This window comes from Podarcis vaucheri (genome assembly GCF_965113315.1).
Source record: "Podarcis vaucheri genome assembly, chromosome: 1".
In the NCBI taxonomy this organism is placed as follows: Eukaryota; Metazoa; Chordata; class Lepidosauria; order Squamata; family Lacertidae; genus Podarcis; species Podarcis vaucheri.
Genome location: NC_138759.1, coordinates 118,412,540 through 118,554,588, shown reverse-complemented (window position 1 = coordinate 118,554,588; position 142,049 = coordinate 118,412,540). Strand labels below are relative to the sequence as shown.

Below are 142,049 nucleotides of genomic sequence, written 5' to 3'. Positions count from 1 at the left end.
TTACAAAAATGCACAGCTACATATAAAAACGTTACCTTAATAATACTAATACATGCACATGAATATCAATTCATTTTCCTTCTGACACATCTCCTCCCTCTCAGCTCCCAGGGTCCAAACAAATTCTTAGCTCACCCACAAAAGTCTCATGAGAAAAGTTCCTGGAGACTGCAGACCTCACTCTACTATCTTACTTGGTATTTATGGGCAGCCCCAGAGTTGATGGGGCTCCCTCAATCTGCCCATAGATGTGTCCCATTCATCTGTACTCTCCACACGTAGTTCCAGGTGTAGCAGGTTTGTTGAGTTTCCCAGAGGGAAGGGGTCCAAAGGATGGGGAAAGGGCCCCCTCTAACTACAGCAGGCATGGCCAAACATGGCCCTCCAGATGTTTCGGGACTACAATTCCCATCACCCCTGACCACTGGTCCTGTTAGCTAGGGATGATGGGAGTTGTAGTCCCAGAACATCTGGAGGGCCAAGTTTGGCCATGCCTGAACAACAGCTCTTTCTTCACCCTCTGTCCTTTCCTCTTCCATGAATGTTTGTTTGCTTGTGTGTGTGTTTGTGTGTGTATACAAAAAGGGCGGGGGATAAAGAACCTCCTTCACCCACCCCTTTGGCTCAGTTTGATTGCTGGTTCACTGAACTCGGAAACTAAAAAAGCAAAGTGGAAGGAAGACTGCAATCTTATACATCCTTTCCATGGGACTTATTTCTGAGGAGACAGGAGTAGGACTGCATTGTCCAACTACACTGGAAATGGCTGTTATTTCCCACTGATTCTGAGACCATACCTTTAGGATTGTCAAGTTTACAGGTTTACTGTTTACAGGAAGTAAGCCCTGCTGAATCCTATCCATGTCTACTTAGAAGTCAATAGCAGTTACTCCCACATAAATGGGGTTAGGATTGCAACCTTACTGTCTCCAGCCTAACATTTACATCCTGGGACATAAGGTCCTCTAAATGTCAGTGGGATTTATTTATCATAAAACAATGTAGAGGGTCACATTGTGTGGCTGTGATTTCTGTTCAATAAAGGGGGCCGCATTTGTGGGATTTATTTTGTGCGCCCCCCCAAAAAAAACCTCCAAGGTTCAAGAGTTAGACTGGAGGAATATGGAACAGAGTGCATCTGGGCATGTGTTTTGCTCATAATTTTGCGGTGCATTTCAGAACCGAGTTTAAGCCCCACATTTCACATATAAACCAACTCGGAGCACCACGCAAGCGTTCTTTCTCAGCAGCCTATTATTGGCTGGGTGCAAACTTTTTAGTTTTTGCTGTTGTTAAACAATTTGAGTCAGACATCCTGCAAGTTGCTCTGGATCTGTTATTCTGTCCCTTTTTGCGCATGCACTACATATTGGAAGTAAGTAACATTCAAATCAATGTGATTTATTTCCTGGTAAACGTGATCAGGGTCAGATTATGGACCAGATAAGGCGGCGTGTTTTTGATGTAAGAACTTCTGCCGGACTGTGTAAGCTTGCCAGTTATACAGAACTCTTCGTAATGCAGAACCAGAATTAATTTTCAGCTTACACGTTGAGTCAGTTTATATACTATTTGTAGTCCCAGAGCTGGATTTATGCGCAAATTAAGTAACCTACAGTTTAGGACCTCAGATTATGAGGAGGCTGCAAGCAGGCAGTCTCAGCGAAAGAGTAAGGGTGCTTGTTTTGCACGTGGTGCAATTGATCACGGCATAAATAAATGTCCTGTGAATAAAAACAAACTTGTCTTCTGTAAATCTGAGTTGCATCTAGACTTCCAACACAAATAGACTTGCTGCAAGGTATATAATTTGGTTTGATACTTATCTTTTAGCTGCATCCTCACTGCTGTACCGGTATATATTCAAGTATAAGGTTTTATTATTTCTATTTTCATTGTCCTTTCTGCTAGAATGATCCACATTTTGAGGGTAATGCTATGGGAGCTCTTAATAGTGACATCATTTCACCGCATCTTAACACCCAGCCCTTTCTGTTTCCCTTCTGATAGAGTGGCTCTATCTATCTAATAAACACACGTATCTCTTGGGACTGAACCATGACTACCTCTGCATACGTTCAACATTGCACTGTGAGTGTATGGTAATAGTCTCTCTTGCTTCGCGATTTCTCGAGAGTGTAATTAGCTTGTTTTAATTACGAGTTCATCAGTATTTTCTCATCGGCATTTCCACTCTAGAGGCCACCGACACGACGCACCCAAAGTCAAACCTCCTAATTGATTTCAATGGGAAAGGCTTGGTGGTGACAGCCTTACGCACACTTATTCGAGACTTCAGCACCGCTAAGGACTTTCTCGGCTCTCCCATTTTATCACTCAGTCCATTGGCTCATTTCCATGCCGTTCTGTAGCCCACCGTCCTTCCGCCGTGAGCCCAAACTGGAAGACGTGAGGTTGCCAGGAGGTCTCCCAGCCCGGCCTAGACCAGACCTACGCAGCAAACTGAGTGCCTCTCGCGTGCCTTCCGACCATCGCCCTAGGTGATTCCCACGAGTAACTCCCGCGGTTATTCATGGGAGTCAAAGGAAGCAAAATTTGGTCAGTTCGGTACCAAAATATAACACACATAGACATGAAGTTTAGATAGAAGAATTAAGGCTGCACCCCTTTGCTCCCCTACTATGGAACTCAACGGGTATTACTTCTCAGTAGACCTGCGAGGAACTGCGCCGTTCCATCGATTTGGCCTCCTTTGTTTTGAGCAAGGATAGAGGATGGGATAGGATGTTGATAGAGTATGTAAGGCAGGGGTGAGTACGCCTTTTTGTACCTGTGTATTTAAGGCATAGGTGGAAATTTCCCATTTCTGTAAGCGTAACGAGGGGTGGAAGAATTGCTGTCTATTAAGGCTGTAACCCTACACACTTCTTGAAAACCGTGAGGGGTTGCTACTGAGAAAACGCGTATAGGCTTGCACTATCAATTCCTGAAGTTTCATAGCTAAGCAACACGGACCACTTGCTATTGTGGCAATATCTTCGACGGGTTTCAGGGACTCATCCTGTCTTGGACAGCGAGCCCTCTCCGCTCCAGGCTTCTCCGATGTGAAGGAGGCAGAAGCGCAAGGCAGTAATGGCTTTGGCGTAAGTTCCGATGGGATGAAGTGGGATTTAGTCACGGATAAGAGATGAGTGGAAGCGTTTTGGAGAATATCTTAGAGGGCACAATAGTCAACTTAACCTACAAGTAGGAATGAACCTATGAGCAGCAGATAATACTAAATAAAGGAAGATTTGTGACGGAAATGGGTGGAATAATACAATATGCAGCCGACAAAGGTTTACCTAGAATGCTATGGAGAGATAGAGTGGGAAGTCCGAGGATAAGGGATAAAGCATGGATATTGTATTATGTATATACAAGTTGCAATAACGCATAAACAAAACATTTTAAAAAACGAATAAAGTGGGATTTATTTTCAAGAACATACTGAAAAAGCCGGGCTGCATAGCCATAGTTTTAAATGTGCCGTCATTTGTGTACATCTATATGAAAAACTGAGAGCATTATATTATATGTTATATCTGTTCTGCCGTTTAAAATAAATTTATGTGATTGATTGCACCCCCTCTTTGCACCAGAGGGTTATCTGTTGCTCTATCTACCTAACATTAGAGAGAGAGGAACTAAAATACACACACAGAGAGAAAGACACAAACAAACGCAGATTTTCTTAAGTAGCAGAACAGTAACAAGTTGTCTTTTAGAGTAAGTTTTTTGCCAGAAACTTCTGAGCTCTGTTCCCCGTTGGATGAGACCTGCTGGAGAAAGCCAAAAACCCCAAGTTAATAAGAGAAACTCAATTGGTAGACATAAGTCAAACAATAAAAATTAAATGTGAGTGGTGAGCAATATCCTCCGGCGGTGCCTGTGTGGTCTGGTGTGGTCTGCAGCATCATGTGGGGAATAATGATTTAAAGATTTGTTTCAAAGCCGAGGGATTTTGTTTTGTTTTGCTGCTCTCTGGCGGGGGTGCTCTTAGGCTGGGGGCGCCTCTCCATCAAAGCAGAAAGAGCCGCGCCTGTGATCTCCAAGGGAAAATCCAAGAGAACTTGGACCAATAAGATAATACAACATAAGGAATTAAATCTTCCAGGGTTTTTTTTTAAAAAAAAATTATAAATTAAAACAATCAGACAAGCAAGCGAACAACAACAGGACGAGGAGGAACCAATGCTCTCTCTTGCTTTCCAAAAGATTGGATAGAAGCTGAATGCGCCAAAAGTTTGAAATTCAGAATATCGCAGGGTGAGATCCTTACGCAGTTCAGAAATGCATCTTGGAGGCCGAACTGATGTCTGTAACCGGTCTTACACTATTTTGATGCCTGTTTTGGTGCCTGAGGCGAAAAGTTCGAATTGTCCCAGATTTGAATTATTTCCCCCAAGTGTTCAGTCAGCCTCTAGATAGGGTCCTCCTGGACTCCAGATCCCTCGGTCAGGAAGGGGCCATCATTCGCAGGCCACCGGCCACAGCCACGAAGCTGGAGAGCGTCTGCGTCCTCGACGGCTCGGTCGATTCCAGCCGCGCAGAATCAGGGCCTCCGCGGACAGGGGACAAAGCCAGCCCGGTATTCCTTGCCAATCTATTTCTGACGCTTCTTAAGGGTAACCCTCGCATTCCGTTTTTAAAACGCGCTGAGTTTAAATGAGACCGGTCTGGTGACAAATGGCTGCTGCGGACGACTTGGGGACGATTTTTTCAAAAGGCGTCTCCCAAAACAGCGTCGGGTCTCCGTTATAGAGCCGGTCAAAAAGTTTTCTTAAGTAAAAATATACCTGCCTCAAATGGCTAATGGGTAAGGCACTCTCTGAGTGTCCTTCCTTTCTGGTCCATTGACGGTACGGTCCAAATAGCCAACAAAGCGGATCTGCTTCGGGGTAGGTGAGGTGGAGATTCAGCCTCAAACGCGGAAGTCCCCCAGTCATTTGTTGTTGTTGCTCCTGCCTCCCAAAGGAAGATAGGTCGGAAGGCCCCTTCCAGCTTCACTACTTCTAACCAAGGTGCCTGTGTGTGTGTGTGTGTGTGTGTGTAATTGCCATGCAAATTAGCACTGTCCATTAGGCGGTCATTACTTAAAAGGCTCGCCATAGCCACTATTACGCATATCCGCGCCCTCTGCTCTGCCGAACCGTTAGCAGGTTCCTCCTTTTCCTTCCTGCGAAGCGAAGCGTTGATTTCAAAGCAAGCAGGCCTCGATCTTCGCGGAAGACCTTCCTTAGCAGGCCCGCTCCTTTGCGGGGAGTTACTTTATCGGTAAGCCAAAGTCAGTCCCAAGGAAATCGAGGGGAGAAACTTCCAGAAACACCTTGCCACGCAGAAGGTTTGGAAGCGAGTTAGGTAAGGTTCCACGAGAGCACAGGAAAAATTGAGCTCCATTCCCTTTCAGCACAATTTTTCCCCCCAGGAATTGTGATTTTTTTTAAAAAAATGTATATCCATTTTATACATTATATACATTATATAATTTGTACATTATATCATATATATGCAGTTTATTGTAAAGAATGGCGTATGAGAAGGAGCAAAAACTCGCTTTTAATGGAAATCCTGGTAGAAAGACGCCAAAAGTTGTAATTTTAAAATGGCGGGAACTTATACTGACAAGCAATCTCCACTAGGTATGAAGGGATAAGTATAAAATAAACAGATCTCTCTAATGTGTTCATTCGATTTCACAGATAAATAGGACACTTGTCCGTGCATTCAGTATACAGGTAGAACGTATTAATATTGTCCATAATATATCAGTAATGGGAACTGTTAATTCAGAATTCAGAACTGCCGAAATTGCATTGCGCCTGTGACCCAACGGATGCTTACCTAGGAGCAAACCTCGGTAAGCCTTACTTCTGAGTAAAGATTGCACCGCACATTTATGTTTACAGAAATACCTTAGAGTCACGCGGTGTGTCAAGTTCAAATCCTCATGTATCCGTGAGGGACTGCGGCTCATTCCACTTCCTGCTATCTCACAATAGACAGGAGGCAAAATATGTGCGGAATATGAGCGTATAAAACAACAAAACAATTTCCTTGCCGAAGCAGCAAGGTTTGTATATTACTTATGCAAAGAACAAATATGCAAGTGCGTGTGTGTGTGTAATATTACACACACACACACACGCGGTCTTAATTAACTCTTGGAAGAATAAATGATGGTGAGGGAAGCCATGATGGAGGTTAAAACGCAGAACCCGACTAATTTGCGCCTTTCGGGGAGGGAGTAGAGAACGGGGGTTCCTGCAGGTTGAATCCCTGAAACGGAGGGGGGGGGGTCTTCTAAAACTTTGCCACCAGGGCAATCCCCGTCCACTTGCCCTCGGGCGTCCCATGACTGGAGTCTACCATCTCTTTCCCCCTCCGCCCCCGCCCTCTTCCTCCTCCTCTTCCTCCTCCTCCTCCTCCTCCGCTGCACTGGGGGTCCATCTCCTTCTTTCGAGAAGTTCTCCTGCAACTTTTCGCGAAGGAGGCTCGTCTGCTAGAGGCGCTGGAAATGACCGGCTTGGGAGCACCCCCGAGCGAAGAAGGAGTCCTCTTCCGACAGTTCCACGCACACCGCCCTGAATGAAGACGGAGGAAGCGCACGTCCTTCGCGTTGGAAAATGTGCGACCGGAGCCTCTGCCGGCCGGGCTACGTGGGCTCCCTCCTGAACTTGCCCTCTGCCGCCGACTCCTTTTACTTCCCCAACCTGCGAGCTAATGGAAGCCACCAGCTGGCCGCCTCGTTGCCCGCGCTCTCCTACCCGAGGAGCCCCATCGCGTGGACTTGCGCCAGCTCCTGCCCAGCGCAGCCCTCCAGCCACGTACTCAGCGGCTCGTCGCAGCCTCCGTCTTACCTCGCCGCGGCCACTGGCTCCCTCACCGGCGTCAGCCTCAACCCCAGCGGCAGCAAAGCCGCCTTGGGCGGCCACCACCCCAAGTACTCCGCCCACGAAGCCGCTCCCAAGCAGGACGAGAGAGGCAGGCAGAGCCGGGAAGCTCTGACCGACGACTCGAGTTGCGGGAGAATGGTGAGGATGGCGGCGGCGGCGGCGGCGGCGGCGACTCAGGCCAAAGGGCTCAGGTATGAGCCGAGAAGCCTGCTCAGCGCATCAGCGTCTCTTTTGAACGCGGATTCTTCCGCCTCGGGCTTTATTAAGGAGGACCTCAAGCACGCCATCAACTTGAACCTGACACTCCCGCCCGCAGCAACCCAGCCAAACCTCAGACCTCCTCTGCAGGACGGTATGTGCCTTCTCGCTGCTAGAGGAGAGAATCCCCCCCCAACCCAACCCTCCCCAGCCAATAAAACCCCAGTCCCTGAGCCTTCACAAATGTTGCACCCAAACTCCTGTATACTCGGTGAGATTACTTCCACGGTAAAGCTGTTAGGCCTATCTGCCTCACCGATTTCATTTCCATGAAAATCTGGGTAGGATCGCAGCCACCGACACCCTAGGCCTGCTCCTCCGTCGGGAGTAAGTCCCTCTGGGTTCAGTGGCGCTTGCTCCGGATGGGACTTGTGCAAATTCGGACTGCAGCGCATCACTTCCATCCCACCCCAAAGCGCATAATCCTACAGGCTTAAATCCTAGAGGATTAAAAACTGCCTTGCTTTCTTGAAATAGGCTTCCCCACCTCCTTGCCATAGGCGCGGCTTCCTCCGCGCTTGCGTGAGACCACCCAGAGCACCGGGGACCGGGCTCGGTCAGAACAAGCGCGCCAAGCAAGAACCAACCAAACACAAACCCCTTCTCGATGTGTCTTGTTCTGTTGCAGGTTTGCCCTGGTGCCCCACGCCAGGGAGGTCGAGGAAGAAACGGAAGCCTTACACGAAGCAACAGATCACCGAGCTGGAGAGCGAGTTCCTCCTCAGCGAGTTCATCAACCGGCAAAAGCGGAAAGAGCTGTCCAATAGACTGAATCTGAGCGACCAGCAAGTGAAGATTTGGTTCCAGAACCGGCGGATGAAGAAGAAGCGCGTGGTGATGCGCGAGCAGGCGCTCTCGCTCTACTAGAGACGCCGCCCAGGGAGGGGGGCGTCTTGGGGCTGGCTCTCTTCCTCCCTGTTAATCATGAACTTGCCTCTGCAGCGGCTGTCTCGCGGCTCAGCAGAGGGACAACAAAGCGACGCGAAACGAAGCGAAGCGAAACCACTACGGATTCCAGGCGAAAACGCAGGCAAAATCTGGAGGGGAGCGTTGACAAGGGTCTAGCCCAAGCAGTCAGATTCGCTCCCCCCCCCCCCCATCAACTTGCTTGGCTTTGTAAATCGGCAAAAGCCTCACTTCTTGGCTGAAGGGGAAAGAAAGTATAGTGGTACCTCGGGTTACATTCAGGTTACAACCTCCGCTAACCCAGAAATAGTACCTTGGGTTAAGAACTTTGCTTCAGGATGAGAACAGAAATCGGGCTCTGGCGGCACAGTGGCAGCAGGAGGCCCCATTAGCTAAAGTGGTGCTTCAGGTTAAGAACAGTTTCAGGTTAAGAACGGACCTCCGGAACGAATTAAGTACGTAACCCGACGTACCACTGTAACTATAATAAAGGAAATGTGTGGGGTCAGCTCTCCCCACCCCACCCCTTCGTCTGTTTCTTTCTTTTGTTATGTTCTTTAACATTCATTCCACCCTCACCAAGACTTCAGTTGGGGGGAAGAAACGCGTCGAGCGCCCGCCCGCCCGCCGCCTGGATCTGCGTGAAAGCAACGGGAGAATATTATGTGTGACTCTGGCTGAATGGGAAAGGCCCTAAAATTGTTGCATTGGCAGGTAATCCGTGTGTGGCTCCAGCTACTTTGCAGTAGGATGCGGAGTGTGCGTGGAGGGGGGGGGGTTGTTTTACCAAAACCACAAAACAAGGAAGCGTTGGAATATATTTTTTTTAAGTGGTTCACAATAAAATGTATATTTTTTGAAATAGCTACACACAGACACGCACACATATGCGCACACATGTATTTATTGCGACAAAGGCACGTGACCTCGCAGCCAAGGTTTGGCTGTCATCTTCCTCGGTTACTTCTCAAGGCGTTCCGGCGTTTTGGCCTCGTTGCCTGAGCCCCCTCCGTGGTCTCTGGATTGCTGGAACAACCCCTCCCCCCACTTCTGGAGCCCTGATTGTTAGATAAAAGTGTGGTGGGGGAAGAGAGCAGACAGAGAGAGATGGGAGGTGTTTGGGAGCAGAAGATGGAAAGATCTTCGCGTTTCTCCCAGGAATGGAAGGAAGATGGAGGTGACAAAACCGCGGCTGTGTCTGCTTGCCCTGAAGCAAAAATCTGTGTGAATTGAAAATGCTCGAGGGGTGTTAGGCTGTTAGGCTCCCTGGATCGTTAGTATTTCTCATGCAGATTTTGGTGGGGAGCAGTGAAGATGTTACCGGGGTCTTATTTTGCGCGTGGCGGTGGGGCCTGCGCCGCAGTGGGGAGGGCGGAGGAAGCCGCCTTTCCTAGAGGATCCCGTTCAGGGTTCTTTGTCCCTTGACAGCGAGGAGTGGCTTCACGACTATTCTTGCCTTATTGCTTCGGTTTCCAGACGCAGGCATTGTCGCTTGGTCTCACCCCTCGAAGGCTGCGCTGGAACGGAAGGCGCCTCCGCCACAAGCAAACGGAGTGCAAACTTGTGCACGCGTGTGTGTGCTAATCAGTGGCGTAGCGTGGGTTGTCAGCACCCGGGGCAATGCAAGTAATTTGCGCCCCCTAACCCATGGATTTACGCCCCCTAACCCGTGGATTTGCGCCCCCTAACCCTAACCCCCAGATGTTGCGCCCGGTGCGGCCGGCTCCCCCTGCACCCCCCACTCTACGCCACTGGTGCTAATAACCAACGTCCACGCGCCTCCCGTTGCAGTCGCTTCCAGAGGGGCCGCCCTGCTAGTCTGTCGCGGGGAGGAGGGGAAACAGAGTGACACCTTGAAAACGGCCATCTGCTCTGTATGCTTTAGCTGAGATTCCTGCGTTGCCGCGGGTTGGGCTAAATGACCGTCGGGGTCCCTCCCGCTCTTCAATTCTATTCTTTGACCACCTTTTCTTAAGGCAGTCCACATTCTTAACCGTTCGCCACATACAACACCAAATGGGATCCTGAGTCCCAGGAGATTTCACCACCACCGTTATGTAGGATATTGGGCAAAGTAGACCGCACTTCACAGAAACTTCTGTCTTGCCAAATAGTCTGGATTGTCGTCTTGACGGTGCCACAGGTCTCTTTGTTCTCCGTGTGCCTCCCGCCATGCCTGAGGCGCACCTTTGGCACCCAGTCTCCTTCTGGTATTCTTTCTTTCTTTCTTTCTTTCTTTCTTTCTTTCTTTCTTTCTTTCTTTCTTTCTTTCTTTCTTTCTTTCTTTCTTTCTTTCTTTCTTTCTGGCCTAAGTCTGAACACAACTTAGGCCCGCGCCTCCAAAGGCTTATCCAAACATCTTCGCTTCCTTTCCCTACCGTCCACCCTCCGACACTCTGTCTGCCATTTGCGGTTTGTTTCTGTTTTGTTCTGCCTCCCCCCCCCGCCCCAAACTGCCCCTCTCGCCGGCTGCCCTTGGCTCAGCGCTCTGTCTCGGCTGCTTGCAGCCTTCCTTCCTCTTTAGCTTGACTTTGGCCTTGTCCAAAGGCTGCGCGCAAAATAAAGGGAGGGAAGACACAAAGGAATCAAGGATGCGACTCATTCCGAATATCCTCTGCTCCATCTCGGCCGCCTGTTTCCAGCCCCTGCTTTCACAAACACTCACACCACACCACACCACACATCACAAAACAAAACAAAACTCCTCGCCAAGCCAGCAAGTTTTTAAGCACAACTGGTCAGGGATCTACCTTGGGGGCTGTTTTTCCTTTACACCGTGATTCTGTAGGCACACAAGGAAACTAATGAAGCTTATTTGAGTGGAGGTGTGGTATAATTTCATGTTCATCTGATAACTGTGTGTAATAATAGTTTTCTAAGAGCGAGAGAGTAGTTCACAATTCAGACGCCTCGAATGCGGAAAGAAATATATTTTCCCACAAAGGATAAAATGAAATTTGTTTTCCCTGATCTTCAAATTAAACCCTTGATCAGTGATTTGTTTTGATCCTTCACGTTTCCAGATCTCTCCAGAGCTAACAGCCCAGCATTCATTCATTCACATCCACCCCGCAAATGAGGAATTAAAACGAAGTTCATGTTTATTATCTACATTTTTAGCATTAACTAAATGTTTGAACTTTACCTCCTTCAGATGTTTCCCAGGCATGGTTTTGAGCGGAGATGTTATTTAACTGTAGATGGCCGTAGCAGTTTATCAGATGTGTTAAACAATTTCCATTTTGCAAGGGGGGAAAATGCGGTATTTACAGTGCATTGTTGTCTTAAAAATGATTCTCTACAATTCCCCCCCTTTTTGAGAAGTCTGAGGCGATAAGCATGGTTAAGAAGGAATCGATATTTTTAAATATCTGAATACTGCTATAGAGAAAAAGCTAATTATATATATATAATTAAAATAAGACAAATATTTAATGATGCCTCAGAATAACAATGATGGTTATGGAATGACTGGGAGCTAATGATTCTTTTTCAATTATATGGTCGACTCCTTTCCATCTCTATTCCCAATTTTTTCCCGTTAGACAACGGAGGCCACAACAGAGCTGATTAGGTAATCAAGGTCTTGTTTAGTTTTCTAAGTCGCTAAATAAATGTTTATAAAATACAGACTGAATTAACGAAAATCAATCCTACGAATACAACCAACTTCCTTCCATGTTGAGATTATTTTTGCTAGCATCTACAGGCGATTTACCTCGCAAATAGCACATCTGACCCAAAAGCGAAGGGCATCCTTTAATGGTCCTCTTTTTCATTATAATTATTATTTTACTCTCTCTTTCACTAACTCCTTGCAAACACCAGGCTCAACGGTTGTGCAAGATCGCACCATTAGCGGCGGAAAATATAGAAATGACGGTGCGTTCTTTATTAAGCTCATTTGGTTTCCAGTTGTGGATGATTATGGACTTGCAATTAGTCTGTGAGAAGTGAAATAAAATGAGTGAGAGAAAGAAGCAGTATCAGTATACGCACATTATATGTAGTGTGTCCATGTATTTTTTAATTAAGCCACCGAAATAAATATTCCTGGTATTTACGTGTTCAAAAAAACAACAACTGTTGGTTCCGAGGCGTACAAGCACTCAAGACACACAATGGTCGGTAAACTGCTCCAAAAATGCATATCACTGGAGAAGCGCATTGCGACAGATACTATTCGCTCGGTGTCATGGCCGCTCTAGGTAGGTCGACATCATATATGCCTGTATATGTGACTGTAGCTAGGGAAAAGATCATAGGGACGGGGGAGGTTGGGGCTATCTTGTAGGTATCTATATATATAGAGAGAGAGACAGGGTACTAGACATTAAATTCGGAACAGTTATAGCTGCTGTGGATAAAAACCTGAAAATGGCGATAACCACACATGAGTTAGCTTTGTATCTGCGCATCCTCACATGCCGATCAACTGCAATTTACACGCTGTCGGACTCCATAGGCAAATTGCCCATGGTGGATTCCGAATGGGGTTTGCACCCGGTTCCGATCCTAAGCACGTTTTCTGGGAAGCAAGTCCTCTTACAGCAGGAATCAATGCTCATGGAGGCGTGTGAGCTCCCGTTGGCATCAGGACGGCTTCCTCGGAGGTAAATGTGCGTAGGATTGCAGCATTACTTGGCCTAGAGCTTAATCTTGCATTTATTTATTTAAATGCTTTGTGAGGGGCATCTCAGTTAAAGCTCCATCCTTGACTGGAAGGATAGAGGACTGCTGTTCTTTTTCTGTTTATCGTACACAGAAAGAAATGGTGCCGCTGTAAATGACCCGCATTCAGCGTTGGGGTGTGTATGTACGTGTGTGTGTGTGGCGGTGTGGTGTGTATGTAGTGTGATGCGATTTGGAGGGTGGGGTGTGCAGAAAATAAGGTTCTCTCTCCCTCCCTCCCTCCCTCCCTCCCCTTCACACACACACACATCCCCAACATGATTGTATGGCTTCATTAGCGACACACATGTCCGCATACATCTTCCTCCTGGAGTCAATCCCCAAATCCGCATCTTGTTGGCGTCGCGGGGACGAGTCCTTCGCTCTGATAGGCTAAGCCGGGGGTGCTTTTTGCAATGCCTGGGAGTTTGATAAGGCAAAAGGAACGTCCCTCTGATTGTTTTAAATGGCTCTGGGCGCTTTTGTGTTTCCTAAAAGAGCATAAATAATTAAAGTTTGGCAGGGAGGAAAAGCTTTCTTGCAGAACTGTAGTGGCCATAAATGAAATGACTCAGAATCGCTTCTCCAGTCAGTTTTTACGAGAGCTGCCAGACAGTGTCTGTTCACGTTCTCCAGATACTAGGGGCGCCATAACAAAGTTAAGGTCAAGTTAGTGTCTTATCTTGGGTGGCACAAATATACAGCACCTTCTCTCCGTGCGGACCAGGCATATTTTGCTTCTCTCTCTTCCGCCCCCACCCCCCTCGCTCCGACACCGTTATGCCAGCCGTCCTAATTTTTCACGGAGGCTTCTTTGGAGATGTCACTCGCAGTGGAAAACCGGCTAGTTCCAGGAGGCAACGACGACAGACCTTGCAAGACGCCGAACGGTAAAGCCACCCTTCTGTGCTATGTTGCGCGTTGCAGGCGGGCGCGGCGGGGTTGGGGTGTTGGTTTGCTAGTTCCCGGGTTTGAAATGCTACCGCGCCGGATAGAACAAGGGCGACCCATTTTGAAGACGCGTCTGTGGAAAAGTCCCAGATTTCTCTTCGCGTCTTAATCAGGGTAGGAATCCTTGAGTGACTCAAGGACACCAGATTCTTCTCTTTTGCTGTGGTTTGTTTAATAGGCATTTCCAGACTGTAAGTGGTCTTTTGCAAGAATCGTGGAGGGCGTTTTTTTCTCTCCCCCCCCCCTCGTTTCCTTTTCCTTATTAACAAACGACCACCGTGTCCTTGAACTTGGAATGGTGGAAACTAGTTGCCTCCTATCCAGATATGTAGCTGATTCAAGGGTTTTTGAAAAGGAGAGGTGAGGTGGGGGTGGGGGTCGACAGGATGCTGGTTATTAGCTTTATGTTGATTTCCTGTGGTGTGGTTACTGGAGGGTGCGTAGATGGGTGGGGGCGAATAAGGGGGGGGGGAATCGTCTGCTTTTGGAATCGAATCGTCTGCTTTTTCCGCATGATCCTGAGGCGCTTGGTTTGGAGGATATATTGGAGACAACCGCGCAAGCGAGAAAGCCTTTGCCTCGCTCCATTGCGATAGGAGACGCAGGGGCCATTTTAGCTGCGCAGTCAACATTTGGGAGGGGAGGGGAGCCCATTCATTGCAGCAAAACCTAAAAGCAAGCGCGAGCATTCGAAAGAAAGGAGGTGGAACTGTGTCTGGCTAAATGGACATTGGGTGGTGCGGCTGGTTTATGCCCGGATCTGTTGCGCAGGTTTGGTGTGAGCTTGTGGTGGGGATTCGTGGATGGGCGCCATACAAGCAAGGCAACCATGGTTAAATGGTGGACACTCGAAGGAGAACTGGATACCATTTGGGCATATGATCTTCCCCTTCCTTCTACTTCCCCACCCCTTTTGTTTTCTATTTTTTAATTAGGAACGAGGTTCATATAGAGATGAAGGTATTTCTCCTACCTTCTCGGCTTCCTTCCTAGAGCTAAGTGCAAAAGAGGGCTTAGGACTTGTGAGTCACTGCGGATGCCAATCAGGAGGCACCCTTGTCCAAGATACTTGGTCATTTTGGGATTTATCGAGGACATCAAACGAATATGTGTCGTTATATATCCATATAAGCCTCTCATTAATGTAAAACAGTATAACAAAGTATATAATAATAATATCTCGTATTCTCTTCCTGTTTGGGAGGTGTATTTGTGTGTGTGTTACACACAAATCTTCACACACACACACACTGCTCCAATCCTACACCTATTTAGCCAGCTCGAAAGCCCACACTGAACTAAGGCTTTTAAACCCGTCTGACTACGATTAGCCTCGTTGTTTTAATTCGCCTTCGTGCTTCTAAAGGATTGAATGTATAGGACGTTACAAGGTTGAGACCGGAATGCGTGTTTTTTTTAAAATAATAATTAAAAAAAATCATCCCCCCCCCTTCAGAAAGTCATATTAGATGGCCTTGAAATCCAATTTCTTTCGAGGTTTTTTGGTTTCTTTTTCGTGCTCCTGGCTACGGTTCATAAGAGAAAATAAATTCCATCTCATTTTACTATCAGTATCTTGGATAATAATCTTAGATGTCCTCTTTATCTTATTCTATTAATAGCCCTCAGAAGTTGGGGAGTGGGAAAGGACGGGAAATAGACATGGATTTCCAGCTTGTTGTCTTTAGTAAAGCGACGGTGTTCTGGTACTGTTTCGACCAGGAGGAGAAACAAAGTTGTGGGGTTAAACTTGACATTGTACTACAGCCAAAGGAAAGAACCGGGAGGAAAGAACCGGTCTTCTGTTATTACCTGTTGTCAGAAGACATGTGCCTCTTCTTCCGTGGGGATTCTCGGTGTGTATCTGATTTAATGTGTCCTCGCTCATTTCATGCGCCTTGAATGTGTAGAAGGAGAAGGAAAGGGAGAAGGGCGAGGGAGCGATTCCAACCGCACAACCGCGAGGTGAAGGTGCTTTGTGCGGTTCTGTGTTTCGGAATTTAATTCTCAAATACTGTGTCTTTCCCCCGTCCCTTCCCCCTTCAAGTGACATTGAAGCTGCGGTGTGTTTCTGCGTGGATCTGAGTGTTGCTTTTCAGAAGGAAGCGACTGTGCTGGGGCAGTTGCCCCACCCTAAGATGTCTGATGCAGCCGAGGGTTCTGTCAGTCCAACAGGCGCTCGGAAACGAGGCTCACACTTCGATGAAACGCGGGTGGCGGTGGAAGTGGATGCCTATATATAAGACTCTGCATCGATTAGACAGATAGACAGATAGACCTAGTCCCCATTCCATATTACCTCCCTCCCTCTCTCGCTCTTTCTTTCTTTCTTTCTTTCTGTCCGGTACAAAATGACATCGTGAAGTAGGGAAGGGAAGCAAGCAACAGAATTTCTAGTTGGAAAAACTGCGTTATATTAAATGAAACAGGGGAAACGTCCTGGTTTTGCTACAAGACACCCTGGCTGGCTGGCTAGCTATCAAGCATTTGTGTGTGTGTATGTGTGTGTGTGTGTGAGAGAGAGAGAAGCAACAAGCTACATGCTTTTTTCTAATAAGGAGAAAGGATGCTCCAATCAGGGTAAATATTGGCGGTTGCTTTGCAAAGTCTGGAAAGTGAGAGATATTCTCCCTAAACACCTTCTTGGCCCTTAAGCCTTTCCTGACTGCATTTCCGGTGACTGTTTGTTCTTGTTCTTTTTATAGAAATACAAACTATTCCTGTTTGTGTCTCAAACCAGGACATGGTGTCGTAGGCTTTGTGTGTCTGACTCTTTTCCAGTTCTGTGGAGGATTATGCTAGGATATATAGGTCTGGGCTGTGTATGTGAGATGTATGCGCGCAGGAATCTGGGCAAAGGATGGCATTCCCAGGTGATTTGCTGCCCTACCTATAGCTTATCAAGACTCCTGGTTGGGGAAAGGGGGGTGAAACGGGGGGGGAGGAGGAGGGGAAGGGGAGTGTGTGTGTGTGTGTGGAGTTTGGGGAGGTGAGGGGGGGAGAGAGAAAGAGCTGGAAAAGGTCCTATTTGTCCAAACCTGTGCCTGTTTTGCGCGTGAGAGAGAGAGAGAGCGCGTGCGTGTGTGAGTGTGAGCGAGAGATCTGGGAAGCTCTCGGAAGAAGGGCATTCTTGGAGAGAAGGAACCTCTGGCGAAGGCAGGCGGGCGAAAAGGGGAGCCGTTCCTAGATATAAGGACATTTCTACCATCGCCTGCCGTCACGTGACATAATTACCACTCGAATCAATCAAGATGAATTGCACGTCAGCACACGGTGGGATTTTTCCCCCCTTGGTGGTGGCTGCTCCTGCCCAAAGCCTCGCGCGCAGATAGATGGGGCTCCTCCGGCTCCCACGCGCTGGCTCGGCTGCTGCTGCTGCCGCTGCCTGCTCGCCCTCGCCCAGAGGCAGCAGCAGCTGGAGGAGGAGAAGACATGAGTGACTTTGACGACTGCGGCAGCCACGGGGCATCCAGCATGTACCTCCCCGGGTGCGCCGCCGCCGCCGCCTATTACGTCTCCTCCTCGGATTTCTCCGGCAAGCCCCCGTTCCTGTCCCAGTCGCCCTCCTGTCAAATGACTTTCCCTTACGCCTCCAACCTGCCTCCCCATGTGCAACCGGTGCGCGAAGCGGCGGCGGCGGCGTTCAGGGACTACGCGGGAGGCGGCGGCGGCGCAGGCGGCGCAGGCGGCGGCGGCAAGTGGCCCTACCGAGGCGGCAGCTACGCGCCCAGCAGCTACTACGAGGAGGTGATGCACGGCAGGGACTTTCTGCAGCCGGCCACCCGCAGGACAGACATGCTCTTCAAGGCAGATCCCGTGTGCGGAGCCCACCACCACCACCACGGGGCGGCCGCCGCCGCCGCCGCTTCCGCAGCTGCTGCGGCCGCCGCCGCCAACTTCTACAGCGCAGTGGGCAGGAACGGGATCCTCCCGCAGGGCTTCGACCAGTTTTACGAGGCGGCGCATGGCGGAGGCGGAGGAGGCACCCCCTACCCGGAGCCAGAGGGCGACAAGGGCGACCTCAAGCTCGCCAGCAACACTTGTGGCAAAGCTTCCCCGCTGCCCGGCCAGGAAAAGAAAGTGACAAGCGAGGGCAGCGCCGAGTCGCCGTCGGGGGAGGCCAGACCGGACAAGAGCAGCAGCAGCAGCAGCAACAGCAGCACTTCAGGTAAGGAGAGGCGCCCAGTCCGCAGAGCAACACGACCAGCCCCGCTTTCCCGAGCTGTTGATTATTTATTTATTTGCTAAGTTGGGGAGGCGGGGAGCGAGAGGAAAGCCAAAATTTGAGAGGGGTGGGGTGGGTGGAGGGAGGATGGGTGAGTAGGTGGGTGGGAGAGAGAGAGAGAGGGAGGGAGGGAGCACGAGGCCACCACTTTGTCAAGCCCGAGGTCTTTTTTATGTGAGATTTTATAAGCATCCGAAGGGCTTTTATATATCCTATAAGGTTTCCCTCACCGTTGTAAAGCGTGTTTACGATAGGAAACCCATTGAGGGTAACTTATAGATGTTCTTGGAGGAGGATGTTAATTGTGACGAAACTGTTGATTGGGAGGCTGAGAGCTCCCAAAGTTTTGGGGAGGGGTGTTCAGACATATACTGGTATGTGAGATATATATATAGTATATATGTATATGTATGTGTGTGTGTGTGTGTGTGTGTGTATAAAATTCAGTGGGGATCCTGTCTGGGCAGGACTTGGGACTGACATTTGAGAGAGGCAGGATTCTTTTCGGCAAACCATTCTACTGTGGAAGGGGAGGGGGAAAAACTAGGGTCCCAACCGAACGGGTAGAGGTGTACTTTGCAAAGTCAGTTTCAAACAATTCCACTTATGCCCTTCTCTCAGTCCTGTAAATGGAGTTGGGTAGTATAAGCTTGGGATTACGTCGATTATTATTATTATTATTATTTCCATCTTTTCTTCTTCCACCCACACCTTCCAAAAACCACTTTGACAAAGTTGACTAGCGTGAGGCAGAAAACTCCCTGGATGTTTCAGTGGTCGGTTTCTCAGGGAGTCAGGGAATAGTTACAGTAAGTCCTTAGGAAGTGTAGCTCTGCTTGAAAGTGTTCTGAGTGGGACAACATATGTCAGCTTCTTAATTTCTTCGTTCCTAATTTCCCCCTTCTGTCTCCCACCCCGCTTCCCTCATTATTATCATTATTATTATCATCATTATTGGGTTGTGTTTTTTTCCTTCCTTTCCTGAATGTCCAGCACTTCCCCAGCGATCCCGGAAAAAAAGATGTCCTTACACGAAATACCAGATAAGAGAACTGGAACGGGAGTTTTTCTTCAACGTGTACATAAACAAAGAGAAAAGACTCCAGCTGTCTAGGATGCTAAACCTCACGGATCGACAAGTCAAAATATGGTTCCAAAATCGACGGATGAAAGAAAAGAAACTGAACAGAGATCGACTGCAGTATTTCACGGGGAACCCCTTGTTTTGAGAGGACTAAGCGGGGAGGAGAAGGAGAGGCGAAGAAGACCTCCCTCCCTGGTGCAACCTGCCACCTGAGTGCAAAATAATAATAATAATTTTCAAAAAAAATAATAATCAAGAGGTTTACACGACATCCACCCTGCGGACAAGTTCCCTTTATTGTTATTTTTATTGTTTTTATTTCACCCATGCTCAACAGATCTGGTTCTTCCAAACATCCCTTGTGTCCACGAGAGGTCTTGGGGCGCTTGGCGGAGAGGAATCCTCCAAAGGGGGACCAGAAACCGAGAGGGTAAATCCAATAGTCCATTCTAACCTTGTTGTGTGTCGTTGGAGTTTTGGGTTTGGGGGTTGTCGTTTTGTCTGGATTTCCACTCCCTTTCCATCCTCTCTCTTTTTCTTTGGTGAAACTACCCACCGTGTTGCTTTCATCCCCTCCCCACCCACTTCTCCTTAGTTCCTGGCGGAGGCCGCTACTAGACCTCGAATGTAGATGGTAGTTAAGAAAGAAGCGCGTTATGGAACAGCCGTGTTGGGCCCGCTTTCTGTTGGGTCTGAGATAGGAGAGAGTGACTCCTCTCAACTTCCTCCTTTCGTTGTCGTTGTCGAAAAGGTGGCCCTGTGAATTCGGTAGCTACCTTTACGCACGCCAGTATAGAGAGATATATCTGGCTTCCATTGCCTTTTTTTTGGGGGGGGGGTTGTTTTTAAAAAGAAGCAGCACGGGACACTGTCTTGCTCATGTGAACAAATGGTTCCTAGTAAGGTTGAAGTTGCCTTTTCCGCGTGCGTTATGAGCAGTGCCATCTCTGAAGGTCCATAGTTCGGGTCCCTGCTGGTGTCAAGTGAAATCGACTAATAGCTGAGAGTGTGGTCCGACCCACCGTTATGTGCTCCCCTCCTGCCCCTACATTTCAAAGGGGAAAAAAAACCTGTTCGTTCTCTCTTTCTCCGCTATAATGAGAATTTTTTTTAAAAAAAAAAACCCCAAAACAGGAGCAACGTCCCTGGCGGGCTTACCCAGGTTTTGTTATTTTAAGGGGAAAACTCAACATGTCAGCCTGGGGGGAAAAAGAGTATGTAAATCTATGCCATTTAAATAAGTGGGAGTTAAAAGGTGTTGCTTTTAAAACTCTGTCTGGAACATATCCTGTATTTTAAAAATGCGCTATATTGTAAAGCACATCTTGATCCGACTTATAGTGGATAACAGATCCACTATAATGAACTTTGGGGAGGCGAAGCGAACTAGCATAGCGACTTAGAGTTCCAGTCGAAACGAAACTTCCCACTCCAAAACTTGAACTTAATTAAGGATGGGTGACTGGTACTGGAATAAGGAGGACAAATCTTTTAAAAGGTGCCTCCTGATATTCCACCCTATATTCACACACAAAGGAACGGGAGAAATAATCTAATTAGCCACCAAGCTGCCCATTCTTCATTATCATTATCATTCTTATAATTATTACTATTTTTCCGAGAAGGGTTTGGTGGAGGTCCTCGCCTCTATTTTTATATTGCGCGACCTAGCTAGGCTGTTTACAAAACCTTGAACTGTCTAGACAACACCATAAAAGCTCAGGGTCTAAACAGCTTAATTGGGTTATATTGTACACCTTCTGGTGGCAGAAAAAGAGATTTCCGCAACGAGCAATAAAGGAGACGAGTGAGAAAAGAATTTGGCTTAAAAAAAGAAGGAGAGCAGGGCGGGGGAGGGAGAAGCGGTGGGTCCATTTTGCATCAATTAAAGGCCAAACTGGACGGATAAAATGAGAGCGAAACATATAAAACAAACGTTAAGCGTCGAGGCTTCAGGTAGGCATGGCCAAAAATTAAAACTTGAAACTCTTAAGCAAGGAAAACAGTAAGTGTCTGCCTTTGAACTTCCAAAATGTCAAGGTCATCACCTTTAACCTTTCTGAATAATTAGGAGCCTTAAAGGTTCCTCTCTTATTTTCAACCACCACCCACTCTCTCTGTGTGCCTCTTTCCCCCATTTCTTACTTCCTCCCCCCGCTCTCTGGCTTTTCTCTCTCTCGCACACCCACCCACCCACCCACCACACACACGCGCGCGCCCGCGCGCCCGCGCACACACACACACAAACACACTTCTTACTGCATAGCTATCCACACCCGCGAATCCACCACGTAGGTCTTTGGAGCGCTTCGACTTCCACCAGGAAATAGTCCATTTCATCAGTTCTTACCAGGGGCATTTGCAGGATTCTCCAGACTAACTCCATTGCAGTTTCTCCAGACTAACAGCTTATTTGCTGTGAAATCTCTTCTAATTCCTCCTGAAACCATATTTAGAATTCTGTCCCTAGCCAACCTCCCGCCCCGCAAGGCATAAGCCGCCATTTCTTCTCAAATTTTTCTTTTACTGTTTGGTAGTGATATACATACAGAAATCAGGTCAATACAATATTTTTTTTTTTAAAAAAAATCCCAATAGATAAATAAATAAAGTCAAAAGCAACAGTTGCAAATCAGTGCCACTAAAATAAATGAGAATTGGTTCATGGAATTCAATGTGACGCAGATTATCCGAAAAAGAACTGACTTGTGATTTGGAGCCCATAGGACGTCCAAATAATTCAACTTATAGTCTCAAGGCGCCTGAAAAAAATATCCTCTTAACGTTATAGGAAAATATTGTGTGCTTTCCTGATGCCTTAAACTGTTTTATTAAAAAGGGGGTGACTTTCCTTATCATTTACTCTTCAGTCAGGAATGTACCAAAACGGCGAATCAATTCAAATTCACCAACAACAGTTGTCCTAAGACAACTCCGTTGGGTTTTTTATTCGAAAAAAGCTTTAATATATAGGAATAGAAATATAAAAGCTTTTTTTCGAAGAAAAAACCCAACAGAATAATGTCTCAGAAATGCAAGAAGAAAGCATGCAGTGTTTTTTTCAAATAAAAAATTCCCTGCATGCCGGACTGCTAAATACCACAAGAGGGCGCGCTAATATTCCAGAATGTCTAATTGTCCTGATGTTCAAGTGTACTTCCACCCCCGTCCCCAATCACCCTGCTACTAATAAAATATCTAATATATAAGCAACGATAAGTTTTCAGGGTTTGGGAAATGAGAAAATAGAGCATAAACAGGATTTATTAAACAAGTAACTCATGACCATGACACGAACAAGACGTATTTCATTTAAAAAAATTATTTTGGGTCATAATCTTTTACAATATGATGCATAAGAATTTTTTTAAAACTAGTAATTTTTTAGGACGGGGTAGTTTATCTCCTGGATTTCCTCAACAGAACGAAATTCTAATTGTTTCTCTTTCAGCGCAATCATAGCGCCCCAAGAATACCAATGTGATCAAAGCCAGTTTATATTTAGGTCGAGATTTTTTCATTAGAAGACCAACGCAGGCAGATAGTTCAATGTTAAAAATAATGTGTACTTTTAATCAGTGGGAAAATGGGCTGCTGAGTATTCTTTTTTTTTTTGGGGGGGTGCCTTTTCTCTAGAGATAGCTTTATTTACCAGAGAAGATTCGGGCATTTTGCGTATGGTGGATATCATTTCGTCACCTTGACCCGATATTGTGAAACTAATTTTCATTCTTCACAGAAAGGATACAAACGGAAAGAGAATTATGTATTTCAAGGACCCCTAAAATGTTTAAAACAAAAACAGAACCCCTTCCACAAAAAGGGCATCTGATTTGGGAGATCTTAGTTGTCTCCGAAAACGCACTTTTAGGTAAAAACACCAAAGATCAGAGTTGCTTTCCTCCGCCTTTCTCCTTCTGCATAATATGGATTCGAAATTTGGCATTGTGTAATCCAATAAACTAGACACATTCAAAGTCATCCCTACCAAATGAATGTTGGGCGCATTGTTTTCCAGTGGATTTTTAATTTTTTATATATATAAAAAGGAGTTCATTGTTACGCCAGTTACCTAGAATAGCCTTTCCGCCTGAAATAAACGGAAGTGTTCTGAAATAAAATGAAATGTTTTTGTTTTTTTAAAAAACACACCATTATGTTGAAACACAAATGAAATTGATATTTGCCATTTAAGATCCATAACAAACGGGATGGTGTAAGATGAATCTATTTTGGGAAAGAATAATGTAGAAAAGGTTAATGTTTGGTGTGGGGCTTTCGCCCGACTGTTAAATTAACGCACGCCTTGTCAGACACCGCATGAAGACTAAACTACACGGTTAGAATTCTCCCTCACCCCTCCCCTCCCCTCCCATTTATATTAAGACCTTGTTTTGAAAATTAAAAAAATGTAACATTGTGGTTGGGGCTATATGCGTATTATATATACTCTGCTCATTAAATTAGTTGGATATTTAAAATCTCGCCTTTGTTCTTTGTGGAACCTTCACGCACGTGTGATGGACCTGGGGAGGTGTGGGGATGGGAGTTCATTTTGGTTATGATTTTCAGCAATTTCCCAAAGCCTTTTTGATCTGAGAGTGTTAAGATGGCGCAGAAAACGTTGGCAATTTAAAAATACAAAAGTCTCTCTGTCTATCTATCTATTTATCTATCTGTCTGTCTGTCTGTCTGTCTGTTTGTCTGTCTGTCTGTCTATCTATCCCTCCATCCAAGGTTGCCAAATCTGCTAAAGCTTATGCCGCATTGATACTTCCATGTTTTAAATAACTGTAACTCAAGACTACGGCCAATGCTATTGTATACAGTACTAAGTCTCTCCGGAGCTTCTAATTAATTGAGAGAGTAGAGGATGTATGCTGTAAAGACATTAACCTGGCCAGACCCTTCTAGTAAAGGCTGCGAGAGTCTGAAATTGAACTCGTGCTTTTGTGTACAAAAGGCTTATGATAAACAATGGACAAAACGTGGATCCTCTTCAGGGGAGATTCGTTTATGACGTGTATCAGTTGGTACATCTATAGATATCTATAGACCTAGATACCTATATAGCTATAGAGATGCATATAATATCTGCAGAGCAAAAAATAAGGGAGGGCGTGATGTTGACTTTTCCCTCATATCTCATGTAGTATGGTTAATATTAGTTAATTATGTTCTGTGCATTACCAAGAGCGATGGTCTCATCACACATCTCCCTCGTCTTTTTAATCCAAATATTTGGGACGTTGTCTCTGCTCCGCATAACAACGTGAGGCTCAGAAAGCAGAATCATTTAATTGCTGTGTTATGATGGGACGAAAAGCCACGATATTGTATGGCACTAATTTCCTTTCTTAATTAAAAGGAATACCTTTCAGCGCCTCTGCTCTGCAGTGGTGTGGAATGAAATAAACTGAATCAATGTGTAAACGCCTCCAGATTAAATAATACTTAGATGAAAGGAGGAAGGGAACATTTAGATAGGCTTCCAGGGAACCCGTCTGAATGCCAATCTTTTGAACAATATTTGTCAGTCCAGTTCAGAGTCCACAGCTGCAAAATATCTGCCCCCCACTTTTGGGTAGGCTCCTTCCCCTCCCCCATCCCTTTAATAATGAGAAGAGAATAAAACAAATTGCAGTTAGAAGAGGAAAAGGTAGGAGGAATATCTTTGAATACGTCCCTACATACATTCCAAAACAAAGCCCAAAAAGGGCATCAAACGGCCAGGCACAAAATGTCGAATAAATCTGAAGGATTAAAATTAAAGTTTAAAGTATCGACTTTTCCTCTCGGGTTTTATTTTCTATTATTTATTAAGACAGAAAAGGGGGATGTCAACATATATTTTACTGCAAATAGTAATCGAGTTATAAATGGAGCTTTTTTTCGGGGGGTTTCACCCCCTTTGAAGAAAAAATATGGGACAGTAAAAGAGGAAAACCTTTGCATTAATGTAGATTGTATATCTCATTTATGGCACAATATTGATTTATTTATTAATGTTAATTACTACAATTCCATCTTAATATGATTTAAAACTGAAGTGGCGTTAAACACACAAGGTCTGAGTAACCCATTTCCCAATGAGATGTTTATTCAACCTTTAGATGTGTCACACAAATTTTAAGGTTTTCGGTTTTCAGTGCCATTCCCCACCCCACCCCACACACTTTAATATATTTGCCCAAGCCTGCTCAAATTCTGTCCCCACCCTTACTCTTTTTTATTAAAAGTAGTAATTGGTGATGATCAATGGATTGCTTCAGAACTGGAGAGCCTTAACCGTACACATGGTTTATCTAACAAAATAATTGGAGGTCATTAGATGGCGGCATTAGTATCTTGCGCCTCAAATCTAGCGAAATGTCCTAACTCTAAAGGGAAGACTCGGAGTCAGTTCATTAAACAACACACACCCCTGAGATGGAAAACAGGGGGGAAAGTCTGGCTTGCTTTAATGTTACAACTGGGCAACATATAGCCAAAATAAAACAAAATAAAATAAAGAGGATGTGGCCATTGGGAGATTTCTAGGGCACTTCTTAAAGTGTAAGTAAGAATTACGGAAGGCCGTTTGAAGGGGAATTGTTATTATTATTATTATTTTTTAAAAAAACTGATTAGATTTCACAGTCAAGTCTTAAAATGCAGACCAGAAAATAGTATTGGGTTGCTTTAAACTCGGTGGGTTGTCTGGCGTCTTGTTTTGAGGGGAGAGGGAAAGGGGGGGGGGAGGAAGGGAAATTGCTGGAAAGCACATAAAAAGCCGGCCCCCAAAGAGGGAGCATAGTGACCTCCACTTTTGTTTGTTCCCCAGCTCAGACAAAATCTTAGCAATGGCTCTGATAATGATCTCAAATTGGAGAAAAGGAGGGGGGACAAAAATCCTCTCTCCTACACTGGGACCACCACCGCTTCCTTGCGTTGCTGTGTCCCTTATTTCTAAGCCCCTATCCAGGACAAGGGCATGGCTTATGGACCCGCAATTTAAAGGGGTCCATGAAGAAAGAGAGAAAATGTTTATCTGGGGTGGTGATGGTGGAATGTAGCTTATTTTACGAAGGTAAGCTGGAGATTCTCCGACAAACACAGAAGCCATAGAGAGAGAGGGCGAGACAGAGGGAGAGAAGAGAGGCGGCTGGAGCCGTAAAACCCACCGGCTCTTAACCTGACAATGATGTTGTATTTGAACAGCTGCGATAAGCTTTTTCAAAAAGGGTCTGTCTCATTGCCACAGCGAGATTTCAAACTGGGGCGAGGGGGTTGTTTTCGGCAAATGGATAGGGGAGGAAGAAGACGAAGAAGAGGGGGGAAAGTGAAGCAAGCCCCCCAAAGTGCCAAAGACATAAGGGTGAAAAAACCAGGACGGAAAATTAAGCTTCTTGCAGTCATTGGAGAGGCCGTGGGTGCCATTTCAAAGGGTCTGTTTTAGTTTCCCCGAGGTTCTTATTTCAAAGGAGAGAAGGAAGGTTTGCTGATAGGGATGAGCTCAAGGCCTGGAATAAATAGATGGACTCAAGGCAACATTTAACCTCAAGTAGATGGTTCCTGTGTGGCGTGCGGCGTGTGACATTTTATGAATAAAAGAGACACCTTTGGAGTAAAAACACACTGCCAAACAAGCGGGGAGGAGAGGGAAAATATGAATGTTTTTAAAGTCCCGAAGGTGAGAGGGGGGGGGGGAGAGAGAACAGTCCTTAATTTCAAGGATATGTGTCCCCTTGTGTTTCAAGAAAAGGGAGTGATGCGGGTATAAATATAAGGAAAAGAAAGGATGAACATCGAAGTGGGGAAATCTATTTTGAAAGAAGCGTCCAAATTTCTCCATAGGTAGAGTTGCCCACGATTCCTGTGGTCAAGAACTAGGGAGGGGTGGGCTCAGGTGTTTATTATCGCCCTTTTTTAATAGATATGAAGTTGGGTAATGAAATAATGTAAGAAGCCAGCAGATTCCGTTGTGGGATGCGGGCTACCGCGTTGTGAGTGAATATGTGGGGGGTTTTTTTGTGTGAAGTTCAGCAACATCGTCTACGAAAACTTTACCTTTTCTCTGGTGCCATTTTCGTGGGCAAAGAGAATTTCTTCACCTATGTACTATGAGAAAGGACCCTCATCTTATTTATTAATTATTTTATTTTAGGAATCTGCTGGAGCTATAAAACCAAACTTATGACCAAAATTTTTTTTCCTAGCTTTTAATATTTGACGATTTGTATTAAAACAAAAATTGACCTTCTTGGTTAGCAGCGAAGAGGAAAAATCAATAGTATAATTTTCAATAATTCATAACGCGAACACCATTATGCTAAATCTTAACTATTAATCTTATCCTTTACAAAGTCTCGATTGATTTGTTAATAAAATATCTTCCCGTGTGTGGCAACAGAGGGTATAACTCTTGAAAAAGCTTCAGAAGCAAGAAAATTACCAAGTGGCTCAAGAATGTAGATGAGGATTTTATTGATCGCTCTGATTCTTCTTAATCTGTATTAATAAATTCCACAACCTTTTGTACCTTGCGCTTGTCAGGAGCCAATGCTTTTACAAAATCCATAAAAGGTAACATTATTTCCACCGCTACCACCACCCCTTTGTATCTTCCCCAAATTATGACACGTTGGGAGATCGCCTACACTTCAGACATAGTCAGCTGTCCACCCTCAAAAAACAAACAACACACACAACTTTTTTGGGACCTTTATTATATGTTGTGGCTTTTGTTTTAGAAAGTGTTTGATTATGAAGTGAAAGGAGGAAGTAGTGGAGAAGAGAAGGATGTGTTGTCCAGGGCTGAGACTTAGGGACGTCTCTTCTGAGGACGTCAGTTGCCGCCAATTCATGTAACTTGAAGGAGATGTTGGGCAACCATGAGGACTGGAGATCGGGGAAACCACTTTTATCACTATTATCATCACCATTACTATTCACAGGTGGGGAGAATGAGAAGAAGACCCACATATTTCGCCTTGTAGGATTGCATGCGTCTCCCCTTCCCACTCCCTCCATCTCTCTGTGTGTCTGCGCGCGCCTCTGCGTCCATCTCCCACCCCCCTTGCCTCTGTTTAAGCCAGCCAGGGATTTTCCTGAAGTACCTGTCTCATATATATGTATATATATATTGATATTGGAGCAAAGGGGCATGGCTCAGGATCAGCCTGAATTCGGACAGTAACTCCTTTGTGGTGTTAAAAAACACACACAAAACACAAAACAAAACAACAACAACCCAGCAGCAACAACGATAGAGTTGCGAGATTGGGGGGGGTATGGGGGGGTCAGATCAGTTCAACGCATTTCCTTGTTTTAAATCAGCGCAGTGCGCCAGGGCTGCCTTTGCAAAAGGACCAAAAAAAAAAAAGCAGGGGAAAAGGTTGCTACTAATATTGCTGCCGCCGCTGGAGCTCCCAGGCTTGGAGGAGCGCGCGCACTTTCTCCTCGACGTTCTAGATGTCGCTGTTGACCACCTTTGCGCCGCAGCCCGGAGTGTCCCGCGGAGCACGTGACCGGCGGGGAGGTAGCGGCTCAAGGCCATTTTCAAATCTCATTGGCTTAGCTGTCATGTGGTTGTGCAGAGGCATCCACAATTACACAGGGAATGTTTTCGTAGAGATGTCAGCCTACAAAGGACACAATCTCTCTTCTTCAAATTCCTCCCCAAAATGTCCTTTCCCAACAGCTCTCCTGCCGCCAACACTTTCCTAGTCGATTCCTTGATCAGTGCCTGCAGGAGCGATAGTTTCTATTCCAACAGCGCCAGTATGTACATGCCACCTAGCACAGACATTGGGACTTATGGGATGCAAACCTGTGGACTTCTACCGTCTCTGGCCAAGAGAGAAGTCAACCATCAAAATATGGGTATGAATGTACACCCTTATATACCTCAAGTAGACAACTGGACTGATCCGAACAGGTCCTGCCGAATAGAGCAACCTGTTACTCAGCAGGTCCCCACCTGCTCCTTCACGACAAATATTAAGGAAGAAACCAATTGCTGCATGTATTCTGATAAGCGCTCCAAGCTGGTGTCTTCGTCCGACGTCCCTTCATACCAGAGGCTGGTCTCTGACTCGTGCTCCATTGAAAACCCCGAGGTCCCCGTCCCAGGATATTTCAGGCTGAGCCAGACCTACGCCACTGGGAAAACCCAAGAGTACCATAACAGCCCCGAAACGAGTTCCACTGTCATGTTGCAGTTAAACCCTCGCGGCGCTTCCAAACCGCAGATAGCTTCGCAACTTCCGATGGAGAAGAAAATGAATGAAAACCCCAACAGCGGCAGCGCCGCCACCGCCGCCGCCGCCACCAACACCACCAGCAGCACCAGCAGCCACCATTCAGACAACTCTGCCAAAGTCTCTCAAGTGGAAAGTCCCGAGTCTAAGTCCACGCTGCAAGACGACAGGAGCTGCCTGGCTGAAGCCTCCGTTTCCAGCCCAGAAACCCAAGAGAAGGAAAGCAAAGGTCGGTATGATCGCAGAAGTTGGCGGCTGTGGGGGGCAGATACCCGATCGTGGTGGCAGACTAACTTGGGCACGCCAGTCTCGTAAACCACAGGAGCATTTAATGCTTTAAGCTCAGCCATAACTGCTCAGCAGACAGGGTCCCCCCCGTCACCTCTTTCTGCTTCTGCAGGTGCGGGGTATGTGTTGTTTTTGCAATTGGAAAAACAAAAAGGAAATAGAAGGGCATGGATGCCTTAGGACCTGGCCACGATGTTGGTGACACCCATCGTTTTATGCCTTTTGAATCCCAGAGATTCAGCCAGGAAAAGGGTGTTTTCGTTTCTCTCTTGCCAAGGCTTCTGCATTATAACTGCTCCAGCAGCTCCTTCAGATTAGAGGTTCTTAAATTACACCCACTGTTACTCCCCCCCCCCCCTTGGTCAAATTGGGATCAAATATTTCCTGTGGATCTTCTCTGTGAAGAGCACAGTCGATTGCTAAGCATGGTAATAAAAAGTTGTGGGGTTGTTGTTTTCCTTTAGACGAGATAAAATAAAACAGGGAGGTGCCGCAGAGCCCATATAAAGTATGAGGAGAATAAGGCAAGGCCCTTTCTTCGAAGGAAGTCTAAATTTGGGATAAGGTACTATAGATAAGACAAGTTTGGGTCTCCTAATTTCACTAGGCTTTGAATGTTGTTATGAAATAATGGAAGGAACTGCATTGTTTATTTCAAGATGGGGGAGGACCGCAGGGGCTTCGTTTGGAGAGTGGAGAATATGGTGGAAGAGCGGGGCGGGGGCCCCTCAGAAACCATGCCTTTAGTAAAAATTAACTTGTCAATCTCTACTGTGCATTTGTTACTCGTAGTAAGTGCAGAACAATACAGACCACGTTTATTAAGCCCAGGTCTGGCATTTGCATCTAATAAGAGATGGGGAATTAAAAGTGAAAACGATAAATACAGTTGATTTTTAGGTATTCGCCCCCCTCCATGTTGGTGTTAGTTGGGGACTAAAAAGGCCACCTCCCTCCCTCCCCCCCCCGGGGTGTTTGCTTAATTTCATGAGTGATGCAGATGAATCTCTTTCAACATGATTGGGGATAGTACTGTTTTTAACTGAGGCATTTCCCAAACAAGTGGCTTTATAAGGCGGGGGTTGGTTTGCACAGTTCACATCCACTAAAATGCGAACCACTGGGAAGATGACAGTATTCATATTGCTCCCAATGTCACAGGCTATTTTGAAATATGTGGATTAGCAGGGAGAATGCATAGAGGTAATGTTTGGGGAAAGCTGCAGAAATAACCCAGAGAGTGGAAAATAGTGTTGCTGCTGGCATTGTTTAACTCGAATGTGGACACCATTTTTTGTATCACTATCATTATATTAAAAAAAAACAACCCGCCCTGCCCCAATGTACACACCTCCGTTAGCAATGTTTAATACCCCCAAGCCACCATATCTGCCAGACACAATGGATGTAGTAGGTTCATGGCCAAGGGTACTCTATAACAGACTGAGGTGTTTCTTTTTTCTTTTTCTTTCTTATTTTCCCTTCCTTCCTTCTTTCCTTCTCCTTTGATGTTGCTAGAGGAAATCAAGTCTGATACTCCAACCAGCAATTGGTTAACTGCAAAGAGTGGCAGAAAGAAGAGGTGTCCCTATACTAAACATCAAACACTGGAATTAGAGAAAGAGTTCTTGTTCAATATGTATCTCACTCGAGAGCGCCGCCTAGAGATCAGTAAGAGCGTAAACCTCACTGACAGGCAGGTCAAGATATGGTTTCAAAACCGCAGAATGAAGCTCAAGAAGATGAGCAGAGAGAACCGGATCCGAGAACTGACCGCCAATCTGACCTTCTCATAAACCGGTTCAACTGGGGGCTTGAAAGGATTGAGACCTGGGCTCAGTTACCACCAGTTGGTATATATAAATATATATATATATAATAAATATATATATGTAGGAAAGACTTTGGGGGGAACAGAGACAGAGAGAGGGGGGGACAAAAGTAGACCCCCTTCATTTTCCATTTTTTTTAATTTCTGATAGAATGTGACCTTTTGTCATTCTTTTTAGTGCTGCAAGTGTTTATGTATGTTCCTACGACGAGTATATATATGTATATATATATATGTATGTATATATATATATGTATGTATATATATATATATATATATATATATATATATATATAGCCTAGCACGTGTAATTTATTATTATTTTTCTCATCGTAATGCAGGGTAAACACTGATTCAATATGATCATTTGGTCTTAACTTATTGGAGCTGTTGGACATCCAGATAATGTGACTTTTTCCATGTCTTTTTTAACTCACCACGTGGTATTTATGGGGGGGCTGTTACACGGGCCATGCCATTTTGAGTAGATGACAATACTTTTAATAATTATTTAAAAGAAAGAAAAATAAGCATTTTTTTCTTCCTTGAGAGGTGGGGGGCTGGGGGAGGCAAAGCGAGTGAGAGTGCGAGAGCGAGAGTGAGAGGAAAAGGAATTTTAAAAAGCACATTTTAAGATGTAACACTCCCCTTTCTCCCGTGTGCGTCAAACTTGTCCTTCGTGCGTGCAATGGAATCCTTCATTCTTCCTCAACTGTAGACATTTTTTTCTCTCTCTCTTCCCCTTGTGGTGCATACGTGGAATCGTAGTGGTATAACAAGCAATATGTCTTCTTCTTCTTTTTCCTACGCCTTCTTCTTTGTGCATGTCCTATTCGCATGTATAATGCAATAAACTCTGTAAAGTTCACGAGGCTCCTTTGGTTGGTCTTTCCAAATCCAAATCCGAACCGAACCGAACCAGAAAACGCTACCATTTCGCCCATTTCGCAGGCTCTCCTTGCCATTCCCTTGCGCTCAAAGACTCTCCCTCCCGCGCACCCCGCCATCACCCCACACCCACACCCCCAACCCAAACCCTCCTACTAGTGTGGGAGCTCGTAGATATATATTTTTTTAAAGGGGGGTAGATTTGTCTGTGTCAGTCCTAATAATACCTTTAGCAATTGCTAAGGTCGCGAGGAAATGGCCTAGGGCGTCGGGAACAGACAGTCTTGACAAGGGAGCGCCAAAACGCTAGTGAAATGTTATGACCGAAAGTGGACACCTTTATCCCATTCAATCATAAACGGTAAGTTGACTTTTAGGAAGGAAAACGGGAGCCGTAACGAGCCTTCGCCCAGAGCCCCGATTGCCAGCCAAAATGTGCTCTTATTGCAAATCCTTACTGCAGTTTGTATATATCGTTACAAATACAGCGTGCGAAATAAATGCAGTTGTTTTATTCCATTTCACCTCCCTTGCTTTTCATGTACCCTAGACACTTATTATTATTATTATTATTATTATTATTATTATTATTATTATTATTATTATTATTAGATTCCTACTTGCAGTGTTGTAAAAAAATAAAGGAAGCCATATTGCCTAGTCTCCGTCTACAGGGCCTTTCCCCGCTTCATCTCCAAACGCTCACACGTTTTGGTTTCCTGACAATCCTGGGTTATTTTGCTTTGTGCATGTGTTTGTTTTCTGTGGTTCCTTCGTTGTAGCCCACATCAGGATAATGAAGTTCACGACTCTCCGCAACGCCCTCCCCGGACATCGCTGCGAAATCTTGCTCACAGCCACTTTATCTTGGGGAAGGGGTTAGGAAGGCGGGGTGGGGGGGTCGGGTGAGGTGGGGTGGGGAGATCCGAAGCAGAAAGTCCCTTAAAAGGAGTTTGCAAATGAACATGACTCCAGGCTGAAGTCCAAATACTTGGGAATGCTTTCACCTTCAAGAAAGAAAGAAGGAAAGAAAGAAGGAAAGAAAGAAGGAAAGAAAGAAAGAAAGAAAGAAAGAAAGAAAGAAAGAAAGAAAGAAAGAAAGAAAGAAAGAAAGAAGGGGGGGGGGAGAGAGAGAGAGCTTGAGAAACTGCCGGCTCAGCTTCTGGAGAAATGGGTTCGTAACTAACAACAAATGCCCCTCCTTGACTTCCAAATCAGGAAATTGCCTCTAACATGTTGGAAATATTTGCTAACCTAATGACACCCAGACAGTTCATGAAAGAACGAGTGACATCACATCTCTCCAACCCGACCCCAGTGTTTTGGTTAATTATCTGATAAAGTTATTCTTATATAGATGGATGCTTTGGGGGGGGGGGGAGTACTGATTTATCAATAGTAAACTGTGTGTATCTAAATTCAAAGGGCGTACAAAAGATGTCATGTATGCACGCGCGCGCACAAAACCTGTGTATGTATTTGTATATAGTCGTGTACACAGATGATAGGTATACTCTCTCTGTCTTTGCTAACACCAGGTCGTTGGGTATTTGTGAGATGTTATGCAGAGCTCTGGGTTTGTGTTTTGTAATATCCATAACTTCAGTATATAAGCGTCTCTCCCTCACTGAGACACCTAGAGATATTTGGTGTTTTTTTCCTTTCCTTTTTACTCGCTCTCAATAAACACTCCGTGATGTTGTCGTGAGAAAATGGCACTTACGGCTATGATTCAAACTCGTTTTCCTCTGAAAGTAAATTCAGCTGGAATCGAGGGCAATGGCTTCCGCATACTTAGGTTGTTTTGAACTGGTATGTGAGCATGAACATTGAGTGTATGTAGACACACAGAGAAAGAGAGATGCAAGGAAGTGGGCGTGAGTTCCATCACACATAAAGAAAACAGTAAGTTGCAATAAATAAAACCCAAAGAGACCAAACAGTGAGAGAGATGGGTTCCTACAAATCTGGTTCCAGCGTCCAGATATGTAACGCAGTCCTGTCGGCTTCTCTCGAGGCGTTTCTTGTCTTCCTTTGTTTTGTTCCAAGCAAAGATTTGGATTTGAAGTAGCCCTGCACGTTCTCTCCTCAGTCAATCATATTAGGCTTTCTCGGAATCAAACAGAAGAAGGAGCAGGAGGGGGGAAAAGGAGGAATGATAACAAATGGCTCAGTTGGCTTGAAATCCTCGGCGAAGCGTTTGCTTCAGGTTCAAAACCTGCTCTGGATACTTGGTCTCTGATAGTAAATAATAAAGGTGGTTGAACCAGATTGAATCTCCTTGACTTCTATGGTGCGGGGGGTGGGGTGGGGGTTGGCGGAGGAGGAGTTTGTGCTTACTAGAAAATATCCAGGAAATAAAATTAAGGAATGGAAGGTGTTGAGGTGGGGAGTGGGGATAAGTTCTAGCCACTGGTGCCTCGAGTTCGTCTTTCTCGCAGAATGTTTGCAAAGAGGGCTCGATTTACAATGAGATCTTGTCCAAGGGGCTCATTCATTCATTTCGTGCATTTCAGGGTCCCAAACTCTGGAGTACCTTGGAAGTAATGACAACGACCCCGTTTGATTCCAAAGTTTGAAAACTGTAGTAAAGACTGGTGTTGAGAGAGAGAGAGAAAGAGAGAGAGAGAGAGAGAGAGAGAGAGAGAGATTGAGATTTTTTTTCCTCGTGTGCCATCAGTCCATTTTATTAGAGGGACACATTAATCTATAATCAAATGCACCTCATAAAAATTTTATTGATAGGCATAAAATCATTGCGGAGAGGTCTTCCACCTGTTTTAAAACAACACAATGGGCAGCTCTTTCCTTCCTTTCTCTCTCTCTCTCTCTCTCTCTCTCTTTTCAATCATTCAATTCTGCCCCTGTGTTGCTGTTTTTCCTTTTTTCCCCCCTTTTAAAGGAAACGACACCAAGAGCTGCTCTGGAAAAAGTGGCCCTCTCCTGTATTGTTGCGCTTTTTTTTTTTTTACTGTAACATTTTCCTGTTTTATGAGGAGTCGTTACACACTCTCAGTTTTTGGCAGGGTTTGTTTTCACAGGCGGGGATCTCGCTGGGCTCCCCCCTCCCCATCTCTCTCTCTCTCTCTCTCTCTCTCTCTCTCTCTCTCTCTTATTATGATTTCAATGGGGGTTTTCCTCGGCAGCTTCCAAAGACAAGGACAAGCCAAGCCTTTGCAGAACTTCCGTGCTTGAGGCTGATGGCAGCGGAATGAATGGCAGGAACCTCTCAAAGGAGGCGAACAAATAGTCCCCGAACTTGCTTCTGCTAGTAGCGCGCCACGCCCGCTTGGAGTCCTGCTAAGCCTAAGGCAAGAGAGTGGAAGGATTTCTCTCTCTCTCTGCCTGTATACAATTACACGTTTTGGAGACTAATGTTTTCCTTAGAGGATGGGAATGAGGGTTTTTTGTTTGTTGGTTTTTTTTAGTTTTTTTTTAAGGCGGGAGGAGGTTGTTGTCTTAGCTTGTTGCCTTCTTGGGTTTTTCCTTTTCGTATCCCTTCTTTTCCAACCACCACCTCCGCTTGAATCACAGCAACCCCTTCAGTTTAGCGGATTGATTTACTTGGAGTATTGGTAAATATGATCACGTGGGCGGAGGGACCAATGGCTGAGCCTGGCCGCCTGCAAAATACTACGATTGTTCTCCGGGCCAGGCGATCATCTACAGTTAACAGAGTAACCTTTTTTGCCTTCCCCCCATCATATGCCCTGCTACGGAGGGAGCCTCCAAAAAATGTCGACCGGCGGCACCCTCAGTAACTACTATGTCGATTCCCTCATAGGCCACGACAGCGAGGAAGTGTACGGTGGCGGCGTCGGAGGAGCAGGAGGAGGCGTCGGCGGCGTCGGAGGGGCTGCCCGGTTCCTGCAGGGAGGTCACCATGCGACCCCCAGGCCATCCTCAGGTGTGGTGGCCGAGGGCTCGGATTTCTCCTCCTGCAGCTTCGCGCCCAAGTCGGCCGTCTTCCCAGCCTCGTGGCCCGCCGTGCACCCTCAGCCTCCGGCGCCCATGCCCGGCATTTACCACCCTTACATGCCCCAGCCGCACTTAGGCGGACCGGGCGAGGGCGGCGGAGGCGGCGGAGGCAGATACGTACGCTCCTGGATTGAGCCCTTCGCCTCTTTCCCCAGCAGCCCCGGCAACGGCGGCGGAGGCAACAGCAACGTCTCCGCCGCTAGTGCCGCGGCTGCTGCTGCGGCTGCTGCTGCAGCGGCGACGACCAGCATCGCCTCCAACGGCGCCGGCGGTGGCTCCTCCAGCGCGCGCCACTACGGGATCGTCAAGCCGGAGAGCGGGGCAGCCGCCGCCGCCGCCGGTCCGGTGGGGCCCTCTCCTTCCTCCTCCTCCGCCACCGTCTCCTCTTCCTCTTCCTCCTCGTCTTGCAGCTCCGAGTCTCCTTCCAAAAGAACTGAGTGCGCGCCGTCTAGGGAGCCCTCGGGGGTCAATGGGCCCGAGTACACGTGCAATTCCTTCCTGGCAGAGCCCCGCGAGAAGGCGGCGGCAGCAACAACAACAACAGTGAGCAACGGTTCTTCTCTCCCGGTTGCGGCCGCCGTAGCTGCAGCCACCAGCAATATCACCACCAGCAGCAGCAGCAGCAACGGCAGTACCGCCACCCCGGCCAAGCCAGCGTCTGGTTGCAGCCGCAATGCTAGCCCCAGCAGCGATCTGAAGGAGGAGAAGCCTCAGCAGCAACTTGACCCAAGTAAGTTTAAAAAAAAAAATTTAAAAAATCCGAGCCAGAGAGAGAAAGAAAAGAAATTGCACCCGCTTTGATTTATTACCCCAACCTGTAAGGCTCCAATGTGCAAAACCGATAGTTTTACTAACCTATAAAAACGTCTAGACGCCTACTCGAGCGCAAGCGGCAACAAGCAGCCATAAAAAAGGCTCCCCATAACCACCTACGGCCATCAAGAAGACATCATTTGTACAGTAAACAGACCGGGCCATTCAAGGTTTTATGATAATTCCTCCTCAATTGTGAAAAGAGCAGGCATCCTCCGTTAAATTAATTTAACGACCTTTCTCCCCTCCCCAACCCTCTCCCTACTTCAATGCCTGCCCCTCTTCTCCCTCCGAACCCTGACCTTCTCTCTCCCCCCCCCCCCTTCTTGCTCTCCCTTCTCCAGATAACCCCGCCGCGAACTGGATTCACGCTCGTTCCACCAGGAAAAAGCGTTGCCCTTACACAAAATTCCAAACTCTGGAACTGGAAAAGGAATTCCTCTTTAATATGTACCTCACCCGCGACCGCCGTTACGAAGTGGCTAGGATTTTAAACCTGACCGAGAGACAGGTTAAAATATGGTTTCAGAACCGAAGAATGAAAATGAAAAAGATGAACAAGGAAAAAGGGAATAAAGGGGACTAGCGCCTTGAGGGTGTGCGTGCGTGCGTTTGTGGAAATGTGCTGGGCTTTCTATGAAGATACACACAAAAGTATCGATATTAATTATTGTCATTGCCATTATTAATATTATTATTATTATTATGTTGCCAGGTCCACTGGCTCGAAAACTTCCTATTGATCTGGTGGGTTTATAGCAGTAATGTGGTCGATGTCAGGTATTCTGGAAAGGAAAGGGCTGGGTGTGGAGAATGTATTTGGTAAAAGTTGCTTCTTTCCCCGCGCCTCCAGTTTGGTTTTAAGATATTGTGAGTGCACGTTAGGGTTGTTGTTTTTTTGGGGGGTGGCTTTATCTAAATACTAAATACTAAATGTTTGACATGCTACTTCCAAGTGACCCTAGACTAGACAGAGAGAGAGAGAAAGAAAGAGAGAAAGTGGAGGGGTTGTAAGATGGGGGGACAGTCGCTTTTCCAAACTGAAGGCAAAGGCGGCGATGAAGACGATAATACTGAATGACAGCGAGGATTACCTTGATGGCAATAGTGCGTTTACCTCGGACTTTCCAAAAAGGAAAAGCGGAGAGGGGGGAGGGGAGGACTCCAGACCCTGCGCATCGCTTTCCTTCTGCAGGTTATGCTTAGCAAGAGTCTTGCCAGATCGAGGCTCTGAAATTTTATATATATATATATATATATATATATATATATATATATATATATATATATATATATATATATATTTAATATCTCCCCCCTGGCTGCCCGTTTCATCCTCTCCAGTGCACTGTATTAAAAGCGGTACTTGAAACAGTATTAACTTCCACAGGCCCCGCGGCTTAACAGTTCTGAGCACCCGTCCCCATTGACTGAGGCCTGGAACTCTACCTAATGACTTAATTTTTAAAATAATAATAATAATGTAATTGTCATAGGTTATTATAATAAAAGCTGAGCTGGTGAAATAACAGTAGTAATAATAATAAATTGGCTGGGAAGATGGGGGTTTGCGTGTGCTGGGGAATAAGATGTAATGTGCGTGCAAACGCGCCCGCGGTTTGCCTTTGACTTCTCTCTGCAAAGTGGAAATAAACAGGCAGCGCCGGAGTATAAACGAAACCGCCGCCCCCTCCAAAGAGAGAGAGAGAGAGAGAGAGAGAGAGAGAGAGAGAGAGAGAGAGAGGAGAGAGCAAAGGAAAAAAAGAAAATCCCAGTCTTTCTGCGCTCTCTGTAATAAAGATGCCTTGCATATAAGCCGCAGGAAGCCATTTGCAGACGAAGGGACGCTTCCTCTGTTCCTAGAGAGGCAGGAGGTATCCACCGACACCGGTTCATCATTCTCCACTCCTGAATATTATTATACCAATCGTGGACACGAAGGAAGGGTTTCAGCAGGTCAACTGTATAACAGCTAGTACAGAGCAGGCCTGCATGACCCCCGCCCGCCCTGCTTCCTTCCCTTCCCCACTCCTCCTTGATATCTTTTCTATTTGAACCTGACTTGCTCCCAAATCTCTCCCTCCCCCCCCCACCTCTGCCAGCAACCGAGCAAAAGAACTGGTCTTTAAGCCACGATCTAAATATGCGGAGATACATCCTAGGACAGGTCGAGAGCGTTTGCCCCGGGTTCATAGCCTCTACGACCTTCTTTTCTGATAATATTTCCTGGCTGCAATTGTGAGTGGTGGTGCGTGGCGCAAGCTTCGTACCCTTTCTTAAAAAAATAAATCCGGAACATAACCAAAACCCCCCACAAAACCCCGAAAGGTTCATGTAGCAATTTCAGGGGTGGGGTGTGGGAATCTGTAAGGAAAACATAGAGGTCCTCAAATAAGACTGAAGTTAGTTCATAATTATGACGGCATTTCGCTCATTCAAATTCTTGGACCTTAAAGACACTTGATAGACATGATGATCAGCTCTGTCGGTATTTGTCAAGAGCTGCTTTAGTATGTACGTCCTTTTCGATCATACGGTTATCGGCACATATCACCAGATATATGCGCGTTGTGTGTGTGTGTGTGTGTGTGTGTGTGTGTGTGTGTGAATTTCTGATAAGGACTTTGAAGCCACCCTGATGTAGAGATTTCAGCACATGCATAACTCCTCAATGGAAATAAATGGAACGTCCAAGTGTTAAACTTTAGCTGAATCATGTATGTACATTGTATTTAAAAACACCAACACACACACACAATGCAATTGAGGTGTGGGCGGCAGGTTTCTGGGATATTTTAGAGAAGAAGAGGAGCGTTGTTCTGATGTGAGACACCATTTTAATTAAGCGTCTCGAGGAAAACATGGCCTCTCAAGCCATTTGAAAGAAGATTTAAGGTGAAGGGAAACAGGCACCGAGACCTGGGGGTCTGTAGATGCTATCACTTCCCCCTTCCCCTCAGAAAGACCCACAGCGATTAAGGCCTAGGAAAAGGTGTTGCCTTGCTTCCCCATTCATTGTCAACCCTATACCTATAATTCTTTTTAAAACAGGAAGAACCGAGGCGTAATAAAACCATTGAGAAGGCTAGACGTCTGGACCTAATGAGTTTACGATATGCGATGGCGCTTTTCTCTCTTTGAGACCATCTTATTTTGATGTTTGCGTTTGTTAGGATAGAACACCGATGCAGACAAAACCAGGTCTTAAAATCAGTACTATAAATTTCAATATGTCACCCCGGCTGGGCGAGACAGCAGTTTGGACGCCGCTGAAGTCTGAAAAGTGAGGAGATTAAGACCAATTCGGCTGGGTATGCCAATGGACCTGGAAGTAGCCATATATTAGAAAGTCAGGGGTTCTTTTGAAAACAAAAAACAAAAAAGACGAAGAGCTTGGTGTGCAAAAAGTGCAAGAGCAACAACACTCGTAAAGGTTAGGGCAATACATAGAACTTGAAACAGGCGAGACTTTAGCGTTGGGGAAGGTCCACCTTGGCTGGAACGGGACCGAATCTAAACTTGCCAAGGTTTGAACCCAAGTCCACGTTTATTTATTTCAAAATGCCATTGCAGCCCAGCTACGTAGCTGGATGTGCTTGGAAACATGGAAACGCTGCCATTCCCAAACCACTAGCCCTCCGCTTCCAATAAGCCGAGTAACATTTGCTTAAGAGTCCGTTTCTTTTTTTGGATATGTTGAGTGTCACAATAAAGCAGAAAGGAGGATGTTGTTATGATTCCAAGTGTAAGTGCGCAAGCCGAAACTGACCAGCTCTCCGATGGGGAAAGGGAGAAATAAAATGACCTAGGCAAGTTCAAGGCAGGAAAGTTTCTGAGCTTGAAATCGAAGCATAGAACAGAAACAGACAAAACAGAAACGGGAGGTTTGGTTTTATGCAAACTGCACTGGAACAGCAACGTGCTTCCTCGTTCGTGTTTTCACTTAATCTGACTTCATTAGGCATAAAGACGTCGTTTCTTTGGTTAAGCAAAATTCCTATGATTAAAATCCTGTGCTCTTGATAACAAAAGGCAGCATTGTGTAGTCATTGTAAACATTTTCCCGTCATTCAAGATATAGGACTTGGCATATACCCCTTCTCACTTGTAAATATGAAGGATATTTCTCATTCTTTGTAACAATTGCACGCTCCTTTGAATTTTTTTTGCATGACTTTAATCGTCTTTAGCCAGCGAAAAAGAAATATTTTATTAGAAACAACAACCAAGTGTTCCTTGCAAATATCTTTCTTTCACATTCATCGTAGAAAAAGCATAAACATGTGGCGTCAACCCGGGTTGCCGAACAAGATTTCATCTCACCACTAGAGGGCGGTGTTGCTCCATATTCTGATAATTTTCTGTATTCGGCCAGGATTATTTGTTTATTTAAAATATGTACAAGCTGTTTCTTTTAATCAATGAATTTTGTGTTTGTAGCTAAAAATAAACGAACATGACCGTCCTTTGCTATGATCTAACTAATTAAGTGGCGAGATGTACGCAGTCAGCACCTGAAAAAGTATCCACCCGTATAAATTTGCCAGTGACACCAAATTTAATTTCTGCAGAGTATGGGCATGTAAAATAAAAGCGCGCGGGGGGCTATTTGTGTCTACAGGCGAAATCAATTCATTCTTTTTATGATTAGAATTTCTACAAAAAGTTCGACGAGAACACCTCATTTCAATTATAGATATGTATGCGTATAGAAAGCACGTTTTACAAAAAAAGGAAGAATTAATGCGGATCGAACATCTTACGGCCGCAGCTTGTTTTCTGACTGTTATTCTAACTACCACCAGAGAGTATTCTAAATCCAGGAAGGTATTCTAGTATATTTCTCGTCTGTTCTTACCCTCCTTTTTCAAACCCAGGAAATATAGATTCGGATTAGGTTTAAGAACTGCAGAAGGAAAGAAGAGAAAACAATGAGGAGGCCTCTCTTTCGACGTGGAAACGCACACGGGACCTCTCTCTTTCTAAAAGAGACTCAGCTGCGACGAAAGGGTTTTCCATTGCATTGCCATTAAACTTGTATTTGATTTCCTCACACGCACACATCCATCCCTCCGAGTCCTACCCCCCCCCCAGGTAGGATTTCAGAATCTAAAAAGATGCGCACACGGTTATGCATCTTAACAAAACATCTCAAAAGGGTGTTATCAGATAAACAGAAAGGGGGTTTCTTTAGACTATAGAAAGTCAATAGGAGAAAATGAATTCACTGGAGAATTTGGTATCCCAAGAGACCACGCTAAGAAAGCGCTGGATTTGGTCTTTCATTCCGCGCTTCAACATTCGCTCTGATGAATCTGAAATAGTTGCAACAGCTGAAGAGACCAGGTAACTCCACTCGAGCGAACTCTACACTGTCAACGCTGGAGAAAAGCTTATAAGGCCCGGATCTATTTCTGCAGATAAAAATGATTCCATCTGTATCAGTAGGGTGCCTGTTTTATTGCATAGACGGGAACGTATTTTCACAGCGTAAGTAGCAGAGTTTGGTTGATCTAAGCTCCACCACAGCAGTGATTCAGCAATACTGCAACCTTCTTTCCTCAACACAACTGGATGGGGAAGCTTCCTCAAAACGCTCTTCTTCCTCTGCGTCTCCCAAGTTACACTCCAATGTTCGATTCCTTAAATTATTGTGGAATTTTCTTTTCCCCGCCCCATGTCTTTTGTTATTAAAGTTAAAGACGGTACATTTTAATCATTATTATTAATGAAATGTGTATACCGCCTTTCACCGGAAGATCACAGGGCGGTTCACAACATAAAACTAGAAAAGGGAAACGCAAAATGGAAACTACACAGCGTACATTTTATGCGGCTGGGTTACGCGAATAAACGTGGCGGGCGGGGGATAGATGCTAGTATTTGTAAAAAGAAAAGAACAGGACAACTTCTCGTGAAAGGACAATGACAAAGAGACATGTCATGCAACCACAATAATTTTATTGAACTCACACCAGATTGTCGTCTCTGTCTTCTCGCGCTTCTCTGTCTGGCTCTGTGCACTATTTCACCCATATAATTTATTCTTAGTTTAGTTTTGCAGTGAGTCCAGAACGGAATGGCATTTATTTTGTGAGATATAGTGTGTGGTTAATAATAATAATAATAATAATAATAATAATAATAATAATAATAATAATAGTAATAATAGCCTCCGCCCCGCCCCTTTCGCCCTTCCTCAAATAATGAGGGCAAACGCTACTGCATCTCGGAATCTGTCCACACGATTGCATTCCACACGGGGCTACCTCTATTCAGCCGCTTTGGTTGTAACTACAGGGAAAATGCCCCGAAAAGAAAGGTCGTATGTATTCGAATTCCTGCCTCGGATCTAACAGGCTGAACTACCCCCTTCCCTTTCACCAGACTCCTCGGTCCACCCCAAGCATCAGGGGAAAACAGGGAAGTCCCATGCGCCCTTCTCGTTTGGCTACCCAAAACCAAGAAAAGAGGAGCCAGCCTTGGCCAAAATTTCGGCCCTCCAGCTCTGGAAAGGAAGGCGCTTAAATGCGGGCAGCGGCCTGTACTGTCCAGGGAGCTGGGGAAAGGCTACTGCGCGATCCTGCTGCTGTCCTCCTCCTCCTCCTCAGCCTCTTCCCTCTCTGCGTCCCTTCCACTTCGGAAAACATTCATTTATTTGGGATTCCGGCCCCGCCAGCTATGCTAGCGCTCGCCGGTACTGCTCCCCATACTCGCTCGCTCGCTCACTGCCATCCACCCGCCACTCTCCCTCGCTCGGCTTGGCTTGGCTAATGACGTCCACCAAGGGTGAAATGATGGAAAGCATATTCATGGACATGACTTCCATTAAGTATCAATTAATCCGGGATCTGCAGCCAGGCGCGCAGTGCGTCAAGGGTAAATGGGCACCGCGTTTGAAATCGGCCTGCTGGCCTGAGCTCGCTTCCCGCAGCCTCGTTTATTTTACTTATATTTACTTATTTACTTGCTTATCTAATGGAAATCCACATTCCATTGAGATCAATGGCAAAACACCCATTGATTTCGCCTAGTTTTGCTACCCAACATCTCCGCCGTTTGCCTGGGCCTCTCCCTGCCCTTGCCCCCTCCAGCCTTTGATGGTTTATGACCTTCTGGGCCTGGACTTTACCAATACCATTGGATTTGAGCGCAGGAAGGATACCCACTCCTCCAATGCCGGTGGTTAATGGGTTTATGGGGGTGAGGAAGCGGCACCACTGCCTAAAAGCCATGCCCTTTGACCCCGGAAGTGGAAGCTCTGATCCCCTATCACCCTTGGTGTGTGTGGAAGTAGGGTCAAAACTCTGTACACGTCCAGAGACACGTGTCCTCCTTTATGATGGTTTCATGTCTCAGGGCTCTAAGGATCTAATGATGGCTTATGCGACACCCCTCCTCCCCCAGCCAAGGAGAGAAATAACTATAGTACTTTTAGAAGACATCTGAAGACAGGCCTGCATAGGGAAGTTGTTCAATGTTCAACGTTTTATTATGTTTTTATATAATGTATGGTGGAAGCCTCCCATAGTAGCAGTCAGATGGGCGGGGTAAAATAAAATAAAATAAAATAAAATAATAAAATGATGTCCCTATTTTCATCGGAGAAATGTTGGAGGGTATGCTTCAAGACTTGGCCTAGAAGTAGTCTCATTTTAAAAATAAAAATAAAAGTAGAACTTACAGCAGGGGTTGTCACCAAGCCAGCCAAATCCCCTCTTCTCCCTCCCCTCCACCCCAAGCTGGACTCCGCTAGGCCTCTCCATCCAACAGCCGGGTGCTTGCGCTTTATCTCACCCTGATCTCTCCTACTTTCTTTCTGCTTGGTGAGTTTTCGAGAAAATATGCATACGGCTGCGGGTGTGGAGGCTGAAGCGGGTGGGGGTGGGGAGAGAAAGGAAAGGAGGAAGGAAGAAAGGAAGGAAGAAAGAAAAAGAAAGAAAGAAAAAGAGGCCGCTTGCCTGAACAGCCGGTGGGGCAAGCTTCGGCTGCCATGGATGGCTGCATGGGGCTGCTGCGCTGTTATTTATTTATTTCCCGGGGCTCGTTTTCTGCCTCCGGGAGGTGAGTGTAAACCGAAGCCAACAGGCTCTCCTGCCTTGCCCTGAACTCCGGCCCATGTGAGTGTGTAGCTGCGGCGGCGGCGGCGGCGGAGCTGCCTGTGTGTGCCTAATAGGAAATAGTAAAAGCAGTGAGGCAGGTCAGTCAGTCGGGCAGCGATTAGATCCCAGCTCCGGACCTCACCAGCGCTGCCGTCCGCAGTGGTGGCAGGGGCAGCGGCGGCGGGCCGGCTGAGTAAAGTAGGAGTAAGGAAGGAGTAGCGAGGCAGTGGTTCGTGGGCTTCGGCTGGCCCAGCTGCTGCTGCTGCTGCTCCTCCTTCTCTTGCAGCTGCTGGTGGTGGCGCCTCCGCTCGCCGCCCCCCCTGCCGCCGCCCTCCGATGAGCTCCTACTTCGTCAATCCGCTCTACTCCAAGTACAAAGCGGCGGCGGCGGCGGCGGCAGCTGCGGCGGCAGGAGCTGCAGGAGGAGGAGGGGGCGAGCAGCCCATCAATCCCGCTTACTACGACTGTCACTTTGCGCCCGCCGCGGCCGCGGCCGCCCTGCTCTACGGGAACAGCGCGGCTGCAGCGGCCGCCGCCGCCGCCGCCTCGGGCTTCTCCCCTCCGCAGCCCCCACCTGGGCCTGGCTCGGGCGGCAGCGGCCCGGAATACTACCACCATCACCAGCAGCACCACGGGCACCACGGGCACCTAGCCGGAGGAAGCCCCTCAGCCTACCACCACCACCACCACCAGCCGCCGCCGCCGCCTCCTCTGGCCCCGCAGGGCCCCTGCGCCGGCCTGCCTTGTCCGGGAGAGCCTGCCAAGTTTTACGGATACGATAACTTACAGAGACAGCCGATTTTTACGACACACCAAGAGGCCGAGCTGGTCCAGTATCCTGACTGTAAATCGTCCAGTGCTAATATTGGCGAGGACCCAGAGCACTTAAATCAGGGCGCGTCTCCTTCTCCAATGTTCCCCTGGATGAGACCACAAGGTTGGACGCGAGCGAACCCCCCGCTTCCCTTTGCCTTTGGCGCCGCGGCAACCCAGTCGCTGCCTCCTTCCTTTCTTCTCTTTCTTCTCTTTCTTACTTTCCTCTCCTGCCTTGGTTACAGCGGCCCCATTTTCCCTCTGTGCGTCTCAAGCCTTTCCTCTCCAAAACAAATTACAACCCAGCATCTATCCCTAAATTCAGATCCCCGCTTTTCTCTTTCTTTCTTTCTCTCTCTCTCACCTATAATTGACATGCAATTATTGCGGTGCTGTTATAACTTCCAGCTTCCAGCACACTTTCCACGATTCCCTCCACCCCCTTCGATAATCAGCCCCACCACGGACTGGAAGCCGTTAAGCCACAAATGTTATGAATCGTGGGATGAAACAAACAAACAAATAATTCGACCAGTCTTTAGAAGTAGTCTCCTTTCAGGGAGGTGCTGCTGTGGCGCGTTAAGCGCAAGCGAGGCAAACAACCCTAGACCAGATAACTCGGAGTACTTTGATTTAAAGGGGATTCCTCAACCTCCTCCCTGGAGAGGAAGCCCTGCTGAGTGCAGTGGGATTTATTTCTGGATAAACGTGCCTGCGCTAAATTTGTTCGCTGGAATACAGCTGGATCGAATAGACTTGCCTCAGCCTCTGGTCATGCAGTAGAAAGTACATCCCACGGAGTTAGATGACATTTGTTCCTTAGGGCGTCGCGAAGACCCCCGTGGGACTTATTTCCCAGTAAACCAGTTTAGGATGTTCTCCAAATCTCTAAGCAGGCGTCGTGTGCGCGCGGGGTGGGGGGGAGTCCTACTTGTTTTCAGTTTATTTGTGGGGTTTCGTTTCGTTTTAAAGAAACGCTGTGCTTTTTTGTTTCGTCTCAAATAGCAGCTCCTGGTAGGCGGAGAGGGAGACAGACCTACAGCCGCTTCCAGACTCTCGAGCTGGAGAAGGAGTTCCTTTTTAACCCCTACCTGACCAGGAAAAGAAGAATCGAGGTCTCCCATGCCCTCGGACTCACGGAGAGGCAGGTCAAGATCTGGTTTCAGAACAGGAGGATGAAGTGGAAAAAGGAGAACAACAAAGACAAGTTCCCGGCCGGCAGGCAGGAGGGGAAGGAAGGAGAGGAGGCCAAGACAGAAGCCCAGGAGGACCTTCTAGAAGAAGGAGCAGAAGGCCCGACGAATTGAAGGTTCTCCTTGGCCAAAGACAATGCCTGGGAGAGCGGGCGCGCGAGGGCACCAGCGGCCTCTCCTCCCGGCCTTCACCGGTCTTACTCAGGCACCTTTTTCACAAGGGCCCGACCTTGTCAGTCTGTTTGTTTTTTAAAGCTACCTTATGATGTTTCTGTACTTAGGTGAGAGTTTTATTTTATTTGTTACTGCACCCGGGGCGCCCTAAGCCGAGTCCCAGCTGACTGCTGCTGCTGCATCTTTCTCCATTTCGCCCCTCACGTGGAATTTGATACCGAAAACTATATAGCAATTTTCTACGCGTCCCCTCCTCGGTCTTTGTCTTCCTTTCTTCCTCTCCTCTCCTGTCCCCAAGCACAGAAAAGCCAAAACCCAACCCAAATGCTCGAATCAAGCAAGTGCACTTGTAATCTCCAAACTTTCCTTCCAACTTATTTCTTGTAAAGTAAATTAATTTAGACACTATAATGATTTTTTTTGCGGGGGTGTGGGAAAGGGGGAAGAAGAAGGAGATATTTTAATGGCACATTGATACTGAATGATCGGTAATTGATCGAAATAAAACAAAGGTGATTCCACTGTAATATCCATGGTCAGGTTTCTTCCTACGTTCCTGTTGTTGGCTGGTTGGTTTGTTTTTAATAAAAACGACAACAGCCACCTCTCTGCGGAGCCCAAAAGTGCAGCGGGACTTAGAAAATGTAGGTCAAATTACTCCAAGCAAACTTTCGCGGTTTTGCCGAGAGAATAGCCCAACCGTCCAACAGCTATGAGGCCGAGGCGTTCAAGGATACAGCGTTCGCTGTTGTCTGCATTGACTGCACGAAGGTTTTTCCTTCGGCGCTCAGCGGGCAGGATTTGGGTACAGCTCTAACGGGCAGCTTCATTACGCATTTGCTGCTGCATTCCCCGAGTTGCATTAGCCTTATGGTAGCTACTGAAAAATGAAAAGTATTCGAGCGTTTAGTTATCTGCTATAGGAGGCTGATTCGGTTCTCTGTGGAAAACGCCTGCCCTGTACACATGAAGTGGAGTCCTATTGTTTTCAGCGCACTTACTTCCACAGACGTGTGTGTTTCGGTTTTCAACCGGGTTTCTTTCAGGGAAGCATGCTTTAGGCTTGACCCTTGGAAGTGGTTGCATTGCCAAGTACAGGAAGAAGAAGAAGGCCGGATCAGGTCGTCCAGGCAACAATCCTAGACTTGGAAGTAAACCCCACTCAATCCAACGGGGCTTACTTCTGAGTAGACATGCCTAGGATTGTGCCAAAAGGCACATGATGTTTCTATCCCGAATATGGCACGGTCCCAATCCAGTTTAAAATTAATCGTAAATAAATTCAATACGAAGCAATGGAGCAATGTTGGTCTCAGTGAGAGGCTTAAGGGGGCAACCAGCTTTCTCTGCGCTGGGTCCCAGAGGCTGCAGTCCTATGGACACTTGCGAGGAAGCTGCAGTGAGCACAGTGTGACACCCATCAAAGCAAGGAGGTTTAAAATTAACGGAAAGCCCTAGCCTGGTGTTGCAGAAAACTTCCCCAACCATCCCCGTCATAAGGGAGCAGTCTACCATATTACTAGATAAACAGCACGAGATGCCTCTCTCCATTTCTTCATGCCTTGCTTGATGTAGGCTGCTCAGGCCGCTGCTGAAGAAAGCATGGCGGGCTAGCTGGATTCAGCAAGACCCCCCCCCCCATGCTATGTCATTCGTGCAACATCCCTGCGTATGTCTAGTCTGGGTTGGAAGTAAAGCGGAAGTTTGATTAGCAGCATTATTTTGTCAATTGCCCATCTAAAACTTTAAGGATTTCCCAGAGGTGCCTGTGCTATATTTATAAAAAAACTTGCCGTTCTTACTACTAACACTATGGCTGAATTATTATTTTTATTTTTTTAATCGTTTGTACAGCAGTGACTGTCTTCGTGTTCTTCCCACCATTTGGAGAAGTGCAATTCCTCATCATGGTCAGACTTTAGCTGTTGCGATAATTAGTGTTTACAGGAGTAATAAAAATCACCCTGAGCAGTAGGCTTTCACATGCTGTCTGTGCCATACATGCAACAGCACTATAAGGCAGGAGGTCCGTGTTATACCCACAGTAAAAAGGAGATGAGACTGAGAGGTGTTAGTGGCTGCGACGGGATTGGAACGAGGTCTGAGTTAACGGCAGGGATGGGATTCAGCCCTGCGCCGCTCCAGAAGCCAACTCTGAAATAGCTGCAGATGGATATAACACACACACCGCTATTTGGGTTCATTAGTTCATAGAATCCCAAGATATAACGGGCCTATGCATTGTTAATGCCTATAATCCCAGGATGAAGATCAGAGTGCTTAAGCACTATAAATAAGGTACCTGTGCAAGAGTCCTTAATTCATCGCTGGATTGTGGTCCGCGTGTGCAGTACACTTGCGATCAGAACTCTATTGATTCCAGTGGGGTCCAGGCGTGCCAACGTTCTATGGATTTTGTCCAATGTCTGTGGTAGGTTTGTTGTAGTAGGTGTTATTCAGCAGAAAACGGGCAATTTAAGACTATCAAAGCATGGAAGTCCTGCAGATGACTGAAAACACTTCTCATGGAGCGATAGCAAAACAACAAAAAACTGTCCCAGGTTCTGAATAACGCGTGAGATTCCCACTGGCTTACACATTTTTTTTTACACATTAACTTTATTAGCTTTATTTTCGACATTTTCTCCCCAGTAAACAAAAAACAAAAAAAACACACACACACCGCTTGGTTGGTGAGAAAACTGAGGTGTGTGTGTGTGTGTGTGATTTTATTTCTCGGCTTTTGGGTGATCCTGCCTGCCCTTAATGCTATCAAATCCCATTCACTTCAACGGGATTTATTAAGGACTTTCTCACGGGCGCTGGCTTGAATCAGGTAATCATATCTCCACATCAAAGTGCAAGGAAACCACCAGAATTCTCCTGGCAATTTCAAAGAAGTGGCTTCTCAATCTTAAATCGTGCAGATAATTAAAAGGTAGAGCCTTCTCGCGCAAGAAACCTCAAATTGTCTGTCGCTGGAAATAAGGGCCTTCAAATGGTGTGGGGAGCCCTCCCCGCGCAGCCCCCAGAAACCACACACAGAGGCCTAAGAGGAATTGTGTATGAAGTGGCCCATATATGCAGAAGAAGCCACACTTCATCAAAAATTAGTGGAGGATAAGAATTCGACTTCAGCTAATTCAGCTAAGCGCAGTTCTGTTGCTTTTCCACAGGACCAAATCCTTTTCGATGGGTGACTGTAGACAGAAACCCGGAAAGACCCGAAATGGCAGGAAATCAGCAACCTCTTGGTAGCTCATTTTATATGTAACATGTAGAACAACAGAGTTCTCAAAACTGAGAGGCATTATATTTGCATCAATACTCCATCACCGTTTGGTACCCTGTCCACCAGTTCATCGAGCCTTTTTCTCGCTGCAAGGCGTGTTAACTCGGGCCACTTTTATCAGCCAAAATTAGGTCGCTGTAAGTCCTAAGGGCTTCTCCGTGTGTGTGTGTGTGTGTGTGTGTGTGTGCGAGAGAGAGAGAGAGAGAGAGAGAGAGAGAGAGAGAGAGAGACCAGTAGGACTGAAATGTGTTGAAGTCCTGTGGCTGAATCTTTCCCATTGTTCTTATTATCAGTCTTGGAGACAGTCAATAGTTTCTTGTTTGCCCATATCAAAGCCCCTGAAACAAATTCACTTTAAATCTTTAAAGAGAGGGTGAAGTGGAGTAAGGCGAAATGAGTGAACAGATACCAGGTCAAAGTCTGCTCTCATCTAACCAGAATCCGGAGGATTTAGCCTTAACTAGAAGATTCCTCTATAGACATACACACACACCTACATACGCACACACGGAGGGTGAGAGAGAAAGGGTCTTGTTCATTTTGTTTTGCTTGCTTTGTGCGTGTGTGTGTTAGTATATATGTACATTTCAGCAGTCATGTTAGCTGTGAAATCAGCTAGCTAAGAAGAAAGTAGAATATACTTTCAGCGCCTATAATTTTCGAGGCTCTTCTCGAATTCAGAAAATAGTCCCTCCCCGCCGGAAACGCCTTCCTTGGCCACCGCATTACTCTACAAGCACCATAGTGGGCTGGGAACCCGTTCACGTAGAGGAACTGCGGCAAAAACTGTGAAGCAAAACAATTTGGTGCATTGATTTGCATAAATGCGGCAAAACGTCTCAGTGGTCAGTCTGGGATTGGTTATGCGGGTCTAAGATAAGCGAACTTCCAGAAACCTATATAGAAGGGATGGTGATTTTATTTTACTTTAAATGTAAACATACAAGTTAAATATTTGCAGACATTATTGGTAAAGTAGCAATACCTTTGCAACGAAGGGCAAAGCCTTAGTTCAATTGAGCCCTAGCGGAGGGAGAGTCATTTTGAGCAACTTAAACCATAAACCCTTTCAGCTAGAAAAAAGTATTATCCGATATTTATTCCAAAATTGGATAAAAATGTCTGAAGACAATTGATTCTGGAGGAGGGAAATCCGAATATTTGCTGCGCATATTCTCCTGAATATATTTATATATACGTGCACATTGCAACGCAGTATGCTTTATAATATATTTAATCAATATATTAACATCCACAATTCATCATGAATGACGAATCTAATTAATACCATCAAACATAACACTGTCCTAGAGTTTGTCGATCCTGATTATTTACGAGGAAGCGGCCATTTTGGAATTGGGTGGAAATCAAGCTTGCGGAGTCGCTATGCGGTCCTTCAAGGCGAGAAACCCACATCTTAGATATTCAAACCGGCCCCAGTGACATAGCTGACTTGGAGGCAAATCTCAAGTGAGTCTGAACCTGTCCGGAAAGTCGCTTTCCAATAAAAGGCGCTTAAACCCTAATTCCACCTAAATCACCATAAATAATTGGATGAATTCGCCAGTTATTAAAGCCGGCCTTTGGGTTACGGAGGGAAGCAACAAAATTCAAGTGAACAGAGTTTGGATCCCACACTACAGACAGCGGCAAATTTCTCCACAACTTCCAGCCTATCGCCAGCGGAAGAAAGTGAACCGCACTGAACATCCAAATAATGCAATTTGTACACACATTTGTTCAGCTGTAAGTGCGCGACTGAGTCCAGGGGGGCCTTAAGTGAGTACCCTTAAGTGTGCAGTCAGTCAATCCCAATTGCTGCATGAAAGAAAACGGAACCAGAATAAACGTCCCTGTAGCGTGTGTGGACAAAATGCTGGGTGTATTTATGTCGGTTGAGATTTAAAGTTCAAGAAGGGCAGGCCGTTTTAAACACTGGAGGCATGCTTTGTCTCCCTCGTCCACCCTTCCTTCCACGTCTCGAATTCTTTTGCCATTGCAGATCCGCTAGAACGCCTGGTTACTCCTCCAGAGCGCAGAACTCCCAGCGCGTTCTAGAACGTTACAAATCAATGGATCAGCAGCCAAGGGAGGCTTTGTTGTCTCTCGTCAACGTTCCATCCGCAGCCAGGGCCGGAAAAGCTTCTGGAGAGGCTTTTTCCTGCAACAAGGAAGAGACGCTCATTAATTCGCACAAGCGGGTGGTTTTTATTTGCTACTCCAAACGGAGCTTTCAGGAGCTCCGGAACGTGACGAGCCTTTGGAGTAAAGTAGATTCGAGATTTGCAGGAGCTGAGTTTCATTGGGATGTTCCCCATTCCCAACCCCTTCAGCCTTCCCAGCGCAGGGCAAGGAGGGTCGGAGTGAGGCAGTGCAATTCTAAAGCCCAGCGGCCTAGACATAATGTAGACCTAGCAAAAGGGCCCTCGCCTGCTGGACTTTCTCCCGCCCCCGCAGCAAATGGACTTTTACGCGCTGTTGCGTTGCTCACAGGCAAGTGGTAGGGTGTGGGTTCAGGCCCCTATGTTTGGGCTAAACGCTTCCGAATCGAATCAGGGCCTCTGCTCGGCAGCGTTTGGCCTCCGGGGTAAGGGGGCTGAGGACTGGGCTGCGTCAATCAATCATTCAGAAGATTCCCACCGATCTGCTGCTCCCTGAGACGGGCCAAGGCAACAGAAAGGTGGTGGTGAGCCTTGGTAGCGCGTAAAGACAAACAGCAGAGAGAGAAGGCAGAAAGAAATGAACCCAGGAAAACAAAACCCACTGCTTGTAGCAGCCTGGGTTGGGGGGGAAAATCCGCAAGGAATTGCAGTAAATTCCTTTTTGTTTGAAGAGAATTTACAACTCGCAATAGACCTTTTATGACCTATTTGGGCACGTCATTGGCTGCGCCTGGTCATGTGCGAGCGCTGATGGCTTTCACGGCCTCCCCCCTCCTTTTCCCTTCCTGATTTCCCCGGCAAATCCCCCCCCCCGCTTTTTTTGCATTCTGTCTTTCCCACAGCCTCAACCCTTCTTTTTCTAACCTTTGTCTCCGATAAGGTGCATTGCGCTCGCTATGATGTTTGAGTACCGATCCAGTCCGGTCCAAGGGTTTTAAAAACAACACGCGCTCGCGCACATACACACGCGCGCACACACGCAAACGCCCACCCTCCTCCGCTGCTACCCTGCCAGTTTCCAGTCCTAGCAGAGACGCGGAGTGCGGTGAAGGGTTAGGGTGGGCGGGGAGGGACTGGGAGGGGGGGGGCAGAGCTCCCTTGTCTTTGCCAGCAAGGCAGCTTGTTTATCTAGCGAGCTCTCTTTCCTCCCAGCCCTACCTGCCTGCCTGCCTGCCTTTCCTGCCTTCTTTGGCTTTTCCGATCGGGATGGGACTCGGATTGCTACCGAACGCGACCCCTAATGGATTACAGGGATGCGGCTGGGCTCCACGCCCTTCCACCGGGGCAGCGAACGGGTAAGGGATTTTTCAGCTCTCGTTTTCCACCACCACCACCACCACCTCCTCCTCCTTCCCCCCATTTTATTCCTGACTCGTCTGCATCGCTGCAGGGCTTCCTACTTTCGCTCAGGCGCCGGAGAATGACTCCGTAAGTCATAAAAGAAAGTGGGCAAGGCGGGTGCCCGTCACCACCATCACTGCAAGCGCCTGTGGTTTTTTTCTTCGCCCAAGCGGAGGCAACAGAGGCGAGGTGGTGCGGTGGGTTAGGCTTGGAAGCGCTTCGCCGCCTTCTGCTGCCACCTGCCTGGCTTCCATGCCACGAAGAACAAGGCTGAGATAGGCACTCCCCGCCCCACTAGCGTGGTTCACTAGTGGAATTGAATGCCTCTGAGGTTGGGGAGGCAAGAGTAGGTTTGGAAGCAAGAGAAACTGCCGAAGCAGAATTTTAAAAAATCCCCAAACAAAAACTACTAGCAAAATTATTTGGACCGAGATGTCCTGCAATTTCTACTTGTGCGCTGTTGCCTCGTCCCCCCTCCCCTCCTTTAGTGGTTTTTCTTAACAGCAGGATTCCATCCGCATGCCTTTCATTATCAACAGGTGTGTGTGTGTGTGTGTGTGTGTGTGTGTCTGTGTGTGTCTGTGTGTGTGTGTGTGTGTCCCCATCCGGGTCACTAATAATGAGCAAAGCTAAGCGCTCCTACATCCAGATTTGTTGCAGGGAGACTGGCTTACGATCTGGGGTTTCTTCTGTGCTGGGGAGTCCGACTTTTCATCCGATTAATCCTACCAAGATGACTGGGAGGGCGGGGAGGAGGGGGGGGGAATCCTGAACAGAAAACAAGACCCTGTTTTAGGATTTTGCTTGCAAAGCGAAGGCCAAATGTTTGCAGTCGTGAAAACATCAGGGGATTGTTAAAACTGTACTTTGCGGGAGGGATGGCAAGGAATGTTTGTGTCATACTGTCGGATATATATAACAGTTTTGGAATAGATCGAGCAGCGGCTAGATGGTTTTTTCTAGGGCGGTCAAAACACTTCCTAGTGTGCATTGTCATAAAGAGCACGACGCATGTGGCGTGTTCCACGGTAGCTAACGCGTGGAAGGTTTAAGCAGACACCAATATGGCTGCAACATAGCAGGTACTTACTCTTATGTAGCAAGACAACGAATTCTGGAGTAAAGGCGTTGCGGATTATTGTGGTCTAGAGGGAGGATGACATCACCGTGGCGCTCAGACGTTTTCAAAAATATATTTTATATCGATCAGGCCTAATTGAACCAAGGGAGATTATCTGTCTGTCTTTCTGGCTGTGAGCGGGGTGACATGAGGATTCAATACGTTTATTTTTATAGCAACAATTATGGGAAGGGGAATAATCCATATAGCTCAAGACAGTCCAATCTTATCCATGTTTACTTGGCAGTGAATAAATTCCTTACAGTGGGAATTAATTGTTACGTAAATATGGCATAAGATTGCAGACTGGATACAAATATCTAATATATTTCCCCTATAACTTTGCTGTTGTTGCTATGTAGCCTTAGGCGTCTTTATTTCTATTTAAAATGTTACGCTGAATCATCACCTCATTTATTTATTTATTTTTAAAGCAGGGCTGTTGTCCGGTCTAGACAAATCATTTTTTTTAAAAAAAAAGGTCGAATGTATATTATTATGTTATGTTATGTTTATTATGTTATGGTCTTCCTGAAAACTGGTTTGCATAATGTGATTTATATATGCATTAAATATATTAATGTAATGTTGCTTATACATCAGTTTTGTTTAAAGGCCGTACTACTATGCATAAATATTTGATCACCCCACAATTTAAAATAACTTATAGGTGATAGGAATAAATTTCAATCTTGCTAATGCACTCAAATTTTATTCTGTAAAGAATGCCTACTTCGTATATCCTTTTTGCGACTTGTTGGAAGTCAACACTTAATCACTCGAATCCGGTTTCCCCTCTTTTTTCGATCCAGTCTACAGAATGTGGAGTTCTGGTTTTCTAGCAATCAGTCTAGGGAAAGTTATTGGGCTGGGTGCTGGGTGGGAGTAAAATACCATCACAATCTTGCAAGGTGATTGTTGATTACAGTTTAATGGCTACAGTTTATAGCAGAAAGTCGCAAACCATCCTAAATAAAAAAAAAATCATGTGTGCATATATAAGTCTGCCCACTTTCCCCTCTGGTATATTGCTTCTCCCTTTCCCTCCCTCCCAGTTAGACTGCATTTATTATAGCTAAGTTGGAGACACATTGTTGATTGGTTTGTTTGCCTTTGCATTATTGAAATTTCCGCATCTTTTTTTTTTAACCATAAGATCTAACCCATCGTAGATTCGTAACCCAATACAAAGTACGTGGATTTAAAGAAATAAAATAAAACAAAACAAAATCACGTTTGCTGGATGACTGTTCTTTTTACAGAAAATATTCATGTTCTTCGACTTAAAGTGCCAGAGTGCTTGGTGCTGAAAAACCCAGACTCCTGATTCTAAATGCATTCGATTCATTGGAAGAAAGGGGCACTGATTTCAGCGCATTTTTCCACCTTAAACCACCATTTTAGGCATACAGCTTTAGGCTCGACCACCCTACCATTGTGATTTCCACTGAATTTTATGAGAGTTTGCCCCCAAGCTCACTGAAATCAAATTGATTGGGGGGGTATTGAATTTGGGGCTGCTCATTTCATTTCCCCCTAAAAAAGGAGAGAGTTCATAAATAGACACGTTACGACCCCCTCAAGAAAGGAGAATTCATCCAGTGGTCAAACGTGGATAGTTTAATCACTTCTAGCTGAAAATGCACAACAAGGCAACAATTTGTGTAAGGAAAAATAATCTCAGAAATGGTCATGTCCTTAGTGAAGAAGAACCCACCCGTTCATATGTTGCCTTTTGTACATTGGTGGTGGGTTCAGTGCCCTTAAATACCCATTCACCCAAAGCTCTAAAAAGCTATTCGTGGTGTGTACACACACACACACACACACACACACACACACCAGTGAACTATATTTCTCAGGGGCTGCTGTATGAGTGCTTGGAGCTGGGGGTGGGAGAGAGAATCCGAACAAAGACAGTATTTCACTCTTTGGTTGGCAGGCAGCTGTTAAAGGTATTTACAGCTCTACTGCATTGCGGCACTGAATGCTGCTACTGCTAGTGTTAAGAGCTAAAAAACAGGAAGTGAGTGTGGGGTGGTGAGGGGGAGAGGAAAAAGGAATCGCCATAAACAGTTCATTTGGTCAGTGGGACAGAGCTTAAGACAGAAAATAACACCACATTGGAGATAAATATCTCCCTAAAAATCCTTATGCCGAGTGGCTTTTGAAAACCTGCTTTTTCCTAAAAAGGAAGTATAATTTAATTGGATGCGAGGGAGAAAATCTCCCCTTTCAAAATCTTCCAAGGAGGAAGCTGAGGGCAGCAAACATGAAACATGTGTGAGTTAAAGTGTTTTGGGGGGGGTGCGTGGGGACGACACAAACACTTGCATGATCTCAGCATGGGAAGGGGAAAAATGGGTTGAAGGGCTTTCGTTTAAAAAAAAGGTGGAAGTGAGAGGAGGGGTCAAGCACTTTAAGGAGAAGGAAAAGCAACGCATTGTTTTAGAGCTCTTTGTAGCGATAGCTAAAGCTTTGTATGGAGAACATTATTGCCCTCCGGTTTTCTCTTGTTTGCAGACTTAAAATTGAACGGTGGATAGGTAGCTGTATCAAGGTAGGGTTGCTGGTTTGGGTTGGCTCCTAGGATAGTCAGCAGTTCTTCCAAACTGACGGCAAACTGCGCTTTGGGAATGAATCAACCGAGCTTTGAGATTTAAGAAGAAGAAGAATCGGAGACCTTTTTAAATGTTGGACTGTTTCAAAGCACCACCAGGAAGACGTAGACCTGACGTGGAGGCAGGAGCTATGTGGGGTTAAGAATAAGGTCGGCGCAGTTCCTTTAAATCCATGTGGCTTCCAGGCTGCAGTCACCGGGTTTCATGGAGCAGCCCTTAGCCACAATCCGGCACAAGGCTAGGCCTGGGTTAAAACTCCTGGATGCCAGACCGATTTTACTAGATTTTTAGCTAGAAAGAGAAAATGGGCCATCAATGCTGGCTTGTTGGTTGTTTGGCAACTGGTTTGTTGTCTCTGTCTGGCCGACTGGCTCTGAAATCGGCCAAGCGACAGGCCTCTCTTCACTCTGAGCAGGACAGAGAACTCCCAGATTGTTAGTCACCGACCGTGCCTGGACGCATTGCTATTGAGGCCAATGGTTCTGCTCAAGGAACCAGCCAAGGATCAGGAAGGATGTTAAGAGTCTGGGGTCTCGCCTTGAGTGGTGTCAGAGGCTCCTTTTGCCTTTGAAACGTTGCCAGCCTACTCTGCCTTCCTGTTTGCTAGTCGCTCGTTATGTTCCTTCTTATTGTGTCCGTCTGCATTCCTGTGCTGGACGCAGAACAGCCTGGCTAGCGCAGTCTCCCCCATGCAGCCTCAGATCTCGGTCCACACTGCCAGCTTCCTTTTCTCCCGTCCCTTTAAACAACCTCCACATATTCTCAGCTGCTTTTCTCAGACCCTCAGCCTGGGCCAAGAACAAAACAGCTCAGCTCCGCGTTTCCTGTCCAGCAAACATATTCAGAGGCGGTGGGGGCGGGCGTGCCTTTCAGTTTCAGCTGCTAATAGCTCTTTTAATATTGACTTAAGGCGGGATGCCTCCCCTTCTTCAACATCAAAACATTGTTTAATATTACGTATACGTGCTTAATGTAAGGAAATCCCTTGAGAGTGAAGCCTGCAAGCGCGCACACACCCGCATGACTACGCTCAGGATGGTAGGAACCTTGCAGAGTCTGAAGGGACACTATCTATACAGGAATCAGAAGGCCTTCGGCACACCTGATATTTGAGTCGAGGGGCGCCACAAAGGTGCGGTTCATCCTTGTCGTTATTTCCCAGAAGGGATTCCCTACTCCTTCTAATTTCCTTTTCTCTCCCCCTCTCCCTAATCCTCTTCTATCTGATTTGGGAGCAGATGTCACATGGAGACCCTGCCCCTCTCCTCCCTCCCCCTCCCCGCCCACCAGCCCCTGTGATGTGAAGAGTCACTTTGTCGTCTGGCCGCTCGTCCAGGAGAAGGCGCTGTAGGACAAGCCTCGCAGCCCTGTGCATCTTAAGACCTGCCCTCAGCCAGAGAGCGGCTGCATTGACTCTGCTGATCTGTTACATGGCAGGGACCCGCTGTCTGCAAGGGCAGCCCAGAAAGCCTCTATTAACCCACCCCGCGCAAGCAGGTTCGAGGAAGAAAGTGATCACGAAATTCCAGCTCTCTGCGACACTTTCTTGCCCTCCCCAAGCAATTGTCACAAGAGATCAAATGAAATAACAACAACAACAGTCCCTTTACTTGGCTAATGTAATCTTATGCTTAAACTACACGTTTAACAATTTCACATTTGGGAGGTTGTAATTTCATGAGAGGCTAAGGCACTCTTGGTTCTCAGCATTCTGGAAAGCAAGCTACAACCGTTTTAGGGAAGGGGAGGAGCCTAAATAGTTTCCGAACGCTCTACATTTCTTGACCCTGATAGAACCATAGTGTTGGAATGGAATATTGAAGTGATCCAGTCCAGTCTAATGGTCAGTGCCATATCTGCAGTGCAGGATTCAGTGACGGGATCCCTGCCAGATGGCAGTCCACCCTCTACTTAAAGACCTCCAGCAGGGGCTACCCCAGAGGCTACCACCTCTGGAGGCAGCCCATTGCACTCTTGAACAGCCCTTGCCATTCTCTCTTAATGTTTAGATAAAGACTACTTCCTTGCCATTTCCACCCATGAGCTCTAGTCTGGCCCTCTGGACCAACAGAGGACAGGCCTGCTCCATCTTGTTCTGCATGACAGTCCTTTAGATATTTGAAGGCTGTGATCATTAATTCTCTTTTCTCCAGACTAAAACTAGGCAACTTCTCTTATGGTTCCTCATGAGACTTGGATACCATGCTGCTCACCATCCTGGTCCCCTTCCTCTGGCCATGCGCAATTTTGTCAGTACTCCAGTTGTAGCCTGACCAGCATGGAATATAGTGGAACTATTGCTTTTTTTAATCTGGACATTATGCTTCTTTTAAAATATCCTAATATTGCATTTAGGTGTTTTGGGTTTTTTTAGCAACTGCATCATACTGCTTATGTTTAGCTTATGATCAACTTATTGATCCTTTATTGATCCTTTCCCTATGTACTGCTGCCAAAGCAGGCTGCTTTGATCCTATACAGTATTTGTGTCTTTCATTCTTGGTACACAAACACAGGACTTTACTTTAATCTCTGTTGAATTTCACTTGGCTAGTTCTGGCCCAACATTTGAAACTGGAAGCCAGCTGCACTCTACTCAAGGAATTTGTATTATTAACAGGGCAATCTTACACATGTTTATCCAGAAGTGAGTAATAGTCAGCTCAGAGGGTCTTACTCTCAAGTAAATGGGGATAGGATTGCAGCCTAAATCTCACTGAGTTTTCAAGACTGAGCTGGAAGGCTACAATCCTACATACACTGCATTGAGAGTAGATCCCAATGAAAGTTACTTTTGAGTAACTATGATAGGATCAGTCAGAGTTGAGATCTTAAGGGTAGATCTACCAAGGCAAGCTATTGAGGTCAATGGAGAGCTACATATTTGTTCATCTGCTAGGCCTTCATGCACTTCACAGCCTGATCCTATCTATGTTAAGTTGAAAGTAAATCCCAATGAATTCAAGGGGGCACAGGACTGCCCCACAAGTAGTGCTCATATTCCATCCCATCTTTTCAGTCTTACGCACATACCTGTGGGTGCAGCCAGTCAGCCAGACCTCTTTAGACCAGACAAAAGACATATTACAGCTACCTATTAAAAACCACAGTTGAAATGGCCCATAATCATCTCACTACACTCCCCGGGTCTCCCACAGACCAGTGCCATTTAAAATACCATCAGCCAGCCTCCTCACCCTCAAGTGCAGTCCCTGTTTATGAGGCTGTATAGACAGCCTTTTGTACCATAGTAAACAAGTGGTCACAGCTAGTTACTTCAGGGGACCATCATCTGTCTGATCTTTGATGTTGTTCTTCTCCTGCTTCCTTTGCTTTCCCTTTGATCTCTGATGGCCCCTAAAATGGTAGCCATTCTTCTCAAAGGTCTCTTACTTCTAACAGAGCTGAAAACATCCAGTCCATTGGCTTGTAGTCTTCCCAATTGTAGGTGATAAAAGCAAATTGCATGTCTAGCTTTTTCTTTCTGTCTGCCTTCCCTACCCCCACAACTCCCAACCTCATTCACTGGACTCTTTCAAGGTTCACCTTCCACAGTCATGACACAAGTACTTGGCCTAGATTGACCTTCTGTGCCACACAACCATCTCCCCCCACCCCTCTGTTTCTCTGTCTCCCTGTCTCCTATTGGCATGTGCAATAGATATGCACTGCCCTCCTCTTCACATTTGTGGTCTCCATCCATGGTGCCATCTTCTTCTTTCCTGAGTCAGAGCACCTGCCTTCATAACATAAACTTATACAACACAATACTATACACAGGGAAAGGCTATGGCTCAATGGCAGAACATCTGCTTTGCATGCAGAAGATCCTTGGCATCTCCAAGAAGGGCTAGGAATGTTCCTTGCCACTCCCAGGCTGAGCTAGGTGGATCACTGGAATGACTCAGTATAAAGCAGCTTCCTCCATTCCTGTGTCTACTCAGAAGTAAGCTAGACTGAGTTCAATGGGGCTTACTTCAGGATGGATGGGACTGCAGCCCCTAGATATTTAAAATGTCACATCTCACACTAACCTGGCTTTCTCTCTTCATTAAGTTGGGTAGGTATTGCACAGCTATCTTCCTAGCTATGTGAAACTCTCTGTGTTTTAATCCCTTGGTTATGAGTTTTCATAGCCTGGTCACTATTGGAGACAGAACGTCTTAGTCTAATTGAGCAATGCAGTCTAGCTTTTTCTTTCTGTCTTTCTTTCATTTGTCCTCAGAGAGTGGTCTTGATCAACATGAATGGCCACCACAGTCAATACATGATTCTACAGTATCCTGAAGAAATGCAAGGTTCCTTGCCATGTGACTGGGTGATCAAAACAAATTCTTGTTGGTCAAACACACTACAGTGGGACCTCGGGTTACATACCCTTCAGGTTACAGACTCCGCTAACCCAGAAATATCACCTCGGGTTAAGAACTTTGCTTCAGGATAAAGTTTGCTTCAGGATGAGAATGGAAATCGTGCAGTGGTGGCGCAGCAGCAGCAGCAGGAGGAGGAGAGGGGGAGGAGGAGGCCCCATTAGCTAAAGTGGTGCTTCAGGTTAAGAACAGTTTCAGGTTAAGAACAGACCTCCAGAACGAATTAAGTTCTTAACCCGAGGTACCACTGTACATTTTGAAGTTATGAAATTAAAAGAGGCTTAGACAAATTCATGAAGGAGAAGGCTGTCAACGGTTACTGGTCACTGCCTTCACTGTCAGAGGCATCATCATCATAATTTATTATTTGTACCCCGCCCATCTGACTGTTTTGCCCCATCCACTCTGGGTGGTTTCCAGCATATATAAAAGCATAACAAAGCATTAAACCTTAAAAAGCTTCCCTGCACCAGGCATAGGCAAACTCGGGCCCTCCAGATGTTTGGGACTACAATTCCCATAATCCCTGATCACGGGTCCCGTTAGCTAGGGATGATGGGAATTGTAGTCCCAAACATCTGGAGGGTCCGAGTTTGCCTATGCCTGCCCTATACTGTACAGGGCTTATGTATGTGGGTTCTTCTGAATATCAGTTGCTTGGAATTGCAGGTGGGCAAAGTGCTCTCATGCTCTAATCCTGTTTGCTGGTTTCCCACATGCATCTGGTTGGCCACCTTGAGAACAGGATGTCGGACTAGGTGGGCCAATTGACCTGATCCAACAGGCTTGCATTATGTTCTTCTGTCTCTTATGCTGCCTTCTTATCAAAAGTTATTGGAATGAGAAAGAGCTCTATGAAACCCCAAACCTGCCTAATATTTTCTAATAAAGAAAGGTTAACTGTGTCCTTCTTCTGGCTACAGAATCCTGCCAGATCATCCATGCACGTTCAATCAGAGGCTAACCCAACTGCCTCAAATGAACCTATTCCCATATAATTCCTGTCGTGGGTCACCATCCTAAGAATTGAAACCCATTGAGTTTACTTCTTGTTAGCTAAGATTAGGGTGGCAGCACACATTTTTGAGGCGAATGAGTATAGCTGATGAAATCAGATTGTAGAACTTAAATCAGAGGAATGACGGCTACCTGAGGTGAAATCAGGTCCTACAAAGGGCAAAAAAGCAAAAGACGCTTCAGTAGGACTTTCACTCAACCATCCCTCTTTGCAGCTGTAGAAGTTCTTCAGAAGGCAGCAAAGGATCTCAAAGTCATGGGTTTAAACACCACGTTGGGCAAAAACAATTCCTGCTTTGCAGGTTGTTTTACTACCGGCTTCGGCTGGGGAGGGCGGGATATAAATAAAATTATTATTATTATTATTATTATTATTATTATTATTATTATTATTATTATTATTATTATTATTATTATATCACCCTCGTGGTCCCGTCCAATTCTACAATTCTATGGTGCTATGAATGCACACTTTGGATCTGGGGTGATATCCGGCGTTACTCAAGAATAGACGGATTGAAACCACATTATTAGAGTCAAGTCAGTTAAGAGCATTGATTTCAGTGGTTCTACTCGGAGTATGACTTAGTTGGCTACAACCTCTGTTTGCCACCCACCGTTCGCAAAAGAAGAGCAGGTTCTGAGGTGCAAAACTTCAGGTTTCTGACGGCAGTTAAAACCAAAGGACTTGTTTTCCAGGTGAAATGTATTCGGGATGGTAAATAAATGTATAAACTCTTGAATAAGAGTTCTTACTTTGAGTCCTGTTTACATTAAATGCAAGTTATTAGCTTGAGTTTGACTCGATCTTACTGTGTTCATATACGGGGGTGAGGGGCTTCTGTTCTGCTTCCTTGAGGAGAATCGGGATAAAAGCGAAGTTATTCTCTCCTTTGCCCACGCCTTCTCTGGGGCCAGGACTTTTGAAGGCTCCGCATAGCACTAACCCGCTTTGAACCGAGCCATTTTGCAAACTTCTAATTTTTCACCTGAGAACGCTCCCCGTTTTCCCTCTCTGCTGATGTATCCTTGACCACATTTAATGAAAGGCCACGTCATCTCCTCCTACAGCTCATTTGCCTTATTTCCTCCTTTCTGTGGTTTCGGGGCATTAAACCCCTTGCCAATTTCCAGTGGATGCATTTATCCTAAATTGTATGGGCTAGCGCCAAGGAGCTGAAACAGACTTCTTAGGCACTTCTCGTTTTGAGACATAACCAAGTAATCTGTGCTGGCATTTTGATCACGGTCCAGTACGAGTTTATTTTGATTTAGTGCAAAGTTTGTACAGAAGAAGAAGAAAGGGAGAATCTATTTCTGACCGTATTTCTTCCTGCCTGTTAAAGAAGGCTTTGCACCTGTGAACTGGACCCCTCCGTTCCTAATCTGATTTTCTATGCTCATTTCCCTTCTAGGTGCATATCGTCACCAGTGAAGCCTATGTTATCTTTGATGACCACTTAAAAAATTGCAGGTCATTTCCTTAGTTGTGGCACTCAATGTAAAATGTATGTTTCTTCCTGTTTCTTTTCTTCTTCTTCTTTTTGTGTGGATTAAAACTTTTTACTAGCTTCGTGATGTGCTTCCTATAACTTTGAGAAAACAGAAACACGTCTAAATGCTATTTTATAGTCACAAAGCATTTGATTTGAGGCCAGTCTCCAGGGCTGGAAAACAGAACTTTTGGGATGAGCCAGGAAAATGTGAAGACCTGAGTGTCTCTCAACATGTGCAGAGCACATTTGTTTAATCACCGAGGAACAACTAACCAGTACAAGTATGAGTTTAGGAAGAGGTATTCTAGGGCAGCGAGTGAGTTTCAAAGGGATTTGAAACCCGGCGCCTCTAATTTTAGCATTGAAGGTAGGACCGGCCTGCCATGGGAGACAATGATGCAGCAGCCTCAGGCAGCTGGTTTTGGATGTCATGAAGGTGCAGCAAATTGTTTATTTAAATTATTTGCATTATTGCTGTTATTGCAAGGGTGTGTGTGCAAGGGGGTGTTATTGCAAGGGGGTTTCCTGATTCAGGTCCAAAAGACCATAGCTGGTCTTGGGTATTAAGTAATTTCACTGGGATGGGGGGAGTGGGAACTGGCAAAATGCTGCTGTGCACACCAGGCAGGAAGATGTCTTGGGCTATCCCTAAATTAAGGTGTTCTGCAGTGCATTGTATGGGAGACCTAGACTGAGTGACCAATCTCTGTGTTGTGCAAAAACAGGAGGCAAATCAGCTGCTAGCCTTGTGTATTAGATAATGAATCTTACTGGCTCTGTATTCACAGACTGTACCATTTGACTCTTCTACCTATCACAGTTCTACTGTACCGTTTGACTCTGTTCTACTTATCACAGAAAGTAGCAAATTTTCTTTTGGGTCCTAGCATTTCAGGCTGCAGGCAGGAATTCACATGGCACAATACTTCTTCCTACAAACAAAATTATTGGAATAGAAAAACAAACAAACAAACTAGATTTTTTGGAGAAGGTTTCTACACAGGTTTTGGGTGGAGGGTATAGAGGCATGTTCAATCACTTGAGCCCCCATGTGATTGGGACTCTAAAGTAGTACAGCCCAGACACAGGTTGAGCATTGTGGCAAGAACTTGGCCTATTGAGTTAAGCAGGAATCAAGTGCCTCAGATGTCCATGTGTCCACTTAGAACAGGGGTGGCCAACTCGGTGTCCTCAATGTGTTATGAATGAGAACTCCTATCATCTGTGACCCTTGGCCATGCTGGCTGGGACTTATGGGAGTGGTAGCCCAAAATATATGGAGAGCAGCACCTTGGCTTGGAACTTTGATGTCATGGGACTTGGATCACAGCTAGAAGGATTTTTTTGCAGAAGGGACAAAATACTATTTTGTTAAGTGGTCAGGACACACTATCCAAATGAAGATCAGGAAAGGGGATCAACATTTAGAATCTATGTCCAATAGTAGAAACCTTAGTGCTAATGTCAATAATATGTTCTCAGAACAAATCCTCATCCTCAGGAGTGCACACAGAATCAATCACCAAGGTAAGAGGAAGTACTTGAATGGAAATTGTGTTCTAAACTTGTGTCACTGAAACCAGACACACTGAGAACAATGTTAGTCCTTCTCACGGTTGGGCTGCTTAAGTCCAGTTGTAGGACTCTACCCCAAGAGAGGTACTTAGGATACTACTGCAAGTCATTGGAGCTTCAATTCAGTTTGATAGCTAAAGCAGCTGAACTAAACGGCAGACGCAAGCCTTTAAGCACACTTTGCTGAAGGCAAGTTCCATCAAAATTAAAGTCTAATCAATCAATAATGTCCGTTAATGCACATGATCCATATGGATCGTGTTTAAACTGTCTACAGTTCAAGTATTCTAGATTACCAATTTTGGGGATTTGAGTGTAACAGGGGGCCTGATTTGCAAGGCAGCCTCGTGGAGGCTTACTGATCCGAATCCGTGCCCCATAAATATTTGCTTGTGTTTTTTCTTTTTGTGTTCCCCGTCCCTTGGAAAAAGTTTCTATAATTTTGTCCCGTTTGGCTTATCTGAGTCTTCATTAGCTCTGGAAAGCTGACCAGACTTTCGCTTGGATTGGAGCGATATTTTTTATTTTTTTCTAAAAAATATTTATACCATTTGAACAACATCTTAGAAAACAACGAGAGCCCGAAATTCTGAACTTGCATCCCGCGGTATTACCGAAGGTGTCACGTAAAGTAAAATTAGGATTTGAGTGTGGCTACTTTTTCAACATAAGTGGTTGGTAAGCCTGTTAAACCGAGAGACCTAATTTATGTTTTGAGTCTCTGCACACATTGCAGTAAAATAACACCCTTCCTCCACACATGAAAATCCCTCTTAATTCCCACCCACCCCCATTGGGAGATTTACTATTTTAAAGTAATGTATATACGAAGGGGTGGGGGTGAGAGAACGTTAGTTTAAAATAGTATGTAAACTTCCAAACACTTTGCCTGAACTAGATGCAGGGAAGTTATTCTGGTCCGAAGAACCTTCGAAAGAATCTAGCCTTTCCAGCAGGTGAACGTCAGTTGCATTTGTTCCTAAGAATCCTGGCCTCCCCTGGAGGATATGACAAAAGTCCTGCTCACCTAAATGACTTCGGATACCTTCCTCCTCGGTTGAACCTTACAGCCTTACAGCGACGCATGCACACCCATGCTTTGGAGTCATTTTCATAAATCATTTCCCTGTAATAATAAGATCAATTCACATGGCAGGAGAGCCAAGTGGCGGGCGGGGCCTTCTCCATTCAAACATTTCTGCTCTGCTCATTTTAAATGTCAGAAGGTACTTGCCTTTATCTTGCCTTGCCGTTTTATCTTATTTGTTTCATTTTGGAGCATTGTTTACCAAATTTTTTTTGTCCATTGACCTACACAACTGGAAAAGCATTTATCCCTGCCACCCCTAGTTTTATATCTATATATCTATACAGATTCTTTCTCACACACAACTTTGCATGCAAAAGGTTATACCTTCACAGGGACATTTGACTTCCGGTGTCTCAGAATTTTAGTTTCTTTAAAATCCAATTTGACTTACTCACCCGCTCCTTCTCCCCCCCCACCTCTCTCTGCTCCCTCCTACCTTTCCTTCACACCAGACTACTTTTTATTGCTTTATGACTCCCCTCCTTAAAGCTTCAGCTATCAAAGTTTTCGGGAGGCGGCGGAGGGGGACGACGACACGAATAGGCTGAGCTGTTTTGTCACTTTTACAAGTCCCGTGTATCTCCCTGCGCTGTGAAACAGTTTGGTTAGTGTGAAGGGGCCCAGAAGAGGCCGCCTGATAAAGAGTTGCTGAACTGTGTTGCTAGATCCATTCTGGATCTCACGGTGGCCAGCCAGATCCCTCTTGGAAGCTCCCAAACAGGAGCTGAAAATGATGGCCTTCCTCTCTCTTTTGCGCCCACCCAACGTCTGCTGCGCTGCTCTTGCACATGGAGGTTTTGCTATCGATCAGTTCCACACACACCCACACCCAGCACTTTCCGTAGCTGCTTAGCAAACAGACATAGATAAACACGTTCTTCCTCTGACAAACCCTAGACAACAGAACCATTTATCCTGCAAAACGGCACCATTCGCTCCAAAGTTGTGTGTGCATCGCAGCCGTCTGGACGGTCGCGTAACCCGAGTGCCTGGGGCCTGACCATAGAGAGGAGGCTGGGCGTGGGCTAGCTGGGAGGATCCCACAAACGTGATGGCCTTTGGTGTTGCTTAAAATCGTCCCTCCTTCCCTCCTTCCCTCCCTCCCTCCCACCACTCCACATACATATTCATTCAAATAAATTTTGAATCGGTACTCACAGCGAAATTCACACGTTCCTTTCCTCCTTAAAGGGGAGATCTAAACTGCCACTGGGGCCTGTCCTGGCACAACTCATTATTATTATTATTAATAAAAAAAGAGCCTGGCCTAAACGCTACAGCCACGCAAGGCCTCCAGTGCCTGGCCCTCGCTATTTTGGACTACTTTAAATTTCATAGAACGCAGGATGTGTGGCGGGGTTACCCCCTTTCCCCCCTTCTCTTTAACCCCCCTTCCTTCCAGGCCCTCTTTATATAAGTGAATAAAAGTTTAAAGCTAGAGGTTATTTATTGTTCCGTCGAGATAAGTCCTGAGTGGCTCTTTCGAAGCACGTGATTCCAATAAACTTTGTTTTATGGCTTGAGAGTTGACAAGCCAAAATATAATTCCCACCATAAATTAGTTTAAGAGCATACAAGTGCAGATGCTTTAGTTCCTGGGAGCAGTGACAGGGAAAGTGTTAGGCAGGAGACCTCTGCCTGAAACCAAGCGCCCAGGACCTCTGCTTCTCCCGGGGGTACCTTCCTCTTCCCTTTGGCAAAGCTCACAGTAAGTCTCTTCTTGCGCTCCATATGTGACCGAGTCCCTCTCTCCAGTGACCGTGTGTCTGAGTGTTCCCTGGAACTGTATATATGAATGAAAAGAGCAGATCCAGGGAAGCCCGGAAGTATTATAGGAATAGCATTTCCTTCGGATTTGCTCCAAGTTTTAAGAGAGCTGTCAGTGAATCGCACGTCGACGGTTTTAATTTTAATTTTGTGAAAGAAACCAACCTCGGTTTAAGCCGGTAGATCCTTCATTAAGTGTTTAATTTGCAGAGATTTCAAGGGCACTGCGTTCTGGCTGTTATTCTAGAAGGAGAGTGAAGGGAGGAACGGAACGAGAGATAAGATGATACATCGATGGAATGATTGCTCCCTGCTTTAAGCTGGTCTGGGTGTCTATACAGCCCTTCTCAGGGATAGCGCAGGCAAAAGTGAAGGGGATGTTTTTCAAAATAGCTCAACCTTGGTTGTTTCTCTTTGAAAACATTGTTTAAACAGTCTCTCTCTCTCTCTCTCCACGTGGGTGGTAATGTAGAATTTATTTGTTACAATAAGAGAAGAAAGACACAGACAGAAAAAGGGAAATCTGTTTAAGTAAACAGTAAAATATATTTACTATAATAATTATGATGTTTACAAGTTCATGTTGGGAAAATGGTATGGATTTTTAAGCAAGCGGGTTACTGACTAAATACTGGCCAGGGCTCTTCAGGGATTCACTACGCTGGTAAGATTTCTGTCACTTTGGGATTAACTCAGTTGGAGGAAGAATCCTTTATATCTTTATCAGATAAAACATTTTATAGAAACATAGTTGAAACTAGCAGTAAGGATGATCGTATACAATTATATGATAACTCTGACTGAAATATTTAATTTGGCTGGCTTTTATTACAAAAAGAATTTAACAAAAGAGGCAAATCAGCAATTGGGAGGGGGGGAGTGTGTTGATTTGTCACCTTTATATGCAATGCCTGCCTGTGTCCTTAACATTCTCATATCTAAATAGAGATGCAATGCGTGCATTCCCCCCCCCCAACTATGATCAGTATCATCTATACATGGAAAAACAACAATACGAAATGGTTTTGTTTATTTTCTTTCTCCTCTTTCCCCCCATTGCAACAGGTTCGGGACAATGGAAGGGCGTCTACAGTAAGTGCACTTTTTTCCCTCTCCTTTTCGTGTGTGCAAAATTTGCTGGGGCTTCCAAACATCGCCTTGTAAACGTTTGAGTTTGTAAACAGAGATGGTGTGTTTTTGGTTGTTTCTGCAAGGCTGTTTTGTACTGGACGGCTCGTGGGGCTTCAAGCTTGCTCTCTCTCTCTCTCTGTCTCCCTCTCCCATCCTCCTGCGGTCTGTGGCTGCAGATCACAGCAAACGCTGATTGTGCAGTTTCTGGGGAGATAATTGCAGGTGAAGGTGCCCATCTTGTGCCTCTCTTAAGCTCTTTCCAGCTAACGAGCAGGATTAGCATTTTAACAGGATAAAGTCATGCCGTGTTTCCCTGTGCAAATGTTGAATCTATCATGTACCAGGGGCAAGCACTTCTACTGGTTGGCTCCTCTTTTGGTGGAGATCCAAAATACGGATTGCGCTTGCCCTCTCGGTATGGCAGCCTTTGAGGATGAACTAATGCTCCAACGAGGAGTTATGCTCTAAATGCTGTTGTATCTCCTCCCCTTTTATTTTGGGCATAAAGGCCTGCTGCTTGCAATGGAAAGGTGCACTCCTAGTCAATACGCATAGGATCGCAACCAAGGCTGTGTTAATGACGTTATTGTTAGGTGTCAGTGAAGTGTTCCCGAGATAGAGTGGTTGACATTTATATGAAATAGTGGAAGAAAGCAGATACAGATAATATTGCTGTCTGAACTTAGGGGAAACAAGAGGTAAAAATAATAGGAGAGGGAGGGCTGGATTTCAATAAAGGGGAAAGGAAAAAAGGCTATGATTAGTTCAATGGTTGCAAGTATATGTGGCATAATTATATGTGGAGCTTGAGTTCTAGCCTGCTGTCCTGAGATACAATACATTACCTCCCTATTTAGAAAAAAAGGGAAACCAATATAACCATATGTTACTCAACCTCTAAAAGCGATTATTTTCGGCACATCTTTCTGTCTCCTTTATGCTTTCCTTCCTTAGCTCTGAGCCATTTACTTTGCTAATTTTAAATCCCAGACTGATACATCGATCTGCCTGTTTTAAAATCATAATATTGTGCTGTGTATGGCTTTTGGATGGCTTTAAACCACTAAGAGGGTGACTGGGATTTCCCACATTTTCTTCCTTCCTACTGAAATCCCCCCTTTTTTTACCCTTGCCTCAGTTTTCTTTGGCCAGCCTTAAAACTTAACAAGAAAATAAGCACCACCCTTTCATTTTCTATCCTTCCTTCCTTCCTTCCTTCCTTCCTTCCTTCCTTCCTTCCTTCCTCTTCTTTTAAAAAATATTCCTTAAACTTAGCTGCAGCATACTGATTATGAACCAGAATACAAAAACGGCCTGGTGGATCAAAAGAATTTGTACGGGCAGTTGAGCACGAGGTGAATGTTTAACGCTTTTGTTCATCAATAACTCCTTTGGCTTTGACCTGTCTGAGCAAGTCGCGCAATAAGGTGAAACGCAGGTCACAGCGTCTAACAAATATGAAAATCTGGGCTATTGCACAAAATATTCGAACGATTCTTTTTTTAAAATGTTTTGTTTTGTTTAAATTAAAGAAAGCCCTTTCTCCGATTAGTCCTGTCCCAGGCCACCCTTTAATTCCGCTATCCCCGAGAAGTAACATTTGAAAACGTATATTCTGTAGAATTGGACCGTTTTGCATTTCTTGCTTAAATACTTACTCATCAAAGGGAGCAAGAGTGGGGAGTACCCACGCATTCTTCTCATTAGAAATAAGAATGCCTCTTTAGCCAACTCAGAGAGCAGGTACTGATTCAGAAATCCGTAAAGTGATCCACTTGCTCTTCCATTTCTGTCCCAAGGAGACCACCTTCTGGAAAGAAAAAGCCACCCCTAATTCCATGAAAAGGAGCAGGTCGTTGCTTAAAAAGCCATTTGCTCACAGATGCTTAATGATATATATGCATACATGTCTATAGATACATATATGTGTGTACACACACATACACATATACATATATGCACACACACGCAGACACGTACATATAATCCCATGCACTCTCGCTCTGATTTATCCCAAGTTGGTTTGCTTAGAATACCCAACAGAGGGAGAATGGAAGGGAGCTGAGCGCAAGACAACACAGAGGAACCGGGTCGGCCACAATGCATGAACTTTTGGAATCCTGTGTGTTGCCGTCGACAAAGTAGAAATAATGAAACGCTGGGATATGTTTGTAAATGATTTAAGATGACCTCTTGCCCTGCCCTTCACCATCAACACTACTGCATGAAAGCCAAAGGACAGTGGTGTGGAGGTTTTCTTTTCTTTTTATAAGGCTCAGATACTCTCCGCAGTTAGGAGAATATTCAGCTTGATGGTAGTGGCATCAAGGTAAAAATACAAAAATAGAAATAGAAATAATTCCATTTAGTTGTTTTCAGAAACGAATAGTTAGCTTTCTCCTATATAAAGGTCCCTTTGCACCAAGACTTTTATTATGGGATTGAAAGGCGGATTGTTTAGATCAACATCATGCTATTGACAAAAAATAAATTAGCTGACAGCCTTTCTTTTTATTGAAAGTGTACAGTTATTATTTGAATGGTGTTTTTTTAAGTGCAAGTGCTTTAAATGCTGAAGAATCCAGAGCGATTGTCACGTAGATTATCTGAAAATCCCGTCGTGAGAACTCGTTACATCTTGAAAAAGACCAAAGTCACAAAAATGACACTTTTTTGGTATGCTTTCCTATGAAATCATTATATTTTTCAAATCCATAATTTCAGACCTTTACCCCAACAGAGAGTAGTATGAATTCCTCGCGAGCGAGTCAGAGGGATCAGGACGCTACAGTGACGCTGCCTTTGTTACCCACCCTCTGTAGACGAAAGCAAAATGTTATTACGTTGTCTATATATACCCTGTAGAACCGAATTTGTGTGGTGTTTACATAGTCACAGATTCGATTCTAGGGGAATATATGGTCGATGCAAAAACTTCACCTTTCTGCAAATGGTTATAAGTTATAAACATAGAAGATGCTCAAAGACACATGCATGTTGGATGCTATTGCCTCACTCTGGTATACTAGGACATTAAAAAAAATAGTTCTATATTTGTTGCTTATGTTTTTTTAAAAAAATTGCAGTTATTTATATCTCACCATAAACCTGTTCGTATTAATATAATTAGTCTGCAAAGAATTTGTGAAAATGCTAATTGCCCAGTTAATATGTGCTTGCAGATAATAAAGGGTGGCTAAAGTAACTTTGATAATACCGATTTCTGTATTCGTTCCCATGCCCCAATTTTCTCCAGATTTTTATGTTAACGTTGGACGCCAATAGAAACAGACGCCTCGTTTTCTTATACTCTGAAAGAAGTCTATGAACAATTTGAATATTGGAATTATCTTATTAAAGCTTTTTTTTAAAAAAAAAAGCCAACAGCCATTTTTAATATATATATATATATATATATATATATATATATATATATATATATATATATATATTTAGGTTGAACTTTAGAGGTCTCAGGATAGTTTGTTATCTGTATGGAGTTTACAAAAACAGATTGTTTCGACACTTGCAATGTAAATTCGAAGCTAGTTACTTATTGCCTAATTTTGTTCTGCCCAACTAGATGCTGGTAACTTTTGGTTGACCCCTGCCAAACAAAGGCAGAGGAGATCCATTGTACATCATATTGCCCTCTTGTTTGATGTCTTCTTCTGATTTTCTGTCCTTTGCCTGGTTTTCGACGCTTCCTTCGCTCCCCTTGCCTGAACTTAACGCTTTGGCTCTTGATTGCTGAAATGTAACCAACTAATGTTTTCATATGATTCCCCGAAATTGTAAACTAAAGGGCATCAAAGGTTAAGAAAGTCAGATGAGACAAAAGGCTTTGATTTACCTGGGGGAGGGGGGGAAGAGGGCAGATGGGGTTGGGGCGTGGGTGTCAGGGAGACGGCCATCTATTGATGAATCGTGTTTTATGGTATTCATATCTCCTTTTGGAGGGAGGGAGAGGGGGGAAACCACGCGAATCATCAGACAGCATGTGGGTCCACTTGATTACCCGTATATTATTTAGTGAAATTTGTGGAAATTATGAGGTGCACACACAAATCCGGTGATAAACCTCTCTGCCTCCCGATTGGCTGAGCAGGTCACATGGGCGCCTAACTTTATTCAGTTGACAGCAAGTAGGAGGGCTCTCTGGAAGGAGAAAAAAAGACAACACGAGAAAAATTAGTATTTTCTACCTTCCGAAATTAATGGCCATGAGTTCGTATATGGTGAACTCTAAGTATGTGGACCCCAAATTCCCCCCTTGCGAGGAATATCTGCAGAACAGCTACCTTGCTGAGCAAAGCTCAGACTATTACGGTGCCTCGCAAGGCTCTGACTTCCAGCACCAGGGAATCTATCCACGGTCAAACTACAGCGAGCAGCCCTACGGTTGTAGCAATGCCCAGGGCTCGGCAGTGCAGCCGCGGGGTCACGGGCAGGAGCAATCCGGCCCAGCGAGCCACTTCCCCGGGCAGGCTGAGCACTGTCCCCCGCCTCCAATGCCCGCCACGAGGACCTGCAACCAGCAGCCCAGCCTCAAAAGCCCCAACGGGTCATCGCCACCAACAGCAGCAGGAGCAATGAAGCAGCCAGCGGTGGTTTACCCTTGGATGAAGAAAGTCCACGTTAACTCAGGTAAGCATCCCCTTCTGCTACCCACCTCGCCCACCCCACCCCACCCCACTCCGCCTCCCCCTTCTTGATTCATTACCCCACCTCACCCCACCCCTCCAAAGTCCTTTCCAGGCTTGGCGACGCGGGTTGAAATCGAGGTAGCCAATTACACTCGCCATAAATTTTTATGGCCGGGGAAATAGGCCTCTTGGTCATGTGGTTGTGGGCATGAGAATATTCCATTTCAGAAAGATGCTAGAGATATTTAAAGGTCCGCTGTTTCTATGAGGGAAGGAGGGGGGTTAGTGTGTGTGTGTGTGTGTGTGTGTGTGTGAGAGAGAGAGAGAGAGAGAGAGAGAGAGAGAGAGGAAGAAAGCATGCCCATCTGTTATTAGCAAATGTAATGGTGTATATAACGGCCACATGGTTACCAGAGACTCCTTTCTCTCTCTCTCTTCCTTAACGCCTAATGAGAAAGTCAAGATTAGGCTATGGGTTTGCTGTTGTTGTTGTTTTGGAGGGTTGGTTGTTAAGTCGTGCCTGTGATTTGTCTCTCCCCGCTCAGTGAATCCTAATTACACCGGAGGAGAACCGAAGCGCTCCAGGACAGCCTACACGAGGCAGCAAGTCCTCGAACTGGAGAAGGAATTCCACTTCAACCGGTACCTGACTCGGCGCCGGCGGATCGAAATTGCCCACACGTTGTGTCTCTCCGAACGCCAGATCAAGATCTGGTTCCAGAACAGGAGGATGAAGTGGAAAAAAGACCACAAACTGCCCAACACCAAGGGCCGGTCCTCTAGCTCTTCCTCGGCCCCCAGCCAACACTCACAGACTGTCTCTAAGGAGCATCAGACAGACTTGACAACTTTGTAGGGAACTTGGAAGATGGTCCGTTTCAGACCCGGTTGATTCGGAACTGAACTGTCCAGGATACACAAACAAACAAATATACAAACAAGCACCCAAACAAACGCACATGCCGGCTAAAAGCAGAAACCTGCACGTAGCAGCCAACATCTCCCAAATTGTCCTCATCCTGCTTTAAGGTACTGAAGGCAAACCCAACGATATTATGGACTTCGTAGGAATAATGCAAAACAGCACAACCATTCACACTCAAACAAACTCTGCATCCAGGTGGTGAGAAAGTGATAATTATAAATATATATATATAGATATATATACAGAAAGAGAGAGAGAAAGATAGAGAAAAATATTTTTAAAATAAAACTCCTCTGCCGACACACAGCTATTGCACCATTACAAACGGAATCGTATTGTGTGGTTTGGGATCTCCAAGGAGAGAGGTTTTTTGGGGTGGTGGTGGAATTGATTCTCTTAATTTCGTTATTTCTTCCTCCCCACCCCCCAATGCCATTCCAAGTTGTGCATTTGGGTAACTCCTAAACCGAAGTCTCTGAAAACCTGTGAACTCTTCCCCTCGTCCCCCGCTCATCTCCGCTTTTACCGTTAATTTTTTTGTTTGTTTCTTAAGGGGAGGGGAAAGCGTTTCCATTCTTCTAACTTTTCAGAAATATTTAATACAAATATGATGTGAAACGGGTTATTTTATTGTTATTTTTTGTACTGTATTAGCGTATTTATTTATTTCTTGTTTAGGAAAAAGAAAAAGTTAGAGAGACAAACCAAAAAGAGAGAGAGAGAGAGAGAGCGCGCAAGCGTGTACTCTCCCTGCCTTTCAATGTTATTCAGTGTTTTTATCTCCCATAAAAATAGAGATCTTTCTTCCCCCCCCCACTCCCTGACCCCATTTTTTAAAAAAAGATTCTTCTGTATATAGGGAAATGTTTTCTAGCTTTTAGAGACGAGGAGCAAAGCATTATTATCGTTTTTAAATGAAATGGATTAAAAACGTTTCCTTTTGTTCACGCGTTATACTTTGAGCCAAGGCGGGGTTGGAGGGAGGGGTGTTGTGTGGGAGGAGGGACAGGGCAAATTATAAACAAAAGGAAAGCAAAACGGGAAAAATGAAGTGAATATTCCAAGGGATTTGTGATATGGGGAACAAACAAACAAGGTGGCATGGTGCTTACTATTACTATAATGTTTTGAATTAAACCATCGTGTTGGTTTTTCAAAGCAAAACAGACGAAACAAAAGCCCAGGAATGAACTGCATGTTTCGAATGGAAATGCTTGTGTTTCTTTTTTATTCACACCCAAATAGGAAATATTGGATCTGTTTTAATATAATTTCAGAGGAAGCGGGTAGGCTTAGTGAGGGAAGAATATGCTCGGCATGCATCCATGCCTTTTATACTATTGTGTAGATCAACCCAGATTTGTCTGTAAGTATCTGAACCAATGCAAACCTTACATAAACGATGCTAAAACCGCCGTCCCTTCCAATTACAACTTTGGATAGGAACGAAGTAAATATAACACGCCCCCCCCCCCCAATCAGTATGCTAAGTTTCGGACAATTGGAAAAAGAAGAAAGGTAGATGAGCTTGTTTGTTAAGTTCGCATCCCCCTTAAATGAACAGCCATTGCCCGGGCATGTTGATTTCGACGGGAATTCTAGCACAACCCTAGACCTGACTACTCAGAAGTAAGCCCCGCAGAATTCAATAAGACTGACTCTCAGGTAAGGGTGCATAGGATCGCCAGCTCACTCAGCCTACCGAGTGTTGCAAGAGAATTCTGAATCCTAAGAATTGGCATTTCTATGTTCTAGAATGGGATCTTAGCGTGGTCTGTATTGTTTTCTCCATGCCAAATAGCCACATTGGGTTCATCTTATAATCGCATAGCCCAAGTTCTGAAGGCTTTCCTTGATTAGAAAAAGAGATGGGAGGGGAGAGAAGAAGAGAGATGGATGTGTCTAAATAATAGGACGAGAGGCACATATTTAATGTAGTGGATCATGGAAGTCACGGCAGTTTGGCAGTTTCTTTTGTGCTTTTTCCCCACCAAAGTAAGCCAGCAGGCTTATTTGGAAGACAGTCCTTAGACGATCAGTAGGGCTTACTTTGAGGTATTTAGGATCGGGGTCTTAGAAGGCTGTGTTCTTTTGTGTTGGGTCCTGGAGCCCTTTCTTTGTTCTCTCTCTCTCCTCTCTCTATTTAGTTGAGTCTACTTCTCAGACTCTTACGGGGGCTCCCCTTGAATATCTGCCCGTCCGTGATATTAAAGATGGATATTCCTGCATTCACTGCGCGTCATTGTCTATGACAAAAAGCGCCCAGTTCATACATAGTGGAGACGTCTTCTTTTCTGACGCCTTCACGTTGAGAGGCTGAAAAGGTATTTTACTGAAGTTCGGGCTAAATTGTAGAAACAGGTTCATCCAGAGGACACGTTTTTCCCCCTTCGATTCGCCGTATTTCAGCCGGGAGGAATGACCTCTGAACCCTTAACCTCTTGGACCTGGAGTTCCCCTTCCTTTTCTGCTGGCACCGAAAAAAGTACCAAGAGAAAAACAGGGCTTGTTGTCAAGACCTGGCCTCAAATTTGGAGATCTAAACCCTAAAATCATTTTTATTTTTTTAAAAAAGGGGGGAAGCATCGTCCCTAACCCCAGATTTTCACTGTGCTCAGATTTCATCAAGTCCCTTTCGAAATCCTCCTCTCAACAGAAGCTCTAGGTTAGATTGATTTAAAAACAGGGAAACCAACCATTGTTTACATATGGCCTGTGTTGAGTCGTTTTGTCCCATGGAAGCGTGTTGTTTGGCAAAGAGAAGTCAACAACCCCAGCTTCCTTGCAGTCTAAAGCCCAAGGCAAGACTGCCTGAGCTTCGCGGGGCTTAGTAAACGTCTGGTCCCTGGGCACGTTGATTCGGAAGTAAATCCTGCGTTCAGTGGGGTATTCTCTAGTAACCGCGCAGAGTAATATCCTAGAAAGTAAGTAAGGTTGTTGGTGGTGGGCATAATCTGGGAAAGGGGAGGGAAGGAGAAAATGGATTTCCTTTGTGTGTCTGCGCGTCTCTCCATCCTGAACACGTTTCACTGGGAAGTTCTGGTCCATCGACTTTATTGGCCTGGTCTTCTTCCTTAAACGTGCTCAGGATTGCGTTCGCGAATCCTTTGTATATTTACTCAGAAGTAGGTGCCACTGATTTCAATGGGGCTCAATCTATGGCAAATGTGGCCACGCTGCCGCTGAGGGTTGGTTTAGCAAAAGGGAAGAGGCAGTAATGCTCCACTGCTTGCAAGGAAACAGTCCCTATTAAACCCAGTGGAACTTGCTTCCGAGTAAACATGTTTCCAGTGGGGCTGTCAGTAGGACAAATTTGACTTCACAATGTAGCTCATCCATCCCCAACACAAATGACGTGAACTGAAGAACGTGTGAAGAAGAAAGGGGTGGGGGCAGAACTCGGCCAAAGTCCTTTTGTAATGTAAATGTCCTCTGGACAAATGTTTGGTTCAAACTCTTAAAGTTGTGTTGGGGGGGGGAATCCCCTTTGAGCTCTTTCTTCTTCTTCTTGAAGTCTTAAATCTTGGTCGCAGTGATGTTGGTCCACCCTTGAAAGAGAATGATGGAAGTGGGAGAGTATCAAAGGGTTTCTGCTTGATGTAAACATTTGGCCAAAAATGATTTTAAAAGAAAACGACGCACACAACCTTACCATCCCATTCATTTCCTACAAACTCTTCTCACTTTTCTGGGGGTGAGTGGAGTTGTTGATGAAAGTAATTATAATGATGGTACTTGTTTTGAACTATGCGGAGATCATCCTGCTACCACACTGAAGATTGTAGGGGAATCTTTTCTTTTCCCCTTGGAGACACAAAGTTGTATATTATTACCATGACCTCTGTGATTAAGCTGCGTTGTCTCTACGGCAGTTGTGACCCTGAGATGTTTTCTAGACTTTGCCAATGTTTTTTTGCTGCCTCTGATTAAAGAACTATTTATACAAATTGTTTTCCGTCTAAGTCCTTTCTAAGCATACATGTTTGACACGCACACACCGAAATAAATACTGGTATTCTATTGTACCTCGATCAAAAAAGCTTTGAATTGATAGCAACCCAAGAGCAGGCGTGCTATCTTCTAATATCCTCCCTTGACATGTTTGCCATCTCATAGTAGAACTCTACAAACAGTAACTAATGAAGTATGCAGGAAGAACCTATCTTATCCTATCCTGTATTGAGAAGTAAGTATCGCTGATTTCAATAGGGCTCATTTCCAAGTAAGGGTGCAAAGGCTTGCTGCCTTACATTGGAAACCCAATTAGGTATATATTAAACCCAATGGGTTCCACAGGCTTGTATGTTTGCATAGGACCTTTTATAGTTCAGCCCAAGCATATTGACTCAGAAGTAAATTTCACTAATCCCAGCTGCAGTTGCTTCCAAATAAATTTATTTAGGGACACAGTCAGTTTTGGAATGAAACCTGACTGTTTTCAGTGGAGATTATGGCTGATTAATTGTGGATAGGGAAGGGGGGGATGTGTTTCAAAAGCTGCTGCAACCGCCATTTATATTTAAATGTATTTATTTTACATATTTCTATCCCGCCTTTCAGCCAGGCTCCCAGGATGGTTTACAAAAATAGGAGAAAGGAAGGGGGAAAATAAAAATATATACTAGGTGACAGCATGTTAAAATAGGCTGTGACTTTGCCTCCTTTCACTCTCTTTCCTAAGCCTTTAATATTATCAGATATATTTGACAATATCCTACTTATTTCAGTGGGACTTACTTCCAGGTTTTCGCCATGATCCCCAAAAACTTGTAACTAATTCCTTAAGTGCATATGCAGCTTGGGTGGCCTTTCTCAGACAGCAGGCCCTCCTCCAATCTCATAACTAGCTGATAGGGATTTTGAAAGCATTTTGTGTGTGTTTGTATGCAAACTCTCCCAACTTAAAAACAGCCATTTCCCTCCAGCTCAACAAAGCACCTAGGTGAGATTAATTAAGCTCTTTGGATCTGGTCCAGTGTATTGAAGATTAGAGTGCCAATTATTGCTAAACCCTTTTAGTCAATTTTTAGGGCGTCAAGTCTCAGTCTGAAAACCCATACTCACTTACCTTACTTCTGAGTATAGTGGGTGGGTGGTTGTATTCTCGGTATGGATATACTGTAAGTAGCTGTAAGGGTAGCCCAATATCATTATTAAATGTCACAGATGGGAGCCTGAGGATGAAAGGTGATGGTATCCCTAAGGTCTCCTGATGAGCTCATGGCTGATACAAGCTTTGAATACTATGGTACATTGCTCTACACACCACATCTCATATTTGATTGGCAAAAGATGCAAACACACTCCCTCAGACTTAAAAAGTTTGCCTTCCCTGCTCTCAGGTGAATTGCTTCCCAGAAATGCAATCCTATACTGTAGATGTCTTTTTAGAGGTAAGTTCCACTGGGTTCATTTGTACATACTCCCAGGTAACTGGGTAGTGGATGTGTTATAAGTAATGGATTTTAATAGGTGTTTTTTTCCATCTGAAAATCCAATGCCTGCTTACTTGGGACATATGTTTAATTGAACACCACTAAACTCACTTGCTTGAGAGTAAACATACACAGAATTTGGATATTAGAATTCCAGCAAAATTAACTAATAAGTGGAATTTATTCTCTAGCTGTTGTTGTTGGTTTTTTTTTTTTTTTTTTTTTGGACTGCAACTTTAGACAAGAATCCACAAAACTGAGATGTAACCTACATGTCGCTGAAAAGTATGGCAGAACTCACCTTGGCTTTAATGGTTTTAACAGTTTTAATGGTGCTGGGATTAGTCTCACTCAGTTGATGAATGGAGTAGTTCCAGAATTAATGTGGCTTAATAATGTGCTGGCAACACAGGAGTCACAATCAAAAATGGAGGCCTTCAACACATTGATATCAATTGCCTTCTGTTGTACTTAGGAGCACAATAATAGCTGATCAGACCAAAGCCCCACCTAGTCCAGCGTCCTGTTCTCACAGTGACCAACCAGAGGCTTATGGAAAGCCCACTGATAGGACCTGGTTGCATCAGCACTCTCCCCACTTGAGATTCCCAGCAACTAGTATTCAGAGGCATACCTGCTCTGACACCAATGATAGTACATAGCCCATGGCCATCTTGACTAGTAGCCACTGATAGCCTTATCCCACATTATTGCTGCTGTGTTAACTGATAGAAGGTAAGGTCAATTGGACCCATCGTACTTGTTTCTGTGTGATAGGTGGTATTACTATATAGCAGGGTTTCCCAAACATGGGTCTCCAGCTGCTTTTGGACTACAACACCCATCATCCCTAGCTAGCAGGACCAGTGGTCTGGGATGATGGGAATTGTAGTCCAAAACAGCTGGAGACCTAAGTTTGGGAAAGCCTGCTGTATATGAATCAGAATCATTCTGTGGAGGAATAACCGCCCAAACTTGAAGTCCACACTCTGCAGATAGAAACAGGCCTCCACCTTTTTTTGTCCCTAGGAACCTATTATCTTATATTCCTTAGGAATCAATCTGTAGACGACTTGAGCACTCAGAAAGTTCCTGTAGACTTCTAACATGAAAGGCTCCTCCTTCCTTCCGACATAAACACCCCTGACAGCAATAAAGCATTTATCTGTCTAGGAGGTCGATGGCGCTATTTTTATCGGATATATTTTGATTTGTTTCCCCCTCGCTCCCCCGCCTTCTTCCCCCTTTTATACATGGAAGAGCAGCCAAAACTGGAGTCCAAAACCAAATCATCCAGCCTGGAAGAATGAAAACAAGGAACCCCCATCCATGTATTGGAGCGAAGTATGATTCCCCCCCCCCTTTAGACAGGAGAGACTGATGAGGGATTGTTGTGTGTTTGTTTGTCAGCGCACCGCCACAGCCACGAGTGGTAAAGATTCAGGACACAAATTTACGCTGAAGGCTTCTCAGCTGCCTTGAGCTGCTCCCGTTGCCATCAATTCCAGTTTGTATATTGCCTCGCCGCTAGTCCTTATGGTGCGGGAGCGGGGCGGGGCTGGGGGGGGAGAGGCAGGATCCAGAACAAATCCTCTCTACAGTATAGTAAACAGGGACTTTTCAATGGAGCGCCTCAAGTAGCTTCCATCGGCCATGTTTGCCAAAGGCCCCCCCCCCCATTTCTTTTATTTTCTTTCGTACGTGTGTGTGTGTCAGGAAGATGGTGGTAGCGGAGGAGGTGGAGGAGGAGGAGGAGGAGGAGGAGAGGGTTAAATCTAACCATGTAGACCCAAATCATCTTTTGCTAGGGAAGAGTCACAGCAGACAGCCTCTCAAAGTGCAAGGAAGATGATAAGAATAGATTTTTCTCCAAGTCCTGACCACGTGATGGGCGAAATAATTAATTCAGCGCGTCCCTTAAGAAACACGGAGTCGTCATTAATCTGCCAAGCAAAGGACTCTATCAGACTTGAAAACTGAAGAGATCCCAAGAATATAATATACAAAGGGGCGCAGGCTCTTTCTATGCACACCTAGCTCTTTGGCTACAGCCGAAGGGGGGGAAATTACCAATAATAAAAGAAAGAAAGAAAGCGGAGCTTGGTAGGTACACATTTTCTTTCTTTCCTTTTATATTTCGAAATCCTTAATGAACTTAGCTGTCAAATGTTTGACAAATAGGGGCCCTTCTCCTCCTGATTTGCAACTCTGCCCTAGTCAGAAGCTGTAGTAGGCATATTGGGGGGGGGAGAGAGACACCCCAATGTTTACTCTTTATTATGAGATATTCTGGTACTGAATAAAGAAAGGATCTTTCTATGTTCCACAGCAGAAGAGAAAGAGAGGAGAGAGAGAGAGAGAGAGAGAGAGAGAGAGAGAGAGAGAGAGAGAGAGAGAGAGGTCTGGCCAAAAGCTGCTTGTGTGGGGAAATGGGTGAAGATTTACTGGTTGTTTATATCTTACTGGGAACAATGATAGCTGTCAGGGCATCTGCTGCCCCATTCTTAAATGGTGAGAAAAGGCCCTGATCTTCTTTTCAAGCGAGGGTCGTAAATTTTTTTCCCCTTTGCGTCATAATAGAAGGCTATAAAACGGAGTTGAAATTTTACCCAAGGCAGACTTTAACCAAGAGATAATGAATTCTAAGGGCACTCCACCGCTGCCACCCTCCCGACCCGGTTAGGCTATACACTATGGTGCCGTCACACAAAGACGTGGGTGATTTCAGATGTTCCGTTTGGCAATATATTTGTGGGGAGGGATGGCGTTCTGGAACCATTGAGGGGTGGGGTACCTGAAGATGGGGACAGTCCCACTGGAGTCGGCATTGAGTATTTTGTAGAAGACACCCAGCCTGTCAGTCTGGGTTTTGTTTTGTTTTGGGTGGCGGGGGAAAGACTCGCTTCAGCAAATGGGAATTTTGATCTGCAGTGCGTGTGTCTGTCTATGCATTTGTGTGTGTACACATAGATAGAACTATACACGCAAATACATAGGCACACATGCATATATATATATGGGGTGTGTATATCACAAAGCCAAGAGCTATTTTCCTAAGCCTTTGGCTGTTTGGAAATGCTTTGTTTTGTTTCTGGCAAGCGGTGTGGTGTTTCTTACGCGTTACTTGGAGAGCTTGTATAATACTACTATTACTACTACTACTACTACTAATAATAATAATACATATTTTTATTACTTCCGCTATGTGTCAGGACAAAGACAGAGTTTCCTGCGTTATGAATTATACATTCAAACTATAACACATTAATTCAATTATTCAAAGATGACAAATGCTTTTGGTTTGGGATAGTGACTTAAGAATCAGATTTGCTCTTTCCGAATTCGTCCGCGCGCGCACACGCACACACACACACGAGCAAAGTTTATATATATCTTTCTTGTTTGTCCCAGAAAGAACCCCAAACTACACAAGAGGCAGAGCAAGAGACACAGGCAGAGAGGGAGAGAGGCAAAGAAACTCCGAACCTAAACGGAAAAGGCCCTTTAATAATAACGCTGATTCCTGCGTATCGCCCAGTATATTTTATCAGTTTGACAATTGCCGGGTTTATTGTTATAAATCATCGTAAGTAATTCCTGGAAGGGTGCGATGCTGATCGCCTGCGTTTGTGTGTGTGTGTGATGGAGGGGTGGTACGACGTGGAAGGGGGAGAAAGAGAAAGAAGGAGGCCCAGCAAGGACTGTAAATCTTTCCATTTTATTGCTCTATGAACATATGCTTGGACTGAAAAAGCCTTAGATCCTTTACCGAAGCACATCCCGGCCAAACTGGGAGTCCCCCTCACCTCCCGCCCTCTCGGTGAGCTTCACACTTGGCTTGCAGCGTTTTCAGCCTTAATTTCGTAGGGTTGTTGCTTGCTTGTTTGTTTTAGCCGCATAATTTATAGGTGGCCCTTCTGGAAGGTGCGATCTGCACCCCACCCCACCCCCCTGAAAATATTTAGAAGTCGCTTCTCCCGCTTCTTCTTCAGCATCCTTATTCCTTTTATCTCTGCTTGATTTTGTTAGTATGTGTTTCTCAGGTTAAATTATTTGTGGAACCGGCTTTTATTTCCGACGCCGTCAGGTTTTACAGCTAGACGAAGAGACATCTGACAGGGAAGAGTAGAGAGCTTCCAATTCAGCTCATATGCTTCGTTCCCACTGGAACCATCGGAGACAATGGGATGCAATCCTGAGTACCTGGGATTTACCTGGAATTATGTCTCACATTCAGGAGCTTACTCCCCTGTAAGCATGCATGTAGTCAGACTCCAGAAATGCAAAAAAAAACGCGGCTGGATCCTGCGCCCGCAGGTTTTAAGTGACAGCAGATTCTTGAATATGAGTTTCTGCCTGAGCTTTGATAACAGGACTACAATTTATCTCCTCTTCCACCACCCACCCACCCCGTGTGTGTGGTGTGTGTGTGTGTTTAAAAAAAGACTGGTTTGCAAAGTCAGGATAAAGCAGAGTAATTTAGATAAATGCTACCACACACTTATGGTGCGTATTGTAAGGTAATACATTACTGTCAGGTTCCGCATGCTTTGGATGGTAATGAAATCTTAGGAGATTCTAGATTAGGTTGGGCGCTTTTATAGCTCCAAGTTACTTTTAGAGACAAAAGAGCTGTAATAGTAATCATCATCATCATCATCATCATAGTAACAACAACAACGCTGCTCAATAATCTGACTTGCTTCGGACATTATTTGTGTGACAAACTCGCGAAATGGTTGTATCTGAAGAAGGTTTCTACACAGACATAAATACAAGCGAGAGTTAGGGCAGAGCAGGACAGAGATAAGATGCTTCCCCAACACCAGGCGCTCTCTATTAAGCAATGAAGACAAGGTTGATCTTCAACCTTCATCGTAGACCAAACCCAACTTTGCCGAATTTGTTTGTCCCCTACAACAACAAAAAAGGTGAAAAGAACGAGATTATTCTATACAATGCAAGGGTAACTAGGACAGAGTTACAGCCACCCTCTATCGTCAGTGGATTGTACAGAAATAGCAAAGCAAGGCAAGCCCACACATCTTCCTTCATTATGAAACTATAATAATTATTTTGAGGAGCAATGGGGAACAAGCCCCACCCCTACTATTAACATGAGCCCCCCCCCACCCGCAATTCGTTTTGATCGCCGGTTATTATAACCCTATAGAGATCCTGGAGCCAAATTTGCTGTGATGTTGGTTCAACTTGCCGCAAATATCCGACAAGGTCTGCAAACCCCCTCCCCAACCTCAACCCCAATCTCTCCCTCCCTCCCGCCGCCGCCGCCGCCCCCCACGCCCGATCCTCCTCATCACCATCCCTACCTACTCTGTGAAATAGTTTGCTAAGGTGGTGAAGCCAATGTGGATTTCTAAAGAGGGCTCTGAAAACTACGCTGTGCGTGTGATGCCCCTGGGCACTTGGACGGTGAATGGACACCTTGACTAGAGCAGGTTATTACGACTCGCTCCCCGCCCCACCTAGGAAGGTTTGTGGGTGCCTTTGGCCCTGTGGGTTAGCCCACCCCAGCTCCGCAGCCACCTAGACCGAGGATACATGGGGGAGGATTTACAGAGGATAACCCGAGTGAAAGTTCCAGCCTTAATCAGAACCATCTCCTCTCTCAGGATCACGTGAACAAATATGCTTATATTTTAAGGCAGCGCCTCTATTTCTTATTACCGAAGGCTTCTTCGGCGGCTCTTTTTTTAAAAAGATAATATATGTATATATAGCTATAATTGAAAAGATGATGCGTATGTGGCCTCATCGCTTGTTATTTACAAACAAAGCAAAACGATATGCTTGACCAGCTGGCTTTATTTTTTTATTCCATGGGGTTGATTGTGAAGGATTTTCGAAATTATTATTAAACCTAACGAACTCAGAATCCATTCGCCCTCTTTTATTGGAGCTGCTGCAATCTTGGCTTGCTCTTGAAAAAATATATTCTACCGGGAATACTGGTCTATGGAAATGCTCGAGCAGACCCGCAAGATCAGGTTTAGGAGTGTATTGTCTGCAGAACAAAGGAGGAAGGATATATCTTTCAAGCTGAAAGCGCGCAATTTCTGACCGAAGAGGACAGTTTTAGGATACAGGTAAGCAACTGCATGAGCTTGAACAAAGATGGAATCCTGAATCCCAGATCCCCTTTTTTTCTACCCGCCCCCCACTCCCCACCACCACGGTAATGGGAGATGAAATAGAACGTGCTAGTAGTCTATAGAACTATATATATGCATGTATAGACGTAATAATATGTTTTGTTGTTGTGGAGGCTGTAGTAGTAGTAAACTTAGGGCTTTTCTGCGTTGCATTTCCCCAACGCAAGACATCAAGTGCTGGGGTGACCTGGAAGTGGGGGAAAAGCGGGTTTTCCATTAGGCACTTCAAAGGAAGACATATATTTGTGTTCAAGCAAGAAACCAAAAAGTAACAGTTTAGGTTAGGATTCATGACCTATGGCAAGCATCCTATGTATTTCAATGGCTCTAGACTGCTCTGTTAGCCTCGGACTGTCAGACTTAATGGAATTCTCTCTCATTCACTGTGTGTGTGTGTGTGTACACATGCATATATATATATAATATTCTAAACACAACTAGTGGAAATCGTGTCACTGCCTATTGCTTCTGGTGGCTCTTTCTGGAAACGTTGACTCGCCCTTCATACTTCGTGTTTGTTTTACAATGAATTTGCCACCTTCTCTGAATTGTTCCCTCCCGCAAGAAACAAACAAAAGCAAAATGCTGGGGGGTGGGGGGGAACCACTTTTTGTCATACTTCTGAAATATTTTTCATGGCTCCATCTACAGCGGCGTTTCCTAGGGTCTGTGTATCTGCCTGTGTGTATGAACCATCCCATAATCGAAAGAAATAAGAGCTACAACCCATCAGAGTTAGGCGCAACCAATCCCACATATGGTAACGAACAGTGCAGCCGCATCTGCGCAGCCTGTTTACTCGGAAGTAAATCCCACTGAATTCAACGGGACTTACTCCCTAGGTGCCTTTGGGATTGCAACACAGGTGTACTGAGCTCTGTGCTGGACTGCGGCCAATTGCCATCAAGCAGGGCTCACATTATTAAAAATATCGAGTGGGTAGATAGCTCATTTGTCTTTTACTCCGTTTCTTTACATCCAAAGAAACTCGATCCTGTTTAAAATCAGGGGCCTTAAAAGCCACTCCGGTTTTAAATTCACTTTGAGAGCAATCTTGCACATTGAACTCAATGCAGATCACTCCCAGGTAAGTAAGGAAAGGATCGCTGTCTTACTTGGATTTCAGTCTAGATGATTTCCGTGGGAATTTACAACTAGCACTGCGAATGGCATCCCGGTATTCTTGAATCCACAGCATTTGTACGTGGAGAAATCGAACTGATTTCAATGAAAACTTGCTGTATCGTAAGCGTGCAGCGTTCTGCTCATGCAGCCCAGTCTTAATGGACGTTCACTTAGAAGTTAAGTCCAACTAAGTTCAGTGGGACTTGCTCCCTAGGAAGTAATGCATAGCTTTCAGCTCATCGTATGCTCATGTAGAAAAGGAATGAATAGACACATCATCTTTTTGTTGCTTCCCAACTCAAGTTTCCACCACTCCGCACATCCTACACATAGTGTTAATTCGTATTATTTTCGCTAAACAATGGAAAGGGGAAGAAAGCAGCACTTTGGTAAATGTTCTGCGCTGGTCTCTATCAGAAGAGGTTTCGAAGCAAGCGACCTCCCCCCCCACGCCCCATTCCACGCACCTTTAGAGTCCCTTTTGCCTCCAAGCTGCGGGCCTGACAAGTTAGTCCGCTGAATCCAATTACGACAAGCGGCATTTCATTTCCTTACGCGGCGGAGGAGTCTCCTACTTGGAACTTCACCTAAAATTTCAATCATCTCTCTCTATCTTGGAGTGGGCGCGCGCTGGGGAATCCTCAGAGATCGGCCCTGGGGTCTCAGCAAATCCCTGACAGCCCTTGGGGGAGAGCTCAGGCTTGTTTCTGGAAGCCGCTTCTGCTCAGGAGGCGCCCAAGGCTGCGGCAGAAGACAGGAAACTCGGGCGACAGTTTGCGCATCAAAACAAACCCCAAACTAGCACGTTAAACATTTGTTTTTGCTTACTCTTTTTTTGTTAAAGAGAGAGAGAGAGTTTCCCATCAGCATCTTTCTGCGTTGTCTTATTGCTGCTGTAGAAGGATTCAGAAGTCGATAATTAATTAGACACAAAATGAAAACTTACCACGTTAATCAACAGCGGGTAACAATGTCTGCCTTTTTTTGTATGTGCAAATAATGTTCCTTCAGCTCAGGCGCTTCTCTGATGCTGACCACACACCCCCTTCAACTTAAGCTTTCTTCTTATACTGTACACACTCACACTCACAGACGCACTGCTTATTTCTAATGAACTGCGTTTTTAAAAGGGTTAGGGCGAAAAAAAATAAATAAAACCACTTAAAGTTGACGTCCGCCCACGTGGATGTATTATATAAGACGTTTGCTGGGCACAGGCCTTGGAAGACCAAAGACCTGGTTAGAGCATCGTGTGTGACCAGCCAGCTCCACTTCCCCACAAACTCCACTTTGTCGGTATAAATTAGAGGTGGCTCGGGGAAAGAGGGAAGGAAGGGGCTGCTTTGCTTCCCAGTTGGGCTTGGAGAGGGATAAGAGAAGAAAAGTTGGAATCTCGATTCCTTGCCAGCTCTTGGAGGGGGCTTCCGCTGGTTGTTCATTAAGTGGTGAGTTATTGCTATACAAGCCAAAGGTCATTTCAAAGGCTTATGCTTGTTAGATATTTCTCTTTATAATGACCCAGGCTTCATCGAGGAGGGATTTCCCCCCCCCGCCTGCCCACTTGCCCTACCTACTAGCTCTGTTAATGTTCTTCAAAGTTCTTAGTTGGCAGATTTCCGATGCGAAATGGTAACGGTAGCCCCAAATTAATGGCGCGAGCTGCTTTTCTGGGGAGGGTGGGTAGGTAAATCACTCCTTAGCATCAGCAAAATAATAATAATAATAATCTGGCTGCGTCTTGCAGGGAGCAGCTCTCCTGTGAAAAGTGCAGAAGGGCTGCTAAGATTCTGGAAGGGGTGTGTGATGGCCGGACTTTTCTCCCTGTAACATACCCAAGCTCACTACATCTATACATAATGCATGAGCCTCGGGTTATGGCGCGGGGGTCTCCCTGCTAGCTTTCCATTCTTCGGAGTAGAATGCTGTTGCCTTCGATCCTATTTCCTCCCTTGTCTTCATACGCCTGGTGCATATGGCTTTCTGGGGCGCGGGGTGTACTGGCGCTGGAGTACACCAAACCCGCCTTTTGTGGGTGCTTGTAGAGTTGCTGCTCACAACAACAACTACAATTTTTGGGGAGGTATTTCTTCTCCATTCTCAGCCGGGCACATAGAAATGCTATGGAGCCCTGTGCGTGTGTGCGTGTGAAAAAGATTCTGAAAGTTTGAGTTCAGGGCTTCTGCAATTCCTTATTTCCCCAAATGGTTAAATATTAGGGGGGGGGGGGAGAAAGGCATGTATGTGTGCATGGATGCGTGTGACTCTGATTCTGTGTAGATTTGCACACAGAGTATATCCAAAGCTCAGAAACTTGCCCCAGCACTTTTGGTATAATAGTTCAATAAAAAGAAAGTTAGACATTATTTTTAACAAAGAAAAAGAAACCCGCTTAAAACCGTAAAGTCAAAGACGACTGCAGTCCCTCTGCGCACCTATCTGGGAGCATGTCCCATTGCATTATACATGTAAGAGTGAATAGCTCTGCCTAATATATACATTATTTATGATGCCCCTGGTTAAAAACGGGGGGGGGGGGGCTGGATCCACTGAGTTTTCCCCTTTGTTCCAGGTACATCTCCACGTTTTTTCCAAAGGAATCTGAAGAGCCTATCAAAAGTGTTAGAGATAAAATACTGTACAAGAAAAAACGTAACTGTGGTGAGTGTTTGGTTTTTTTAAAATATGGTTTCGGCTACATTTGTTACTTCTCCTTCTCCACGTGAGGTTTACCAGTAGATGATGGATTTTAAATGGAGCAGGAAGCGTGTATTTGTGTGTGTGTGTGTGGGGGGGGAATCCTGGCAGTTCATCCCCCTAGGAGCACTAATACACATGATATAATGTAACTGACAATCGATTTTCAAAAAAAAAATATTGTTAATATTCAGTGGCCTCAAACAAATACTTGGAGTACATAGATAAAAGGTTATTGCCACGGAGGTTATTTTTTTTTCTGCCTAAGCAGAATTGATATCCTATCATGATGCTTCAGTAGATCATAATTAAAGATGGTGGTGGGCTAGGAAAAGCCTTTGATGAAGCTGTACCACAAAGATCCTGCTCGGTCCCACAAAACGCAGATGCCAGCGACCGTCTAACGACATGAAACCAAAGGCTGGAGGAAAATGTAGTCATGATTCCGCATTAGCTAAGCATTTCAAATATCTGGCGTTGAACCCTGTTGGGTTTTAACGTGCTCCGTTTTTTAATGGATCATGCCCCGTTCCCCCAACTCGAGATTTACTACACAGTTACGCTCGAAGTAGATTTACTCAAGAAGCTCTTAATATGTGAGCATACCTCATCTTTAGTGCTAAAATAGCTCCCTTCCCAACACGAAGTATCTTCCCCAAGGCTACAGATGAAGTCTATGCATATATATATATATATATATATATATATATATATATATATACACACACACACACACACACACACACACACACACACACACACACACTGTATATATATATATATATGCCCTTCGAGCCAATGTACTGAGAGAGCATGACTATGTTGTAGACTGCGAGTTAGTGGAAACAAACAGATGAACAGAAGGAAGAGGAGAAGCATCTACATATCATCATAACGCATGAGCTCCTGTGTACAAGCTCATAACACCGAATATACACAATGCCTCTGCCAGCATGGCGGTGATAGCCAAAATGATCCAGTAGGACGGTGATAGAATATGGCAGTTATGGTCAATTTACATCCATCACCCATTTCTCTCTCCCCCTCCCTCGAAGAATAGCTCATTTCCTCAGGCTCTTTCCTGGCGGCCGCAGCAGATCACTCGGTTCAACCCTGCATTTCTTCCCAGCAAAGACCCGGAGAGTCCTTCCGTCGGTAGAAAAAGGCTTCTCCTGGACTCCGAACATACTTAGAGGTTGCCACGGCGCGGTGTGAATATCAGCCTTGCTTTAGAAGCGGGGAAAGCGCCAAAAGGACAACGGCTCGGCCCTTTTATATACTGATCTGCCCTCTCGTAGGCTGCAGGAGAAGGGAAATTTTCTGCAGACTGGGGCATTCTTTCGCCGGTCTCCCCTTCCTACGCAGCCTGTCTTACACTACGCCGTGCCAGGTCTTTCCCCCCCCCCAGCCCCCTTCTTTTTCTTTCTCTCTCCTTCTCCTACTTCTTCTTCCCCCCTTCGCTGCTTTCATTCCTTACTGAAGCGTTTACTGCCCTAGCGCCAGCAAGTCATAAATTTTGCTACACAGCACCGTGACAGGTGCATTGATATGCGCAGTGAGAACTCCGACTGCTTATTAACCACTCCTCCGGCCTCCCTCTCCCTCTCTCTCTCTCTTACTGCTTTTTATTTATTCGGGATCATATTAGGTATTGATCCCCAGCAGAATTAAGTGTAGTGGACGCATTAGTAGAGGACTTGCTTCGTATGAATATGCGGGTTGGGGATCCGATCGAACGCAATTGTCAGCGCCCGGGAACTTGTCAGAAGCGGAGTTTGGGGCTCTTCTGTGGCACGTGGTGTTTTGTGCGTGGTGGTGGGGTGTGTGTGTGAGAGAGAGGGGTGTGTGGAAGGGGGTAGGTAGTTGCTGAGACTCTCATTCTCCGCCCCCACGCCCCGTAGTCAGTTTGATTTGGAGAGATTATTCCTCGCAGTGGATTGAGAGTAGCAGTAAGGGAACAATGGGATCCATTACTCTGCCTAATAGCACAACGGTTCAGACAAAGTTAACCTCTCTAGATGCTTGCAAAAGGAAATTCCAAACACGGGCACGGATATTTTGTGGCTTCCTTAGGCTCGGGAGTGAATTCTGCTCCCTGCTTTGCCTCCCACGCAGCTTGTAAACAGCTCGGGCCAAACCACTAAGTGCTTGGGTGTTACCTACGAAAAGAACCCCATTGCTTTTAGCCTATGACATCCTGGCAAAAGCAAAACGTGCCATTAGGGTTGTTGTTGTTTTAAAAGAGAGAGGGGAAGGAAAGAAAATAAGGAAAGAGGGAGAAAATGTGTGTGCGCGCGCGTGTGTGTAGATCTAAAAAGATGAGCCACCAAACAGTAGAGCATTGTCCATGTGATTTATGGCCCTTTGCCTCCTTGTTAGGTTCAAGCAGAGTTCACAAGCAGTTGGTATTTCAGAAAAGAAATAAAGCTCCTCAGTTTTGCAGCAATATTCTCTCTGAAGGCTCCGTGCGCTATTTGGGAGAAACCTGGTTTTGGTGAATGAAGCAGGAGGGAGCGAGAGGGTGCTGGGTTGGAATAAACAAAAACAATTCCGAGCAGACTACCAGTGAATTTGTAAATGGCTGAGGGTTGAACTTTCTGATTATAGATGATTATTCGTGAATAAATAAGTGATTCAACGTTATTAGATACATGGAAGGAAATCATGTAACTCCTTATTGGTCTTTCTTCATCTTTGTTAAAAATAAAAAAACCGTATCCTTCTTGCATTTCATGGCATTTTGCAACAAACCGTGTGTGTTTATAGATATAAATTTCTTCCAGTGCTTGAGGATAATACTTCATGCATCTGAAGAAGGGGACTTCAAGACCAAGAAAGCTTAAGCCACAATAAATGTGTCAGCCTGAAAAGTCCCACGAGACTTTGATGTTTTTGTTGTAACAGACTAACACTGCTACCCCTTCTAGAAGTGCTCACTATATTTTAGATTTCTGAAGGAGGTGGAATGGATATATGGAATATGTCCTAAATTGTATTTTATTTAAAGTTGCCTTTTTAAAAAAAATCACCACTCTTAGGCTGAAATTAATACTGCCTTACCTAGGAACCATTTATCATTTATCCTAAAAAGGTCTTTCCTCTGAGTGGACATGTATAGGATTACACTGTAAGGAACCTAACTGAAAGAACCAACATGTGACCAAACCAACCCACCCACCCAACTATTGTTCTCCAATTTAAAATGCAGGCACCTGGAATGTTTTGTAGGTTAAAAAGTAAGGGTAGTAGATTATGACAAAGATGAGAAAACATAGTAATTAGGAATGTTTTATGATACTTATGTTGTGTGATAAATTAAGTTGTAGCTATGACATCCATAAATGATTATTGGGGAGTCAGAAAACATATAAGGTGAAAAGAAAGATATCCTATAAATACAAACAATGAAAAACTGTTTGGGGGAGGCTGGTAGTGACAGACATCAGCTTGTCTGGGATCATTATCAGAACACTACATTTTGTGATCATAAGCTGATTTATTCGGATGTAAACATCCAGATTCACGAGCACTCAGTCAGCTCCCACAGAGATTTAAATTTCATAGGATTATTTGGGGACCAAAAATGCAGGGGTTGAAAGCTGTAACCACACAATTAAATAATTGGAAATTGTGCCTTCAGGCTCAAAGGCTTATGAATTGCATCCTTTAGCAAACTTGCTTGAGGGGTAGCGTTTCAGACAGCATTTGGAGCAGACAACTACTTGCTGGTTGTGATCTTAAAAGATGCAATTCAGTGCATACTTTAACTGTTAGGGGAAAGTCCCATACAAACTCAGTAGAGATTCTAAGTAAAACAGGGATGGGATTGGACTGTTCACCACTTACTTGTGAATAAATTTAATTTGAATTAATTCGGTCTTATCTCTGAGGAATGCATTTATAAGTGATGTGCTAGGAACCCAATGATCACTGATTGCAAATGACACTTTTCATCTTTGGAAATTAGGAGTTTCAGAAAATATTTCCTAGACATCTCAGTTCTAAGCACAGATGTAAATTCAACTGACTGGCCTATTAAAAATATACTGTATGCTTCATACACGGCATCCAAATGATACACTGATAAGCAATTATCTATTTATCTATTGAATTCTGCTCCTAAAAGCTTGGATCTCCATACATTCCCCAATCCATTTTATCTCCAGAATTTCCCTATAAAGTAGTTTAGTTTGAGATATAGTGGCTGGCCCAAGTTACCCAGGGTGCTTCTGGGTTTAATGGAGAAAGGAACCCAGGTTTTTCCAGTCTAAGCCCATAACTCTGAGCACCGCACATATATTTTTATATTTTGGGCCACAGATATGTCTAAGCACACTCATCAGAATCTAGAAAATAAGGTGGGGAAGTGGTCTTTCCCCATAATTGAAGAACAATCCCTTCTTCCAACACCCACAAAATGCAGGTTTTATATACAGGAAATAGTGGAGATCTAATGCTACATAATACAATAATAAGGGATTTCCCCAACCAGGAATCTTTCCTGCATGATAATAAACAAACAAGAGACCCTTGCAGCGAAAAACCCTGCCCTGGAAATAGCTTCTCTCTACTTTAGATAGCTTTTGCGTCAAAACAATCTGCAAGAAACCTTAGTTGAAATATCTCTAAAGACTAGGAGCTAAGGTAGCTGACCTATGTATTTCTTCTTTATATTGCAAATGAAAGTTATTGAATGCCCTTAGTTACACTTTAACTTCGTAGAAATCTTCCCAGGAAAAACAAAGCAAAACACCAAGAGACAGGATTTACAATAGAGATGGAATTTTCTCTGGTTTTTCAGGTTCCAGTTCTGGTTCAATCCATCATGTCACTCCTGACTCACAAATAGTCGCGCGCATGCGTGACTTGAGGAAAAAATAAAACCCCAAGGGTGGGGGAGTGAAGAGACAAAAAAGGAACAACAACAAAATGTTGGTTAATATTTATACCAAAATGGCAAAGGGATAGAATGTAGAGCCCATAAAAAATGCCTCCGGGAAAATAAAGAGATATATAATAATATGGTAGAAGAAAATAATATTGTAGAAGTGTTTGGTTTTCGAGCACCGTAAAAAAATATATATGCAAAAGCAGTAAGAATTTGAAGGGTAGAAATGAAATCACTTGAACAAACTTATTTTTGTAACAGCTGATCCAAGGTAATTTAGCACGCCAAGCTAAATGATAATTCTTCCTTCTTTGCGAAATACCTGTTCCTTTAAAAAACAAACATCCACACCCATTACATTAGGAATAACATCAGTTTATTGTAATACTAAAATAAAGTTATGGAAAGCCATCCTTTAACACTCTGTTTTTGGAAAATCAGGGGCAAACATTTCACTCCTCCTCACCCTAGCTGGACAAAAGGGAACATTGTACAGAAGGATCTATGCCTTCCTAACTCTTCAGAGACCCGTTTATCCATTACTGTATTCGGCTTGGTTTGGGCATCTCTTTTAGCTGTAGAGTCACCCACCCCCTACACTGTTAGTTGGAGGCCGGTACAATTTATTTCAGAGTTGTACACTTCCAGTGGCAAGAGTTCAAAACCCATGCCACTGTGGCATAATGGCTCTGGACCACTCATTTTTTTTACACCCGATTCTCGAAACCTATACCTGGAAGAGAAGAAAACCATTGATTCCAATGGATCGTGCACCCCGGTTAACTGTGTTTAAGAGCGGGGTGCATTGCTAATTGTTCTGGAATGCGCTCTTGAGAGAGCGAAGGGAGAAATGATTGGTTGTATGTAAGTGAGGCCAATGGTGAAATGCACTATACTGTATTAGAGAGCGTGCAAAAACCGTCCGTGGGAATTGGCAGGAGAGGGCACCCAGTTACTTTCTTGCTAGGGGAGAGGGAGGAGCAGTGATGAGGGAGAGTCATATGATAGTCTGGGCTGGGCAGGATTTCCGACAAGGGACCAAGCAGAAGAGGCGATGCAAGGATACTGTATGAGGGTTGTTTACCACGTGGTGCATGTGTGAAAGAAACCGTGGGGGATGGGGACTGTGTGCAGGGAAGACATATAAAGGCTACCGTTCTGTGCAGAGTTATGCTACTTCACTGGCCTTATGTACGTACTTCCTGCCGCGACAAAATGCTTTTCTAGGGCGCTACGCTAGAGCCGAACCACTCTTCAGAACCCTGGAAACAGGGATGCCAACTTGAATAAAATATGGGGAGGGGGTCGCAGGTAACCCACATAATTGATCACAAGACATGGCGCGCATACACTGTTTAAATGACAATGTTTATCAACTTTGGGAGGAGGGTTGACTCCCTCAAATATTTCATTGGGGGGCTGAAGGGAGCTCCTCGGCCCCTAGGAGTTGATTCCTATAGACCCTTACTGGCAGAACGGGTACGAAGATCGTGTGTATATGCATGTGTGCGACAAAGCAACTTTCCCCTGTGTTGGGGAGATCGCTCGAATCTCAGAACGCAGCTGGACCACTGTTTCTGTGAGCATTATAAATAAGTTTGCACCTGTTCCGAGACAGCACCATATGACTGCCTTCGCAGAGCCCTCTGGTTTTGTCCGTTTTGTGCACGCTTGAGAAGGGGCGAGGGGATGCACGGATTGCCTCTGGATTCCATCCAAGTGTACACGTGTGTGATTTTCATGGCGCGGTCAAAAGTTCCGCACGATCAGAACGTCCCCGAGCCTGTGCGCTTGGCCCTAGTATAGATCATGAATGTATGAAGAGAATCTATAATGGTTCCCGGTTTGTGGAATGCTTCTCCCAGGGAGATTCGCCCCTGGTGCCTTCATTACATATTTTGAGGCGCCAGGCTAAAACGCTCCTCTTCAACCAGGCCCTTGGCTGATTAATATTCCACAGCCATTTAAATATGTCTATGGAAATTATTTACTCGCATTTTATCTTGTATTTTATTCTGTGAGCCGCCCTGAGATCTTGCAGGAGGGCAGTGTATTAATTTGATTAATAAACAATTAATAAGACTGGTGAGAGGCGTGCCAAATGAGGCCACGGAAGTGTTTTATGAGGTAGCCTTGTGAACATATGACTGGCATGTGTTTGTGCGTGTGGTGTGAAGGTGAAATCGGAACAGCTTGTGTGGTGTGTGATGGCGAAACTGGAAAGGAGTGTGAGGAGGTGAAATTGGAATGGAGTGCCTGTGTGTGTGTCGTGAAGGTGAATTTGGAATGGGAAATGTGTGTGAAGGTGAAACTGCAATGGTGCGCGTGTTTGTATAAGAGAGCAGCTGTTCCTGAGCCCTTTGCCAGTGGCGTAGCGTGGGTTGTCAGCACCCGGGGCAAGGCAAGTAATTTGCGCCCCCTAACCCTAACCCCCAGATGTTGCGCCCGGTGCGGCCGCCCCCCCCCTGCACCCTACGCTACGCCACTGGCCTTTGCCCCCCCTAGTTAGTTGCCAACGTGTGAGGAAACCACTTCCCGCTTTCCCCTCAGGCGCGCGCCCTCCCCCCCGCTCCCTCACTGACGGTTGTCTCGTTTTTCTCTTGTCTCTGCGACCCGCCCCCACCCCGCTTCTCTCTTCCAGGTGGCTTCTGGGGCAGCGACTGGCCGAGGCCCGTGGCGCGAGGGAGGCCAGGCCGCGTGACGGGGTGGGCGGCGGCCCATGTTATTTGAGCGGGCTGCCGAGGCCTTGGCGACGGCGGAGCCCACCATGCAGAAGGCCGCCTACTACGACAACGCGGGCCTCTTCGGGGCCTACGGCGGCTACAGCAAAGCGGACGCCTACGGCTACCCGCCGGGCCCTCCTCAGCCCTACGCCCAGCCCGCCCTGGACACCGACTACCCAGGCTCGGCCTGCTCGCTCCAAGGAGCCGCCGCCGCCATCCGGGCGCCTCCGGCCCACAAGAGCGCCGAGCTGAGCGGCAGCTGTATGCGCCCCGCCGGAGGCGCCCAAGGAGGCCCTCAGCAGCCGCCGGGCCTAGCCGAGCAACAGCAGCAGCAGCAGCAACCGCCGCCTCAGCAACAGGCTCCGCCCCCCGCGCTGCCGTCGCCCTCGCCGCCCAGCAGCAACCCCGCCCACTCGGTTCCCGCCAAAAAGGGCAAAGGCGGAGCCAACGCCTCGGGCGGCTCGGCGGCCACTATTAGCAAGCAGATCTTCCCGTGGATGAAGGAGTCCCGCCAGAACTCCAAGCAGAAGAGCAGCTGCGCCCCCGCAGGTACCCAGTCGAGCTCCACCTCCTGGGGAGCAGCAAGGCCCTTTGTGACCTTCAAGGGGGCTTCCCTTGGTTGCTCCAGCCCAGACACACCGCGAATCAGAGAGCAAGAGGCAGGAAAGAGAGAGCAGCAGCAACAGGAGGAGTCCTGCCAAGCGAGGGGCTGTAGCTCCGCTTTGCATGCGGAAGGTCGCAGGTTCGATTCCCGAGTGCCTCGCTCTGTGATGCTATGCAGAGCCGCTGCCAATCAGGGTTTAGGCAATTTCAGGGGTGCCAACTTGAATAAAATATTGGGGCGGGAGGGGGGAAACACCCAGGTAAGCCCCACCCTGCATAATCATTCACAAGATGCGGTGCACACACACACCATTTGAATGGCAATGTCCATCAACTTGGGGAGGCAGCCCCCTCCAATATTTTATTGAGGAGGGAGGCAAAGGGACATTAGCCCTTAGGAGTTTGCTCCTATAGACCAGTGTTCCCCAACCTTGGGCCTCCAGCTGTTTTTGGACTACAACTCCCATCATCCCTCGCTAGCAAGACCAGTGGTCAAGGATGATGGGAATTGTAGTCCAAAAACAGCTGGAGGCCCAAGGTTGGGGAACACTGCTATAGACAATGCTATGAAGTGGATTGACCCCAGTGGTCTGGGTTTGGGTTGGATGGACCCAACTGGTCACCTGCAGAGCTCAGGGCAGTTCACAAGCTAAAAACAACAACGTAAAAAGCACAAAATACATCAAAAAAACAACAACCCTGAAAACAGTAACAACAAAAGCCAAACCTGGATAGTTCAGTTGGTGTGATCATGGTGCTGACAATGCCAATCCGTATATAGGACAGCTGCATATTCCTGCATTGCAGGGATCATCACTGACCACTGGTCATCCCTGGTCTTGCTAGTTAGGGATGATGGCTGGAGACCCAAGTTTGGGAAACCCTGGCCTAGATGATTCTCAGGGTGCCTTCCAACTCTATGGATCTATGAATCTAATCCCCTTCCCCTCCACCAGCACAGCAAAGGCCGATCTAGTCCAGCATGCTGCATCCTGCAGTGTCTAACCAATGACAATGGGAAGCCTCCAAGCAGCACAGAGCAGCAAGAGCCTTCTTTCGCCACCTTACCCAATAATTGGCAAACTGTTCCCGAACTTGGAACCTTCATGGCTAGTAGTCATTAATATGGGTGTACCCAATCCCCCCTTTTAACTCCCCGCCCCAATATTGAAGGTAGGAGACCCATCTAGAACATCAGAGACCAGGCTGTGACGTTTATCTGACTCTCCCAGCCCTGCAAGATACAAGTGAGTTGGAGACATCTTGCTGGTCTTTGGGAGAGCCATGTAAATGGAATGACTTGTCTTGGCAACATTTATTTCCTCCCCCCTCCAGCTGTCATTTGAACGTTCAGCCAGAGGGCGAATTCTGTGCGACTTCAAAGCCTACATTGATGATTTCATATAGAAATTGCACCAGCCTAAAGATTTCCTCCTTTAATATTGCCCTTTCCTTGCCCCTTCTCAAAGAGGTTAGTTACCCAAGTGCATTTAAGGGGTAAAGTCTCATTTAAATAGATGGGAATTGGTTTTCAGTAAGGGTTTTAGTCTGGGGTAGGAAGAGGAAAATTAAATAAAAGTGCAAGGGCGGGGAATGGAATTTGAGAACCTCCCGCTCTTTTGTGATTTCAAAGTTTAGGCTCGCAAGGATCCCCACTGCAAAACGCGTTACTAGAAGTCTTATTTTAAGAGGTGTCTTTTTTATTGCAAGTGTCATTTGTTTAAGAACCTTAAAAATTGCTAAACATAACAAATATCCAAAAAGTGTGCAAAATTCAAATGCACAACACAATAAAAAATGAAAATCGATACAACATACAATATCACCAATTTGCATTCCAAGTGTCCAGCTTTCTTCTGGCACATTGCAGTCATCCACAGACCATAGAGCTTCCTTCTTCCCACAATTCCCACCATTTTGCAACTTATCCATGGTGCTTTACATCAGATTCCACGATAACCCTTCTTCTTCAGAAGTTGATCTGGGGAATCTATAAAGCCTGTAATGACGCAAAAGCTATCGTTACCCAAAAGGGAGGGGGAAAACAATGAACCAATAAACCCCCATCTTTATTCTAGCAGGCCGGTCTCTTCTCCAGATCCAGAGTGGACCGACCAACCTCCCTCTGTCCCTTACTTATTGTACTTACTTACTTACTTACTTAGCGTTTAGACCGCTCTTCATTCTAAAAAAAACGACAGAGCGATTTACAATAAGCGCGATAAAGCAATAAAAGTATCAAATCAGTTATAACTCCCCCATCACAAATAAACAGTAGCGGTCCATCATCTTCTGAGACCTTCTGTCCCCAAGCGTGTGTGGCCTGCTTTTGGCGACTCTGTCCTCTGAAACCATCTTGGTGGTGACAAGGTGGAGACCCAAGCATTCCTCCCCTTATTTGGCATGCAGAAAGTTTACAGACTGTCTAAACCCGAGCAGTGTCAAAGGTGTGTACAAAATGCAAACACGCAGTCTAACAAAACGTGTGTTTATTATGCAGACACGCTGACGTGGTCGCAGATCCAACCACTGCGACCTTCTCCCTTGTCTTGAAATGGCTGCTGCCAACTTTCCTGGGGAAGGGGAGCGTGGAGAGTTGTAAACCCGGGTTCTCCCCCACCCCGCGCGCCCGACGCTCTTCCTATGGGATTCCCCACTTCTGCTGTCTTGCTAGTTAGAGCACCGCCTCGGAGCTAATAAACGCGCCTGATTTCCTCTTGTTAGCTGTACCAGAGGCGGCGGCGGCGGCTCCTATTGTCTTCCAAGTTTGGAGGCCTGGGCCCTGCTCCTATTTGGGACCAACCAAGAGAACCTTCCTGGGCTCTGTCAGGGATCGATCGATTCTTCCAATTAAGTTAGATGATTTACAACTCTCTCATCTGGAACTGTAACTTTCCTAACCCTCTGAGAACCCCGGAGTTGGGAGATCGAACCCCATTCTCATTGTAGACACTGGGCGACAGAGGGAGGGAGTGTTGTCCGCAGCTGAAAACCTCGACTGTAGCACCGCCCGTCTCAAGGAAATAAAATAAAATCCAATGAAATCGAAGGATTTGGGGGGAAGTGTCGTTTGGATCACCCTGTCCCTAAATCACGCCTCTCCCGTGCGGATACGAGGCAGCGACCCTCGCTAATTAATGGCAGTTGTGCACGGGGAAGACATATCCCGGTCCTTTTCCCGTCCTGTTTCAGTTCGCTTTGAATGTCCAGATTTAACACTTTGGGGAAAGTGTGGAATGGTGGGGTGTGGGTGGGTTAAAATTTCAGGAGGAGAGGGACCTTCAGGAAAAAGAAGATCGTGAACAGCTAAAGATGTTCCACAAATAGAGGATAATACCAATTCGGGCAGGTCTCCCGCAGTGTGGGAACTGCGTGATAATAGCGATTTGTGCGCCTCTTTCGCTCCGCGCCCCACAAAATTGGCACCTAGTCCTCTGCTGCCCCAGAGTGCCAAAGCATTTCCCGTCCCTCCCCCGTCCCTCCCTCCCTCGGCCGCTGCAATGTTAATACTCTCAGGCTTTGTAAATTAGCCAGCCAGCCAGCCAACCTCCTCTCTTTCTTCTTTCTCTCCTTTTTGGACAGGAGAGAACTGCGAGGACAAAAGCCCCCCGGGCCCCGCTTCCAAGCGGGTCCGCACCGCCTATACCAGCGCGCAGCTAGTGGAGCTGGAGAAGGAGTTCCACTTCAACCGCTATCTGTGCCGCCCTCGCCGGGTGGAGATGGCCAACCTGCTAAACCTGACGGAGCGCCAGATCAAAATCTGGTTCCAGAACCGGAGGATGAAGTACAAAAAAGACCAAAAAGCGAAAGGAATTATGCACTCCCCGGTAGGGCAGTCCCCAGACCGGAGCCCGCCTTTGAGCGGGCCCAATCATGTAGGATACTCCAGCCAGCTGCCCACCGTCAACAGCTTGAGCTACGACGCCCCGTCGCCGACGTCCTTTGCCAAATCCCAGCAAAACATGTACGGGCTGGCGGCTTACACGGCGCCTCTCAGCAGCTGCTTGCCCCAGCAGAAGAGATACCCAGGCGCCGAGTACGACCATCACGCCATGCAAAGCAACGGCGGCTTCGCCAACCCCAATTTGCAGGGCAGCCCGGTCTATGTCGGAGGGAACTTCGTTGATTCCATGCCAGCCTCTGGCCCCATGTTCAACATCGGCCACCTCTCCCATCCTTCATCTGCCAGCGTGGACTACAGCTGCGCTGCTCAGATCCCAGGCAACCATCACCATGGACCTTGTGACCCCCATCCCACGTACACAGATCTCACTTCTCACCACACATCTCAGGGAAGGATTCAGGAGGCGCCCAAACTGACGCATCTGTAGTAGACTGGAACGCGTTCAGAAAGAAAGAAAGAGAGAGAAAGAGAGAAAGCGAGAGAGAGAGAGATTGAAAAGCATTCGCGTTTAAATTACCTCACTTTGCCCCTGACGTTGCAGTATTACTTTTGAGTATTACAGTGGGTTTTTTTGTGTGTCCCCGGTAGAAGCTACCTATTTCTTGTTTTCTTTGGCGACCGAGTCCATGAGAATTAGTTCCGCCCCATCCCCCACCCCTTGTTGTCCTCTTAAATGTTTTAGCCGTTTAAAAGCATGGCAGTGCAATATCCTTAACAAAAATAAATAAATCTAAACATTCCCCCAAGGGAGTAATAATTGGTAACGATGTACTGGAAGGTAAGTTGTAGAAATCCATTAGAACTCGACGAAAGTGAGTCCTGATGAGGCGTTTACAACATTTGGGACCAAAACGGAGACTTATTTCGAGAGTTATAATTTATAAGATTTTTTTCTCCAGTAATGTGAAAGATTGCTTTGGACTTAAATAAGATGTATTTATTATTTTAAGAGGAACTCTTTTTTTTTGTATCATTGATTATTTAATCCTGGTCTTCAATGTATTTATGTGGATATTTGTAGAGTTTCTTCACACCCCCTTTCCCCCTTAACTTGGGAAGATTGATTCAGGTCTTTGGTGACTATACATTTTCACCTATTTAGTATATTTGGTCTGAAATAGAAAGAGTAGTTTTGAACAGTTGTAACAGTGGCTGGTGTTTGTAGTTTATGTAAGGATTAAGCAAATTGTAAGTCATAGATTAATACAAAAACTGAAACATTACACAAAAGAGCCGATACATTTTTTTATTTTAATATATATCTATCTATATATATCACATGTTTATTTATTTCAGATTGTTTGGTATGGTTTTACTTAGCATTAAAAGCTACCTTATATCTCATATATTGTTATATTCTGCTATATAGTGGCCAGTTGACTGTCTGGTCTTTGACCAACTTCTGCATACATAAATTGGTTCCTTCCTATCTGTTGCACACACCATTTCGTCTGGTTGCTTGTTGTTTATAATTTTAAAGTCTAAAATATGCAACACCTTCAGACTGACATTTAGGAGCAATATAATACTGTTGATGTAATTAGGATTTTCTTAGCAATTCAGGCTAAAACTGTTGTTTCAGTTATTATTATTTTTTACTATTATTATTATTTATATGATATGATATTTATGCTAACCATAAATCAATTTTGTACAAGTCACTGGAAACGTGAACTTACTTTTGCTGAACAGGGAGGGGAGGGAAGACGAAGAAGAAGAAGAGGAGGAGGAGGAAGAAGAAGAAGAAGAAGAAGAAGAAGAAGAAGAAGAAGAAGAAGAAGAAGAAACTTTGAATGAAATATTGACAATCAAGTATCTACAAAGGAAAGACTGCGGTAGGGTTTAGGAGACGAAGTCCTTCTGAAATGCTCAGAATGGCTTTCGAGATAGGAAATTAGGTCTATCAATATTTAATATAGTCTTCTGTAGCAGACATTGGTACAATCCTTGTGTAAACTAATGTTTCTGCCCCAAGCCTAGAAGGGACAGGAAACACAAACATCCTCCCCCCGCCCCACTCTTCCTCTTTATTTGTATGTTGCATTTAATCTCTTACTGGGTTTTATAAAGCTTTTCTCAACATGAAAGTGGCATTAGGTACACGTTAGAAGCGATACATGCCCATTAATTCAGAAGGAAGCATCCCTTATCGCTTTAAAAAGCACTCAGTTAAGATTCAGATCTTTTGAAGTCCCACAGAACAGTAGCAAAACCTCACTTTTCAGTTTGACTAATAATGCAGCTCCGTCTCTCCACGTCCTGTGATGGCAACTACTGCAATTCTTTTTGTGTGTGAGAGGTTTTTACTCCTACATTTGTGTCTGTCTAGACAACGAGGATGGATATGGATATATATAGTATAACATATGTGTATATATATATATATATATATAATATTCACCTCGTTATCTTTTTTAAAAATACCATGTTGTTAACTGAGAGAAGAGGGGGGGAATGTATCGTTTTGTTAAATCTCACTTTTACCCAAGTGTTGTAGATCTGTAAACAAAACAGAATAAACAGCTTCAAATGAAGAAATATTTTAACCACTTCCAGATCTAAAGTGGCTTTCTATGGCAGTTTCTGTTTCTTCCAGCATTAAAAAATAATAATAATCACAATACAATAACTAATAATACGCACAACTGGTGAGCTGCTGCTACAACAACGACAAAATGATTTTCTAATATGTCTTCCAGGGAATTCCCGGCAACTGAATTGATAAATAAATAGTGCATGTAGATTTTATTTTTATGTTCTTCATGTGAGGGCATATTTCACATAGTACTATAAATCAAAACAATGCACAAAGAGTCCAACCCTGCGGGCCCTTTATGGTCTAGTGTGTCACTCAGAAGGCATCCGCTGAGTCTGCGGGACTGGGAGGCCCAACGTGTTATCCACAGCTTAATGTTTTATGGGCTCGACTTCAAATGGTGCCTTGGCTGGCTTGCATTATTATTCCCTCTTAAAGTCAAGTAAAGGGGACACGATAATTTATAAGTATCGCTGGGAGGGATTATAAACTAACACACACCCACAGTTCTGTACATACGTAGAAAAACTGGGATAGCCTTTCTCAAAATATTCATAGCACTCAACTGGCACCCTCTCAATGGGGATTTGAACAGACTGTGCTATACATATATACATTATAGCCTTCCTAAGTGAGTCTCGAAATCATACATTTCAGGGGTTGTGTAGCAGTATATTGTTAGAATTGGCATAGGCCTCCCTTTAAAGCGTAACCCAATTACTGGACAGCGACGTCTCCCCTTGGCTCTATTTCTGGCTCTCCCCCCCCCCCTTGACTCAGGAGGCCAGCCCCGGAGGAACACGCCGAGGCTAAGCAAATTACTTGGCCAGAAAGCCCCGTTGATTAAATTGGCGCTTACTTCCAAGTAAACAGCTGTGGGATCCGTGCCCGAGAGCGAGAGAGATGGAGGAGAGGAGGGACTCTTCATAGAAGTCAATGGCAACTCTCCCACGGATTTTAATGGCTCTGCTTTAAGCTCAAAGACGTTTCTGGCACAACATCCCTTTGGCTTTCGCGCGCATTTCGGATCGTCATAAATGATATACAACCCGTTTCCACACCTAACATAAATCTTGCTCCGTTTAGCTTCCTGAATTGCTGGGGTGTTATCTGAATCAAATACAATGTGCTGTAAGCGGGTCCAAGAATATTTCTCTTCCCACCCCCGCACCCCTTTTACAAAGAGTCAACAGTCCTTCTCCCCAGGAGCATCTAAGCCCATGTCTTTTCAAGAACATCAGGAGGAAGGCTGCGGGGACTTGCCTTTAAATGTAACTCATCTTCATTTTAGCTGCGCCAGATTCCTGGCCCACGCCAAGAATGTGCTTTTGGAGGACGCCAACATTACCCCCCTCCCATTTTTCCAATGGTTAAGGTGAAAAGAAAGAAAAACAGGGACTAGCCTACCCTAACAAACTCCCTTCTCCCTTCTTAAGGGGAAACAAGTCTAAATTTTGCCCTTGATTTTATTGCGTGGCGCGCCTTCGCTTTTAATTTAGACTTACCCACTGCATCCCAAAGTGGTAAACTCGATTGTGGCTTATTGTGGTATTGCATGTGGGGAGAAAGAGGCTATGGCGACAAGGGAAGATCCGCGTGGGTGTGAATGTGCGCGCGAGAGAGCCTGAGAATCAGAGCCACAGGCCCCCCTACCCCCCGTTCTCTCTTTAGGGGTTCAATCCTAAGAGGGCTTTCCGGAAAGTAATATTGGGTGAAGTCAGCTGGGTTGACTTCTAAATGAACTTGCTTAGCATCGGCCCCATAAGTCACCAAGTCACATAAGTCACCATTTGTTTTCCTCTTCATTCCCTTCAGAACGGCATCCACCCCCACACTCCTTGACTAGGCATTCCTACTCAGAAATAAGTACCATTTCGTGGTACTTACTCCCGGGTAAGAAGCGGGTATGGGACTGAACCTAATGTTTTGACACCCAAGGAGCAGCCAACGCGGATCCGTAGTAGCCTCATGCCCGTCGATTCCGAGGCGATTCGAGGGCTCCGGCTGTTCTAAACAGGGGAGGAAGGCAGAGCGAGGAGCAAACCTTTAGACTAGATTTTGCTCCCCATTTTTATTCGCAGGTATCAGCCCCTCGGAATGGGAGGAGAGGGGCCTTCAGTCCGTTCCCTGATCTTCCTCCTGTGCTTTGATGGGCTTTGATACTCCCACACTTAGGTAAAGAAACGAGGCGCTGCATCTTTCCCGGGTCTCCTTCCTCATTGGCTTGGAGTAAACCCTGTAGCTAAGCAACGTCCGTCGGATAGGACACCACTCGACGGGGTCAGTGGGGGATACGCTTTGCTGAAGCTATTTGCAAGGCGGCGTGGATGATACAGCAGCCTACCCGCCGCATAGGGGCTGCCCGCCCGCCTGCCTGCCTGCCTGCCTGCCTGCCTTCTCTCGTTGGCTCCTTCCCCCTCCCCTCCCTCTCTCCCTCTCCAACTGTAACAGAGCTGTGTGCAAACAAAGGGGCCTGGTAGCCATTTTTGCACAGGAATAATAATGCAGAGGTCGCCAACGGAACAAAGCAAAGAGGCGCCTCTTTGGTTTAGAAGGCCCGCTTGCAAGGCACAAAAGCGCGCACGGTTTATTTGCGGCGTAGCATTTAGACGTTAGACTGGGAGGCCTCCCTTTGTGGTATGGAGGATCTTTAAAATATAAAAATACAAGAAAGGAGCCGCCGGTGAAAATAACTTAAAACATACATAAGGCAGCTCTCCCTTCTCTTTGCCCTCCAGAAGATAGTGCGCACTACAGGGTTGAAATAGCCAAGACGCGACCAGAATAGAGTCTTAGGCTCCAATCCTATATACATGCTTACGCCTTAGTCTAAGCGTGCATTGTCCTGTTCACACTGTTCTAGCAGTAAGCCGCATTGTACCCAGTGAGTATACATGCATAGATCGTGTATTTCGTGCCTTTGTGTACTTACTCGAGGGTAAGGGTTCCTGAACTCAGTAGGTCTCAATTCTGAGTGTACATGCCTAGGTTTGGGCTCTACAAAGCATTTCAGATACTTGCCAAGGCTGATTAGTACTCCTTTCTGATTCATGGAAGGCTGCACTCCGGCGAACGCTTCCTTAGGATCAAGTCCTATTGAACTCCGCTAGGCTTCCTTCCTTGTCAAATACACAGGATCCGTCGATCCGGCTTGAGTAGCACCTAACTAGCATCAAACCCAAGAGGAGGAGGAGGAGTGTTGGAGAGGATCCTGCCTTTCGTATGTTTCTTCTTCCCAATGTCTTTTGGATCGGGTGGGTGTGAAATCCCTTAAAACAGGGATTCTATTACTGGGTATAATCCAGTCAAATTTAAGCACTCTTCCCCCTTTGGTTTTAGGTAAATCGAGGCTGTCCTATCCTTTACTGTACATGTTTAGTCAGAAGCAACCCCCTGTTTTCACTGGGGCTTATTCCCAAGTAAATGTGCGTGTTAAGTCCCATTGAACATAGCAGGATAAACAGATACAGGGGTCGGGCTGCGCAGGAAGATAGCTGGATATTTCTTCGATTTCTAGCGTAATAAATAAATTGCAGCGCAATCTTATGCATGTTTACTCGAGGAGTAAGTGACAGCGTGTTCCGTTAGGAAGGCTGAATGATCGAGACGCAGATCAAGCCATCCATTTATGAACGAAGGTGTATAGTATAAGCCCTTCTGGAATTTCACATCAATTGCAATGGTAACCGAATGTGCGGCTTTATTTGCTGCCATTTGTAAAATAGCTCTGCTTAAATAGACCCTGCAGCGTCTCCTCAGCTTTTCCAGTATTTATTCAGCTAGTCACGTGGCCGACCTCTCGGAAAGAAAGGCGGCTTGAGAAATGAGCCTTTTAAAACACGCTCCGATCCACCGCGGAGATAAACTGAAGTATCGCCGTGTCATTTAAGATGATTCACATCGCGATCCAAAATCTGGAAGTCAGTTTTACTAAAACCCAGGGGATATACTTCAAAGCAAAGTTGGCTTGGATCGGAATATCACTCACTGGACTCAGGGCTAGTTCAAAGTTCGTTAGTTCGCAGCCAGGCAACTTTGGGAAAATATTAGTGGCATATAATGGGGTTTTGACAGGAGTCTTCATACTTTTCATTACCGAACCAAATTCCTTATTTGCAGCTGAAAGCGGTTTTCTGTAAAGGGTTCATAAGGGTGTTTACACCAGTAATATTATTTCTAAACGCTGTCTTGATTAACACTGGGAATAATAATCAGTTGCATGCAAATGACCACTGGTCCATCTGCAGATTAAATGTGGACTCCTTTCTGGAATTTTTTCCCACGTGCAAGTGCTGTGAGGGTAGTTCTCAGCTTTCTAATAAATCTCCTGATGCTGCCCCGGCAGTAAAAATAATCAGGCAAGGAAACAAATCATAACGTTTCTATTGATTCAAAATACAAGTGACATATATCACCCCCAATTCACGTTTAAGACAACGTCCCAAGTAATTAATGCCCCTCCGTGGTCCTTTAATCAGTAGAAACATCTATATTCATTAAATTCCCTTCTCAAAATAGCACTTATTTTGAGGCATTAGGACATAGACACATGTGCACTAGATGCGGTTAGGAGACACCCATATTTTTAATTTTTTTAAAAAAACAACAACACCGCAATTATGTAGAAGGATGTTTCACTAGAATTGGTGGAACCTAAGTACAGTGGTACCTCGGGTTAAGTACTTAATTCGTTCGGGAGGTCCGTTCTTAACCTGAAACTGTTCTTAACCTGAAGCACCACTTTAGCTAATGGGGCCTCCTGCTGCCGCCACGTGATTTCTGTTCTCATCCTGAAGCAAAGTTCTTAACCCGAGGTACTACTCCTGGGTTAGCGGAGTCTGTAACCTGAAGCGTCTGTAACCCGAGGTACCACTGTAACATCCTACCTTAAACACAAAAGTAAAGGTCAGAAATAGGATCGGAGGGTGCTCAGTTTGCTTGGGACAGGGAATCATAGAGTTATAGAGTTGAATGGAACCCCGAGGTTCATCTAGTTCAATTCCTTGTGCAATAGGACGAATCCTGCCCACAGCCATCCCTAGGTGGACTCGAACCGCCAACCTTCTGGTTAGCAGCCAGATGCACTAACCCACTGCGCCACAGGATACAAGCGCAGGGTGGTTTTCAGTTCCGTTCAGCATTGTAGCATTTTGGCTGTTACAACCTGATCTTACGCGTAGTTACTCAGAAGCAGTCCCACCGGAGTCCAATATCATATAACCTATTGCCAAGTAAGCGTACAGTACTTAGCATCGAAACCTTGGTGGTTTGGCACCCAATCGTCACATACCTCTCGTGGGAGAGTTCCACCAAAGGCTTTGGGGCTGAGCAGAGTGATTGAAAACGACCCACCCCAAGAGATTTAGAATTCAATTGAGTTCAACAACCAACCCGTAAAAGCAGCAGCCAGCAGCTGTTTGCTTGACAGTAATGCCAAAATCTTTGCGTCTGCTAAAAGGTAAGGGTACCCCTGCCCGTATGGGCCAGTCGTGTCTGACTCTAGGGTTGTGCGCCCATCTCACTTAAGAGGCCGGGGGCCAGCGCTATCCGGAAACACTTCCGGGTCACGTGGCCAGCGTGACGAAGCTGCTCTGGCGATCCAGCACCAGCGCAGCACACAGAAACACCATTTACCTTCCCGCCGGAGCGGTACCTATTTATCTACTTGCACCCGGAGGTGCTTTCAAACTGCTAGCTTGGCAGGAGCAGGGACCGAAAGACGGGAGCTCACCCAGCCGCGGGGATTCGAACCATGGCTAACCTGAGTAAATTTATTTCAGTGGGTCTGTTCTGTGTCGAAGTTACTTGACTTCCACTCAGGCATAGAATATGGGTGCCAAAGTGCCCCCCCATCCCATCCAGAAGTGTGTTTTGAAATGGTGGGGGCGGGGAACTGATATCACCCATCCTGAGCACGTTCCTTGGAAGTTAAGTCCCACTGGTGGCACTGACAGGGGCCTGTGTTCAGGTCGGAGTCAACCTCAATCGCCTAGTCCAGACTTCCAGTGCTAACCCCCACCCCACCCCCTTTGCCCTCGCCCGTCTCTCTGCTGTGTGCACGGTCTCTAGCTTGCCAGCTGCCTTCTATTCTTTTCTGTCCTGGAAAGTCCGTGGAGCTAAGCTGGACCGCTGGGGATTTTTGGCACGGGCTAGGAGATTGCAGGAGGGAAGGGCCCGGCACATTCAAGCAAATGGGGAGGAAATAACAAGAGAAAATAAATGCCAAGTCATTTAGCACAGTAGTTGTTGTTTTTTTTATTTTTTTTAAGCATCTTGGAAGGAAGGCTGCCTTTGCCAAAGACTCTTTGAACTGCGTTCATTTGGGCTGTGCCAGAGAGCTTCAGTCAAAGCTGAAAGCGCTGGATGTGTAAATACTTGTAACCCTTCCTATAAAGTTATTTACGTAGGCGGAACGGGGGAGGAAAGAGTCTAATTGCGCGAGCGCGTATTTAAATCCTCCAAGTGAATGATTTATTTCTAAGCGGGGCTTCTTCGGTAATGAGGAATGCGAGGCATTTTATTTGTTTCCATTTTCCGCGCAGAGGTAAAACTTTTCCTAGGCTGCCCCACTTCAGGTTGCAGATGGGGTTTGTTTTGTTTTGTTCCCGCACTCTTTTGAATGCATGCTTGAACAATGCCTCCTCCCCGGTGTGGTGTAGTCCAAGACAAACCTTAGCTGTTAGATTTTAAAGTTCCATTCTGCAGAACGTGGAAACCGACCCCCCCTCCCAAACTCTACCGCGCAAGACCACGTTACGCGCCGCTCCAGCCTTCGCGTTTATACAGTGGTACCTCGGGTTACATACGCTTCAGGTTACAGACTCCACTAACCCAGAAGTAGTACCTCGGGTTAAGACCTTTGCTTCAGGATGAGAACAGAAATCGTGCTCCGGCGGCACGGCAGCAGCAGGAGGCCCCATTAGCTAAAGTGGTGCTTCAGGTTAAGAACAGTTTCTGGTTAAGAACGGACCTCTGGAACGAATTAAGTACTTAACCCGAGGTACCACTGTACTAGGAAGCAAGTTCCACTGTCGTGTTGAATTATTAGCACGGTGCCCACCCAGGTACATAGGAACCAACTCCTAGGAGCTGAGGTACCTTCGGGGCCCCCAATAAATATTTGAGGGTGGCCGCCCCCAAAGTTGATGGAAGTCGCCATTCAAATAGGGCGCGAGCGTCTTGTGATCGATGATGCGGGGCGGGGCTTACCTGCCCCCTCCCCCATATTTTATTCAAGTTGGTACCTCTGCCCGGGTGTACTCTCAACCAGGGTGGTAAAAAGATGGATTCCATCACCTCCTCATCCGTCCTTTCAGCCAATCATTGGGGCCTCGTCACGTGGGGATTCCGTCCTGGACTCCTGTGGGCATGCAGTGGTGGTGATTAATGAGCGCAGAGAGGACCATTGTCTAGTGCTTTGGGTGGGGCAAAGCCATCGGTGCCAAGATGCCTTTGAGCAGGGGCACCACAACACCACTTAATGTCAGGAGATGGAAATCCACCCATCCGGTCCCAATCCGGATCAACTACGTCAGTCATGTCCAAAGTCCGTTTCGGGGGCCTAATCCGGCCCGCTGGTCGGTTTAATCCGGCCCCTGTGGCAGTTTATTTGCTGGGGTAAAATCCTTTAAAAAACCCTCAACAACTTTGGTTGGCCCTTTGGCCGGCCATTCACTTCATCAAATCTGACCCTCTGTGAAAAAGTTTGGACACCACTGAGGTACATAGACTAGGCAAAACTCTCTCTTTTTCGCCAATTATTTTTTATTGATTTTCCATTTTTTAACCCAGTTATACAAATTATACATTTTTTTTCCAAATGAATACAATTAATGCAAAACAGAGTCAGCTTGCTATACGAACCAAAAGAGCTCCGGATCCCAGATCCATTCATTTAAATCCCTGCCGTGCTGGTCTGTGGTGTGACAGAAGGAGGAGAAGAGGCTACAGTACTGTGCAGAGAAGAAATAAAGGATACTGCCTTGTGCAGAGTTAAGCTACTTCACTCGTCTTCCGCGCTTCCTGCTACAACTAATTTCTTTTCTGGAGCGCTACGCTAGAACGTTGTGGCAGAACTACCCTTCTGACCCTTGGAAGCAGCGGTGCCAACTTGAATAAAATATTGGGGGGGGGGGTCCCTCAGGTAAGCCCCGCCCCACACAATCAATCACATGACATGGGCGCACACCATTCATTTGAATGGCAGTGTCCATCAACTTTTGGGGAGAGGAGAACCCCTCAAATATTTTAGGGGGGCAAAGGGACCTCGGCCCTTGCGAGTTGGCTTCTGTGCTTGGAAAGCAGATTTATTGTGGCACACAAAATTTATGCCACAATAAACCGGTTCAGGCTGCTTTTTCTTATATACAGCAGTCCACGATTAGGGTGGCAGTTGCAGTCGCCTCATCCAAACCGCACTGGCAGAAACATTGCAGCTTGAGAAAAGGAAGCGCCCGACGTCTTTCACCAGGCTCCGTTTTGCCTTCCAAGGCGCAGAAACCAGCCTCTTTCCAGAAACCAAACAACCTCCCCTAACCACACACAGCACAATGGTTTAAAGAATAAATAAATCAAGAAGGTTCTGGCTTGGAATGGCAAACGTTTGCCAGCAACAACACCAGGCCAGGCGCACTCTTGGAAAGTCTCCTCCTCGCGCAATCCCAGAGCTCCGGAGCCTGAAACCGAACAATAGCGCGCAAGAGTGCGAGGTTGGGGGGGGGGTATTCGCTCTTTCCACTCTCGCTTCACTGCGTGGCCCGAGACGAGTTGGCGGAGCCTCTTTGTGCGACCACGTGGCAGGCATTGCGCTCATTCATTAACCCAGCGCCGCCACTGGAAAGGCGCGAGAGCTTGGCCAGGTCTCCGCTACTTTGGGGGCCTCAGCTACTTTCATCAGGAGAGAGACTGAATGGTAAGTTGATCGCCAGCAAGAAACAAATCTCTTCTTTGGTTATTACCAAGGGAAGTCGCGTTTCCCAGTGGGGAAGGAAGGAGGGCTGCGTGTTCTTCCTTACTGCTGGGAGCAGGGCAGTCGCGGTGAGACAGGAGGGCCAACGGGGCGGATTTAAAAAAAAAATTTTTTTTAGTTCTATGAAGAGTTCATCAATCACTCCGTGTGTGCACTTCCCACTCGACAGCAGCCCCTCCTCCTCCTCCCGCTCGCGTCCGGGGCCAGATGGGATTCAGCCAGAAAGCAAGGCCAGGAAGAGCCAGGGGAAAACGAACGCGCCGTCTAATATGCACCTACTAATCTCTTGACTGGGACGCGGGTGGCTGTGGGTTAAACAACCACAGAGCCTAAGACTTGCCGATCAGAAGGTCGGTGGTTCGAATCCCCCGATTGGGTGAGCGCCCGTTGTTTGGTCCCAGCTCCTGCCCACCTAGCATGTCAAAGTGCAAGTAGATAAATAGGTACCGCTCCGGCGGGAAGGTAAACGGCGTTTCCGTGCGCTGCTCTGGTTTGCCAGAAGCTGCTTAGTCATGCTGGCCACATGACCCGGAAGCTGTACGCCAGCTCCCTCGGCCAATAAAGCGAGATGAGCGCCGCAACCCCAGAGTCGGTCACGACTGGACCTATTGGTCAGGGGTCCCTTTACCTTTACCTTTAATCTCTTGACTCCTGGGCTGCCAGCAGGCAGCAGCGAAGGTGCAACCGGATTATTCTGCTAACACAGTAAGATGTAAGTGGGGTGGTGGGTGGTTTTGAAGAAAGGGGAGAAATCTCAGACTTAGTCAAGCCACCAAGGGAGCTTTCCACCACTGTAAACTGCAAACCCGGACCGGACAGCTTCTCAGGACTTGCTGAGTAGGGAGAAAACATACTGAACGTAACCTCCAAGGAGATCTCTTCCTTGGACACACAACCTGTGCGTGTGTGGCCATGGACATAGTCAGGATTCTTGTTTGGGGTTGTGGGGTGCAGCTTGGCTATGGCCATGCATGTGGCATAGCCCACTTGGCTTCGGCAAAGGTCTGGATTTTCATGAAGAGTTGGGCTTCCCGAAACCATCGTGAGGCTCACCAGACTAAGAGGAGGAAGTGGCTTGGCTGTTCTACCCCGCAGCCTACAGTCCACAGGCCAACAGGAGAAGCAACAGTCCTGGTGAACATGAGAGCTGCAGTACCTTGGTTCGTACACTGGGAGCGCTAGAGACTCTGCCCTCCTTTCCTGCCTCTTCCTTTCCCAAAGTTAGAACTCTCAGCTGAATAAAGGATTTATTGGTTTCATGATCCACACTTCCATCTTTTCTAGGAAGAATGTGGTTTCAGGGTATTTCTGTTTGGTATAAAAAGGCACATCTGGCTCCACTAAGCCCCGAAGAAGAAACACCCTAAGCTTTGTCACCACCCGATTTACTCCAAATACCTCTTTCTTACACATATAATTATTGATTAACTTGCCCCACCTTTCTTCCAGAGAGATCAAGGCAGTGTGTGTAGTTCTTCCCCTCCCTCCATTTTATCCTCACAACAACCGTATGAGGTAGGGTAGATTCAAGGTCATCCACTGAACTTTATGGATGAGCAGGGATTTTTGAGCACTGGCGCTGTGGGTTAAACCACAGAGCCTAGGACTTGTGCAAGTAGATAAATAGGTACCACTGTGGTGGGAAGGTAAACAGCGTTTCCGTGTGCTGCTCTGGTTCGCCAGAAGTGGCTTAGTCATGCTGGCCACATGACCCAGAAGCTGTATGCTGGCTCCCTCGGCCAATAAAGCGAGATGAGCGCCGCAACCCCAGAGTCGGTCATGGCTGGAGTTCATGGTCAGGGGTCCCTTTACCTTTACCTTTACTCTCAAGTCCTAGTCTGTCCCTCTAACCACTATACCACTCCTCCCTTAAATCCTAATACCACACGAAGTACAGCTTCAACTAATAGTTGATATGAAATGTAGTGTCATTTCAAGTCTGAAAGGCTTTCTTCCCTTTCAGTGATTTCCAATACACTTCAACAAAATCCACGTGTGAAGAAACAAAATAAAAATAGGCTTTTTGCCTATCATTGATTAAAATGCCCATGAATATGCTTTTTTCAGAGAGACGTGACATAATTTCTGCCCGCTCACCTTTCCAAAAAGTTGTATCACTTTAGGTGTTCAGCCCAACCCACAGCCTCCCACCATATGAAAAATAAATAAATACAGAACTATTCTAAATGTTTGGCAGCATCACAATCCCTAAACCTTATTCCATTAAACCCCGCTAACTGAAATAGGGAATTAAGAAGAAAATATTAACCATGACCTTTCCTTCTAATTGACTTTGTAAGTTATCTCGCATTTCCTTTTGCATTTCAAAAACGGAGTTTTTTGAATAATGAAGCCCTATGCACACAAATCTTGGCGTGAGTCCCACTGAAGAGAAGTAGACAGGCATAGGATCACATTTTAGGCTGCAGTCCTAAGCACAATTGCTAGGGAGTAAGGACCACTGAATTGAGTGAGACTTCCTTCTAGGGAAACATGCTTCTAACATTGCAGTCTTCTAATAAGTCAATGGTTGAATGGAAATATAATGGAATGCAGTTAACTAACAGATTTGCTGGTTAAAAAGGCACTTGGTTAATAGGCCTGTTCCTTTTCTTGTTGCTCATCCAAACTGTACAGGGATAAGGGAAATGTATGTTACTGAAGTCCCTAATTTGCTGCACCAGCATGTGTGTGCTTATGGTGGGGTTTGCCAACTGCTGACTCAGTATAATGGGTGCCAAATGTGTCATTATAACAACAGCATATGAACTGATAGAACACATGCTCAGAACAGGAGCATTAGCATTACTAAATATTTCTCTGAACGCTGAAACACTCAGGATTAATATTTTGAAAAGGAGGGAAGGAAGAGATTTTACCAAAGTATTTGTGAACAATCTTGTTTTAAAGTCACCTTTTTTTAACACACACACTTTTTTATGGAAACACCTATCTTCTGAGACATGTTTTTAAGGAGGATGTGTACAAAGTTCTGCAAAATCAGACATGGGTCATGATCCTGTACATGTTTACACAACCGTCCTACTGAGCTGAGTGAGACTTCCCAATAAGCCTGAAAAATAATCATTTTATGAAATCAGCTTTATGTCCTGAGGCATGGTTGGCTGTGAGTCCTGGAAGACCTGCTCCCTGCCTTGCTGGCCTTTTCCCACCAGACCCTAACTGACTCCAACTACAAAAGCTGCTGAACAGACTTGTGTTGTGGCATTGTTTATGGTGCTTTGTTGAGTTTTATTGTTGTTGTTATTGATATTAATATTAATGTTTGTGTCTTTATTTTTAGATCTTCTTATAATTTATGTGGAGAATGCCACAACATTATAATTTATGTGGAAATTGTTTCAATTTGGTTGTATGGAAATATTTGCAAATAAATAAAATGCATTAAAAAGCGGCTTATTTTTAATTGATGTAGCAAACATCCTATTTCTGACATCCTTTCCTATTTCTGACATTCTTTTAAATTTTCAAAATGATGCCTAGAAACAACAGGTTCCCAAAGATGCCATTCAGATTCCCATAAAGCTGATGCTAGAGAAACACTAGTAAAATTTCAAAAGGCCACAGTAGGGTAAATATTAGTAGGACCAACATTCATGTTACAAGGAAATGAGCAAATGTTTGAATTATCCAGAATGAATCAAGCCTAAGACCAATGATTCACATAAAGCTTTTGCTTTATTTATATTATAGGGGCATATACCTCAATCTGCAGCCACATTGGAATGTGAGGTTCCCAAAGTGGTTTAAATAATAAACCAGTAAAGCAACCAAGAGAACAATAGGAGCTCTATATCTATCTATCTATCTATCTATCTATCTATCTATCTATCTGCAAATCAATTAAATACAAAAGGCTATTTTTGCACACCACCACAATCTCCAAGTGGTGTGAGATTCCAGGGTTCACGTTTCCTTTTGGGAATGAGGCACAACAGAGACTGTGGTGTCTTTATGATATATGGTTTACTTACACATAAATACAACTTGAGCTTATGATGGAAGGATTCACAGCATTAACAGCCCAAAGATTGTCCTGCTTCTCCCAGAGCTGGCAGCCTTGGATTCAAGCAGAAATCACCCATAGCTCTCTCTCTGCCTTTCCAGCCTGAAGCTCCCCCACATCACAGCAAGCTCTGCCCTCAAACTAAGAGCTGTAGGAGGAACCCCCACTCATTTTCCACCTGGCCCAGAGCCCCATTTCCTTTGTTCTCTTAATGACCCATCTTCCAGGTGATCGCCTGAATGCAGGAAGCTATCTGGCTTGATTAGCTTCTAACATTTACTGGATCCAGGCACCACTGAACTTCTAACACGATTAAAAATATTTAAAGCTGAAATACTATACACTCTTATGCACACTTTTGGTAAGTCCCAGTGAATAAAATATGATATGTAGAGGATTTATGCAACATCAGTAAACATACACGCATTCCTACCTGCTTATCGGAATCCTCTGTCAGTCTCATGAATGGTAGTGGGAACTGCCACACCTTTCCATATTGTCAGAAGTGTGGGTACCCCTGATTGTATCATATACTGTCTGTCTCCTACGGTAGCCCTCCTCCACAATATCAGACTGTGCCGGATTTACGTATAAGCTAAACAAGCTAAACAAGCTATTCTTGGGAGAAAAGCAATGACAAACCTAGATAGCATCTTAAAAAGCAGAGACATCACCTCGCCAACAAAGGTCCGTATAGTTAAAGCTATGGTTTTCCCAGTAGTGATGTATGGAAGCGAGAGCTGGACCATAAAGAAGGCTGATCGCCGAAGAATTGATGCTTTTGAATTATGGTGCTGGAGGAGACTCTTGAGAGTCCCATGGACTGAAAGAAGATCAAACCTATCCATTCTTAAGGAAATCAGCCCTGAGGGGTCACTGGAAGGACAGATCGTGAATCTGAGGCTCCAATACTTTGGCCACCTCATGAGAAGAGAAGACTCCCTGGATGTTGGGAAAGATTGAGGGCACAAGGAGAAGGGGATGACAGAGGATGAGATGGTTGGACAGTGTTCTTGAAGCTACCAGCATGAGTTTGACCAAACTGCGGGAGGCAGTGGAAGACAGGAGTGCCTGGCGTGCTCTGGTCCATGGGGTCACGAAGAATCGGACACGACCAAATGACTAAACAACAAAACAAGCTATAGCTTAGGGCCCCACTCTCTTGGCCCCCCCCAAAAAAAATTAAAGAAAACAAACCTGGATGTACCTTTCCAAAATATAAGATAAAAAACAAATAAAATAAAACCTACATACAGCAACAGTGTTTTGTGTTGTGTAGGCTCCTATGATGTAAGTAATGGGCCCCACCTGCTAGCCTGCTCCCTAAAATATCACTGGTTTGTTCATTTCTATACATAGGGTGCTTACATTCTGCATGGACTGGTTGCATGGCAACATGGGCAAACGGCTTTAGATACCTATTAGGCCCATAAATTACCATATAGCATATATTCAACACAAAAAACAGCGACAGTTTGTTGTTGACAAAGGAAAGCTGGACGTATAAAGGGCCACATTACCTTCAGTAGCTTAGGGCCTCGTCAAACCTAAATCCGCCCCTGATATCAGGCTACTTTGTGTGTGAAGGGGGTGCACCCACACAAATGGTTTCATTTTGCTGGAAGTGCTGGGATGTAAGCAACACCCCCTTTCTTGTCCTTTCTGCTACCTCACTGTGATACACGTGGAGACCAGGCTCTTGTGGCTCTCTCACATTGTGTCCCGCAAGCTTTTTGTTTCCCAGACATTCTTCTCACTCTTGGTCTCTTCTGTGCATCTGCATCTGCAACCTTGAATGTTCCAGTCTTGTCTAAGCTCATTTCCTCTGTGGGAACCTTAATGCTGCGACCAGGGCTGGCCCAATACATTCTGGCACCTGCTGAGGTGAACCACAAAATGGTGCCCAGCGAAGAAGGGGTGAGTGAAGATCTACATCAGGAACAAGGGGTGGAGGTGGAGAAAGATCTGCATTGGGACCTGCTTCTCCTGTGGACCCTGCTGCCTGAGGCAGTCGACTCACCTGGCCTCATGGGTGGGCAGGCCCTGGATGTGCCTTTGCACTTTCAGGATGCAAACCTATGCAAAGTTGCTTGGATGCAAAGGCCGCCGAATGCAATGGGGTCTTCTTCTAAGTAAACTTGTGAAGGATCAGACTGTGCACTGGACTGCACAATGGACAAACTGTCTTTTTGTAGAAGGACACTCACAGCGGTAACTCAGATGTTGTGCACAATGCAGCTGTTGTTACTGAAATTATGTTTTGTTTTGGAAACTTACTTTACCACACTTTTTATAGGGCAAAAAAAGGCTTTCCACCCTGTCTAGCCCCATCTCCTTTCTCTAGTTCCATATTGCCTTTTGTGATATAGAGGCTGGATAGCTCAGATGGTTCGAGCATGGTGCTGATTGTGGGATGTAAAACACAGGAGCAGTCAATGACAACATTCCTAGAGTGTACATGTTAGAACATGGGGAGGGATGTCTGTCCAGCAAGCAGGTAAACTTCCTGGGACGGACTTCCTCCGCATGTGACCAGAGGTGGGTGTGGCCTCACCTGTGCAGGTAATACTAAAAGCACAGGGCAGGCAGCCATTTTGCCTCTCTGCCATCTTCCTTCGAAAAAGCAACATGCCCTCTTGGCTCCCAGCCAAGAGAGGAGGAAAGGATTATCTTCCTATAAGATAGATTCTGAATGCATGTTACCTTTTTAAGCCTGTCTGCCTTCTGGGATCATATTGTGAACAGAACATGAGTAAACTCTTTTATACTTTCATAAAGACTGTGTCGTGTCTTGTATTTTAAGAGGGAACAAAAGGGGAAATTACCAGAGTAATTATTATAGAGGTTCTAGCGAACCTGTGCAGACGTTACCGTTGCGAACTTTAAAGGGGAATCTTATAAACTCTGCTGATATTTTGGGAACTTGTTAGCACAAGTTGTATTAGGATATAATCTCACAATATATCCTCTCCTGCACCCCTGAACATTCCCACACTGATAATGCCAAGGTTGCAGGTTTGATCCCCATATGGGACAACTGCATTGGACTGCATGATCCTCAGGGTCCTTCCAACCCTACAATTCTACTATTCTATCCCCCCCCCCAATAATCTTTATTTTATTTTCAAAAATATATACATACAACAAAATCAGTTCCAAATCCAAGTGTCAAGATTACTCTGAATCTCCTGACTACCCCCACTTCCATGGATCCTTTTGGATCTATTTTCAGCTGCATATCACTGCTCCTCCAAGTTTTTGTCTTTCTAAGTTATCCATACATTCTGTTCATTACAAGTGTATTTAAAATCCTGCTATTGTTTTAATGTGCTTAATCTTGTATATAAATTAGAAACTTTCCCCATTCTTTTTATAAGTTCTTGTCTTCTTGATTTCTGAGTTTCCCAGTTAATTTTGCTATTTCGGCATAGTCCATCAACTTGATTTGCCATTTTTCTCTGGTCGGGGTTGTCTCTTCCTTCCATCTCTGGGCTAGTAGCATCCATGCGGCTGAATTCTATTCTACATCAGTTGTGTCAAAGGGCACATACTTCCTCTTCCTTCAAACCATATAGGATATTTTTAGAAGTTCGTAAGTATGTGTGCCTTACTGAGGCCTTGCTTTATCACTCCAGAGAAAATCTGAACAAATGGCTACTTCCCTCAGAGTAGGGCTTGCTGACCATTTGGTGAGCCATTTGTCCTCCACCTTTTCTGTTTCTTTTAAAAATTTAATCCACGTGCTTCATCATTCCTTCTTCAGAGTATATCAGCTTCCTGTATTTAAGAGAAAATAAATGTTAGCTTTCTATCAGCCCCTATCAAATTTATACCACAACATCGTTAAGGAAGACAGCTTAATTTCTGAGCTATATGTATCCCTGGTGAGATATACACAGTTTTTAACCTATATACCAAGCTCAGTTTTTAAAATACAAACGTTCTTCAATTCCACATTTAACACTGTTCAAATTAGAGTACACTTCAGTACTAGCAGATTGCAATGTAGTGCCATTGTTGCTGGTGGCTGGGGGGGGGGTAAAGAATCCAGTAAAATAATAAAAGCATTATATATATGCACACAAACACATCACACACACACACACTATAGCAAAGTCCACCATCAACCATTTGGTGTGTGGTTTAGGATATGTCATTTTCTTTGCCTAAAATATGTCAGAAGTGATTTCCGGCCACATTACTGTTCCCCTATGAACCATAAAGACCACAGAAAGTTGTAATAAAGCCTTCCTCTTTATAATTACAGCCAACTGTTTTATATTCTCCCAAAGCATTATTATTTTTCCCTGTTCTTTTGTAAAGCCTCATGTTTTACTAGAAATATTACAAGGGATGTGAAAACTATCATTTGGGTGCTTTTGTTTTAGCCAGGACTTTCTAGGATTCGTGGGACGCAATCCACTGGGAGCAGTCAAGTACAGTGGTGCCCCACAAGACAAATGCCTCGCAAGACGAAAAACTCGCTAGACGAAAGGGTTTTGCGGTTTTTGAGCTGCTTCGCAAGACGAATTTCCCTATGGGCTTGCTTCGCAAGACGAAAACGTCTTGCGTTTTTTGCAAGTTTGTTTCCTTTTTCTTAACACCGTTAATACAGTTGCGACTTGACTTCGAGGAGCAACTCATAGAACGCGGTGTGGTAGCCTTTTTTGAGGTTTTTGGTGATTTTTGAAGCTTTTCCAAAACTTTTCCGACACCGTGCTTCGCAAGATGAAAAATTCGCTAGATGAAAAAACTCGCGGAACGAATTAATTTCGTCTTGCGAGGCACCACTGTACAACATTCCTTGTTTTACTAGAGTGGACATGAAAGGGGATGTTTCGTCCAGCCAGTTGAATGTTCCTGTTTTCTCCTGGGCTGGAGCATCCTTCCTTATGCATGTGATAGAAGGTGGGTGTGACATAGCCTGTCCATGTAGCAAAATGACTAGTCACGCAGCACACCTCCCTCTTTTTCACTTCCTTTTTCGTTTGACCAGCTTCTAGCTAGGACTGCTCTGCTTTCAGCTAGCAGAAGAACTGGGATTATACCCCCATTTGGGGTAGATCCACATGTACATATTTGTAACTAAGTCTGCCTTCAGGCATCACACTGAAGTAAACTTCTTTTATTGACTTTGAATGAGATTGTGGTGTCTTTATTCTTTTAAGAAGGATTCAAGGGTACTTACCAGGAATGTACAATTCAGTCTGAGACAGATTGAATTGTATAATAGTGAGAGGCTTACACAAGCCTGCAACCAGCTATCTGCTGTGCATGTAAAAAGGGGAATGTAAACTTTGCTAAGTAAAGAAACTTGCTAGCTCAAGTTAGTAAGGATATTAATAAACAATATATCCTCTCCTGGCACCCTGAACATACTCACAGGATTCAGCTTCAGAAATTCTTTTCACCGTAAGAATGTATGAAAATAATCTGTTCCAGCATCCTATTCTTACAGTGGCCAATCAGATACCAGTGTGACATAATGTTTAGAGTGCTGGACTGTGGTCTGTGAGATCACAGCACTCAATCTACGGTAATCTATCTCATAGGGCTATTGTGGCGATTAAATAAGAAGGGGGAAGAACAGAACCACGTATGTCACACTGAGCTCCTAGGAGAAAAAAATGAGATATATAACTGCAATACAGTACATGAATACATAAGAAGCCTGCAAACAGGACATGAATGCAATTGAACTATTGCCAGGATTCAGCCCCCAAACAGTACAAACCTCAACAGAATGGCTTAGAAAAGGCATAGACTGGATTGCCAGCATTTAAAAAATGCTCCAGGTGAAGAGTTTGTCTTCCTCACTAATGAGTCACAGAGCAGTCAAGGATTCCATAGTAGGGCATTGTTTTCAAAGAGAGTTGAACCCTGGTGTTCATTTCCTTACAATTAGGCAATGGTATCAGGCAACACTATAAAGTAGTAAGAATGAACAACTTGAAAAATGATCCGGTCTGAGATACCATCTTTATTTTTCAGTGTTTTAGTCATATTTATGTCCCTCATCCCCAAATGAGGATAAGGCTATCTCATCTTACCCTCAGAACAACTCAGTAAGAGACAAGGTCATCCAGCGAATTTCATAGCACAAGTAGGAATATGGACACAGGTTTCACCTACTACTTTGACTAGGGACACGGGTGGCGCTGTGGTCTAAACCACTGAGCTTCTTGGGCTTGCTGATCAGAAGCTCAACGGTTTGAATCCCTGCAATGGAGTGAGCTCCCATTGCTCTGTCCCAGCTTCTGCCAACCTAGCAGTTCGAAAGCATGCCAGTGCAAGTAGATAAATAGGTACCGCTGCAGTGGGAAGGTACGGTAAATGGCGTTTCTGTGCGCTCTGGTTTCTGTCACGGTGTTCTGTTGTGCCAGAAGCCCTTGATAATGCTCAGTTTAGTGACCATCTTCCCCTGACAACCAAGTTATGTGTTGACTGGCAGTTGCTCGAGCGCTCCCACCCAATCCCGGTGATTGTGGAGTCGTCCACTAAAATAAAGGGGACTAGATGGTCCCCCGCCCTCGCCCATAGATATACAGATTTTATCCGAGAAAAGTTCCCTGGTGAGCAGCCGGACGTAGGAATAGTCTCGCGTGATCCTATTACCTGTATGAATTTCCCCCCCTGCCTGATAGAAGTTTTAACTTGCTTTTTTACTTCTCCAACCTATGGAGTTAAAAACGATTATTTTAAATTTGGCGCTCCTTGGTTTAACTCTGCTTGTAAACTAGCCAGACTCCATCTACATACAATATATAATGATTACAAACTTTCCGGCGCTCCGGCCTTACCTCCATCTTATTCCCTGGCTAAAAAAGCATACAAACAGGCCCAGAAATCGGCCAAACGGGAATGGCATTTAAATCGCTGGCAGACTATAATTTCTGCCTCAAAATCTCATAACTCCCAGAAATTTTGGTCCTTAATAAAGGAAAGAAACACGAAATATCCCTTAACGGTGATTCCGGCCCCTACATAGGAGCAGTTCCTGAGAAAATATTTCTCAGTGGCAGAAGCTCCAGCCACTCACTGGAGACCTTCTAATCCCCTTCCCATCTGGCCCAGTACTGACCCTGTTGAAATCCTAGAATTGATAGCTGAGCTGAAAACTGGTAAGGCCCCTGGGCCAGATTTGGTCCCTGTTGAGGCTATAAAGCTACATTCTGCATGGTGGGCAGGGATTTTAGCTAAAACGTTCGATGCAATAAATGCCACGGGCTTAATACCAGGAACGTGGAAGGAGGCCCTTATAATTCCTATCTACAAAAAAGGCCCTCCCAGTGACCCAGGGAATTACCGGAATATCAGGCTGCTATCGTCCATTGGGAAAATATATGCCCGTTTTTTGCTGGCAAGGTTGATGAAGTGGTCAGTTGAGGCTGACCTGATTGGGCATGAGCAAGCTGGATTTAGATTCACAACAGACCAGGCAATTATTCTTTATCACTTAGCCCGGAAATACTCGACACCCTGACGGGGCCAACTTTGTGCAGCTTTCATAGATTTGAAAGCTGCGTTTGATAGTATTCCGAGGAAATTACTATGGGATAAACTTGCCTGCTGGGGAATAGATATAAAGGCTCCTGTGACTTATCTCCCAACTTCATACCGGGTCCGTGGCCAGGGTGAGATTATCTCCTGCTGGAGACCTAACTAACCCAGTGCCAGTAAATAAGGGTGTTCGCCAGGGTTGTATTTTAGCGCCACTTCTTTTTAACCTATTTATTAGTGATATGAGGAACCCATTAGCCGATTCACAAAAATTTATTCACACCCCTCGTATAGCAGATTATCGTTGTCCTTTACTTCTCTACGCAGATGATGCGGTACTACTCTCTTACTCCAGAGTGGGTTTAAGGAGGGCACTAAAGATTTTTGCGACATATTGCCATTCTAATCATCTGTCTATCAACCACTCCAAGTCCAAAGTACTGATATTCTCAAGGAGTCGAAAACTTTATTCATGGAAACTGGAGGGCACGAAAATCGAACAAGTACATAAATTTAAATATCTAGGAATTTACTTTCAATATAATTTAGGGTGGAAAGCGCACGTTGAATACCTTCAAAACAAGACAAAAGCCCTATCACACTCCCTCCTCTGTTTTTTCTACTCTGAGGGGGCCTTATTCATCCCTGCGGCCTTGAAAGTGTATAGCATCAAAGTGATGGCCACAATGGCCTATGCTGCACCTTTATGAGCTGCTTTTGCAAACCTCTCACCTTTAGAGTCGCTTCAAAGCCAATTCTTACGCCGACTTCTAAAATTACTTACATGCGTAAGTAATGCGGCTATTCGTTTAGAAATGAAGATCCCCTCAGTGGAGTTAGTTCTATGGAAGAGAGTTTTGATTTATTGGATATCCCTATGGCATAAACTCCCGAACCACTATCTCATTCAATGCATGTGGCGGGATGACTTCACAAATTTGTGGTCAGGAAAAATCCATGCCAAATTGCTGTCCTATGAGATCTCGCCCTCTGAATTGCTCAAACTGGATCTAAATGTGGCAAAAAGGTGTATAAATCAAAGGCTGGATGATACGGAGCTATACCAAAATTTCTTAGCTGGTGGTGGAGTCTGCTCGCCGTTAAATTTCGTTAAAGAAATTGGAGTTCTTGTTGAAACTGCACTGAAAAGGATATATCAAGAACTCTGGCCAAAAGTTTCAATATAAGGAATAATTCCTATTCAAGATTTGAAATGAAAAACGTATATATTCTGCTAAGAATAACAGTTTGAAGCTAGTAGTAAATTTAAACACAACGTGTAAGTACGATAGTTTTAAAGTAATGGTAAGTTTGGATACAACGTTTAAGTACAGAAATAATGTAGTTTCAAATAGACAGTGATATAGTACAAAGGTACATGAAATACCAGTGCACAACAATTGTTTTATACAAGTCTCAATAGCAGTCAAAAAGAGTCCACATTATATAAAATCAGAATAAAGAATAAAGAATGAAGGATCAAATAGGGCCAAAAAGCAGTATCCGGAGTGTGAATCAGATGTACGGCTTAGTAGTGGTGACCAGGACAGGGCCCTGTTTTGGAGTACACGCCTTCTTCAGCTGGTAATATCAAAAAATATGTCAAGATAGATCAAGGTGCTTCAATCCATAGATCATAAATATAATAAATTATATACATTCTAAAGTATGTTAACACATATCATGATATTTGGTTCCATACCTCGGTTTTTTGACGACTATAAATCTGTTGGAAGTCTGTATCATTTAATTCTTTCATGTTTCTTTTTCGACATGCGTCTAGAAATAAGGATTTCCAAGAGTTATTATTTCCAGTCAAATTATTTGTGAAAAACGGACATCAGTTCAGTGTTTTCTCACCTTAGATAATTGCATCCAAGTTTTCTTGCGTTTCTCTGTGCGTTTTCTATTAGGGAGTGAAATCATTGTCTTATATGTGTGTCTGTGGGGGAGGAGGATAGGCTCTCCCTTCTTAAAGGTGTAAGCAGAGAAGGGATTTAAAGTCCAAGGTCATCTATGGTGGTTTATTAGAGAAAAGAACTGTAGTCTTCATGTAGTCTATCAATATTTCTCCTGGTATTCTGTTACAGATATATATAGGCAAAAGCACCAGACCAATTAAACTACGCATAAATGAACATCGATCACAGATCCGTAACAGAATACGAGAAGCCCCAATGGTGGAACATTATATACAACAAAAACACACGGAAGAGGATTTTGTCTTCTTTATTATTTGGAAACCAAAAGTAGATCTATATACCAGGAGAAATATTGATAGACTATTGTTACAACAGGAAGCACGATATATTCATTTGTTTGAAACGATGTCCCCCAAGGGCTTGAATGAACATCAAGACTACAGTTCTTTTCTCATGTAAGTGTACTTAGCACTATAACCCATAGTGGGGTTACTACTGAATGGGATCACATTGTAAGGCTGCAATCCATGCACATTTAGGAACGGCTAAGGGAGCTGGGCATGTTTAGCCTGGAGAAGAGGAGGTTAAGGGGTGATATGATAGCCATGTTCAAATATATAAAGGATGTCATATAGAGGAGGGAGAAAGGTTGTTTTCTGCTGCTCCAGAGAAGTGGACACGGAGCAATGGATCCAAACTACAAGAAAGAAGATTCCACCTAAACATTAGGAAGAACTTCCTGACGGTAAGAGCTGTTCGACAGTGGAATTTGCTGCCAAGGAGTGTGGTGGAGTCTCCTACTTTGGAGGTCTTTAAGCAGAGGCTTGACAACCATATGTCAGGAGTGCTCTGATGGTGTTTCCTGCTTGGCAGGGGGTTGGACTCGATGGCCCTTGTGGTCTATTCCAACTCTATGATTCTATGATTCTAGGATTCATTTACCTATAAGTAAGCCCCATTTACACAGTGAGGCTTCAACCCTATAATCACTCACCTGGGAGTAAACTGTGGGATGTGAAACACAAGAGCAGTCAAGTACAACATTCCTAGAGTGAACATGTTTACACATGGGGAGGAATGTTTGCCCAGCCCACAGGTAAACTTCCTGTTTCCTTCTGGGCTGGGACAGACTTCCTCTGTATGTGACTAGAGGTGGGTGTGACCTCACCTGTGCAGGTAACGACAAAAGCACAGGGCAGGGCAGCCATCTCCCTCTCTTTGACTACATGCATCGAAGAAGCAAGATCTGCTTATCCAAGAGAGGACAAAGGGACTGTCTTCTTATGAGATAGTTTCCAGGTATATGTTACTTTTCTAATCTAAGTCTGCCTTCTGGGATCCTATTGTGAACAGAATGATGTGTGAGTAAACCTTTTTATACTTTTATAGAAGACTGTGCCATGTCTTATCTTTTATAAGGGAATAAGGGGGAAATACCAGAACAGTTATTATAGAGGCTTTAGCAAGCCTGAGCAAATGCATCCGCTGCAAGTTTAAAAAGGGAATGTTACTTTGCTAAATTGTGAACTTGTTAACACAAGTTGGAAAGGCTATTATCAGACAATATATCCTCTCCTGCATCCCTGAACATTCCCACATAAACTCCACTGAACAAAACGGGGTTCAGTTTTAAGCAGACATGGGTGCGAATGAGCTGTGGGAAGTTTTAAGCAAACATGCATTAGATTGAAACTAAATAAAATAAAGAAATAAAGAAATTCCTTCCAGTAGCACCTTAGAGACCAACTAAGTCTATTTCTGAAATTCTTTTGATATCAGGAATCACAAGACAGAGAAACCAGTAGGAGAACACTTCAATCTCCCAGGACGTTCTATACAAGATCTCAAAGTAGCTGTCTTATTACAAAAGAATTTCAGAAATAGACTGGAAAGAGAAGTTGCTGAGTTGCAATTTATTACCAAATTTAAAACCATGGAGAGACCTGGTCTGAATAGCGACACTGGATTCTTATCTCATTATACCGGTACATGATAAAGCTATTTTTAGCCATCTCACCCCTTGCTTTTTCCTGTAAGACCAATTGCAATCGTTAACAGTCATTAACAGGTTTACCACAGCTATCAGCCAATCACCCATTCCCACCACCCTTCTGAGTAATACCCCTCCCCACCCTCACACTGTACTGTATATAAGGGTCTGGTGACTTCTGTTTCAGTGTATCTGAAGAAGTGTGCATGCACATGAAAGCTCATACCAATAACTAACTTAGTTGGTCTCTAAGGTGCTACTGGAAGGATTTATTATTATTATTATTATTATTATTATTATTATTATTATTATTATTATTAATTTTATTTTGTTTCGACTACAGCAGACCAACAGGGCTACCTACCTGTAACATGCATTAAATTGGGACCATCCAGGTTTTCATTACACAGTTTCAACCTCTTCCATTTGGTTTTTAACTTAACATTCACCAGAGAAAAACCTACTGAAATAAATGAACTTGTCTATTTAAGTAGGTCTACTCTGAGTATAATTTAGTTGTATGTCACCCCATATGTTTAAACCTACAGCTTTTTAATCATATAAGCCACACTGTTGAGTTTTGTGACTTCTTAAACTACGAACATGAATTTAGCCTCAAAGCAGAATGTTACTATTATAGATTCTGAAAAGTTTTCTATTGGTTTGTGTCATTAGGAACTGCAATGGACATTGGAGAATAGTCCATTAGAGTGAATGGGGCACTCCCATCAAGCTCATTCTGTCCTCATACAGCCTCCACCTGGCTGCCATCTTACTTACAACAGGTCCAGAGTGTGGCCCTGGCTGTCAGCTTTGTCCTCCTTAGTCTCAGTGTTGTCCCCTGTAGAACTCATGAAAGGAGGAGGATGGGGGCCAGCCTAGAGTTAGTAGGCTCTGTTTGATGTTGGCTCTCTGTCTTCACCTACTGTTGGGCTCTCTGTCTTCTGCCCTACCAGTCCCAATGGGTATCAGTCACCATGGCAATAAAATGCAGTGTGGTTTCACCTAGCCTCCACCAGCATTTGATATGGAGTTTCCCCAACATGAATGGTGGTTTTAGGCTTATTTTGCAGTTTTGCTCACATTTTCACCCACCCTGCTCTTCAAGGCTGGACCAAGACATTTTGTGCCTCATGCAGAGGAACAAATTCTGCCCGCCACAAGATGCAAGGGACCCAAGAGTAGTTGAGTTATTTTGGCACTGGAGGTGGGAAATCCCAGAAGTCCTCAGGCAGTACAAGTACAATAGGAAGAGAATTAAACAACTAGCAATTTGCTTCCCTTTCATGACACCCAGAATCAGCTGCCTGAGGCAGCATCACCTTCCTGATGGTAGGGCCGGGTTTGCAACAAGGCTACCTTTCTGTAAATGGGAAGGGTCCTTTGCGGAGCCAAGTCTTCTTCAATACACGCTGCAAGCGACTTCTCTACCTAAGTGCTCTCTATCATGCGGCCTTTTGTTTCTTTTACTTCCACGACAGCTGGAATATAGTTCTTTGGAAAACAATCCCCCTTGGCACTAGAATGACACCAGTGCCTGAAATGACAGAAGAGTTTTGCAAAACTTCAGACCGCAGTCGTAAAACCCCTTCATTCAACTGGGCCTACTGGGAATGCTTTAGAAGTAAACAGTATCACACCTGAAGCTATGGACCCTACTTATAAACAAGCTGGTGGGTGCACACATTATATTGACTTTTTGGCATAATCATATTATTCAGAGATATTTCCCAACCAAGCTCAATGGGCTGCACTCTTTAGTAGGAAGCTGGTGTAGCTTAGTGGCTAAAAGTCTGAGCAGCAGTTCAATAAATCATTGGTTCAGATCTCATGTCTGCTATCATGGGTGTACCCGGGGGGGGGGGGCGAGCTGCCTCCCATCAAGTAAATAAATAAAAACACTTAACTAAAAGTAATAATAATTAGAATATTTGAAACTGAAATGCTCGCTGAGGTCACTAGTACCATTGAACGGTCATTCAGAACCTTGTGGAGAGTAAAGACCTGACAATGGACTATGCTTACAAAATAGCGCACAGAAAAGCTGCATTGGAGAAAGGTGGAATTTTGAGAAGGAAGTGCTGAAAAGGCTTTCAACAAATCCAAGAAATCTTGTTTTAATTTAGATTTTTTAAAAAATAAAAAAGATGGAAAAAAACATGTTCTTTGTAATTTTGCAAAATTACACATTAACCACATGAAAGGTACTCCCTGTTGTTTGTTTCTTATTTAACTTCCTAGTTTTCAAATAACTGAAGATTTTGACAGATTTTTCTGAACCCTTGGGTCAAAAGAAAAGAATTTAAAACAACTGACAGAGGATGGTGACAGGTGGGTGTCCTGTCATCCCTAACAGAAATCCTGGCTACGCCCATGTTTGCTATGAGTTCACTGGGTGGCCTCAAACAATCCAGTTTCTCTCCACCTCAGCTCCACATGGGGATAACAATACTGACCTTATAATAGGTTGTTGGAAAGATAGCAATGCAATTACATTGACGTAAATACTCTAAAACAGGCATAGGCAAACTCAGTCCTCCAGATGCTTTGGGACTACAACTCCCATCATCCCTGACCACTGGTCCTGTGAGCTAGGGATGATGGGAGTTGTAGTCCCAAAACATCTGGAGGGCCGAGTTTGCCTATGCCTGCTCTAAAACAGGGATGGGGAACCTGTGGCCCTCCAGTTGTTGCTGGGCTAGAACTTCCTTCATCCCTGACCAGGCTGGCTTCTATGACCCAAAGACATCTTGAGTTGGAGTCTAATAAGTTCTGGAGGCAGGACTGGTGTGTCCATTTTGCTGCTTGAGGTGAAATGGGAAGTGCCTCTGCTGCACCACTCTACCTGCTCTGCCAACTGTGTGGGTGCTGTCTCAGGCTTCTGCCACCCAAGGTGGCTGCTTCATTCCACCTCATGGGTGGGCCAGGCCTATCTGGAGGGCAGTATGTTTTCAACCCAAGCCATACATGCTAGGCTGTAAGGTTGCCTAGGATTGCAGCCTTATTTGTATGGCAACAAGTTGAAGGCTCTGATTGGCTTGCAGCATAAGGCTGGCTCTCCTTACCCTGCAGGAGCACCCACAGAGGCCAAGAAACTATAAAAACAAGTGATGCCTCTATGTTTTAGATGGTCTGTTAACTGATGGTCTGATCTTATTGTTTACACCAAAGGAAATGTGTTCAGTAGGACTTAATCCCAAGTTTGCATTCATAAAATAGCAGTACAGTGGTGCCTCGGGATAAGAACTTAATTCGTTCCAGAGTTCCGTTCTTAACCTGAAACACCACTAATGGGGCCTCCCGCTGCTGCAGCACCACCACTGCGCAATTTCTGCTCTCACCCTGAAGCAAAGTTCTTAACCTGAGGTACTATTTCTTGGTTAGTGGAGTCTGTAACCTGAAGCGTCTGTAACCTGAAGCATATGTAACCCGAGGTACCACTGTACTGATCAGAAACAGAGTTCACCAGTGCTCAACAGTGGAACTTTGTGATATGTACCCTCAGCCTAGCATATGTGAAGTTATGATGAAGAGGCTTTGAGCATGCTTTGCTGGTTGTTCCATGCATAGACATGGCTCCTTTTGCAGTGGGACACTGCAGGACTTTATCTATTATGGCACCCCAACTGAAGAACTTGCTTACATTAGAGGTATGGCCTACTCCCTCACTGATATCACTTTTCCCACTGGCCTTCAGGGACTGGTGAAATGGCTAGCTATTTCGTTAGCTGTGGAATTTGTGGGATGTGATCCATGAGAGGCAGTCAAGTACAGCATTCCTTGTAATGCTAGAGAAGACATGCGAGGGAATGTTTGGTCCAGCCAGTCGGAACTTCCTGTTCCTCCTGGCTAGAGCATCCTTCCTTTTGCATGTGATAGAAGGCGGGCGTGACCTAACCTGCCCAGGTAACAAAAGGACGAGTCACGCAGCAGACCTCCCTCTTTTTGACTTCCTTCTTCGTTTGACCAGCTTCTAGCTAGGACTGCTCTGCTAGCTCTCAACTAGCAGAAGCACTGGGATTATTCCCCCATATTGGGTAGATCCACATGTGCATATTTGTAACTAAGTCTGCCTTCAGGAATCCAACTGTGAACTGATGTGAGTAAACTTCTTTTATTGACTTTAAATAAGGTTGTCGTGTCTATATTCTTTTAAGAGGGACTAAAGGAAATTTATCAGGAACATACAATTCAGTCTGAGACAGATTGAATTGTATAATAGTGAGAGGCTCACACGAGCCTGCAACCACATATCTGCTGTGTATATATAAAGGGGAATGTAACTCTCCTACATAAAGGAACTTGCTAGCGCAAGTTAGGAAGAATATTAATAAACAATATATCCTCTCCTACCACCCTGAACACTCCCACAGAATTAAAGGTAAAGGTAAAGGTACCCCTGCCCGAACGGGCCAGTCTTGCCAGACTCTGGGGTTTGTGCGCCCATCTCACATCTATTGGCCGGGGGCCAGCGCTGTCCGCAGACACTTCCGGGTCACGTGGCCAGCGTGACAACGCTGCTCTGGCGAGCCAGAGCCGCACACGGAACGCCGTTTACCTTCCCGCTGGTAAGCGGTACCTATTTATCTACTTGCCCCCGGGGGTGCTTTCGAACTGCTAGGTTGGCAGGCGCTGGGACCGAGCAGCGGGAGCGCACCCCGCCGCGGGGATTCGAACCGCCGACCTTTCGATCGGCAAGCCCTAGGCGCTGAGGCTTTAGCCCACAGCGCCACCCGCGTCCCCTGTCCCACAGAATTATGTACTGCTAAAAATTGTTGGACCAATTATTTATGTTTATTGATGATTTTCAGGTTTTATTGTTGATACTGGATATCAACCTGGGAAGCTTTGTTGAGATGCAGTTTAATATTGTCTTTCTTTCTTTTTTTAAATATATATATATATATATATATAGAAAATTCAAAAAGTGCATAATTATATGTGCACTAAACATTGTGAGACATAAATAAAAGAAGAGAGTAAGAAAAAGAGAAACAGATCCCATGTAGAAGGGAAAATAAAGTGGGGAGGGGGAAAACCCCCAAAGTGTATACTTTACAAGGTTGTTATTGTACTTCACCAGATCTTAACCCAGTGTTTTTTTTTCGGGGGCGGGGCAGGGTGCAGGGGGGCGCATACCCCTAAACATTTTGTGAATCTAATGAGAATACCCCTAAACATTTTTTTAAAAAAGAAAAAAAGCACTGTCTTAACCTATCACAGTATTTGTAAGACTGGATTCCAAATATCACTGAATTTGTCCATGGCAAGTCTGTGTTTATTTTTCCAATTCATCAGTATCAGTTTTTGCTGTAGCCAGGGCACGAAGAGTCCACTTGTATTGCCTTTTTGTAAGGTTCCATGTGCTGGGTATATAATTCAAGAGGATATTTTGCTTTGTAAATGTAAGGTTGTTCCGTACAGTTCTGGGTGATATTCAACTGTCATATTCAGAGTATGATAAACAGTGGATATACAACTAGTACAAAAACAACTACTTGGAATACATTACCCTTACTACTGAAGCAGACATCCCTCCCCAGGGAAGGCCTTCTATGCAGGGTCCAAGACATGGTTTTCAACAGGTGTGAATGGCAGCTCTTCTTTTTCTGAAGCTACTGATTTTAAATACAAAAGACTGAGGAGTGGGGGTCTTCTTGTGGGATGTGAAACATAGCAGTCAAATACAACATTCTTAGGGTGGCCATGTTTGTACCAGCCAGTCGGAACATCCTGTTTCCTCCTAGGCTGGGACAAACTTCCTCCACATGTGACCAGAGGTGGGCGTGACCTTACCTGTGCAGGTAACATAAGCACAGGGCTGGCCACCATATCTCTCTCTCTCTCTCTCTCTCTCTCTCTCTCTTCTCCATCTTGCTTTCATTGTAGAAGCATCAGCTGCTCAGCCTGAGATGTTCTCTTGGCCTCCAGCCAAGTGAGGACAAAGGAACTATCTCCTTATGGGATAGATTCCAAGCAAATATATTTTGTAACTTATGTCTGCCTTCTGGGATCCATCTGTGAACAGAATGTGTGAGTAAACTATTTTATAACAAGACTGTGTCGTGTCTATTCTTTTTAGGAGGGAATAAAAGGGAATTACCAGGAAACTTATTTTAGAGACTTAAGCAAACCTGGCAACAAGTTACCCGCTGTGTAAGTTTAAAAAGGGAATGTTACTCTGCTAAATTATAGAACTTGCTAACACAAGTTGGGAAGGATATTATTAAACAATATATCCTCTCCTGCCTCCCTGAACATTCCCACACTTCTTGCATAGACACCTGGATTCAAACACACCTCCAAAGTAGAAGTTAGACATCATCAGAATTATGCTTTGAAAAGCCAGTACTTTGTTATTGTTTAGAAACAAATCAGGATGATCATCTGAACCTTTGGGTGGGAGGGGAGTAATTTTCTGCTGCAGCAGGAAAATACCCCTGCCTGCCTCCCCTCCCCCGCCAAAAAACAACAACAACAACAAAAAACGGGGAGGGAGGAAAAAATTCGCCATTTGTAAGCCCACTTCCTTTCTCTTCTACTATGCCAACTGAAAGCAATCATTAAAGCAACAAGGCTGTTATTATTATCAAGGGAAACAAGGAATCCCATTAACATCGCGAGGCCTCAGATTCACTTGCAAAGACCCACAGAGCACTTACTGGCTGCCCGAGGACCATTAATAGCTGCTGCGTACAGTAGCGCGCATTGTTGACACCATCCTGGTCTGTTTTGGCTTCCGGATGCTTTTTAGCCTAGCTCAAAGAGTCATTCGAAAGCGCACCGGGGGGGGGGGAGAGAGAGAGATGATGTGCTTCAGTTCTTGGAGCAAAGACAGAAGGAAAAGGTTGCAGCGAACCACCCTCATTCCAATAACTTAGTTTCACTGGAAACCACAGTGCTGCCGTTCACATCAAGACAGGGAGGACCGAGGACTTTAGACTGAGTGGAGATCTTCGCCCACCCCACTCCCCTTTGAACTACAGCTGCTGCAGCGTGGAAGCACCTGCTATATTATGTTCCGGAAGAACCTCGAGTCCCGTCTTAATGTCCAGCCTGGCAGGACGAGAGCTTACACGTCTTTGGCAGGGCAGGACAGGATGGAAGGCGGCAGCAGTGCGGGAGCGCGCCCAGGTTTGGAGCTCCCCGCCCCAAACTGGAGTGAGGAAGCAATTGCTGGAGAATTGGCTCAGCGCAGTTGAGGAAAGCAGTTCCAAGAACTTCAGGTTGACTCCCAAGTCGGTGCGCGTAAAGAAGACTGTAGCCTCGAGGAACCCCGAGCTGAGGTTATTTGTTATCCGCTCTTTGGGAAGCGAAGCCAGAGGTGGCACAAAACAAACTATTCAGCCTTTCGCTCATCATAGAGGACTCCCTGAGAACAGTGTCAAAAGATGTGTGTGTGTGTGTGTAGCTGGGGCAGCGGTGCCAACTTGAATGAAATATTGAGGGGGTGGGTCCGGTAAGCCCCGCCCTACATAATCACGGCGTTCATCATGGGGCGCACGCACCTGAATGACAATGCCCATCAACTTTGGGGGCCCGGTCCCCTCAACTGTTTTAGGGGGCGGGCGGACACGAAGGGACCTCAGCCTCTAAGAGTTGGTTCCTATGGGGTGGAGAAGATAAATGATTGCAATAGCAGTTCTTAGAGCCCCGACCCTATTAGGTGCGCCTAAATTCATCAGTGAGCATTAAACAGGATTAAAGTCCCACTTTTTAAATTAATATTTTATTTCATAACCATTACTGTCAGATGTTGAGACCACAGCGATTTGGCCAAGGCAAGCGGATAAAGAGAGGATTCTGTCTGTTAATCCCTTCCTAACCCTGAAAGCAAGTTATGTAGAGTTCACTAACATCTACTTTCAGGTCAAGGGGACCTCTTTCTCTCCCCGCGCCTAAACTTAACACCAGACTGGTTCTCACTTATTTTCCAGCCTAGAATAACCTCTGGCTTGGAGCCTGAACACGGGCACTCTTCCATTCATTCTTGGAGTGGGGTGGGCGAGATGCTTAATGGAAGCGGACTAGTTAGTTACCCTCCCTCCCAGCTGCTTCCCAGCCCTCCTTGCCCTTCGCGCGCGCCTTATCCCTTCTCCCAGCGCCTTATCCCTATGCTGAGAAGGCTCGCCCGATGGACTCGGGTGGTGATCCCGTTTGCACAAAGTCAAACTTTGGTCAGAGTCCCCTCTCCGTAAAAGCAACCTCATTCCAGCGCTAGTGAGAGAAACGGATCTCTTACCACACTTACCGGGATCTCTCTCTCTCTCTCTGGGTCCCTAACCCTCCTCGGAGGCTTAGGCATGACTAGGCACCTCCCTGCGCCCCCGCCCACATCGCTGCTGCTGCTGCTGCTGCTTCCTGCATCATCTTCTCCGTTGGCAAAGTTGTGGCTGGTGATGCCCGGGACGGGCCGGCTGCATCCCAGGTCGCGCGCCTAACGCGCGGCTCCCATTGGCCAGCAGGCGAGCACGTGCCAGCTCCCCTGGCTCTATATTAGGGCACTTATTTACCCTCCCAGCCGGCTTTACCATGGTTGAGGGAGGAGGAGGTGGTCCAGAGAGCGCAGCGGGCGCCGTGGCTGCCTCCTAGTCGCCCTGCTGCCCCTTCTCCGGCGCGCTCTCCGCTTGCTCAGGGACCCGCCATGAACTCCTTCCTGGAGTATCTCGCGCGGGGCGGAGATGGTTTGAGCTTGGCGACCAAATTCGGGAGCTCCGAGCCCGGTGGCGTGGCTCTGCGGCCGCCCTGTCCCCTGTCCGCAGGCGGGGAAGGCGCCTACCCCACGCCGGCGGCAGGAAGCTTGCCGGACTTCTCCCCGCGCTCGGCGCAACCGCAGCAACAGCTGGCGCCTTGCGCCCTGGCGCGCAGCGCTTTTGCGGCGGCAGAGTACAGCTTGCTGCGGCCCGAGGCGCCTTACGCGGCCCCCGGCGGCCCAGACGAGGCCGGCGCTCCCCTCCACTACGCCACCACGTCTATCTTTGCGGGTAGTGGTGGCGGCGGCGGCAGCGCTTACCTCCAAGTGGACTACGGCGCGCTAAGCGACACCTTCCAGCCTTGCGCCAAGGATGCGCCGCCCCCGCCGCCCCCTTCCTCGGACTTCTGCGTCAAGGCCGGCTCCCGGATCGCGCTCAGCACGTTCGAGTGGATGAAAGTCAAGAGGAACGCGCCCCCGAAAAGTAAGTGTCGCGCCTTGGGCGCGCCAAGTGAGCTGTGGGCTGTCCAATACTCGGGTCCTAGCGTAGGAGGCAACTCTTAAGAGTCCCTTCTTCCCCCAAAGTTAATGGGCATTGCTATTAAAATGGTGTATGCGCGCCACGTTTTGTTACGCGGGGCAGGGCTTACTTGGGCCACCAATATTTTATTCAAGTTGTCATCCTTGGGTCCTGGGTTCTGAGTCTGAAACCGACACGTCCCACCTCGCGCCCCTCCCTCCTGGTTCTGCGCTGGTTAACTCGGAAGTGAGCCCCACTGAACTTCGTAGGGCTTACTCCCAAGTACCTGTGCAATCTTCCATTCTGGAAACAAGTTCTGCTGATGTTGACGGTACTTTTCTTCCATTCAGTGGGAAAGGGTTTTAAGATCTGGCGGGAAATGAAAGGAAACTTGTTCAAACCCTCGTAAAGCATGGACCTGGGGATTCCTTTCCCCCCGATGTAAAACAGCCTTTCCTGAACTTGGATCGCTTCCATCTACCTGCTTCTAAGGCTGCGACCCTAAGCGCATATCTTTGGAAGAGCAGCTGGTTGAAAGCCAGGAAACGCGTTGGGGGTGGGGGTTCTTATTGCTTAACATAATTCATGTTCAATGGACGTGGCGCACGGTGCGTATCCCCACTTTGTCAAGCCACATTGACTTTGAAGTTAAAACAATCACACGTGGCGGTTCTTCCGCATAAGTTAATCCGGGTTTCATAAAATTGTAGAGTTGGGAGGGACCCTGAGGATCATCTAGCCCAACCCCCTGCAGTGCAGGAATATGCAGCTGTCCCATACGGGGATCGAACCTGCAAACTTTGGCGTTATCAGCACTACGCTCTAATCAACAGACCTGGGTGCGTTCAGACGCTGTGTGGTTAGAACCAGCGCCAGGTCCCATGATTTGGGCATTAATTCCCTAACAGTTCAACTCTCTTCTTACCCCATAGCAGGCAAGCTCTCCACCTATGGATCTCCCAGCCCTCCCAGTGCCGTCCGGACCAATTTCAGCACCAAGCAACTCACGGAGCTGGAGAAAGAGTTCCACTTCAACAAGTACCTTACCCGGGCCCGGCGCGTGGAGATCGCCAAATCCCTGGGCCTCAATGACACTCAAGTGAAGATCTGGTTCCAGAATCGGAGGATGAAACAGAAGAAAAGGGAGCGGGAAGGGATGGTCGTCCCTTGCGCTGCGGTGCCTTTTCACAGCCCCCCCTCGGAGTCGAGTCCGACACAGCCAGCGATGCGTTCTGCTCCCTCTTCTCCAGCCAAGGGCTCGCCCTGACGGCTGTGGAAACGCAGAGAGGCGTTAGGAACAGCAGGAGGCTGAAAAGACTCAAGAGAATTAAGCAACAACAAAAACTCCAAATAAATCGGAAAGCTCTGAATGGTGTTAAATCGTGCACATTCTAAGACGAGGGGATTGCTTTGTTTTATTTAGAAAGACAATCATTGCACTGATGTTGTTGTTGCACTCCCCTTGGGGGAAAAGGCTGGCTTTATCACGTGTAGGATGAAGGACATTTGCTGCTTTTACGCAGAACTCGCTCAAGGCACAAATGGCACCGTCTGACTTGTTTACATTTTATTTATTTGCATTTCAGGGAAAGCTGCTCTTAGGCCGCTGTGTGCTGCTAAACTTTGTGATTGGCCTTGCTGAGCTTATTTGACCTTAGGCTTGCTTACTCACGAGGAAGTCTCGTGGGAAAGACTACGGGCAGAAGATCTTAGGCTTGCTCAGCTGGACCTCTGATTGTTTTGAATCTTTGTGTTTTCCTTTTTTTTGGTATGTGTTTTGGAAAGAACCCAAGGGTGTGTGTGGGTGTGTGGGTGTGTGTGTATTGTACAAAAGAAACCAAAGATGGAGAGCCATGTGTTTCATAAAAGGGCTGCTCTCTCGCCTTTGAAAAACTTTCCTTTTTAAACGTTAGGCCTTGGTTCGAAATGTCTTTTGAAATACTCCAGGGCTCCCCAGTGCTGCTGCTTCGAGGTGCCTGCATGTAAACGCAATCATTAGCTAGAAAGCAGTGGTGGGTGACTTGAATTCCTTTTGCTTTGGAGGGCTCGGCTGTGGTTCTAAACAAATCTGTGCTCTCTGGAAACATCCGGCGCAACCAAGTGAGGCTTTCAATTAAGCACGTTGGCTTAAGATGGGGTTTCCAGTGTAAGTAATGTCGTGCCGGTTTTTTTGTTTTTTAATATAAATACTGGTTTTAATTTTTCATTAATAAATGCAGTTTCTTGAATGTTATGTAGCAAAGCAAAGAGATTCTGAGATGGATGGACTACCTTTCCATTGATTGTCACTCTTTGCTTTTGCTTTTGGTTTTGTGTTGGCTCAGCAAAATGCTTCTCTTAATTAAGTTTTCAGCTGGTTTCTCAAAACAAAGAACTTCTCTTTATAGTTCCTCAAATAGCCCGCGAGGTTCTTTCTTCCATTCCTTTAACAACAACTTCTCGCGAGGCCTATTTTAGTTTTTCATGGCGATCCTTCGTGTGATA

General features: G+C 45.4%; 8 protein-coding genes and 1 long non-coding RNA gene across 20 annotated transcripts in view; 8 read left to right on the top strand and 1 right to left on the bottom strand.

Annotated features, from left to right (window-relative positions):
* Positions 1–6,522: 6,522 nt before the first annotated feature.
* Positions 6,523–8,671, top strand: HOXD12 (homeobox D12). The gene is made up of 2 exons (XM_082209698.1): positions 6,523–7,248; positions 7,783–8,671. Exons 1-2 carry the CDS (start codon positions 6,627–6,629, stop codon positions 8,019–8,021), a joined length of 861 nt encoding a protein of 286 aa, XP_082065824.1. The 5' UTR covers positions 6,523–6,626; the 3' UTR covers positions 8,022–8,671.
* Positions 8,672–9,067: 396 nt separating this feature from the next.
* On the top strand, positions 9,068–33,089 carry HOXD10 (homeobox D10; the record flags this gene model as incomplete). 4 transcript variants are annotated; one of them, XM_082205241.1, is made up of 3 exons in its annotated part: positions 9,068–9,237; positions 28,674–29,461; positions 31,039–33,089. In XM_082205241.1, the coding sequence occupies 3 exons, from the start codon at positions 9,221–9,223 to the stop codon at positions 31,314–31,316; spliced, it is 1,083 nt and encodes a 360-aa protein (XP_082061367.1). In that variant the 3' UTR covers positions 31,317–33,089. The 4 variants fall into 4 exon arrangements, with proteins under 4 accessions (XP_082061367.1, XP_082061368.1, XP_082061365.1 ...); XM_082205242.1 differs by lacking the exon at positions 9,068–9,237 and adding an exon at positions 13,870–13,873; XM_082205239.1 differs by lacking the exon at positions 9,068–9,237 and adding an exon at positions 19,318–19,421 and having other exon boundaries at positions 31,039–32,804.
* Positions 13,448–38,277, top strand: HOXD9 (homeobox D9). Of its 2 annotated transcripts, XM_082202714.1 has the most exons (3): positions 13,448–13,621; positions 36,024–36,947; positions 37,375–38,277. In XM_082202714.1, the coding sequence occupies exons 1-3, from the start codon at positions 13,552–13,554 to the stop codon at positions 37,614–37,616; spliced, it is 1,236 nt and encodes a 411-aa protein (XP_082058840.1). In that variant the 5' UTR covers positions 13,448–13,551; the 3' UTR covers positions 37,617–38,277. The 2 variants fall into 2 exon arrangements, with proteins under 2 accessions (XP_082058840.1, XP_082058839.1); XM_082202713.1 differs by lacking the exon at positions 13,448–13,621 and having other exon boundaries at positions 35,345–36,947.
* On the top strand, positions 16,760–19,143 carry HOXD11 (homeobox D11). Its single transcript, XM_082209507.1, has 2 exons — positions 16,760–17,850; positions 18,901–19,143. Exons 1-2 carry the CDS (start codon positions 17,115–17,117, stop codon positions 19,134–19,136), a joined length of 972 nt encoding a protein of 323 aa, XP_082065633.1. The 5' UTR covers positions 16,760–17,114; the 3' UTR covers positions 19,137–19,143.
* Positions 38,278–45,157: 6,880 nt separating the features above from the next.
* HOXD8 (homeobox D8) lies at positions 45,158–49,120 on the top strand. The gene is made up of 2 exons (XM_082209616.1): positions 45,158–46,069; positions 46,951–49,120. Exons 1-2 carry the CDS (start codon positions 45,469–45,471, stop codon positions 47,250–47,252), a joined length of 903 nt encoding a protein of 300 aa, XP_082065742.1. The 5' UTR covers positions 45,158–45,468; the 3' UTR covers positions 47,253–49,120.
* Positions 49,121–51,820: 2,700 nt separating this feature from the next.
* On the bottom strand, positions 51,821–53,806 carry LOC309525239. The gene is made up of 2 exons (XR_014216117.1): positions 53,631–53,806; positions 51,821–52,765 (listed from the first exon to the last, which is right to left on the bottom strand). It is a non-coding gene; the product is annotated as an uncharacterized lncRNA (long non-coding RNA).
* Positions 53,807–53,853: 47 nt separating this feature from the next.
* Positions 53,854–105,960, top strand: HOXD3 (homeobox D3). 7 transcript variants are annotated; one of them, XM_082200446.1, is made up of 4 exons: positions 53,854–54,061; positions 70,229–70,255; positions 98,822–99,452; positions 103,089–105,960. In XM_082200446.1, exons 3-4 carry the CDS (start codon positions 98,900–98,902, stop codon positions 103,835–103,837), a joined length of 1,302 nt encoding a protein of 433 aa, XP_082056572.1. In that variant the 5' UTR covers positions 53,854–54,061; positions 70,229–70,255; positions 98,822–98,899; the 3' UTR covers positions 103,838–105,960. The 7 variants fall into 7 exon arrangements, with proteins under 7 accessions (XP_082056572.1, XP_082056578.1, XP_082056577.1 ...); XM_082200452.1 differs by having other exon boundaries at positions 98,822–99,645; positions 103,089–103,776; XM_082200447.1 differs by lacking the exon at positions 53,854–54,061 and adding an exon at positions 68,945–69,104.
* On the top strand, positions 74,193–79,342 carry HOXD4 (homeobox D4). Its single transcript, XM_082209815.1, has 2 exons — positions 74,193–74,941; positions 75,486–79,342. Exons 1-2 carry the CDS (start codon positions 74,512–74,514, stop codon positions 75,794–75,796), a joined length of 741 nt encoding a protein of 246 aa, XP_082065941.1. The 5' UTR covers positions 74,193–74,511; the 3' UTR covers positions 75,797–79,342.
* A 32,746-nt stretch (positions 105,961–138,706) lies between the features above and the next one.
* HOXD1 (homeobox D1) overlaps positions 138,707–142,049 on the top strand; it is a 4,782-nt gene continuing 1,439 nt past the window's right edge. Inside the window, exons 1-2 of one of the 2 annotated variants that reach the window (XM_082236317.1) lie at positions 138,707–139,529; positions 140,498–142,049. The exon at positions 140,498–142,049 is cut by the window's right edge and continues 1,439 nt beyond it. In XM_082236317.1, the coding sequence (XP_082092443.1) occupies positions 138,998–139,529; positions 140,498–140,832 (867 nt within the window). In that variant the 5' untranslated portion in view covers positions 138,707–138,997 and the 3' untranslated portion in view covers positions 140,833–142,049. The remainder of the gene's footprint in view (positions 139,530–140,497) is intronic. The other variant, XM_082236318.1, reaches the window with a different exon arrangement.

Coding starts and splice junctions, on each gene's coding strand:
- HOXD12 (XM_082209698.1), top strand. CDS start 6,627: ATGTGCGACCGGAGCCTCTGCCGGCCGGGCTACGTGGGCTCCCTCCTG. Junction 7,249..7,782: donor CAGACCTCCTCTGCAGGACG/GTATGTGCCTTC, acceptor GTTCTGTTGCAG/GTTTGCCCTGGTGCCCCACG.
- HOXD11 (XM_082209507.1), top strand. CDS start 17,115: ATGAGTGACTTTGACGACTGCGGCAGCCACGGGGCATCCAGCATGTAC. Junction 17,851..18,900: donor CAGCAACAGCAGCACTTCAG/GTAAGGAGAGGC, acceptor CTGAATGTCCAG/CACTTCCCCAGCGATCCCGG.
- HOXD9 (XM_082202713.1), top strand. CDS start 35,945: ATGCCCTGCTACGGAGGGAGCCTCCAAAAAATGTCGACCGGCGGCACC. Junction 36,948..37,374: donor TCAGCAGCAACTTGACCCAA/GTAAGTTTAAAA, acceptor TCCCTTCTCCAG/ATAACCCCGCCGCGAACTGG.
- HOXD8 (XM_082209616.1), top strand. CDS start 45,469: ATGAGCTCCTACTTCGTCAATCCGCTCTACTCCAAGTACAAAGCGGCG. Junction 46,070..46,950: donor CCCCTGGATGAGACCACAAG/GTTGGACGCGAG, acceptor CGTCTCAAATAG/CAGCTCCTGGTAGGCGGAGA.
- HOXD4 (XM_082209815.1), top strand. CDS start 74,512: ATGGCCATGAGTTCGTATATGGTGAACTCTAAGTATGTGGACCCCAAA. Junction 74,942..75,485: donor GAAAGTCCACGTTAACTCAG/GTAAGCATCCCC, acceptor CTCCCCGCTCAG/TGAATCCTAATTACACCGGA.
- HOXD3 (XM_082200446.1), top strand. CDS start 98,900: ATGTTATTTGAGCGGGCTGCCGAGGCCTTGGCGACGGCGGAGCCCACC. Junction 99,453..103,088: donor GAGCAGCTGCGCCCCCGCAG/GTACCCAGTCGA, acceptor CTTTTTGGACAG/GAGAGAACTGCGAGGACAAA.